The sequence below is a fragment of the Leptosomus discolor genome, chromosome 13 (assembly GCF_034619465.1).
Source record: "Leptosomus discolor isolate bLepDis1 chromosome 13, bLepDis1.hap2, whole genome shotgun sequence".
NCBI lineage: Eukaryota > Metazoa > Chordata > Aves > Leptosomiformes > Leptosomidae > Leptosomus > Leptosomus discolor.
In genome coordinates this window covers 6,634,724-6,778,902 of record NC_141403.1, presented here as the reverse complement: position 1 = coordinate 6,778,902, position 144,179 = coordinate 6,634,724, and the positions used below count along the sequence as shown (strand labels likewise).

General features: G+C 39.4%; 1 protein-coding gene across 2 annotated transcripts; it reads left to right on the top strand.

Annotated features, from left to right (window-relative positions):
* Positions 1–27,678: 27,678 nt before the first annotated feature.
* RB1CC1 (RB1 inducible coiled-coil 1) lies at positions 27,679–101,537 on the top strand. Of its 2 annotated transcripts, XM_086472489.1 has the most exons (23): positions 27,679–27,697; positions 42,197–42,324; positions 44,158–44,284; positions 44,549–44,719; positions 55,730–55,932; positions 57,018–57,453; positions 61,242–61,412; positions 66,451–66,635; positions 68,276–68,462; positions 68,543–68,624; positions 69,483–69,544; positions 70,570–70,673; positions 73,193–73,319; positions 79,467–81,382; positions 85,729–85,888; positions 88,100–88,208; positions 88,329–88,569; positions 91,226–91,277; positions 91,901–91,948; positions 95,169–95,227; positions 97,051–97,187; positions 100,140–100,210; positions 100,569–101,537. In XM_086472489.1, the coding sequence occupies exons 2-23, from the start codon at positions 42,254–42,256 to the stop codon at positions 100,644–100,646; spliced, it is 4,797 nt and encodes a 1,598-aa protein (XP_086328615.1). In that variant the 5' UTR covers positions 27,679–27,697; positions 42,197–42,253; the 3' UTR covers positions 100,647–101,537. The 2 variants fall into 2 exon arrangements, with proteins under 2 accessions (XP_086328615.1, XP_086328614.1); XM_086472488.1 differs by lacking the exon at positions 27,679–27,697 and having other exon boundaries at positions 42,233–42,324; positions 97,051–97,178.
* Positions 101,538–144,179: the final 42,642 nt, after the last annotated feature.

Below are 144,179 nucleotides of genomic sequence, written 5' to 3'. Positions count from 1 at the left end.
TTGATGTTGCAAATTAATCTGAAACTAATCACTCCATCTTGAAAAAGCAGATGTGTCAGAAACAAAATTCATATAATACATTGACTGCTGACTGAATAACAGGAAGTCATGCAGACAGCCAAACACAGATGGTTGGATGAAATGTACCTATTTCCACACAACCACTATGAAAACAATTAAAGATAGGTGTGACTGATTGCTATGAAACAGAAGAAAAATTTTTGGTTCACTTTACCATTGACCCTAAAAAGTTGTTAATTTTGGTGACATGGAGGTAAATTTATGAACAAACCTGCTTATGATTTCTGATGGCCACTGATTTTTTCAATGACAAGTCCAGCATTTCACTTCTATTTATAGAGATGTGCATCACAATTTCTTAAAATTCTGTCAATTCTATCCAAATAACTTTTCACGGGTTTCTTACTAGAGAAGTTTGTTTTGGTTACAGGTATTATATGCTGTAGCTAGTAGCTATTTATGCTTGCATATATTGTGTTTGGATTGTAAACCAAATGGAGAGCTTGTTTCTGTCGTTCATTTTTAATTTCTCCTCTTTGTTCTTGGAGTAGTCTGCATGACAGAGTGTGTTCCTGTATTTGCAAGGCACATGGAAATCCAGTTTGTATGCTTTAGAAGTTCTTAAGTCATTTAGATTGAAATATTTCCAGTTTCCATTTCCCACAGCTTAGACCTTGGACCAAGTTGACAAGGGTGTTTGTTTTTTTGTTTGTTTATAAATATATTAAAGACAGATGCACTATTTTAGGATGTTTTTCAGCCTTCCTGAGTCTTCAAAGATCTCAGTGGCCATGCTTCATAAGATCTGTGGTTGGAAATTCCCATGGAAAACCTGAGTGTCTTGGGATACTGTATTTAATACAGATGCAGTTCCTCTGTCTGAAGATCTTCAATCTCTCAGCAAGCAGAAGGAGAGAATTTTGTCTCCTGTCCTTTCTTTTCCTCTTCACTACAAACTCTTATCAGACAGCCAAAGGGTAGAGGTAACTTGTTCTCTTTGGGGCAACCACTTTGTTCTGTCTACTTAAATATTCCTTGGGATTAATTAGGTTTAATTTGCTTTTTTTGCTATTTTTTTTTTTTCTCCTAACAAAGTATTGCATTTCAGAAAATTTTGATTAAACTGTAAAACACCTAGGTGCAGACTGCGGTAGCTCAGTCAGAATGGGTGGTGCCTTGTGTCATGCATTATTCAATTAGACAATGGACTGGAAATGAGGTAAGATAAAGAGCTGACTGATGTGATTTTCTTGAAATCTTGGCCCTCATGGAAGGAAATACATAAGATATTCCTCTTATCAGGTATTCCTCTTTATTCAAAGTACAAGAGTGTGTAAGTAAATTGAATATATCTTTTTTTTTTTTCCTACTTTGCCACCGTTACAGGGTGAAGAGAATGGAAATTAATGAACAGCAATCAAATAAGAAGTAGGAAAATACTTTGGTTCAGGCTGGAAAGGTTAAACAAAATTAAATGAGATGGGAAGAGGAAGGAAGGAAAAGCAAAGCACTGATTTTGGATAAATTTTATTCTACCCAAAGCACAGGTGTTTGTTTTTTTTTTTTTTTTTGGTTTAGGTATGTTTGACAGAACCTAGTCTCTTTTTAACTTGATAATTTGAAATGAAATTTTGAAAAGACTTTCCAATTTGGAAAACAATTTCAAAAAAACACTTTCAAGCAGCCTTTTCAGAGAAGCAGAACTCTGGTTTAATGAAAAATCGTGAAGTTCCAACTCTTTATTTTCTTTCACAGTTGAATTAAAATGAAATTGCATTTTCAAAATTAAAGAAAAAGCAAAAGCGAGACTAAACATTACTCAAAAATAGCAAAAAGTCTGTTATTTAGACACAGGCCTTATGTTATTCAGATCCCAAGCCTCTCTTGCTCTCAGATACTCACATTCTGAACCTGAGAAAACATGTGCTTTCACTGCTGTTACTATTTTAATGATAGACTTCCACAATAAGTCTTTTTAGAAATCTGATTTTTTTAAGTCCTCATATACCTATTTGTCAAATAAGTGCCATTATAATATAGCATATGCTTTATTTGAAATCCTAATTATGCCAGACATATATGGAAATTTCATTCTGTCTTTGATTGGGCTTTTCCTTCCACATGTGCATACCATATTTCAGAGCACAGTGGGACTACATACAATAGAAAGGCTGGGTTAATATTGAAAGCTATCATTAGTGAAAATGAAATTAATTGGATTATGCATTATGTGCTGTTGGTTCTTATGGAAATATCAGAAGAAAACAGCAGGCTTTCTTGAGAAGAGAAAAATCACATAAACAAAGCATCAAAAACCTCACCAGGAAGCATTAAACTCCTGAAAACTAGAAAGAAATTAACCCTAATTACTAGCCTACCGGGGAAATTACAACCACAGCCTCTTAAACACTGCCTGTGCTTTTGCAAGAAAACACGCTTTTTTTTCCCTACATAGGTGAGATCTACTGAATCGGCTGCCGATGCCCGTCTAACGGCAGAGAATTCCTGTAGCCAGGTATTAGACAGAGGGAGAATTTGTGGTGTTTATTCCGTTTACCTCAGTGTAAAACGGGCATGTGTCCCTGCAAAAGGCTGCTGACTCTCGCTGGGATCTTCGAGGCAGGTGGCAAGCCGCATTCCTGCGGCCGGTGGCACCACCAGAGCTGTGAGTGCTAGGCTGTCCCGCTGAGTATTCCCAGCATTTCATCCGCCCAAGCATAAAGTTGTGCCCTCAACTGTTTTCTCTAGTGCATTTAAAAGCTCCTGTAACAGCCCAGTGTAAAGCTCCTGCTTGCAATAGGACGCTGGCAACTGTGCTGACCCTGTGTTACAGCTGGGCTCTTGTAAAGATGCCTTATACTTCGCCTTCCTGGGCATAATTTTCACTATTCCTCTTTGTAATTGTCAACTTTATTTGCATTCCAGTGTTGTAAATCTGAAATTCTTGGCTATATTTCCCATGTGCTGTGTATTGGAGGGAGGGATGGGGAGTTTTGTTTTCTCACAGTTTTCACTTCAGCTCAACAAACACAGAATTTAAATTAGAAGGCCTTTCTTTCTCTTGCACTTGTTAAAATATTTTAAAATAATTCCCTTTTATAATTCACATTTATATATTTGTATTTTCCTCCTCTTCAGTCTTGTGCATGTAAGCTTCCATGGCAAAACTTTTTTCCTTTTTTAGATTTTATTCACCTTAAGTTGTTTTTATCTTTCTAAATTTAAAATTATCCATCTTCTTTACTTTTTACTGACCATATTAGAAGTGAGTTTTCAGTCTCCAGATTCAGGAGCAATATGTCAACATTTGGGCACTGGAGTAAATATTTAAACAACAGGTGGTTACTAATTTTGTCATGAATATAGCAGCAAAACGCAATATAAATCATTTGTTAGAAACACAGAATATCCTTAAGAGGGAGAAGTAAAGGTTCAACCCACCTGTCTACAAATGTTAATAAAATTGCTAGTCTGATGCTTGCTCGGAAACCAAAAACCAGAGCTGATTGTAGTCATTTTCATGCCCACAATTTTCAGTGACAGAAAAAAAATACAAGGAAGCAAAGCCTACAACAATCCAAATTTGGTTTAGTACATATAATTAAACACCTAATTGTTGAGTATACTCAATTAAACAGCGTGGTACAAGGCTTGTCTGATTTCCTCGCTCCAACACACAGACACCACCATGGAAGTTAATGGGTTTTATTTTATTTTACAGTGCTATTCCAGCTAAGCTAAATTAGCAGGACTGGTGTAATCAAAGCTTGCAGTGGACAGTCCCGTGCCAGTCGCAGGGGCATTCCAGCTCGGTGCATGCAGAGGGTGGACTTGGTTACAGACATCTGTGCACTGATACATGGTCAGCTCATCCCATGAACACTGGCTAAACTGTGCTATTCGATCATCTCTAACGAGCTGAAATTAATGTCAACATTACCTTTCTTGCCTTCGTGCAGTCTGCAGAACGCAATTACAACCTGAGTATTTGGAAAACTATGCAGATTATTGACCTTTGGAGAATTATGGAGCGAGCACAGGTAAAACAAAGCTGGAAACCATGGCAGCTTCTTGCCTCGCTGTAGTTCCTCCAGCACAGAACTGTAGTTTAGCTCTCAATGACCTGGATGACTTGCATATTATGAGACATTTGATATTTGCTTTATGGTAATGTTTAGGAATAGGTTACCTCAATACAACATCTCATTTTAATGATCACTTGTTCAGTAGGAGTGTTCTTGTGAAACCTGTTTTATCTTCCAGTATTACCTCTCATTGAAGATGAAGTACAAAAGGCATAACAGCATTTTCAACTGAAAATAAAATTGACTTAAGTGAGCCTAGGTTGAGGTCCTAAGTCATTAACCAAATAGCACTGTATATCTAACAGCACGTGGAAATGTTAGAATTACTATTTGCCATGTATTCCTAGTCTTCTTCAAAAATAGCACAGCCAATTGGAAATGTGACTGCATTAAACACATTAAATGGCTATGTTTTTACACTAACAGGACAGAAAACAGTTTTTTACTTTCATGCATAATACCTAAGATACCATATCAAGAAGGCAGAGCCAGGCTCTTCACAGTACAGCAGTAGGAGTAAAAGAGACCACGGGCACAGCTTGAAACAAGAGAGGTGCTGACTGGATACAGCGAAACCATTGTCCCCAGGATGACATTGTCAGTCACTCACGTGGATCTGGTAATGCATAGCCTGTTCAGTTCCACCATGTGGAATAAGAACCCATACTCCTGGCCTTACACATATTTATACACATAAAATCAGGGTAGATAAAAATTGCTGCAGTCCTTTGGAGAGTCTCAGATCTTCCACAAGAACTCTTTGGGAATGTTTCCTATCCACCACTTTTCTAATCAAGAGCAAGTCTGATTATTTTTTTTTTAATCTTAAAGAGTATTTGAACTATTTGTCCTTAAAAACTTTTTTTCCCCTTAAATACTATTTTCCCTGTGTTTTAAAGGAGATTTTCAGTCATTAAAACATGTAAAAATTTTTTTCAAGTAAAATGAAATCCTGTATTCTGTACTGCACACTTTCATTAAAATGAATTGTGTTACAGTTGAAAAATAATTCTCTAGATGAAAATAAAAATGCCTTCATTTCGAACTGTTGCCTGAAAATAATTAGTTCATGCTGTTGATCACATTTCATATTCACCTTCTTTGTAAGAAAGCACTTCTGTTGTGTGAGATTAGGTGCTCTGAGCAAACAGGCAGCAAAATGTATTCTGCCCAGGGATTATCTTGACCTGTCTCCTGATTTCTGCATAAACTGAAAGCATCGAGGGCCAGAAGCCATCTGTTTGTTCCTTGTGTGGGTTTGGGTGCTCAGCCCAGACTTGATGATAGAGACTACTTGTTGTTACAGGCAGCAAATAATCATTAAAATATAAAAAGAGCTGCTCTAGCAGATGGGTCTGATGCCACAGGAGCTGAAGCCTTTCCTGACCTTACAGCAGATGTGCATGCTGCAGGCAAATGCAGCTGGGACATCTGACCCCAAGTGACCAAAGGGATAGTCCAGAGCGTCTATCGTGATGCTCAGCAATAAAAAAACGGAGTAGAAGAAAACAGGAGTGGGGATTCGGGACCATTGCTCAGATGCTAGCTGGGGGAGTGACTGCCTTTGCATCACTTGGTTTTTTCTCTTTCCTTCACCTGTTAAGCTGTCTTCATCTCCACCCAGGAGTTTTCTCACTTTTTCTTTTCCTATTCTCTTCCCTGTCCTGCTGGGGGTGAGGAGGAGTGAGCAAGCAGCTGGGGGGGGGAGGTGGGGCATGGTGCTGGCTGGGGTCAACCCACAGCACTGTCTTTTTACATATTTATTTAATACTCTCAGGTGACATTGCCAGACTCCAGAACAGATATCTTAAGCAGGGTTTTAAATGAAAAACGAGTTAGTATTAAATGTTGAAGAAAATTGCTAAGACAAATTAAGGAGTTTTGAATGTATGACTTCTGACTTCTCATTAACAAACCAGACAAGAAAGCAACTATTACTAAGCATGGTAGGGTTAGAATTGGATTAATTTTTAAGAAACAGATGCTGAAAGAAAATTACTTAGAGCTAGTTACCATCACAGATCTAACCACCCACTTTCCAATGTTGAGGTGGGTTTCTTTGACCTTGCCTTCTCTAACATAACTTCTTTCTGTAATGCAAAGGAGAACAAAACTTTTTGTCCTACAAAACAAGACATCACACCTGATACACACAGTGCCTGAGGATCGGATGAGGCAATAATCAATAATTGACATACGTTAGCCACAGATTTTGAGGCGGCAATCTTAAGTACTGTGCGGTGTTCCCTGTGAGATAGACATTTTTCTCTGCCTTTGGCCTTTGGTTCTGCTACAGGACTTGCACCCTGGGGTACTGAAAACTGGATATTCTGTGGGCTAATGCATGGAGGGGAAAGTGTGAGTAATAACTTTAGTCTTTCCCTTTACGACTGTACTCTTCTGTCAGAGGAACTGAGCCTTAACTTGATGCTTACCAGAAATGTTACGAGAACTTACGCAAAACAAAATATTTAGCACGGGTGTCTGCCATATGATATCACACAGTTTCTACTAACACTGATAGCTATGAAGAAAACTAATGTATGCTGATTAATTTTTCATTTTCTAACATCGTTCTCCAAACACCAGTTTTGGCACCTCAAGCAAGCAATAGCAGCCGTTAACTGGTCTGGGAGAACATTTGGCTTTGACAGGACTGTTGCATGCCAAAGTAGAGAATATGTTTTGTCCCCAGTGATATCTGGGTCTTTGCTTTTCTCTTTGCCAGATGCTGAAAGGGAAAATGATCAAAATGTAGAATGATTTATGGATTGAATGTAACATGATGTTTCTTTCTTCCAGAATTTATAGGCAAAGTAGTTCAAAACCAAAACCACCTTAAGTGATGCTATAGATAGCTAAAGCAGATGGAAGAGACTATGTGTGAACAGTTTATTTATGTGTTTTGAAAGGCATTAAAACCCCCTAATGTATTGCCCTATACTGATCTTCTAACGAGAAGAGAGAGAATTTCATTTTTCTACTGTAAGATCTCTCCTAATTTCAATAAAAGTGATAAAGTTTCATTTGAAAAAAATTTCATGGGAAAAGAATTTCAATGGAATTTCTCTGAAGAAATGACACAAATGTTGCACTGTATTGTCTCAAAATGTGGTCTGAATTTTAGATTTTATCAATATTAATCAAAGTAGATGACCAGGAGCAGCCAGCAGTGCTTTTACTAAGGCAGCTGGCCAACCTTCTTCCCTTCCATGAGGAAGTGACTGGCTTTGTGAACAACGGGAAAACCAGTCAATTTTGTTTACCTTGACTTTAGCTGGGCTTTCAACACCATCTGCCACAGTATCCTTACAAACTGGAGGGAGAGGGTTTGGGTAGGTCTATGTTAAAGCCAGTAGAAAATTGATGGGACTTGCAGGCTCGAAGCAGAGTCCACAGTTTGCAGCCTGACCACGGCTAGTGCCAAGCACCGTTCCCAATAATCCATTCTGGGGCAGATGGTGTTTAACATCTCCATTTACGACCTGAATTACGGGATACATACAGTGCACTCTCAGCAAGCTTGCAGGTGGCACTGAATTGGAGGGAACAGTCGATACACTGGCAGAAAGGGCTGACTGGGGATCAGTCCTACAGAAAACAGTCTGGGATACGGGTAGACGAGTCAGGTAAGGTTGCAGTGTGGCCCCACACTGAAGATATGGCTGCACTAGCAAGAGTGTATGAGAAGCCCAGGGAAGTGATTATTCCTTTCTAGTCAGCATTTGTGAGGGTGAGTCTGACCTACTATGTCTTCTTTTGTGTCTGTTTCCTTCCCAGTACAAAAGTGATATTGAGAAACTTGAGTGAGTCCAGGAGAAAGGTTGTAAAATGGTTAGGGTGCTGTAGTATAACATAGGAGGACAGTCTGAAGAAGGTGGCTTATTTCAGTCTGGAGAAGACAAGACTAAAGGTAAGGGAGTGTAACTGTAGTCTTCAGCTACCTAATTGCAGGCTATAGAAGTCTCTCACTTCAGTTTCTCTGTGAAGTGTATAGGATGACAGGCAACAGCCACAAGCTGTGCCAGAGGAAATTCTAACAGGTATACAGATAAAAAAAAATCAAAATGAGAGTGGTTAAGCACTGGAACATGTTGCCCAAAGATGCTGTGAAATCTCCATCCTTGTAGATATCTAAAAGTTGACTAGACAAGGCCCAGAGCAACCTTACCTACCGCTGTACTCAGCCCTGCAAGTTAGGCTGGGGAGGTAGGAACGGGCTGGATGCCTGAAGTCCCTTCAACCTAAATTATTCTGTGATTCTAAGCTCAAGTTAAGCAGAGGGGATCTCCGTGCTTTCCTAAGAAAGTGATAAATGCCTACATTTCGTCGCTCTGATAAGGTCAGTAAAAGCAATCAATGCCTTCTTAGAACTGCTGAAAATGGATTAAACACCGCCTTCAGCTAACCCAACATTAGAGCTACCTAAGTGTGACTGCTCTTTGCCACTCACTGTCCCGTGACACATTTTGGCAGCAGTGATTTATTAGATAAATATATCAATTGCAGGGCTGAAACTTGTTCCACTTAGTGATACTGCCCTAAACATCTACATCATCTCTTCAGGCGTGCCCTATTGGCAATCCATGGACTATGCTTACCACCAGTCTGAGTTGAAGGGTTTTTTACATCTCCTACATTTTTAAAACTAGATGCAGGCACTATTGTACTGCATTATACCATCATTTAACGGATATAGGTGTTTGCAAGATGTAATCTTGACCTTATTGAAACAAGTGGTTAAACCCCGCTAATTGTTCTAAGGATTTCACCCTAGTGTTTCAAGAAGACACATCAGCTCCAAGAGCTCTACTTTGGTGACTATTCCACAGTCTGAGGACCAGGGGGCCTTCGTTGATAACAGATAAAGAACTAATCAAAACTGGGGTTGTATATTTCTCCATGTCTCATGAGCCTTCTATCTTCTGGAAGTTTTAAAAATAGTTACTGAATCAGAAAAGAGAGAAGAGCAGGAATGGTATCTCAGAACTAATCCTCAGGAAGATGTTTTACAGAGAATTTGGCAAAGCATTTTGTTCTCTTGCCAAAGAATAAGGTCTCTGTGAAACTACACAGGTTGATGCATCCAACTTGTTTTTCATTGACACTTAAAAGAACAGTTAGAGAGTCCTTGCTGGCACTGACCAGTAACAGGACGTGTGGTTATACACTGATGACATAACTGTGTTATCTGAAACATTTATTATTGCATTAGTGCATTACTAAGCATCCACAACTTTAATATAAAACCTATTTTATCAATTTACGGACGTTCAGAAAGTGAGAAACACACTATGCTTTCTTAATCCTTTATGTGCTGGAAAGGCTGCTTTAGTGTCAAGACGCTTTCAGCCTACTCATAGAACTGTTAGTAAGGCTAAGGTAATTTCCCAGTGAAAAGCAGCCAGATTCACACGTTAGAGAGCCAGTAGATGCTGCCCCTCATACCCTACTGCTAGAAATGGTCATGGATTGTGATTTCTGAGGTCATGTACAAATGGTGAACTGAAAACCGGGTTCAGGTGTTGAGCACTATTTTGTATTTTCCCTACAAGGTACAAATTGGACACTCTGATTAACTCTCAAGACATTTAGGGGGACAACATTAAATCCTAGAAACACACACCACACCAACCAGAAGCTTTCAAGCTCATTGTCAGAAATTTAACAGGAAACAGATCATAAAAGAAAATTGAATTAAGTGATTTTAAACTTTCCTACTTTTGAAAAGTATTCAGTTCAGCTGTGATGCTAATTCAGTATTCTCATACTATTGAATCCATTATTGCTTTCTTTCCACAGATATGCTAAATACATCCATTTAACTGCCATGACACCCTGTGTGGGAAAAGGGAAATACTGTGAATATTTAGGACCTCATCAATACCTTTCCTTTAACAGTCCTGAGAACTGGAACTGGTAATGGGACCTCAGATAGCTCCAGTGTGCTTATAAATGCAGAGGTCCTCTTCAGATGAAGGTAAAATCACGGGTGGAGGAATATATTGGGAAGGCCTATTCTCTATTTTGAGATCATCAGTGATCAAGGACTCTGCAAATCTGTTCTGGTTTCATCACTTTTCATCTACACACTTGTAAGGCCCAGGATACATAACCCTATGCAGTGAGCATTGGGCAAGTAGTGATGGCAGCTGGGGTCTGAAAACAAATGATTAATTCTTCAGACCACAAATAATAAATATTATCATGGTTATTAATTCACACATAGATAATAAGCATGGATCCCCTTAAGCATGCTGACTGGATGTATCTCAAGACCAAGATGTTTATTTTAGATACTTTTTGGTCATTTAATGCATTTGTTTTGACTGAATGTAATGTTAATTAGAACTAATAATTCCCTCATTGTTAACTGTGATTCATGAGAGTCTGGAGTGTTTCCAGACATTTACGGTGAGAGTTTATAACAAATGATACAATTTAAAGATGTTTCCCACCCAACACACTGTTAAAATTACTTGCAGGAATGCAGAGGAAATGGCTTCTGAAACTATCGCCGTGTTCTTCCGTAATTACAGTGAAATGTTCAGTGCTCTCTTTCCAAGGCAATATTTTCCTCTGTCAAGCTCATGTCAACCTCAGGCTGCTTCTTTCCTTCCACCGCAATCAGAATTCACTTCAACAAAACACCACCACATCCACATGCTCATAATGCAAAGTCTTCCCTCTTCCAATGCAAAATGCTAGTTTTAAGGTAAGCTTTTATTTGCTGAGGTCTACGTCAGTTCCTAGGGAAAAAAAGTCCATCTTAGTATCTTAAATGTAAATGGTGTGTATATATGTGTGTATACATATATATTTTCACGGCTTATGAAATGTACTATATTTATCTGATATCTGTTAAAATCAACAGAATCTTTTAGACCTCTGAACAACTGCTAACATTTTCTTTAGCAACTGGATCACCTTAGTAGCCAATACAGGTTATTCAGTTTAGACTGTACATTCATGTTTTAGATTATACTGATTAAATCCAACACTTTCAGCTCTATATGTTTTGTTACATCTACATTATCCCCACTATATCTTATCTAGTATAAAATAAAACATTTATTTTGAAGAATATGAGAATAGCAGGCATTTCCTGGAATATTTTATTGATCACTAGACGACATTTTCCATTAACGTGTGGTTAGGAATAACTGCTGACAAATAAATTAGACAAATAAGACTTCTGTGGGCATGCATGCAAATCTTTCACTGCTTACAAACCACCTCACAAAGCTTGTATCCAACTTCACATAACTACACCCTGTAATTTGAATTTCAAACTAAAAACTGACTCCTGCATCACAGAATTGTCAGTAGCTGCTAGTCTTGTATTTCACAACACTGTAGCACATTTAAGGAGTTTGTAGAAAGGAAAATACTACATTTCTGACCATCATGACACTAAAAATCCATGTCCATTACAGTCTTGTGCTCTCTTTATGTATGAGCAGTTCAAGCAAGTTCTTGGCACATCTGTCACCTCAAAATTGAATTCTAGCGCGGCTGGTTGAAGCTTGAAATGTATGTGAAATTCTAGTTTTGTTTCATAAGCTTGCAGCAGCACTGCTTGGTCCAGATCCTGTATTAATGCTGACATTCAAGCATATCTGCCTTTGACAGCAACAGGGGCAGAGAGTGGTCAAACAAAAGAAACGAAACAGAAAGCTGCTTCTGCTTCATCTAAATATTAACATTGCTATCACTGCTGAGTTAGCAAAGTTCGAGTTACAGGTTTTATTGTGTAAATTAGCAAGAAAACACCAACAGTTTAAGCAAATTTCTTCAAAACAGTTCTCAGTTTCAGTAGAGAATTTTGCCTCAGCTGTAACAATTGTGGCACATCATAAATGTTTAATAAAAAAATATACACAGCTAATAAAAGTAATATGAATAGACAAAACCAAGAACAAAATACTTTGACCTTGCACAAAATTTGCTTTTTTAAGATTCCATATGAGTCAGAAACTTTCAGTTCCCTTTTCACAGAAATAGTGGAGGGAGGAGAGCCTGGAGAGAAACACCCACAATGATTCCAACACCCAATATGAATGAAGAAACGATGCCTTCCCCAGCCATTTGTTCGATAGCAATGGCTGCAGCAGTTTTATAATTAGATGATGAAAATCCCTCTGAAAATGCATGTCTGAGAAGACAATGCCACTGGAGACAGTGTTACCGTATCACACATCAGAGGTCAGAAAGCTCTTGTTATTTAACCACAAAACTGTAGAAATGAAAGGACATATGTCTATGCAACAGCAAGTTTCCTGTTCTGTCACCAGGAGATTATTAATGCTTTAAAAAGCGTGGGTAAAAACCAGTTTTGTGCTTAGCATTATTTTATACATTATCTATAAAACATTTCTTGTTCTGTACCTAACTTGCCCCTACACCCACAGCAGCATGATGTCAGGAATGAATGCCTTCACGTGAATCTTTACCAAACGATGACACAAACCAACTGGACTGTATTTTCATTTCCCGAGGGAATTTTCCCTGGCCCAAGCCCAAAGCATGGCTCTGCTGAAGAGTTTTAGGTTGTCTCTTTAAGTCTGTGATATAAAACTGATGTTGATAAGCAACATTTTGAGCAAAAGGCAATTAATTCCACCAAAAGTCCCTGTCATAAATTATTTGCTATCCAGACCATGGTTGTGGCTGTATGTAGTCCTGGAACAACAGTGTTTCAGCCTCAGTTCCCCTTGTTGCCATGAGAGCTGGCTTAGATGCTTCACTGTTAGACGCACCAGTAACATACTCATTCTCCAGGCTGAGACCTTCCATCTAAAATTGAGTCCTACACTGAAAAGAGTTGTTTTCTTCTTGGGTCCTAGGAAGGCAATTGGGGAATGGGGATTGGCATCACTTCAGGATTATTGTTGTGCTACACTAGGAACAGACATGAAGAGGTCTTGACACTATCAAGACAACTCATACTGCTGTTTTGTACTCAATATACTACTCCAGTATCCTGAAACCAATTAAATCACTAGGTATGTTAAAATAAAAGGCCACGCTTTCATTCATATCTTCTTGATTTAGACTCACTGAAAAAATCTAAGGTAATTCTGCTGTTTGTCATTGGCTCTAGCCCATGTTTCATAAACCCCCAGTGTTGTTGGAGTACATCTTGGGTGTACGTCTATCACTTTTTAATAAGGCAGGAAACAGTATTTCTAGTTTCCCCTTTACAGGCGAAATCCATCACCTGCCTCTCAGAGAAAGTGTTCTGAGACGGGACCTGGAAAAGCCTTTGTGATCAAACCTCTGGAGTAGGTTCTCTTTTTCAGTGTCAACTATATGTTTGTAACACAGGTTGTTAACTAAGACTGTGCTTTCCAAAACATATTGTCTCCAGTTGCCCGAAAGCATCATGGTTTTTAAATTAAAGTTCTGGTAGGCTGTGCCATCCACCTAAAATACAGTGTCCTGGGACCCATTCCTGTAGATTTATATAATTTTTCATTTTTACTGTGAACAGCATATCCCTTTTCTGGCTGCCCTAGCACCCTTTTTGCTTTCCGTTGAAACTCAAATACATTGCCAGTTTGTTGGCTTTGCCATATTTTTAACTACTGACTCTCTTGATTTTGCTCCTCCCAGAGACGCTCATAAAAAAGCGTACTTTTGCTCATCTGTTATTACACTGGATTTGTTGTTGATAGCAGGAATAGCAATGGCTTAAGGCAAGAATAATTCAGATGAATGCTTTTTCAGACTTCAGATTTTTGCTGCATGTGAATTCATAAAGTACCTGTTTTAATCTAATTTCCAAAGTTGTTAATGATGAGACTATCAGTGATGCAGAATTTTGTTTTCTTTCCTTACACACACTGGAACATTTTTTTAGACCTGAAGATCTACAGATAAAGAATCCAAAAGCAGATCTGTTACCAGAGTGCACTTTACATTTATCCGATTCTGTTAGGTCTGACTGTGAGCTGGACGCAGGAAAAGAGAAACTGGAAACGACTGGCTTGTGCCTTACCAGCAACTGATGTAGACCTTCAACATCCAAGATTCGAGACACGGGATCATTTCACAGAGAGGGACATCTAGTTTTAAAATAACCACGAGCCAGAGCACAGGCTCACTTCACTCAGCAGCTGTGATTTTCAGAAACATCCATAAGCAAAAATCTCTGGTCTTACGAAGATATGGTAATGAGGAATAAAAATAATGTTTCTTTAATATCCTTATAGACACTTTTTTCTGTTATCAATCTCTTTGCTCAAGTCTAACATGAAATGAAAGTGGAGTATGGGTCCTGCCCTTCTAGTGCAGTGATCTTATTATCATTCTGTTGTGCAAGTTTGGCTCTTAGCTGTGTCAGAGAAGCAGAAATCCCATCAATCTTTGATTTAAACACCATCTAACTTTCTGAGAAAAGAAAGAAAATTGGGGCATTAATATTCCAAATGCTAAAACCAGAAGAAAATTAAGCCAAACTGACAAGATCAATAATACTCCCTTGTACATGCAAAATACCTAACTCCAGTAATAACATTAGTGATGTACCTGTGATCATAACATGTAACCTTAATTGAATCTGTGTTTCTAGTTACGTTCTACTTCAAAATCCCATTTGCAATTACTATCTTCCACTGTCATCTAGTGTCCAAAAAGCTTTCTGCAACTGTTTGGTGGTTACACAGAAGGATTATATATTATTTTTTTCCAACTTCATTTAAAAAATGTTAATCAGAAAGTAATTCCTAAAGTTTGGATAGTCAAGGTTTTCTTTTGCTTACATAGCTACTCACCCTTGGAAAAGTCTATGCAGCTGAACATGCATGTCCAGCAAGGGAATAGGAAATGGAGAGGAAATATAGGGCTTTGAAAAACAATACCATTACAGAAGATAGGGGAAGAAACAAGGACTGTTGGTCCCAGTTGTGTCAGGGCTTTAAGGGAACTGTGGGCTAGAAGAAAGCACAGTCAAAATATCTCAGTACAATCAAACAGAAGAAATAAGTAAACACATCTAGTGAAGAAAAACATTAGGACTTATTGCTAAAAAAAAAACCCAAACATACAAAACCGGCTAAAACTTTAAATTGTCAAAACAGGAACATGTATTCAACGTATTTCATACTTTGCCATGAATTGTCCCTCTTTCTTACACAAAGTAACAAGAAAGCAAACACGACAGGTTTGAGTCATGCTCTCTAGGGCACTTGTAAGGTGTTTCAGAGAGCACAATGTTTCAGCTTGCACAGTGAAGAAAAGAGCCATATTCATAGCTATTGTGTTTAAGCCTTACTCTTCATAAACAGTCATGTTTATAATTTTGATTAGTAATATTACACTGACAATATCTGATTCCCTTTTCAAGGAAATAATTATTAGTTTTCAAAGTGAAAGATCATATGAAACTGTTGTTTCTACTTACATGGACTTGCCACAGCCGCATGATCACATTCAGTTTCCATTTCACAACACTCAAATACTGCACAAGATATTCTGAGAAAAGTGGGAACTATGCTCACATATCCAAAAGAAAATAGGATTAAAAATCAACATCAATAACCTGAGATGTTGTTAATGTATTTCGCCCTGCTGAAATTAGCCTCAAGGAACCATGGCAACAGACTCTTAAAATGACAAACTTAACGCAGGGCATTAATATCTGTTCTTGAATGTAAGTTTGCTGCCAAACGTACATTAGCTGTTTGCTTTGTAAATGTTATTCCAAGGGTAAAAGGCAGAATAGTGAAGCTAATAACCCAAAATGACAAAAGCGCAATTTATTAACATAAAACATATCTTAAAAGGGTGATTTTTTTAAAAAAGAAGGTGTAAAAAGTTGCCTTTGCAAAAAAAGCCTAACAAAAAACAATATAGGTGAATAGGTAATTCAAACACAGAAACAACCTCAATCCCACCCTCTTATGACCTATGAAAGATATGAAGGTTTTAAAAGAAACTTTCAATCTTTACAGATCAGATTTATGCCACCTTAGACCACAAAAAAAAAAAAAAAAAAGACCATAATACTACAATTATTCTTTGAATTATAATAATTAAAGAACAGGTAAATGTTGCACTGATTTAAAGGTTTAAAAAGAGCAGATCCATATTCATCTGCTCATTCTTGCAACACGGCAGCAATATTCTTACAAGTTCAGCTGAAGGAGTCTTGGTGTCCACACAATTTAAGAGTAAAAAAATAATAAACCCCTCACAAGAACCTAATTTAAAAATATTTATTTGGAAGCTAGTGCAAGCGTAAACTGAACTTGCTATTCTTGAAGTAGACACTGAACTTAAGTGGGTAAGGGGAATAAAGTTTTCAAGCTGTTTAACAGGACTTTTCTTAATTTTTAAGTTTTCTTTGTGTTTACTACGAATATGAATAACCAACCACATTTACTAGTTTTAGTGAGCAAAAGAAAGAGCACACTGTCATTCCCTTCCAGTTGGTGGATTACAGTAATGAATGGTGATGTCTTGATTACAGAACTCTAGTTAGTGTCACAATAAGGTGAATAGAAGTAGATTTTTAAGTCCTAGTATGTCCTCAAGAGGTCCATATGGCAAATGCAGACATTTGGAACCCAACAAAACACATGCATTGCGTTATTTATGATCCTGTCTATTGTCTCACCTAGTAACTTAACGATATTTCAGTAGCTCAGGGTTCCAAAAGTATTTTAACTTATATTCTGTAAAGAATACAATTTATTCTGTAAATTTGAACTATAACTTCCTTGCATTGAAGTGAGCAGAAAGAAAATCTAATAGTAACTTTAGAACACAGTAGCAAATACCATACTAGAGATGACTGCCCCACCTAAAATGTTTTAAGAAAACAAAAATTTTGTTCAAAAATATTTCTTTTGTTATGGCTATCTTTCATTTTTTAATACAGTAATTTTCAACTAGAACATAACTTTGGAACCAATTAACCAGTGCCAACAATATCAATCCTTTGCAAAACGAAGTATATGTATCTAGTAAAATATCTAAGTATTAGTACTTAAACATTTGATGTCATGCTACATCGGACCTCTAAATTTCTACTCGCTCCTTATTAGAGAATTAGAAATATTCAAGGATATGCCTTTTTGCATACAGCAAAAGACTTTCAGACAACTTTGCAATCATTGGCTTGTAAAAGAAACAAAGAAAAAGTTTCTTTCTGAAAACCCTCCACCAAAGATTTTACATACTAAATTCTGCATCAGAATTCAGTAGAAATTCCTAATATTGTCCTTTAATGAAAGATATCAAAAGGCAAATTCATCCTTGCTGAATGAGAGAATGGGAAAATAATCAAGAACCGATTAGAGAGTAAGAAATAAATCACATAGGATTGACATGCAGGTTGCTAGACCATTGTATTGTTTCTAACGCAATGGCTGCCCTGGGATTGTTGTCCTAGTCCTAAAAAATTTCCTTAAAAAATGAATAATTAAAAATAAAATTTAAAAAAATTCCTAAAAAAAAAAACAAAACAAAACAAAATTACATGTGAAAACTTATGAAATCATAGATCAAGAGCGGATTTGGACCCCAGACACAACGATTAAATAAGAAAAAACCCAGTAATTCTTATCATTAAACTCTGAGAGCGCCAACCCTTGCGTTCAGACAGACCAGAAATGCAAAGACCAGCAATGACCTCTAGTGCTGCGGTTTCAGTACTGCAAGGTGGTGCTGCCAGCACTGCCCACCGCACCCAAGACCACCCAGGGAACTAGACTGTACTACTCAGCTAGGCAGTGTCACGCAGAAGAGGGTCTTTTAGAGCAGAAAAAAGGCTTTGTCTACTAACCAACGCTAACAGCAGCAGAAATACTTCACCATTTTCCTTAAAAGCTAGTAAAAACTAGTGGAATGTTTGGATTGACAGCTCCTTTTTCTGATGATACTGAGGAGGGGGGGATTTTCCGTACTCTTCTTGGCAGCTGGTTCAAGAACAAGGATTAGGTATCAGATGAAAGGCCACTCTAGCTGGCTCATACGCCCAGGGCAGGTAGGACACGGGGAGCAGGAGAAAGTGAATTAAATCCCCACAAGAAGAGCAAATGAGAGGCCGTTATATTTCCCACTACTGCTGGGTATGCAACCTTCGGACCATTTGTGGAGAAAGGGCACAGCAGTGCTGCTTTCTAAGATGGTCTTCATGCGAGGATAAGGCTATCACTGTCCCCTACACAAGCAAATATCCCTGCTGCATATTGGCTTTATCAGCCACGAGTGTGGACAGAACAAGCCTAGATGCACAGATGTAGTTTAAAAAAGACAGTACCAGGGCCCAAATCAATGGCCTGTTTAGGCTTAAGAGGAAACACAATGCTTCTCTTTGGTAACACCACAGAATTCTCGGCCTAACTCTTACAGCTCAGACCTTGCTTTTAGATTTCCTGTGACATTATTTAAGAAGTGGGATCAATTTGTTTCTACTAAATACTGAAAAAAAAAAGCCTACAGCTTCAGTGAAATATGAAAATTTGTCTGTACAGACGAATCAGCACAGCAGGATGGCTAAAAAAATCATAAGAAATCTGACATGAAACCCTTGTGGCTTACCTGAGGATACAGGCGTACTTCACAAACTTAGCTGACTGAAATCACAAAGTGATCTTCCTGGGTTTTTCCAGGGCTTGCTCTGGTCACCAAGCACTGAAGACAGTAACATTTCCGTGCCTAATTCCACTTTTGGATCTGCCTTGCTCTCACTTGCTCCTCACTTTTTGTCTTCTTAACATTGCTTTCTGTTTTTCTTCCTAACAACAACGTTAAGCACCCTGCTGAGCTATTCCTTACACCTGTAAGAGTTTTCATGTGCTATTTAGCTCTTTGATTTTCTTTGAATGCCTCCACCTTACTGCTACTTCCTGTATCAATGTGGACATGGGTTTTTAGAGTACGCTTGTGCAATACTCTAGCCAATCTTTGTCTGTATTTGAGATGATTTTTATTGCAGGCTTTCAGAAATGTAACCCTGTAGTTACAGAGAAAGTCACTATAAAAACCTCTCCTCAAAGGTTTGAATCTGCTAGCCCTGAACTGGTTTCAGCACGACTGGTGCCACGGCTGCAGCCACCCCGAGCTCAGGCTGGCTTAGCTGGTGGCGAATGTCCCCTCCGCTGGTTTTGCAGCCGTGGCTGAGCCATACGACGTTTCAGCTGTGCTGTCACTGACCAAAGAGATAGTTGCGTGAAGCGAGTTCCACTCTGCTTCTACGGTCTGAAATCCTGTCCAGAGCATTAGCACTGTGTTGATTCTAAGATTAGCTGTCCGCAGTAAAATCACAAAATGCCCTGATTCAGGCTAGAACGTACCTCACAAAACATTACAATGATCTTAGCGGTGTGCAGAAAACAAAGGCTTTCTGAGATGGTCGTCTGGAGTATTTCTGAATTAAAGATAATTGGAGGAAATGCTTGAATTTCTGTATGGCTCGGGAGGGCATAATGCAAACCCAAGCTCAAGCAGGCTCAGGTTTTAAGAAGCATTTGGGACAGACCAGGCGTTTCTCTTCTTCTGCGCCCTAAGCAAACTCCAAAGTTGAGTTAGTGCTTAGAGAAATATCAAACAAAATTCTTTATGACAGTTTCTCCAGCTCAGTCTTTCAACAATAACCTCTTACAGCTAAGCTAGGATTTGTGGCTGTTTAGTGACCACCTTTTGTCTCACATTCAGAACATTTTGTTCAGATTAGGGGACATATGCAAACTCGGCAATTCCTTTTGCCTAATTTTCCAGAGATAAAGGTAATGAGCAACACTGATCTGAAAAGACACATACAAAGGAAAATGTGGACAAAAATTGAGTATTCTTTCAAAGGATTTAATAAGCTGACAAAAAGCCCCAACTCCGCAATCTAGAGAGAGCTACTGCCACGAGCCTATCCAGATTCACCAGTTACATAAAAGACATAGTTTGAAATTAAACAGCAGCAGCAGCACCACAACTAATCAGTATTACCTAACACACCAGAGGACAAGAGAAATGGATAGGAGCAACGTGAACTGGGAGCTAGGAAACATGAAACACTGAAAAGCTGAACTCCATAGGCAGTCAAGGCAGGGGTCAGCCGGTCTTTTGTTCCCAAAGTCCTAGAACTAAACACTGAGCCTGTAGCAAGGTGCTGCAAATGTTAATGACATGAAAATTGTCTACTGCTAATTAAGAAAGTTACTAGACACTCACAGAATTTAAATAAGTCCAGGTAACTTGGGGTTGTACACTGCGCTCCACTGAAGTTAATATTAATATAGATGTGAAAATCAGGGAACCTTCAGGAGACTGAAAGAGTACTCACAGTAGGGCAACGTTCAAAAACAGCAAACAGATAAAACTGCTTAATCTATAGTTTGAGGTGACGTCTATATCGCACTTTTTCTTTATGATGCAAACAGTTTAACTCAGTTAATACAGCTAAAAAGATTAAGAACACAGTTCATGCTGCTTGGAAAGGTTCTGTGAAAACGGACCCAAACCAGTAAATTTTAATTGACTGGGATTACGTATTTGAGGAAACACCATACACGCTGCTTACTGAAGTTAATTTCTTCATTCTTAAATCAGGAACAACGCAAAACTTCATGCACAATCTGATATTGTATGTACAGTGTGAAAAATAAAGAAAAGCTAAATGCAAAACCAACTTTCAAGGAAAGAAACATCTTCCCAGTTGTTGTTGTTGGTGAATTACAGTTTTGGCATATTTCTCTTTCTTTCCTGTGGCCAAATAAGTATGCAGGTATTGATCTCTATTATCTCTAACTTGCTTATTTCAGTAGAAGAGAGTAATTTGCAATTAGTAGAGATTTTTATGTGTTAGTTTCCATTTCGGTATCCTTCATACATTGGAATATAAATATACTAAATGCAAAATCATTTTAGAAATGCATCTTAGAAAGATACTCATCTAAGAGCTTTGGATATTCTTAACTTCAAAATAGCCTACCACAGTCTCCAGCTCTCTCAACAATTCCTGTCTACACTGATTTGAACAACCTATACATGCTTTTAAAATGCACAGGGAACATAACCGGTGCCATCAAACCAGCAGTCATCTGAGTTGGAACGCTCAAGTGCAGAGCAAATTCCAAAGCTGCAAAGCCCTGAAAGAGGATTCTACCAGCACCCACGCCTGATCTCATCAATGAATACAAAAAAGCTCCTAAGAATGAGTAATGAATGCAAGTGCACTCAGAATAGTCAGATTTTTTTTTTTTTTTTTTTTTTTTAATGATTTAAAACCCCGTTTAAATTAGCCTACTCCTACAGCATCGTTTGAAATAATGCAACTAGGTACTTAGGAATGTTTGATAGGTATAGTCTCTTCTGGAGATGCAAAGAATCATCATTTCAGTTTACTTTGTTCATCATTTCAGTTTATTCCATTAATTGAGGTCAATGACTAACTCTTTGAATTGAGACTCTGGGAGCTGGAAAAGACTGATGGTTTCATTTCTGTTCCATTCAGGAATAAAAATGATACAGAAAGGGCTGAATGCTGTAAGTCACCAAAACAAAAGACAAAAGTTAATTCAATACGTTAATAGACGGTATTTTCATTTAACCATTCATCTTCATGTAAGCACAAAGTGGGTTTTATGTATTTGGTTTAAGGCTCTTAACAGTTTATTTAAACACAATTAAAATATATTAAATGAAGAGCTTCTGCATCTTGAATTTCCAGTTTGTGTTGACAGAAAGCTTGGGGAGGAGAGGGGGATTGATGTGCTTATTTAAAAAGGCAGGAAGCCCCTATGAACAAAATATAAACCACCTCAAATATCTAAATTAGCAACCTAGATTAAATATAATCACACTTTTTTAGCCTTTAAAAAAGTAAAGTGCACTCTAAAATCTAAATACTGAAAGAGCGGACATGGTCCCGAAGCGCCCCAGCCCGCCTCGCTGGAGTGCCAGAGGAGGAACACGTCCAGGCCGGCCGCTGCAATGGTGGCTGGTGGCTGGTGGCTGGGGCTCCAGCTGGAGCTGTCCCCGTCCCTGCTCCTGGAAGAACACTGCCAGGCGCCCCGGGCTGCCCGGACTGCTCCAGGGGCTGCCGCGCGGGGCAGAGCTCCCCGCGGGGCTGAGGGAGGAGCGGACGCCCCACAGGTACGCCTGCCCCCCTGGTTCATAAATTCTGTCCTGACCGTTACTCAGCCAGGAGAGCGATTGAAGAAAATTGCGAAAGGATCAGAGCCCGTCATCTGTGAACAGAAAGACTGGTAGATATTTAGAACGTTATTTTGCACATGGGGACAGTATATCCTGTGCCACAACTGTAAAAAGAAAAATAAATTTGGTTTCTAGCAATGCAGGCCGAATTAATTCCTGGTATAATGTCTTCAACTGAAATATCTGTTTATGTAATTAATTTTACTGTTAGCAGGAATTAGTCTTAACATTTAAAACTATGAATGTACATATGAACATGACTTAAGTGCTTTAATACAAAACCCGAAAGCTGCTACACAGTAAAAAATGGGAACTCTACGCTCGGCAACATTAAATTTTCAGCAACGCTAATATAGCAATACCTTTCTATAAATGTCATGTTCCTGTTGTTCCATGTAGTCTTCAGTGTATTACTTGTTTGGCCTTGTTGCCTTCACTATAGTCTGTTTTGTGGAGAGGTGGTGGTGTGGGAAGGTCCAGCTGCTACATTACACAAATGGAGTCTCTCAAATCAAAATGCGCAGCAGGGGATTTTTACAGGATTATTCAGGTGTCTGTTTTCCCTTGAGAGCTTCTGTCCTTAACCACTTCTGAGGGTGTGTCCCTTCTGACTATTTTATCTGAGGTTTAAATATCCTTTGCACATTTCTGCCCAGGACCAAGACCTGATCTCATGACCTAGACGTTAAATTGAAGTTAACTATCCCCTTCCTGCAAGAAGCTCTGGCAATAAACAAGAAAAATCACTTACGAATTCAAAACCTGTGTAGTCAGAATTACTGAAACCTATTGGGAAGCCACACAATGTTAAATCACTAGTTAGGAATGATCCATAAAGGGGCCAGAGGGAGTGGCGTGCTTTCAAAAGCGTCATCACCTGCTCCTGAGTCACTGGCCATTCAAAAACACATCACTGAGAGCTTACAGACTAGCCAGCGCTCTGGGAAAGAAGCAAGAGATGAGACAGTACTTGATGTTTGCTACGGGCTGCCAGGCTACATCAAAGAATAGTTGAAGTTCTTGAAGTATCTCTCCCTAACATGGAGGAGAACTTGTGGCATTTACTTTGGATATTCCAGTTCAGAACGGTAATACCTTCCTCGTGCTTTAAAAAAATTACTACTTTTTAAAGTGATTAAATTGTTCAGTGGTAGGAAAACTTAAACAGAAAATGAATACTTGTTCCAGATTACTTTACAGGACGCCACAAAGTCTCAATGGAGAAAGAATGAACGTGGGTTCAAAACATCAGCCCGCCTTAGCAGGGAAGTGAAAGCAGCTCTTTCCAATATTTAAAAAAACCCAAACAAACCCAACACAAAGAAAACAAATAAACAAAAAAGACAAGACAAAAATGAAGGGAAGTTGATGAAGAGAGCAACTGTAAGGGAAGCAGAAGTACATAGGCAGAATTTATGGCGAGTAGAGCTACAGAAATTGGGAAGAGGTGGTTTTTCAAGTCATTTGGAACTAAATTAATAGTGACAGAATCGGTCCATTACTGGCATGGCAGACTACAATCATACAGAAAGATTGATATGCTACTTCTCTGTTTAATACTGAAATAATTTTTCTGACGTGGTGTTACCAGTTTAAGAGGGGTGCCTGATGCATTTTAGATGAATTACAGAGTATTACAGATGAACTACAGGAATAAACTCCAAAGAGCAGAACTCAAGAGGCTTCATTTATTTGGTTCCACAGAGAAAACTAAGAAGTGTTAAGGAACTACAGGCAAACAGACATCTCCAGAGAGAAAGAGGTAACAAATTAAATGGCTGACAGTGAAACTGCCCAGTTGAGGGAATAGTATGATGCTAATCAGCCACTGTAATCCTTGAAAGTAGAGATTCACACTCGATATTTTTCCTAAAATACATTGCAAATCAAACAGGAGCTTTCATAGTGTTGTCCCATTTGTTTTTGGAAGAAAGTGGAGTGCTCAGGCTATCTCCCATCTCCTACTTTTCTTCTGGAATTGAATGAACTCAATAATTCATTTTGTTTTGTTGCTCTAAATCATTACTTCCCAAAAAGCATTCTTGACTTCAAGAAATCCACACCCCCCCCCCATAATTTGTAGTGGCTAATCAATGATGCTTCCATTTTTTTTATATGTGTAATTTTGTTTTACAATTGGAATTTTTAATTATAAATTACATTTACAGTACCCAGTTTAACATACAAAAATCTATTGAGAAGTGTATATTTAAAGTGAAAAAAGCAGAGTCATTGCATGAGCTAAAAGGGGTCACAAACGCAACAGCTAAGGCAGAACGGATGGCCACATTCAGGTCTTAGGTTGGCTATGATTTGGCAATAATTGGGGGAATGAATACCCAGAGAAATTAATTTTGAGACTGACTATAAGAAGGAGACGGTAATTCGTAACAGAAATAGGTTTACCCGTTTATTTCATGCTGGGTTCTGTGTGGGGACTGCTCCCCCTTGCTCAGGAGCTGCATTCAAGCTTCAGCCCTTGGCCTTGGCCCTTTCTTGAGCTGGGCTGCAGCTGTCGCCCCACTGATCCTGCCACACTGTGCTGGCTCTACTCCAGACCTGCCTTCTCACCACCGTCTCGTCCACCAGTCCCTGAACCGGTGGGTGAACTGGACAGCAGACCTCATTGTGGTCCTGTGGGGCTGTGTCCCTCGTCCATGACAGCGCCCCTGCCTGCCTTGCTGCCAGCCTTGGCTCCCAGCTTGCCTTCTCTTGCAGAGCAGCCTGTGCTTTTTGCTCCCTGACTATGGCTGCATAAACATGTAGTTTAAAAGAGCCACATTCTTTGGTATACCAAATTAAGCACCCAAAATTAAAAGCACACAGTGAAAAACTCCTTCAACCTTCTTGTCTATTTTAGAGAATGTGAAAAAAAATACACAGGTGAAATCTAAATGGTATGTTGAAAGAATAATAACCCACATTCGGTACAGCGCTTTGAAAATGTGAAGAATGATCAGCAACCCTAATTTAATGCTTTATTTCCATATATCTTGGAGCAAAAAAATCTTCATAAAATTTTTTTTTCAGGATAGAAGTGCTAGATATAATGTTAATTTTTTGGTTTTGTTCACACAGGCTTATGAAAAAACCCTGTAATTAGTTGCTCGGCATGAAGTGTCTCTAGATCACTTTGAGAGGAAGCAACATAATGAAACGTTACAAGAACAAGCCAGACCAACCTGCTCTGCTAGCAGTGCTTCGCTCACTCCCCAGTCCCTTCTTCAGTCCTGCCTGAGCCGCCTCTCAAACCAACAGCTGTCCCCCACGTGCTGTAAAAAACTGAACAGTGCTTATGTGCCTCATTTTATGCTGAGAGCTTGAGCGGCGGAGGTGCTTTGCCAGAAAACCATAAACCTTGTCAGCGCTGCAGCTTCACCCTTTGAATAGTTGCTGCTGCTTCTCCTGCTGATCTCTCAGCTCCTCAAACTGCAAGAGGTCACTCAGTAGTATCTCCTCAAAACAGGTTTAATCAGGTTCACCAGTGCTTTGGGCTTCCTAAACCTGTTATTTTTTACCTCTGGCTCACCTCCCTGTTTATAGCAGGTTTTGTGAAGTTGCAGCTGGATATCATTCCCTCCACACTAAAGATTAGTCCTTCATCACATTCAAAGAATTGATGAAGGAGAAGCATTTTAGGAGATGCAAAAAGCAGAAGTTGACATCTGCAGAACTAAAACAACACATTGACATCATCAGTATTATATTACACAGAGCTGCCTTGAATTTGTTAGAGACTTGTATTATATTTCCCATTATTATTGTGCCTGTGCACCCGAGCACCGATGTCTTCTCAGCTCCATTCGCTGTTGTAGCCCGAAGTGCCAAAGATGTCTTTCAGGTTGTGGGTAATGAGGACGTATATCCCAACAAGCTGCAAGACCGGAGACAGTGTATTTATCAGGTGCCACAAGGTGGCAATTGGGGGTAGTGAAGCAGTGTTTACTTTCAAAGGCCCACAGCAGTGGCATTTTCCAAGAACAAACACCTGACTGGACCGACTGTGACCATTTAACACTGTCTTTACCATGACAGACAGGTGGGAAGCTCTTCAGCATGGCAGAAGTAGCTACTAAGAGCTTACTGTGAAAGCCATAAGCCAGGTCCAGCTTGTGAGAAGCGGCAGACTTACAAGTTGATGAACTAGAAGCAAAAAATAAAACTAGGTGACGAGCTGTCCATGCAGGGCTTAAACAGGCCTAAGAGGAAACTTTAGGTGAGGGCAAGAACAGTGCTTTATGTAATGAACCCAGCTATTTTACTGAACGCATCTGTCCTGCAGGCTGAAAGCGAGATGCTCTCGCTCTCTTTAGCATTCCTCTTTTGATGTGCTTGCTTCGCATTCCGGCTGCAATACTGTGCTCTGAATTTCTTCTATTCCATAACCTGCTGCCTGTGGTGTACGTTACAGGAAAAGGAGAGGTCACGGTGTGGCAGCACAGAAGGAATGACCCAGCTGGACGCTGTGCTCAAGGGATCTTTGCTGGAGGATGTCTGTAACCCCAGCGTCGCGACCCCCATCTGCAGCTCCAGAAGCCGCTTCCTCGCACCTCTCTCCAATCTGCTCTTCTCTACGTGGCTAAGTCCTCATCTCAAACAAAACTTCGGTGGGTTAAGCCTCTAAGGAAACCTGTAATAAAAGACAAACCCGAAAGCGATGTGTGCGAGGTTCACTTTCGTTTTCTCAGGGCAGGAACCAGAGGCCGGTTCCTACCCGCCGTGGGCATCAAAAGCTCGGTGAGCCCCCGCAGGGCCCAATCCTTCCCCGCAGCGAGAGGAGCCCGGCCTGGGCGGTGGGTACTCCCGAAGCCGCCCTCTCCCGCCGGGGCAGGGGCGAACGCCATTCTCGTTAGACGCGGAGGGGGGGGCTGCTGCCCGCCTCAGCGCCCGCGGTGGGGTGAGGCCTAGGCGGCCCGCGGCCTCCAGCCGGGGAGGCCTCGGTGCGGGCACCCCCACGGGCCCGTTACGGGCCGCCGGTAACGCTCGCGCCGCCGCCGCGCTTCGACGGTCTCCGGGGTCTCCCGGGGTGAGCGCGAGGGCGCAACTTCCGCCTCCCCCGGCCCCGCCGCCGCTTCCGCCCCGCGGTTCCTCCTCCGGGCCGCCCTCTCCCGGCATGCACCCGCGCCGGAAGCGGCTGACGACAATAACAAACAGCGGCGGCCGCGCCAGGACTCCCCGGCCCCGCGCTCTCCCCGGCCCGGCCCGGCCCGCCCCGCCGCTCCGCCTTCCACCACCCCCCCCCGCCCCCCACCGCCAGCCCGCCGCCGCCGCCGCCTCTCCCCCACCGTGACCGCTGAGGCGGTGCGTGTCCCCGCGAAGCCGCCGGGCCCGGCCGCGCGGGGAGGGGTTTGGGGGGGGACAACGGGGGGGGACGCGCCGCCGCCGCCACCGCCACCACCGCCGGATGCGCGGCACTGCCGCGGGATCCTCGGGTGAGTGCTGCCGGGTGAGGCGTGGGCTCCCCCTGCTCCTCGTCTCGGCCCCTCCTAACCGTAGGGGAGGGCGGGGACCCCGTTACCGGGAGGGAGGCCTTGTCAAGGGGCGGCGGTCCCGGCTCTAGACGCAGGGCTGCACCCGTGGGGCGGGCGATAAAGAGGAGGGGGGGGGTGCGGGGAGGACCGGGATCTCGCCGCTGGCTGCGGCCCCGGGGTGGCGGGGTGACCCCCGCGCAGCTGGGGGTGGGGGAGGCGGCGGTGCGGGGCAGCACCGGGCGGGCCGGGGTTGTCCTTCCCGGCCCAGGGCTCCGCTGCCGGGGCGAGGGGTTGGCGGTGAAGTTACTCCAAGGAATGACTCAGCCCGGCTGCGCCTCCGTGCTCGCCGCCGGCAGCGGTGGGGCGAGCGCCGGGCAGAAGCGTCGTGTTTACAAACGTGGTTGTGCCGTTCCCGCGGTTGTTTACTTGTTTCTGCTCCCGAGGAGGCCTGTGTCGTGGGCTGGCTTTTCCCGTCGGTTTCTCGTTGTTGCTTTCCAGCAGGCTTTCGGGTTGTTTTGTGGAACCGTGCTGGCGTTTCTTTCTCAGTGCCCCCCAGAGTTCCAGCTGACAGTGATCCAAAGGTAGAAATGCTAACACGAATGCTGGGGAAATTAAATAAACTGATCTTTGTAACGCTCTTGTGTCTTACTTTACCTCACCTAGAGATAAGAGAAAATAGAAATAAAGTCTGGACCTGAGATAATCGTAACCAGAGTGTTAGTTTAGTCCTTTTACAACCGTAGCTTTTTTCATTGTGTCATTTGTTTTTTGTCTGAAGTAATTCAGTGGTATGTTCTGTCCATGAGCCGTTCCCTGTGCTTTGTATTTGGAGCTTTCACCTTTATTTCGATATTTATTTATAGGAGAGAATGAGGAGGTTCAGGGTTGATTTTTTTTCTGCCACTCGTATAGATGTGCCTTAGAAGTAGTTCACACCATTTGCTTTATGGAAGAACTTGCATTTCTGAAGGTGTTTGGTTGACTGCGGGGTAAAAGATAACTCGACAGTGCTGGAAAAACGATGAGGATGGAAAAACATGCTGCTTCCAGTTGGTGCTCACGCAGCTGGGAAGTACTGTGAGGAATACTAGATATTATAAATACTTAATAAAGAAAACTTGCACTATTGTGGTGTATTTAAGTTGTGAATGTTAAGAATGTTTAGTGTCTAGTACCTTGGGAAGCTTTTGGAAGTTTTTTTTGGAAGATGAAGCCCATGAAGAAAGGACTTTGCTGTTATCTAGTGTTCTAACACAAACTTTAGTGCCAGGAAGCAAACAGAAGAAATTAGATGTTTAAACATCATTAGGTTTAGTTTAAATGAAAATGTGCAGAGGATGTATTTGTACTTGCTCTAAATGCTGCCTGGAACTCAGAATGGTTTTATTTTATTATGTCAGGAGTAGTAAAGAAAACAACCGACTGAAGAACATGAGGTAATGGACGTCAGCTGTGCCAGTTATAGAGCTGGAAATACAAACAGGATCTTTTGGGATAACGGATTGGTGTAAGGTAGACCTGATTGCACTTTGGAAGTTTATTACTGTACGCTTTGTACAAGTAGCTGCATGTTTTGTAGATTAAAAAAAAAAAAAGGCAAACATATCTTATGCTGTATTGTGTAGATGTAGCCGTGTGCTCAGCATAGATTTGGGTTAGTAGTCTCAGATCATATTCAAGGGGCTGTCTGTCTCTCTGTCATGTTGCCGTGTTTATAATTAGAAGCATACGCAGCAGACTTGCCCTCCGATGGGAGAAGAGGGCAGGGGTTATTTTGAGGTCTTCTGTGGCGTCTGTTTAAAACATTGTTTGTCCCTGTGTGTTGTCTGAACACAGCTAAGGTTGTGTAGTCTTGCAGAAATGAAGGTGAAAGCCATGATTTCTGAATGGTATTAGTACATTTCATAGAATTGCAGTTATTCTGGTTACGTAGAGGGTGAGTGCATGTGGGGGAGGGTAGGGGTAGCGCGTGTTGATTTGTTCCTTTTGATAAGAGGGTGGCAGTTACAGTGGGATCGTTTGAAAGACTTTTTCTGTAAGTCATCCTGTAGGGTAGGTTGTTATCAGTGTGTTCTTAAGTCTTTATTTGATTTTAAGCTGGCAGTTAGTTTCCGTGGCAGACTGGCTCAGAGTGAGGTGAGGGTCTTGAGACTCCTCTTGCGCAGGCTGGGTGTGTTTGCATATTGGGGTGAAGGGAATCAAAATGTAAAGAAACTGTAGTGCACGTACCCGGCCGTCACACGAGCTACCTCAGAGTCATTTGGATGGTGTCCACGTGGTCATGTGTCTCCTTCTGCCTACGCATATTGCTCAAGAAAGTTGTGCTCCTGATTTTGGTCTGCAGCTCAATGACGTTATACAAGCAGTTTCTGAAGAGGAAAAAAACCCATGTAATTTTTATTATCTTACTACTTTCAAGGACTTGACTAATAGCGTTCTGATGATCAGTATTATCGAGGAGCAAACACTTGATTACAAGATGCCAGCTTACATAATAATATTGTGTTATACTGCAGGACCTGAGTGAATGCACTGGTAGCAAGCAGGCAAAAAAGGTATCTCTAATATGTAAATTACCAACCTAATTGCTGGAATTAATTACAAGGTGTCTATTTTGTAGCTGATCTGTCAGAGTAGTGATTTCAGTGTACAAGTGGAAAGAAAGATCCTTACATGAATTCTTGGTTATAAAAGCCTACAACACGATTAATGGTGATGAAGAAATTGCTAACAATGTTTTTTTGTGAGCTGCTTAGCATTCTGTGGTTATTGTGAAAGTCACTTGTCTATTTATGAGTTAATTCATATTGCAGATCCACTTTTAACTTAGAGTTCACTTGAAAGAGAGGTTGGAAGACATCATAACCATGTATCAGCTCTTTCTATCCCCATTTGTAAGCAGGGTTGGAAGTAGATATGCTTTGATGTGTTCTCTAGTGGGATTTGAGCATAACTAGATTGTTAATAATACATAAAGAATATGTAAATCTCAATTGTTGGCATTTGTCGATAGAAATATCAAAACAAGTGTATTGATACAGAATTTTTATTCAGAGTTTCAGATGGGGCTGGCTCCTCTTGGCTGGTCAGGAGAACTACCTGGGATGTCAGGGCAATTCTTGCTTGTCTTCTGTCTGTCTCCGGGTGTGTATTCTCATTTTCTTGTTCGGGTTTGCAGTCCACAGTTCCAGGAGGGTTCTGCGCTCAAACAACAGCTCAACGTAGCTTTTTCCCTGCATCCAAGGTGTTGACAGTTTCTTTTGGGAGCAGATTTTGCAGCTGGGCCTGCTGCCTTTATCACATCAAGGTGAAATGATTACAGCGTGCTGTGGATAAACCTGTAGTAGTTTGTGCATCTAGAAAATCAGCTGTTGTGGAGTGTGGTAGGCTGCTTTCTATTAGAAAGGACTTGTTTAAGGGTAATATGAATTTCTCTCTGACCTGTATTGGTTACCTGTTGATTGAAAGTAAAATGTAAAACTGCTTTGTTGACTGGTTGGGTTCCAAACGTCCTGCATCTGTCTTGCTGTGTGATGCCATAGGTCCAGTGAGAAGAATGACGTGCAAGTATTTGAGAGCAGCTCTGCTTCAGGAATGTTCTAATGGGTCTCTGACTTCAGCACATGCTTTTGTTTTTTGTTTTGAAATAGCTCATGTTTTCTTAACTCCTAAGAATTATTTTTGAAACTGTATTTTTGTTTTTTCAGGAGAGTAGGAAAGTTGTGGTAGTGGTGAAATGGTGTATTCAGTATTTCAGTCGCCACCTCTTTTTATTTGGAGGGATTAGGTGAAACTAGTGTCTGTACGATAGAAACATGTCAATCTTCATTATTATTCTTGAAGATCTGCTTGAAAGGCCAGTATGCTATTTTCAGTTTGAACAGATTGAAAACAATGTGTATTTTGGAGGTAGAAGGCAGCATGGAAGAACTAAAGGGAAAGTTTTACTTCTGTCATGGGTTCAAAAAGCAGACTAATCTTAGCAAATAAAAAAATGTAAATTCTTAAGAATGATGCTTTGCTGAGATCCAATTTCTGAGTGTTTGAGGTAGCTGCTTCTACATTCCCCAATTTTTTATTTTGATTTAGTGTTCAGGTTCTCTTTTGTAACTGACTTGCCTGCCACTTTTTTCTGTGATTCAATATGTTCATGCCACATTCTGTAGAATATACTCTTTTGTGTATTGTGTATATTGTAGATGTGGCTGCAGCAATTTTTGCTCATTATTATTTGAATGGTGGTGTCTTCCTGATATTGCAGGGACTCTAAATGTCAGTGGTTTATCTCCATTTTTGTTTTGGGTTTGTTGATGCCAGGTAGCTGTGCTGGTATGTCAGAACTGTGGCTATTTGACCCTTATTTGGTGTAGCTTTGCCTAGGTTAGACAGTTCGTACTGGCACAATGGTGCTTTTATTTATACAGTTTTCCTTCCATCCTCCAGAGTGTGTATTTTTATTAAATGCAGATGAAGTGGAGATTCTTATATAAGAATGTATTGTGTAACTAGACTAGCAGCTCTCTCCTAATATATTTATACTATATTGCAAGTATTCTGCTAGTAAACTCAAGATGACTTATTTGCCTATTGTAATTAAAAATATTCTTTACAAATACTTGTGTTGTCTACTGATTGAAAGAGACTTGATTCAAACCCAGTGAATGGTTCTTTAGACAAAAAAATGAAAATCTGACTCAAAATCTTCAGTTCTGTCTGAAAGAAAAGAGTGGGTGTAACGTGTAACTTTCCTTTACTTACGTTATGTGAAAGACTCTGAGATAAAATACCTATAAACTTCAAAAAGCAAACGTAATATAACAGCAATTTCATATGCACGTTGTGGCTGCAAACAGCACAAACAGGGTTCAGTAAGGTAGGAGTACAGTTGTATCTCAGCAGTTGTGGGTCGTGTTTTTTGGTGGGGTTTTTTGGTGAGGTTGTGTAGTTCTTAAGTTGGTAATATTCCATAAAGGGATTCATTAGTGTACGTTGTTAGCTGTCTTAAGCTACCAAAGATTTATCCCGGAAAGGTAAAGAAGGGCTGTTGAAAATTACTAAACACCTTCTTGAGATAAGATAAAATGTAATATTCTTCAAACCCATTCTGCAGCTTTTCTGCCTTCTCAGTTGCTGTTACCTTCTTTCAGATTGATGCTGGTAGAGAACTGAAGGTAAATTGTAACTATGTAGCATGCAAATAGAGTAGTTAGCTGATTTGGCAAAAATCTACACATGATTTTTGAATGTGTATTCACAGGGAGGGGTTGGGGGTTATGTTGACTGTGTGTCACTGATCATCTTTTACTTGTCTGTTTTGGATGCTGCTGAAAAAAACCTACACCATAGTGATAAATAAGGGGAGGGCCATAGGTGACATGTGAATTATAGGGAACTTAAATATGACAAATTAGAGAAATTCTGTCTTTAGACCATGGAGGTTCAAATGCTGACTATATAAACATCTATATGAATAGGAAAAATTTGAAACGGGTTTGGATGTTGCTCATAATTTGAACAGTTTACAAAGGTGGTGGATTTCCTTATTGCAGGAAGACTTCAATGCTATTTTAAAATGTAATTGCTTGTGAATAGAAATCAGTTAAGGAAGAACATGGGACTTCTATGTAGGCAGTCGGACTAAATCACAGGGATCTTGATTTGTTTTAGATTTCGTTATTGTCAGTCTTTTACTTTCGTTTCTACCTGTAGCGTTTTCATTTCTGTGAAACAAATGCCATCTAATCAGTCTTACTTTCCGTGCTTTCATCTTTTAAAGTAGGTCTGACCGAGTTACCTTGTACTATCCACATAAAAGAGAAAAAACACTTGTAGCATTATGATGATGTATCTGGAGAGGGGAGGAGAGGAGAAGTGGCCTCATAGTCTGTATTTTGAGAAACTGTCCTCAACTGCATCTAGTAATTGCCCATTTTTGGGTTATCTTAGCCTGCCGTTTAAGAGGATATTGGCTTTTTTTTTTTTAATAGGTTACCATTTAGAAGAAGTTATCTGTCAATAACTGGTGATGGCATGGGCGGTTAGGAATGTGAATGATGCCTTCTGGAAATTCTCACTTGTCGTCTTGGATGGTGGTGCTGATGTTCAGTACTCCCTGTGCTCATCAGCCTCTTTCTAGCCTTAGTTGTAGTGGAACTGTTTGTGGAGCTGTGTAGTGATCTGGATCATGGACTGATTCGAGCAAGTGGTAACCTGGGGCAGTGTGTTGTTTCTGACTTGTTTCAGCAAAGTGATCCAGTTTGCTCCATAGAAGCGTGGGAAGTTGCACTACTGAAAGTTGGTGCAGGGAGAGGAGTAGAAGAACTGGCTGAGGAAAGGGATTTGTAGTCTGGTGCTCTTACTGTAACTGGTGTTTATGTGATTGTGGTCTTGGTTAACCAGAGAGAGAGTGTTAGTGAAAGAAGCATTGGTGCCGACTTGTCTGAGTTTGATGTAAGAAACAAAGGAATTTTGGTTGGCTGTTTCTTGCAGTATTGTTTGCAAACACTGTAAGATTTTACATGCTAATTATTTTTAAAGAGTATGTGTCTACAGGGAGAACCTTCCCACCAGTATGGAGTCAGTCAGTAACTTGAATAAAACCACCTGAAGCTCCACATACCCAAGAGCACCATTCTTTGCAAAGTGAATGTGTTAATCTCTGTAATTGAGGGCAGACTTGTAGTCTACAAAGGCTTTTGAAACGGCAAAATTATACATTAGAAAAAAAAATAAAAGAACCTGACAAAACCTTCAGTTAACTTTGTCAAAAACCAAGTGGCAGACAGCTGTGGAAAGACTGTTTCCATCATTTAAAAATGAAAAAAGAATGAAGAACTGTACTTCTACAGGCTGTGGGCTGTTTCCTAGCAATAAGAATGTCAGAAATGCTTGGTGTGTTTTCTGACTTATGCCTGTTAACTGAGGCACAGAAGTTTCACTTTCTGTCAGGTGAGAGATGCGGGGTTTTGAAAAATACGATAAAGTGTTTTGTTTTTTTTTTTCCACTGGTGGAGGAGAGAAACTTTTGTCTGTTGCATTATATGGACTGTGTTTTGGCAGCTCCTCAAATCAGTGAGAACAGCAGTGTAAATAGATGCTAACTCTCAGATCTGAAGTTTTATAATTATGTGCATATGGAATCATGACACAATGCCTAATAATGTGCTTGTTGCCTCATAAACATGTTTGAAACTATTGCTTTCCTAGAATTCACAGTTTAAATTGTGTCTAAACTTGTAAGAAGCTGTGTTGTTTTGGGCCATACCAATTTCAAAGCTACTGTTTAATGCACATTGTTTTCTTACCTGCCCAGATGCAGTTGCCTTTGATCTCCTGCTGTTCCACTGTTGATGTTGTTGAGGGTCTATGAAGGTGTTGCTGTATCTACTTTGCTGAATGAGGAGCTTCTGTGTAGTCCAGAGTTGCAGGTGGTCATGTAACTTTTTAAGTATTAAGTTGGTATTGTGTGAAATGATTCATCTTGAAGGGGGGGAAGCCTCTTATACTATGATTGACTGTATACTGAATCACTGAGTTTTGAAATTCCTCTTTAGTGAATTGGGAAGTAGGGGCTTGGGCATGTTTCCTAGCTGCTCTGCAGAATTGCAGCTTGGTTCTTGAGTGGAAAAGACTTGCCTCGCTGACCAGCAGCGAGTTTGAGAGCTGTTAACAACACAGTGACTGTTGGAGATGCTGTAATTAAGTAACCGCCTCTGTGCCTGATGCACATTTCAACACAGTATAAATAGAGCTCCAGATGGCACCTTACAGATGTCAGGGATTGACAGCCTTTCTTTGAGACTACAGTGTGGCTTGAGCATGAGGCTTACAGGCTTTGATACAAAGTGGTAATGGGCCATACATGTTACTCCAGGTGGAGTTCCTATCTCAGCGATTAGATGTGGTCTTCTTGTGAAATTTGTTTTGGGAGAGCGGGGGATGAAGTTATTCCCTGCAACTGGGTCAGGAGGAGCCCTACTATTTATTCATCATGTAGCTGAGGATTCTTTTTAAAGTTTTACATTTAGGTGCTTTTTAAAGCATGTTTCCTTTCAACACTTGGTTGTCCAGATGGAGGTGTGCGTTTGCATTGTGTTTTAGAAACGAAGCCGTTTCTGTTGCTAAAAGCTCTGGTAAAGAATGTGTGCCCTTGTAATGAGGTCATTTGTTTGGTCTTCTGGTGGTGGTAGTAGTCTTCTGCAAAATTAAGGTATTTCTGGTTAGATGCATTGGTTGCAGTGTTGAAGAAAGCTTCTTGAAGTCTGATTTTAGAGATGATCTTACAGCTAACATGAAGGAAGTTGTTTCCTTAAATTTGGCTTCAGCCTCTATGTTCGTTTTCCTTTGATCATAGGATTTATGTGCTGTAAAATTCTTTGGTTATAAGATGAGGTGTGGAAGTTGGAGCAAGAGAGTATTTTTTTGAGGAGGGCACCTAAAAAACCCAAAGGAAATAGAGGTAGAAGGCAGGTTTGTAGAAGAGGACATTAATGGATTGGAAGGAACATTCTGTGCTAGTCTTGTACCTTTGTCTATTATAGAGTTGCCTAAGTCCAAGTGAATCAGGAAATCCTGCTCTAAAAGGAGCGGGGAGAAAGGTGAAATCACAGGAATTGCAGCGTCTCAAAGGCAAACCTTAAGATCTGCTGTATGGAAATGAAGCAAATCTTATTAAGGTGTTAATGCGCCTCATGGTTGGCTCACTCTCTCCAGAGGTAATAAAGGTATTTTTCTCCTTGAGGGGAGATGCTCTCCAGGCGAGATACTCGGTGAATGAGGAATAGCACATGAGTCTTTTAAGCATGCCGCAGACTTGTCAGCCTTTCCCTGATACAAATTGCTGTTTTGACAGGCAGGAGTTCTGCAGTGATGTCCTGCGAGATGCCTGACCCTTGTAATCAGGGATAACGTGTATGACTCCTGTTGGAATCACTGTTACCTGCAGTGTGGCCTCAGCTGGTCTGCAGCAAGAGAAGCTTCCTTTGCTAGCGGCATACAGGTGGTGTTCACACAGAGCTATGTCAGTGTCTAATCATTAGCAATGTGGAATTGCAGGCTTTTGAGTGAAAAGTGAGAGTCTTGCCTTGCTTCAGTAGTTAAGCTAGTTCTGTCTGTCTGCTTTCAGAGGTGAGCCCCTTCCAACCTGGAGGTGTACAGGGCGGGGAGAGGGCTTGGGCTCCTTGGTCCTCTCTGACCTGGGAGATGAAGCGTTGATATGTCTGGTGCTTACTGGGCAGATGTGAAGCAGTACTTCCCCAAGCACAAAAAGCAAGGTACCTTGTGCTGCTGGTGTGTTGCTGTGGTAGAAGATGGAATTTTAAACCATTGGGTGTAAAGGAAAGCCATGGCTTTGGCATAGTTGAGTTTAAATTCTAGGTTGTTAAACAAAAAATGTATTAGTATCTTTGTTTGCTTAAGTTTAATTTATAAAGCAGGCATGGGAAATGACATATCAAAAACATGTGTGTGACCTTAAATATTGGGATATTGTAGAGGAGACTTAATGACTTTAAATTGAGGTTGATAATGCCCCTTTAAAGCCAAACAGTATAAATGTTGATTTCTGTCTTTGTCCTACCCTGAATGCCATATTTCAGTGTGTGAGTTTGCGAAGGTGGAAAGAATTGTACCATGCAACAATGGAACAGTCAGGATTGGATAATGGAGCGGGGATTCTGCACTTAGTGGCAGAAATGGATGGTTGATGTAGCCATAGGATTATTTGTGGAGTGCTGTGGAACCCATGACGCCTGTACTGTAATTACAAAAAGGAAAGGTCTGTAAAGAGACATTCATTTCCTTTTACAGATGTAACAATGAGCATGTTCTGAACTAAGTAAGTTGTATTTCAAAACTTCTAAACAACATGCATTGAAAGTATTGATCAACACAGACTTTAAAAGACCTTGGCTGTTGGAAGAGTTTCTATTGGATAGGAAAAGCTTGCAATACTTCCATGAAGTGAAGCAGACGTAGTAATTGCGTTGCAATGTAAACACAATGTAGAGCAGTGGAATAAACGTTATACCCAGCGTAACGTATTCATGGCTGGTTTTGGTGTTCTGTTAGCTAATGTAACAAAATGTACATCTTCTGAATTAATTCTGGAGGCTTTTTTTACTTTGCGCTATTTATAGTTTCATTTTTGTCATCTCGTTCTTTTCCTTACATTCATGGCTACCATATTCTGTCTGGTCTGGCGGCTGCTACAGAAATTTCCATTTCAACATTTCATCTTTTTTTTTTTTTTAATAGTTCTTACAGAACTATACAGAACATGTTACTTACAGTTCATGACTGTTGATCGTACGAGCTTCCATCCCATAATTTGAAGTATCTAGTTTATATGATAGCATGGATCTAGTGCTGCAGGTCACACAGTTCAAACAAATAATCAGAGTGGATTAGCCATTTTGTTCTGGTTTGATTACATAGTTAGCAGCCCTGTCTTCAGTAGTTGTCAAATATTGTAGTTGTTCAACCTCTATCAAAATGAATTAAAGTAATTTCAGCAATGCAACGCTGAAAAGCTTGAAACTCATCACACTGTTACAATGCGATGCTAAAAAAGCCTGAAATTCTCTTAATGGCCTGTTGAGGTAATAGAAACAGAAGAATGAAATGTATGTGTTTATGGATATATTCTGTTGAAGCTTGGTGTGGTGCCTGACTTCAGGCTTATGTTAAAAACTTGTGTTACTGCTGAATCATATTATTCTTGAATATTGGGAACAAACATAAAGGCTAATTTGTGATAGGTAGCTGACCTTGCTTGTAATAGTCTGCTGTAACCTGACCTTTGAAAGAAAAGAGACTTGGGCAACTGTGACCGGTTTTCATGCATCTCCCCCTTTAACTAATCTTGGACTTTGGTGGCCAGACTCAGCAAGGTGTTGTCTGAAGGTGCAAGACACCAAGAACTTCCCCAGAAGTGTTTCAGTAGTTTGTTATTCATGTTAATGTGCATTACCTTGATCTAAAGCAAGTATTCATAAATTTATTTTGCTCAAGTACGACTGCTGATTGCTAAATTGGAAGAGGATGCTTAAGTTACTGGTTTTCTAATGGTGGTACTTAAATACGTTGATTTTTTTTTTTTTCCTTTTATTGCACCTTTGCTTCTAACAAGGTGGCATGTGTGCGTTTTGCGTAGGAGTAAAGAGGCAGTGGGCAGGAGGGAGGAAGACAATAGCTAAATAACAGCCTAACAAAGTGCTGTCTGTTCCGTGCACATAAAATACATGTAATAGTTGTGTAATTTTTTCATTTATCATAAGGTTTTCAAATTTGGGATGAAGTGTTTTTGATTTACCATTAATAGCATGAGTTGTATAAAATGATTTACACGTTGTAATGGTTTTCAGGCTTCAGCAAACCTATTTTTAGTACTGGATTATCACCCTTTATAGTGCCCGATCATCTTCTCGGAAAGCTTGCTAGGGCATTAACATGATAGAAATAATGTTTGTTTGCAGTTCAGAGTTTGGTTGTGCTCTTGCTTGACTGCCCTGAGCCCGACGGCTCATCACCACCTTCCTTGCCAAGGGCTCCTTCTCCTTTGGCACGGCTGCTTAACTGACAGCAGCTAACATGAACTAGAGTAGCCTAAAAAGACCCCCTTTGCTGACCTGGCTCACTTTGATGGTTGTAGTTTCCCTTGTAGTTTAAACCGCAGTTCTGCTTAAACAGGAGGAAGCCCCTGGCAAGGATGACAGTGACAAGCAGCTGGGAATGGTGACGTCGTCAGTTTATTTAAAAAAATAAAAATCTAACATGTTTTGAAAGTAGGTGAGTGGTTTAAACAAGGTTACTTGTTTCAGGGAAGGAAGGTGATGCTGATTCCTGAAGGAATCTGTTGGATACAGCTGCAGGGTAAGACTGTTCATTCAACAGCAGTAGCACATGTGTCTTTTTACACTGGGTTTTCTTAGATTAATTGCATTTTGTTGCGTCTTTCTCTGTTGCTCTTAGTGTCATCATGTTGGCATTCTGCACCAGTTCTGAAAAATCTTTCAGTTAATGGAAGTATAAGCAGTTCTTTTTTTTAGTGAACTAAATTTGCCTCCTTGTAAATATCGAACAATATCACTAACAGTATTTTAAACCAAACTTACAGGCAAAACCACACAGGTATGTAGCAGTTTTGAGCAGACTTGTATCTGGATAGCATTGTTAAATTTTTTAAAAAAAAAACCAAACTACCACATAATTACTCTTTCTGGCATTGACACATACCGATTTCTGGGTTAGATGCAATGATGACCTTGAAATCCTGACATTTGAATAATACCTGTAGTTGCATTCTGTATCTTTTCTTTGCAGATCTTCTCTGGCTTTGAACAGCCATGCTACCCCGTTGCCAAAAAGCAAGTAAAGCGAATGTGCACATTTATTCTCCCCTTGAAGTTGAAGAAGGTGGTAGCTTTGTATAGTGCCTGAAGGTAATTCTTTCTTTGCTTGGAGTTAAAAAGTTTGAGACTGCTGATGCATGCATGGCAGATGCTGTCATAAATACCTCTGATCTTGATAATGTTTTTTCTTTCTATGTTTTAAATAGTCAGCTTTAGTGTTAAGGTGTGGAGGGGTAAATGTTTGATTAAAATTTCCTTTATGTGCATGAAGTTTCTGGACAGATTCTCTCCTAAATATCACTTCGGCTTGGAAAGTAATGTTTGTATGAAAAGTAGATACTATACAAGCCTTTTACTGCTTAGGTGGAAGACAGCTTTTTTTTTTTGTGGGTGCTCCATGGTGCTTACTTCAAGCATTGTATTATTAAACATTTGTTTCTAATTCTGCCTGGGCCAGAGTCACAAATATACCCCTTGTGAAAAGAAGTGTCTCTCTACACATGGGACTGATTTATTCTGAAGCCTAGGCCAAAGAACTTAGTAATAAATTACTGCTGACTTGTTCTTGGTGTTCAGCCATCTTTGTCTACCTAATAACTTTGTTTATCGAGTATATTCTTCTTTTTCCAATATAAATTGGAACTGGTGCCACTGTGTATGGTAGAGTTCAAGTGTAAGGAAAAAAACCTCAGTTTGGATCAAATTATTTGACTGGGGCTCTTTCATTTGATACAGTTCTGTTTCTGCAGCCTTGTTGTGAAAGGGCGTGTTTTGACTAGTTTATGTACTATAATGCTTGAAAAGTGTGTGGAAAGCCACTCTCTTGAAAGAAAGCTCTCTTTAACTTTCTGCAGTTACTATTCTGGTAAAACCTCTCCTCCTTCCCCATTTTAATGGTGTTTTTGCTATTTTTCTCTATGGTTTGTCCATTTTTCTCTGTGTAGGCAGAGATAAATTCAAATTCAGACCCATTTTAGAGTGATACGATAAGCTGTGTAGACCGTGTGTGTGTGTCCTGTTTGTATTTCGGGGAAAGAGGCATTTCTTCTATTTCCTATGAAGTAATTTATTTCAAAGAAACTTTTTTATAATGATGTAAGAATACTGCTTAGTGGCTAAAACTTTCACAGCTTAACTTTTCGTAACTCCTTCCACATCAAAAAAATGTGAGGTCATTAGTGACTGCGGTGCTAGTTGTACTGCTGCAGCAGCTTTGTCAGTGTGGAGGAAATTACTCATAAACTGTCGAGCTCCCATGCAGGAGAAGAAGAAAGGCTCACAAGTACAGAGTATTTCAGTGAGAAAATGTCAGATTGAATCCGTGTTTTACAAAGCGGTTCAATGTTTTTCATCTGTTATGTGCACTGGAAAAACAGGCGCTTCTACTCACTCATCCAGGTGTTTGTAGGGCCCAGGACTGAAAATGTCCCACACATTGGACTGCACTTTCTTTCTTGCTTACTCCGTGTTTGCTTCTAGTGATGAAGAAAGTAGCTACAGATTTAGCTAGTGCTGAAAACAGAGGAAAATACTTTTTATGGCTATTACTTAATTATAGAGAGATACAAAAATAAAATCTATGCAGTCTTAGTTTTTTATTTTTTGCTAATGTCCGAGTGAAATTTCTGCATTTCCATATGACTGAGTGAAAAAGCTATGGATGGGGATAGTAGTAGGCAGATAGACTTTGTAGCTATAAGTTGAGGAATGAATGCTTACAGCATAGTTCATCCTGCTGTTTAAAATTTAGGAAAGATGTCTGGAAATAACTGTATCTGGGGCTTTAAAAATGCATTTCATAACTGAGAAAAGCCAGGTAATGATCTGAGATGGTGGCCTCTGCAATTGGAAGTTGTCTTCTCTTTCCCTCCCAGTTCTCGTCAGTGTATGTTTTCTTGTGTTCTCCTAACCATCTGCATATGTGGAGGCTTACCTTGCCCATGTTTCTGGTCAGAGGAGCATCTGTATGTTCAGTAATGGATGAAGAGCTGCGGAATGCGAGAGCTCATGTGTTCACTCACTAGATGTCCAAAAGTATCTTTTCAAAACCACGTACCTGTCTTTTCTGTAACTCATATGTGAAATTAACATGATTTTTTTTTTTTTTCAGTTTCTAAATGATTTTAGCAGTGGAAGTTACAAACTTCAGAGACCTAAAGAAATCATCATGAAGCTATATGTATTTCTGGTCAACACTGGAACTACCCTTACCTTTGATACGGAACTTGCTGTACAGAAGTAAGGCAGTAAATTAATTATGTATTACTTGGGTTTTTTTTAAATTAAAAAAAAGAAGTGTATATGCTTTTTGTATACTGAGTTCTAGAGGGATATTTTTTAGTATGTCCATGTAGTTATCTTCTAGGTTTTCATGTACTTGAGTGAATTTTGGGTTGTGGTTTTTTTTTTTTTTTGGGGATGAGCGTTTTCAGTATCTTGCAGGTGACTGTGTGTGTTTGAGGTCTCATGAAAGAGTGGAGAGGTAATGTATTTTCTGGGGCAGTGACAGAGGATGACCTGTTCTTAGTTGAGTGATTCTGAGTCTGTAGTTATGTTTGGTGCTTTTTGGAAAAACTGTCAGAATGACTTCTGATCTTCTGTGTCCTTTTATTGGATGTCGTTTTTATTTAGGATTCCTCTGTAAAAGGTTTATTTTTTTTACTGACTGGCATCATATCAGAAGTTCTGCAAATTGCTTTTTCTCCTGTCAGTATATACTCGTGCTGAAGAAAATGTGTGCTCCGCAGTACTTTTAGATTGCATGTTAAAGAACTGGCATATAGGTTTTTATCTCATGCTCAGCATGGGCAAAAGTTGGTTCTGTCCTATGTTGCAAGGCTCAAAAATGTTTTACAGCATTTTATGTGTAAAACATGGACTTGTGAATGCCCAACTCTCAGAAATATCACCGTTAAGTTACAACAACTTTGCTATTTGTGTTTTTTTTTTTCACTGCACATTAAAAGCATCTTGCAAATATAAAGATGCTTTTAGAGACGTCTAGATATACTGGGTGTGTTGTATTGTTTTCTCTTGTTCCCCTGTGGGACTCTGATTTAATAAATAAATCATACAATGGCATGATAGCCTGTACACCTTGGAGCTAGCCAGAGCCAAGCTTACCTTCTGTCTTCATATTCTGCCAGTGATGAATGAGTTGCAGGTAGTTGTGCTTGAAAGACTTCTACCATGGCTTTTGTGGTGAAATCCATTGTTTCCTTTCTGCTGAATTCCTGTTTGTAGTTTTTATGACTCAACAAGTGAGTTTGGATTTTGAAACTTGTTTGGGGTGGAAGGGACTTTTGCTCTTCTGCAAAGCCAGCTGACGCTCAGGGTATTATTGGACATGAAGTAGCATTTCATCTCAGCCATTCCAGATCTGCTGGGTCATTTGCAGATGTGTCAGCACCCCTGTGTGCTGTCTAGTACGTTGAGATGTTCTGTTCCTAAATCATGGTGGGTGAGGTACAGCATCTGAACTGCCACACCAGGCACCCAGTAATCTGGGATGGGTTGACTCTTTGCTCGGTGGGAGAGTTCTTTGAGGAAGCAGCTTTCTGATGGCTGAACCACACAAAATCCAAGACTCTTCAGTTGAACAGTTCATCTTCTTATTCCATGCATCTGTATAAACAGACAGACTTGCTCTTTCTAGCAAGACAAACTTCCTTGGGTTCTTTGCCTATCTCCTCGTACACGGACAGGCCATGCTATCTTCCTAAAGACCGTGGAGATGATAGGCGAATGCTTACTGCAGTGCAGCTGTCAAGTACATGCTTGTGCTCGTGAGGTGCTTGGAGTGAATTCATGATGTCATATTGAATCATGGTTATTTTAGATAACTGACCTTTCTTTTGCAAGTACCATATAGCCAGTAACACTGTTATGCTTCCTGCCAGTTATATCAAAACTGCTGATGCTTATATTGATTCTTCACTTGATAGTCTGAAGCTTTTTAATACCGTTGCACAGGTACTACCCCAGTGTGATACAGTTTGGGTCAGTTACTGTATACAAACAGTTACACACAAATATGTTAATAGTGTTGTCTTCTCTTTTTTTTTTTTGCAGTGTGGCTGATCTGAAACATGCAATTCAAACAAAGTATAAGATTGCCATTCAGCACCAAGTGCTGGTTGTTAATGGAGGAGAGTGTATGGCACCAGACAGAAGAGTGTGTAGTTACAGTGCTGGAACAGTAAGTGCATACTGCGTTTTTCATCTAAACTGTCATTTATAGGGGAGGAAAAAGATCTTTTACAACGGGATTTTAAAGTATTTTTCTCTAGTGTACTGTTTTCTGGATTTCTTTGCTTTGAGAAAGTTATTTATGTATTCAGCTTATGCACGTAGTTTTTGGCATGTTCTTAAGACACACTACCCACATGATGAAATAATTGGTGCTTGAACAGTATGTTGCCTTTATACTCAGTGTTCGGTTTCATTTTCTTTTTGAGTGTAGGATACCAACCCAATTTTTTTATTCAACAAAGAAATGATCTTGTGTGAACGTCCACCAGCTATCCCCAAAACCACGTTTTCGGCAGAGAATGAGATGGAATTGAAAGTAGAAGAATCCCTCATGATGCCTGCAGTGTTTCATACAGTAGCATCACGGACACAACTTGCTGTGGTAAGTAAATTCTTACACCAAAGGAAAATAACCTTTTCGTATGTCAGAGGGGAAGCTTGATATAAATTATGAAATAGTTTGTTCAAAAGACAGTAAGAATGGCACATTAGTGATGATGTGTTCTTCAGGGCCTTTGTCTCAAAGTTTCAAGGTAGGTATTGAAATGTGCTTCCTTCTTCAGCATGTTCAAAGCTTCTTTCAAAATCATATTGTAATACAGCTTTATGGATGCGTGGTTTACAACATTTGCAAAATAAAAGCAATCTGATTGCTTTGGACCCATGACTTAATGCTCTGCCTTATTTTCGCTGTCTCCAGTCTGCCTCAACCTGAAAACAGGACGGTTGCTTTGGAAACCTTTTTAACCCAAGTAGGAAATTAGCCGTGTAATTTTTAAAAGTGCCACACCAAGCTTCTGTTTCATCTTACATGTCTAAACAACTGGTGAGGATAAATGATAAAACTAAGCCTCCTTTTCCTAAAATTCAGGTCTTTTATTATTGGGTACTGGCTTTTACTTGCATAGAGAGCAAACGTGTCAGAATTCTGATTTGATTACTTCTGTGTTAATTTGATAGGGGGAACTAGTTCCCTGCAACATGGTTGGTAAAGTATCAAGTGTGCATGCGGTAGGAGCAGCTGTGTGTTCAAGAGTGACACAATGCCTTCAGTAGCTGGACCAATTGCTTTTCTTCTTAGGAAATACTGCCCTCGTTTTCCTTTTCAAATTTTACATTTAAATGCATTAAGTATTTTTCATGTCTCAAGATTATTTGAACTTCCAGTGTCTGAGAGTGGGGGGGAATGGTTATGTGTACTTAGCACAGAATGAATAGTAAGACATGTTCTTAGCACGTTGTCTTGATAATAGAGTTTCTTGGTTTCAGTGACAACTTTAATGCAGTCCAAAAGAATATTTATCTTTTGAAGTAGCTGGTTTTTAATACTGTACAGCTGAATTCAAAGAAAAGTGCTAACCCGTGGGCGTAGTACAGGGCTTTTTTGTTATCCCTCTTGGCCTCATGACCTGTCAGGAGGGGGAAAGTTACCCTGAATAATCTGACCTTGACATACTGCCTGAACTAAGGAAGGATTGAGTCCAGTAGACTCTTCCTCTCTACCACCTGTTGACAGTTACTGCTGACTTAGTAATAGGACCTTGAGTTATTAGGGATCTGTAAATCATATGACTGTCACACAGAGAGTGGATATGGATGTGAATTCAGCTGGGAGTGGGAGGTTTTCACTTGTGCTCCTTGAAGAGTGTGAGGATTCTGGTTTTAGCAGCTGAAACTGAAGGTGCTTTAAAACCATTTTTCGTGAGATGTCGAGAGGATGTTATAAAAGTCAGCAAGACTGATACCTGTTAAATGCTTAATGCTGATGTGATACAAAAGGAGGGCTGTAGTAATTATTATGGTCTTCATGTTTGTGCTTTACTTCTGGTAATGGAAGTGAAAGGTGATGGTACCCAGTCTCACATTTCTCATTGTTGGTATTTTGTCATCTTTCTTCATCCCATCCCTGATTTTGCAGTCTTGAAGATTCTTGATTTTGGTTTTGGTCTGGTGAAGTTAGTATACACTGATAGAACAGATTTAATTCCTCTGGAGTAAGCTTTTTATCTGTTGTGGTTTAGGCTCAGATGGCAACTGAGCACCGTGCGGCTGTTCCCTCACTGTTACCCATCGGTGGGATGGGGAGGAGAATCAGAAGAAAGTAGTAAAACCTCATGGGGTGGGATAAGGACAGTTTAATAGGACAACACAAGGAGAGAAGAAGTAATAATGACAGTAATACTAATAAAACAATGTATAGAGTGCGCGCTGCACAATGCAATTGCTCACCACCCAGAACCCAATGCTCAGCCTGTTCCAGCGGTCCCTCCTCCCTCCAGCCAGCTCCCCCAGTTACATATTGAGCATGATGTCATATGGTGTTGAAGATCCCCTTGGTTAGTTCCAGTCAGCTTCTTGTGAAAACTAACTCTATCCCAGCCAAACCCAGGACAATATTCTGTGAGTTTTATAAAAAATACTCCTATGTAGACTTGAAAAGAATCGTTAGTGCTACCTTCTCTTTCCCCCTTGATTCTGAAGGATGCATTAATATGCAGAGCAAGCAAGTTTATTGCAGTGTTTCTGCTTTTAAATTAATTATTTAGATCTTTACTGGCCCATTCTGGTGGCGAGTCTTCTGTAAGGGAAGCCCACAGTTCAGAAATACTCACATGGAGTACAGCTTTTAGAGGCCAGCTGGTCCTATAATATTTAGCCAGCTACTGAAAAGTTTATCTACAAAGAGTTATCCTGAGCTGTTTTGCAAGAAGAAAATAAATCTTTCCATACTTGATGGCACCTATTAATATTATTATGGGTGATCTTCTTAAATCTGATACACGTTTATACCCACAGTTAATTTTATCCAGCATTTTAAATCTTCCAAAACCATAGGCTCTGTGTTAGGCTGTGAAAATGCGTTGGGTACTTCTCTGGGAGGTCAGGGGCATGGCAAAACCATCGTGTATGGTGGAAGGTTAGTAAATAGGCTATCATGACTTTAGGTGTACCAAGGTGTGAAGACTGTGTAGAGTATTGCAGTATTGTACTAAAGCAGTTTTTCATGATGCCTGTTTGAAGCATATCGAGCAGTAATTCAGAAGGAACTGAGGGAGGACTGGGAATGTGGTTAGAACATTAATCTTCTTCAAGGTTCACTGTAAGCCTCTTGGCTGGGAGGAAGAAGGAACATGGGATATTAATCCTTCTCAAAATTGATTAAGATCTGGGGAAAGGCTCTGAACCTCTGTGCTTGTGAGATTGATTGCGTCCAAAGCCACACTGAGAGACTTCCTGCAAAATGGGCATGAAAAATGCCTTGTACTGATCCAAGCTTTGTCTTTTTATTAATTTGAGAGAGGCAGTAACCTGCTTTACCAGAAAAACAGAGTGGCAGTACCTGATGGGGACTTTTTGCCTGTTGTAATTATTTAGGGTAATGTAATTAATTAAATTTAAATAATAATTACTACTATACATGATAAAAATGTTTTGTATCGGGAAGATAAGAGTTGCAACCTAAATCTTTGTTCGTGGTAGAAAGTCTTACCTGTTCTTGTCAACGATAAGAAACAGCGATCTATAACTATGTAAAAGTAGGGGAAAATACTTGATAGCTACCAGTTTCTATTTAATTTGGTATCTATTCTGCCCAGAGGATATACAGTATGATTTTAAAAGCAGACTTGGTATGAAATTGTAAACAGCGTATGAAATAGTAAAAATAGCTCAGAAGATGGCTGCTAACTTACTGTGCAAGAGCTCTTAGTTATGTCTTGTATCGTATGCCCTGTGTCTACTTTACTAATAGGCAAACTCGTTGTGTGAAAGATTATGAATAGTTCAGAGTGTGAAGACTTATTTCTGTCTTGTTTCTCCCTCATTATAAGCCTGCCTGAAAACTGTTGAATTTAATCAAGTATTTTGGCATCTGTGACTTGGAACTGTACACTACTTGGCAGCTATGCTGTAAAACTGTATGAAAGGTGGGGTTTTTACCTTTACCTGTATTTGTACTGTGCAAAAAGGTGGACAGGTATTTCTGAATCACTTTTTTGATTCATACTTTGTATACACTGGTATATGGCCTCTAAGTTTGGGTTGGTTTTTTTTTTCACAATGAGTAGTTGTAGTTTCTCCTTTAACAATAGATTTTATTAATCCATGCCTTTATTTCCTCTCCATCTTATTTCGCCTGTCTAAAACTGACCAATATGGATTTAAATTCTGCTTTTGCTTTCTGCATTTTTTCCCCATGCTATTTCAGATGTCCATAGTTACTATTTAGGTATAAAGGAAAGTTGTCTTTTGTGGAGGCCCTGGCATTCTTACAGCCTTTTGTTCATATATGTACAGGGTGTAGTTATATGTAAAAGCAGCCTTTATTTTATTTTTTTTCCATTTCAAACTAATTTCATTAACTTTTATGTAGTCTTAGATTTTAATAACTCTACCCACAAATCATTCCTGTGGGAAACTTAATACATTCTGTTTGTTTTTTTGCAGTATTGTGATTATTGTATCAAGATACCTCAGTTTTTCCTTTCTTCTTGCTTTCATGATTTTAACATCTGTACAGATTTTCTTAAGTTCCTGTTGATTACCCAAGATCTCATTATGTAGAATCCTCAGTATAAAGATTAGGTAGCTTTAAAGAAGCTGTGTCTGTTCCCTTAATTCGTTCCTTTACCAGTTGAACTGAACTGAATTTGTTCCTTTACCAATTGAACTGAAATTCTTGCCATAGGTTTTGTCATATGTGGTGCAATGGCTTTATTTTATAAATTTCTTTTATCAGATCCTTTTTGGTCAGTGTTTCTTGCATCTACTGTCTGGCTTCTAAATCTCAGTTTAAACAACTTTCTAAGCCTATTTTCATTTTATGTCTCGGTATCCTCATTTCCCTTTGACTAAAAGCTTACCTTTGAGATGTCTGTGCCTAAAGGGTTACAGCTTGCCTTTTTCCAGCTAGCCTGGTTTCCCACCTCTCTTCCAGTTCAGCAATTTTGGGCTTGAGTCGCAGTGTGTGGACGATGAGGTGTACAGTGTGTTTGCAAAAAGTTACATACACACCAGCTTAGGAGAAGACAAGCTGTTCTCTGCACAGCACGTTGTGCAATAAACTACGGTGTGAGAATCTCATCTGATCTTGTGGTCTTTTAACACTAAGTGCTTAAAATAATTTCTGGTAGCATAGCCTTTAGGAAAGAATTATTTATTTTTTTTTTTTTTTTAGTGATCTAACTAACTGAAGTTCCCATGTTATTTGTCCCAGTAGAAGCATATTGGGAACTTGAACATTTTGTTAGTGGGTATGTTTCACATTTCATGTGATGTTGTTGCTGTCATCATCAAACTGTCAATTCCGGCAGTTTTTCTTTGAGAAATGGGAATGAGGATGAGAAACTGTGTGGTCATTTCATTTGGTTGCCTAAAACTGTGGCTGTAGTCAGAGGACCTAGATTCATTCTTGGTTTGGTTCCAAGCACTTCATAATACTTAAGCCAAGAAGCATAGTCATGCTTCCTGAAAGCTGCATATCTACTATTTAGAGAAATACTTTCACTTCTACTAGAAAGCTCTTTTGAGACCCTCTGGGAAAGATCTACTTTAAAATTTTAATGTTCTCCAAGATGTTGTAACATTTGTAATGATTGTGTAGCTAAATTAATGCTGGTCATTCTTTTTTGCTAAATTACTATTCTGATATCCAGGCTCACTTCTAGCTCCTCCACAGAAGTCCAGACTTCTTTGTAACTCAGATTAGTGATCAGTCTAATAATCTTTTAAAGTCCTTGAGCTGGCTAGGGTTAAAATGGAGTAGGTTTTAGTTTACTAAAAGATACCGAAAGATCTACCCTAAAGTATACCAAAAGGTACAGCATTTGGTTTGGTTGGCCTTTAACCAGAACTGTTAAATCAAGCTTTAGAAAATTCACCAGGAGAAGAAGGCTTGGGTGGCTTTGAATCAAGCTAGGAGAAGTTATCACTTACCTTGTATCATGGGTTGAATCCTTGGCTGTCGTGGCTTATGTCAGCTTCTCGGTATTTTTTTCGGCAGTAAATTCTGTCACTTCTCCAATCTGCTTTTAATGTCACAGTGAAAAGCTGGTGAAAACGATATGGAAGAAAAAGTCATTAAGCTGTGACTTGCAGAATAAGTTATTCTATATTATGCTGATGAAATAAATACTTTCTGAGTATGTAATGTCATGAACTGTGTGGAAAAATGTCCAAAGGACACAGCCACCAAAAATGACCAATATTAAAGGAGGGTGGAATAATCAGCTGTCTAATGAAAGGAGAAAAATTGCCATGAAATATCAGTCTGCCTCACAGTGAAGTTAACTGTGCCAGTTACAGGTTTTAAAAGCTGAAATCTTGGAAGTGGTTAATCTAGTAGCTCTACTGAAGTTTTAGTTGGAGGTGTATGAATTGACATAATGGTCTTGGTTTGGTCTTGGTTACTAATTTTGGTAAGCAAGATAACAGTTACCTTTTGTGGAAACATTTATCTGCTGTTATAGTGTATGGACATGTGTAATTTCACTTTCAAGGATCCCTTTTGTTGGCCTGAGGTTGATTTTTTTAGGGTGACTGAAACCTATAAGGAGTCCTTTTTACAGGATTTCGGACACATGGCAATAGAGGACTTTGATGACTTGTTTCCTTTTACCACAGGGTTGTAGAGAATGGAAAGAACCCTGCATTTCCTGAGAACTTTTGTTATTTAGAGGTAAGTCCAAAGACCACTTAAGAGAAACAGACCTTCCCTGGATTTTTTTCATTTGGATGAGCAGAACTACAACAGTAGGATGCAGAGACTTGAAGTTGATGGGAAGCACTTCACCAGTTCATTCTTGTTTTATCTAAAACATACTTTGTTGCTTCTACTGATTTTGGTTGAAAAATACTGAACAGAAGTAATTATAATCGGAAGAGTCACCTAAGTTTAAGTTACGATGATTGAAGGAAATGATTCAAGTAAAAATTCTGGTAAAGCACCCAGCCAAAGATAAAAATCCTTCTGGTGGGCTTATGAATTTCTTGACAAATTAGGAAGTGGAGATGCCTTTATTTGCTCTTCAACATATCAGCAAGTTGAGATTAGCCTGGGTTTATCTAGTCTTGTACTGGTAGTGGTGCTTCTTGAGGTCCACATTCCAGCGGTACGGTGAAGCTGTCGGTGTTCTTGGTCTGCTGGTATAGCTGAGTAAGATGGACGTAGCTGCACAAGGCAACTGGAGTTAATTTTTATGCTCTGTGAACCATTGGGTGCCTGTCAATTACCCTTGAGTGGATCTGTGAAAAATCCGTGACAAAAGCAAGCCTGTTGTTAGGCAGGCTTCATTTTCTGTGCTGGAGCTGGCGACTTTACTGAGAAGTGTTAAAACATATGTTGGGTTGCAGGCCTTTATTTATATGCCTGACATAGTTCAGTTTCTGCTAAATGAATAAAGTCTAAAGAGCTGTTCAATGCTTTTCTGCATACAGACATACCGGTTATGTGAAATAGATCTGTCTTGATCCTTCTAAAGTAGCCTGAGGGAGGTCTCCTGAGAAACATTGGCTATGCAATGGTAGGAAGAACGAGCCAAATCACTTGAAGATGTATTTCAGTAGTGATGGGATGATAAAAGAGAATTATCTGTGTAGTCTTTAATTTCTTAACTACTTTTAAGCTACGCAGATACTCCAAAGGAAGCAAAAAGCTTCACCACTTCATTTTGTTGCTGCACACCCTCACATTTTGAAAGCAGGGTGGTAGGACTGGCGGAAATAGTGTTTTGTTCATGACCCCTCCATGCAGCATTAAAAATAAGATAATGGTTTAACATAGTGTTCTTGTTCCCTGCACTGATATCTGCTTAGTTATAGTCTGAGACTGAAACACTTCTGATAGGTGGGCAGATAGTTACTTCATCTGGTTTGAACTTTGTTGGAACCATCTACTTAGAGTCTCTGAATTCAGAGTAATATTCTTTACTATTTGAATGTAATGAACTCGTTTTGTTATATTGCTTAAGGAACCAGCATCAAAAGCGGTGCTGGGTTCCTGTGGACTCTGATTGCATTCTGGTTCATCCACACAGACAGAATTCTACTGCTTGCCCTCCACAACCCTGAAAGAATTTCTTTGGCACTTGGGATATGCATGTAAAAATAACTTTGCAGGGGTGATAATAGGGAATGTTGTTGTAACGTCTTACACACGTGCCCTGAAACGGTCACGTCTCTGTTTAATTGTACAATTTGACTTGCAGCTTACAGGTAGCTTTGAAAACACGTTATCTGAAAGAAACTTAGCTATGTTTCCAGGCTAATGAATTTTGAGCACAATTTTAGTTCAGTTTGAGCTCTAAATAGTTCAGAAGAAATCTTCTGTCTCTTAAGATCGTATTTATGATTGCTTTTATAAGGGGATTTTTTGTTTTAATGTCCACGTCTCCTGTGTATACAAGAAGGAGCTGCAGCTCGTCTGATAATACCTGGTTGAATACTTAGATGGCATTGGGGTGTTATTATTTTTATATAATAATTTCTTTGAGCATGTCTCATGTGACCGATCCTGACATGTATTAGAATGCCCTTCTGTTACATTGTTTCTAAAAAAATAAATAAATACTAATTTGCTGCTCTGGGAAATACTGTTGTTTATTCTCCCTTTTCTAGGGGTCAGACTGCTGAGATGCAAGATTTTGGTTTGGTTCAATTTGGGTAAATTGCCACAGGTTAGATTCCAAGATACAGAGTGTCAGTGCTGGTTATCAATAGTGTAACAAGTGGTCTCAGTTGTAATGATTCTTTTTTTTTTTTTTTTCCTACTAAAATTTGGTAACTTGTGACTTCTGTTTTGTGTTTGAAAGTGTTTTGGTGAGGAAACAACCTTATTAAAAGTAAAATCTTAAATTGACAACACTAGGTTCTCAAGGGAACATCAAGAATGACGTATAATAAAGCTTCATAGGGCAACACTAACTTGTAACTTTTGACTTACGCTGCGAACATAATAAATAGATCTAGCTGAAAAAGTAAACATTGGCCTCCAGTTAAGAGTATGTCTCAGGGTGTAAAGTCTGGTCGTATCAAGCCTAGTGTATGCATTTCCTTGTTACATGTTTGAGCTGTGCCATGCTAGGTGAGTTTGTCCAAAGGAAAATAGAACTAATGAGTGCCTCTATACCCATTAAAAAAAACATTTTAAAGAAACATTTTTGTTTGAAGGTGGGAGAAGCCCAGTCTTTACTTTCCCTGGTAAACTGTGATACTCACTTGAGGAACTGCCTAAAAAGACTTTATGATCAGTTTTGGTTTTGTAGATGGCTTACAATGGCTTCAGACTGATGCGATTCTGCAGAGACTCTCACTTCTGTAATTATTGCCAGTAGTTTGGGGGAAGGTTGGTTTTGGGAAAAGAATAGTGTTTGTGAGCTGGAAGTAAAATGCTTGTGTGCATTCCCAGGACATACATCAAAACACAGTGGGGACATTGTTACCTTTTCAGGTTCATATTTTTGGTGTATTTTTTAGTATACCTTAGGGCAAACCAGCCTCTTCTTTTCGTTCGTAATATGATAACTGAGGAAGCAGTAATTCTGGGGGTTTTTTATGTCATGGAATTTGCCTTTGAGTAACTTGTGTGCTAAGTGAATTTAAGAAAATAATAAGAAGTTGTTCAAGTTGTCAGTATCGCATTAGTCAGCTTGTGTGAATTTAAATTGTATAGATGAACTGGAGATAGTCTGAAGAAAATGACTTGCAGATTTCGGCACTATCTGGATGCCATCCCAGTTGTGTTACCCGTTGATTTTAACTTAGGAAGTAAGAGCTCATACAGCAAATAAAATAACCGTTCGTTTCAAACTAGAAATCCTTATTCTCATGTGTGCAGAAAGTGACCAAAGTTTGGAAAACAATAAGGCAAATACAATCTTTACTACAAAGTGATAAAAGTTTGTAATAGCTTGATTTCCTTGGAGTTGCATGTTTAAGTATGTTTGTATAGTCATTGTTCATCTGATAGCTTAGATACCAGTGATTTGAAGGACAGTGGAATTTCGTCATGCTGCTTGAGACAAGGCTTGGACTTTTTTTAAAAAAATGAAGGGTGTTCAAAACCTTCAGGTTTTGTCAATATTAATCCTGAAATGTTTGGATAAAATGCTCTGCAGTTTTGCGATTTATTTCAGGAAGATGAGTGTTGTTTGGCTCTAAATTTTTGTGTGTGTGCATATGTGCTGCTAACCATGTGTTCAGCAGCAAATGCGTTCTGAGGTATACTGATGTGTCGGGTTTTTAACGCTGCTTTCTCACTGTATTTGTGTAACTTGTTTCTCCACTCAGGGTTTTCTCACAAGTACTGTAGCAGAGGAAAGTTACGTGTTCACTCCTAGTTTAACAGTATGCTCAACCTGCAGAAAGTAGTAAGAGTTTTCTTTGGTGGAGGGCAGGTAGATATTAAAACCCAACATGCAAGTATGCTCAGGAGAATATTTTCTGTGAAGTATGCTATTGATAAAGTATTGAGCTGAAGGATTTATTGTATGACTTCTGTTTTACTTTCTCATTTTGGTGTTTGAGTAGTAAGCCCTTTGAGGGGGGCAGCCTGTTTTCTGAAATTGGTAAACTTAAAATAGTTACTCTTCCTACTGGTTAAAACTGAATTGAATATAATAGGCATTGCTGTTAGTGCACTTTGAGTAAGATTATGGTACTTGCCATATGTAGGTCTATGTTTTAACTCTGCCAAGTTGGGTCGTAATTAAATTCTCACCTTCTTATGTCAGTAAAATGCCTCTGTCACCCGGTTCTTCAGTGGAAAAGCTTCCACATTCGTTTGCAAATACCAAGTTTCAGAGTCTGTTTTTGTGGACACTGCACTGCTGCTCATCGTGATGCGTCTGGTTTATTTATCAGTGGAAGACCTTGATTAATTTTCTGCCCTGCTGTTTTTCTCATGCATCTTTTCTTGCATGTGATGCACCTGAGTTTCTGCTGGCTGATCCTGCAGTTGTCTTGTTCTGAGCTTCTGCTTGGCTCATCAATAGTTTTCTCCTTAATGGACCTTGTTTGCCAGCTCTCCTATCAGATTAGTACAAGCATTACTATTCATGTATGTGTGCACTGAATATTTTATATTAGCAGCATTTATTTAATTTTAGAAGGCTTTTTTGGAACTGCAACTTTCACCTACCTGTTTTGAAGATATTTCTCAGTAAATTTGCTGTATAGTTTTGTCACGTAATTAATTTTTTAATTTAAGAATAAAGGAAGCTTCATTATTTTTTATGTAGTTTTAAGGTGTACAACTTTTTAGCCATCTAAATTTAACATTTTATGTTAATGTTTTCTAAAAGCTTCACTTCAATGTTTCAAATAGTTAAGACAGTAATAACCTGAAGTGATTTGCATTTTGTTTGAATTGTTTTTTTTTTTTTTTTTATTATTGCAGGAAATGTATGAGGTTGCCAAGAAACTTTGCTCCTTTTGTGAAGGTCTTGTACATGATGAACATCTTCAGCATCAAGGCTGGGCTGCCATAATGGCCAACTTGGAAGATTGTACATACTCTTACCAAAAGCTACTTTTCAAGTTTGAAAACGTGTATTCAAGCTATTTGCAGTCCATAGATGATATCAAGTTGAAACTTACACAGTAGGTTTGCCATTAAATTCAGCTTCCTTCTCCAAAGTTACTGTATTTTAAACTTACTTTTTGAGTGTCGTTTGTCTGGTCCTAGTTCTAATTAACCAGGCATGTATTTGTTCATTTGAATATGAGAACATTCTTTCTGTTCTACACTGGTCATTTTTTTAACTGGCGTTTTTTCCTTGTATTCATCAGCACCCAGAATCCTGTACTGAATTAGTGGAAGATATGCTCCTTAACGAACTGCTGCTTAAGAGCTGGAGTCCTTCCAAACATGCACTACAAAGCTAGATAATAAATTTAGACATTAATCAACATTTTTAAATATATATTTGCACTTTTGAATTAATTACTTTTTAATACACTTGAGCAACTACTAAGAATGATGATCTGTCGTTAAAGTATGATGTTGTAACACAAACTTTGGGTGCATATGTATACCTTGGCAGGGGGGTGTCTGTGTCTGTGTACTTATGTCCTGCAAACTCTGGATATTACTTCAAGGAAAATCTTTGACATCTTTCTGGGCAGTGTAGTATTATGGTATTTCTGAGTGCTTTGCTTAGTAGAACGTAAGTGGATGTTGGACACTTAAAGAAATAAAGCATAAATCTGGTTTACCTTTACAAAAAGTTGAACTTCACAGCTTTTACCAAATATATAGAAACTATTCAGAAGTAGTCAGACAGAGGACACTCAGTTTTTGTTAATAAGCATTGGTATTCAATGCAGATTGGAAACACGAAAGTTCCAGTTGTCTGTTTTAAAAAAAAAAAAAAAAGGGGGGGGACATGTCTCAGTTTATCAAACTGTCCTTTTTTTCATTGCGTTATAAACATAAGCTTACTTGGAAGTTTAGAAACGTTCAGATTCAGTAGTGGAAGACTGCAAAAATTGTAACAACTTTGGCTGTCCTATCATAATGTTGATGCTGGTCACAGTATTTTGAAAGGGTAGTTACCAAATTAATTTTGAAATCTGCTTTGATTCTAAAATGTGCTTTATATTACAGGTGGTTTGTGTCTAAGTCTTTATTTCACATTGGCTTCTAGATACTGATGTTGTTTTCTTTTCCCCCCTTTTTAAAAAAGCTTGGGTTCTGCTGTTTCTATCATGGCCAAGATACCACTGCTGGAGTGCCTAACGAGACATAGTTACAGAGAGTGTCTAGGAAGGCTGGATTCTTCAGCTGAGCGTGGAGGGGCAGAAAGCGAAGAAACTGAGGATGGGAAATCTGCTGAATTGGTGCTTTCTTCCGATATATCTAAAGTGAACAATAAATCAATGTTAGCCTCATTTTGCAAGTCAGTTGAACATTCAGCTTTGGAAGGCACAGATCATGAAAATGTAAAAGGTGATAAGGAATCTGGTCAAAATGTTACTGTCCAGGACAATGAAACATCAGTAGAACTGAAAGATGATGATCAGCCTTCCTTCAATGTGTCTTTGTTGGACTGGATAAATGTTCAAGATAGACCTAATGATGTTGAATCGCTGGTCAGAAAATGTTTTGATTCTATGAGCAGGGTAAGTGAACAATTTTTTAAAAATTGAATTAGATTGCATTGACTCTTGCTGCTTATTTTCCGCATGCTGGTGCGTTTGAAGTGACTCAACTTCTTGTAAGTTGTTGTTTCTCAGATAACTTTCTGAATGGAAACCAAAGCAGAGACTGGAGGGCTGGGGGTTGGGAAGCATTTTTTAAGAGTTCTTGAGTGTTAAGAATTTGATCTTTAGGAAAACTTCACAATGAGTGCTTGTTTCTCCAACAGCCATTCCCGTTGGAAAGCCGATAGCTTCTTGAGGTGTATAAGCAAAGTGACTTGACTTCTCTCTTTGCCTTTTTCATAGACATTATGCTTATAATGAAAGTAAAGATTTTCCTGGACCAAAGTTAATGTTCTTTGTGTTAAAAATACTGTAGCCTTTATTAAAATACAGGGCAAATTCATATGGTTAATTGTGAGAAATTTACATTATTTATATATATATATATGCATTCTTTATTAGATCATACAGATGCTCTCAGAAGAGCCTGATGTGTCAGTTTGTGTTTCTGCTGCTGATAGAATAAACATTGCTCACTTTTTTTACTTTCTAGGTGATTGTTTTAACTGGTGAGCATTACAACCTTTTAAAAATCCCTTTGCCTAGAGGTTTCCTTCTTTCTTTGCTTTCACTGTAGCTTACACGTCTTACATTGTCTAGCCTTGTTTGCAAATGTATAATTTTATGCTATTGCAACTCAATATACCTTGAACAAAGAAAACAATTTCTGCTATCTTTGACACTTTATTTCCCCTGTAAGGTAGGGCTGGAAGACTCAGTTATGTCTAAGCCCCATCTGTTGTAGGGAGAATTATGATCTGGTCAGTTCTGTACATTGTTTTTTTCAATTCTGTCTTAAAAGTGGTTGGAGGTTTGGGCTTAGTATTAAGGGCTGCTTAAAATTCTGAGCTTTCTAAATTTTAGTAGTACAGAAAAGGCTAAGAAAACGATTGGACTTTACAGATGTTTTTCTTTAGTAAAAACAGTATTCAATTTTTTGTGTGAAAGTCTTCCTAATTTCTGAAGTCCGAGACAATCCTCTGTCCTGTTTGTTCAGTAATGCTACAAGGTGCTTCCTAGTAGTTTAAAACAAGAGTAACAAAACCCAATAGTTTGGTTGTGAGATAATAAATTCACTGTCTACATAATATTAACAGGGAACAAATGTAATGTCTCTTAAAAATCAGTATTTTAAGAGACAGATATTAAAGAGTTGCTTCTAAATAAATTACAGTGATACTAAACACACAAAACAGCAAAAATAACCACTTTAGTTCAGTACTTTACGTTTTTTGATCAGTTTGTAGACATCATGTTTTAGAGGGACTGTCTTGTAGTTGTGTGATTTCCTGTCCTTGCCTTACCTAAGACTAGTCAGAAATCTTTTATTTCAACTACTGTAATTGTTTTGTAACTTAAGCTGATTTTTGTATGGGAAAAAAAAAGTGATCGCTCCTGCAAAAATGAAGTTTCTTTTTGTTTTCTAGGCATAAGCAGAATTGGCAGGTACAGAAAATACCTTAGAGTATTCTGGCCATGACCAGAACAATTCTGATTGAGCCATCTCAATCTATTTTGGTTCACAAAAAACCTAAAGCTTTGAAGTAATTTGATGGTTCCTGGTTTTATTTAGGAAAACAGTAATTTACTCTTATTTCAGTAGCAGCACAGACAGAGGATTGAATCTTTGCCTACCATTGATTTAGAATTAGTTTGAAAACAGATTTGACCTGTAGCTGGAAAGGAAAAGAAAACACTAAATATGTATCTTGCAACACAATTGTTCTTTTAATATTTACTTGAGATGACACTTTAACATAGCAAGCTACAGTAAAATGGCATTAATTTTTTTAATTGTTTCCTACGTTCTCCCCATACCCTTTCCTTCTTGGAAATACTAACCATACAAATGGTTTGTGATCGCAATTCTGATTTGAAACTCTGAATTCAGGTAAGACTTTCATGAAAGCGTAAAGCATTAGAGTATGAGCTTTATACTTTTGATGCTGGTAGTCTTGGCAGAACTGTTGCACAGAGTGCTGCTAGGTGTCTGGTTCTCCTAGCCTCTAGGTGTTTCTGCAAAACGACACCTCTAATTGCGGAAACCTGGGCTGCAGAAAAAGCAGTGGGTAAGTAGGAGCAAAGCAGGTGTTTCTGTTAAGTGCTGTCACAGCCACTTAAAGGGCTAGAAAAGGAGGAGACTTTTAAAGATGAGGAGAGCAATATTATCTACTGGTGAAAGTAGAGCTGAGTGCTACAGATGCAATTAGGTCAAAGCTGGGATAAAAAGAGTGGATGGAGGAAATAAATTAGAGTGGAATGGGAGGAATAGGCTTTCTTTGTAAGAAGAGATAAAACACAATTAATTTATGAAGGTAAAAAGAAAGAAACACCCACTGTATTGTTCTTCAGTATTGTCTGTTAAGGAACTGTTCTGGATGCTGCAGTGGAGTAACTCAGGATGCTGCACAAAATGATAATGAAGGTGATCCTGTAATAAGTCTGGTTTAATCCCAGAGACTACTTTTATTACTGGTTCTTGGAGATACCTTGTCACTTGAGAGAGACCAAGATTCGTAAGACCATTCATAATGTACCAAAAATTAGCCTTTACTCTTTTCAGAGGACTTTGATGTATTTTGTCACATTAATAATAACATTAAATACTTATTCTGGAAAGTTCTAACTACCAGATTTTGGTACTTCTCCTTGACCTCTTTTTCTTTATGGTTTGTTTTTGGGTTTGTTTTTGTTTGAAGAGAACGAAAGACCTGTTCTTTGTAGCTGCTCCTTAATTTGTAATGTTCTTCCTCTTCAGATTCCTCTCTCTATGCCTCGAAGGGGTGTTTCCAGAATGAAAAATTGCTGTGTGTGAAAGCTTTTCTATGGTTAAATAATAGATTGAGGGGAAAATAGTACTTTTATTTATGTTACTATTGAGTCATATAAATGCTGCCTTTTTTGAGGTTAATTTGAGTGCTCTGTAAGTGGCATAAACCCTACATGTTGACAAAAGAAGCCACTGCTGTGACAGCTAGTGACTTCACAGGGTAGTGTCCTTTTCACTAGATTCTCATATAATAGATGGCATACCATACCGATTTTGGATAAATTTGGGCAAGTTTGTTCATATTCTGCTAACACTTAATGGCTCTGACTGTGTTCCTAACTCATATATCCCAGGTTTAGACTTAATTCTGTCCTACATAAGCTGTTGCAATTACCTATGTTGTTTTTAGACCTAAGGAAATAAATACTGTAATTTATTTCACTACTCTTATAGTGAAACTTGACAAGCTGCCCATAATATCTGTCCACATTGGTAACCTCTGAAAGATTCATGCTTTTTTTTTGTGGAGAATGTCCTGTGAAGGAATATGATGAAATAATTTTTAAATGTGTTTTTATTAGGAAAAATATTAGCAAAAAGTATTACAAATGTATGGTTTTTCCATAGCTTGTTTTCCAGTTGCTTAGAACTGATCTGCTTGTCTAAGGAATCAATTAAAACATTCATTTAGTGTGGGAAAAGGCTAATGGGTCTTGCAGCTCCTTCTCATCACCCTCCTTACTGCATTTTCCCCTGAGTCATGTTCATGCCTTATTTTGACTGTAGGTGTGTGGACTCTGTTCCAGGATAATCTGTGTCCACTAGCTTTAAACTGCCTCTTCCCCCCACGAAGGTTATAAAAACTCATTTAGCTAGCTCGCGTCACCTTCAGTCTGTCAACCACTAATAAACGTTTTTTTATTTCCTTACTTTTTAGCTTGATCCAAGGATCATCCAACCCTTTCTGGCAGAGTGTCGCCAAACTATCGCCAAACTAGATAATCAGAACATGAAGGCTATTAAAGGCCTTGAGGATAGGCTCTATGCATTGGACCAGATGATAGCAAGCTGCAGCAGACTGGTGAATGAACAGAAAGAACTTGCTCAGGTAATACACCTTTGTGTGTGCAACATTGGGAGATGGTATGTTTTTGGTATGTGTATGTTGTTAAAGATTACAATTAAACAATTGCGTGTCTTAATGCAAGAGAGTTTTCAACATATCACACTGGAGATGCTCAAAAAGGTACTATATTCATAATAATTTGACATTTAAATATTAGTAGTTTTTACGTCTCGTGGTCGTGCTTTTAGCTCCTTATTCCAACTGCTACTTTAAATACTGATTTTTAAAACGCCAGACTACTTGAAAATGCAACGGTGAGTGGTGGACAACACCAGAACTTAAATATAAGGCTCATGTTTATGTCACTTCATCTATATTGGAGGAAAAGTCACTCTACAAAATAAAAATGTCTTAAAACATCCTAAACTTAATGCACTAGGAGTATGCGGAGCTGTAGTTCACTGCAACTTTGTCAACTGCATATTGAGCTGTATATTTTCATAGCGAAAGTATTTCTGTCATCGTTCCCTTTGTTATAATTTGGAAAAATGTATTTAATTATATTTCAGCCAATCAGCATCCTCATAAAAGCACCAGTGTAAATTGCTGGCTTCTGAGATACGTCAGTATATGGTATTGTTTCTGGAGTACAATACGTTTAGTTTTTCTTTTTAGAAGTCAGATTTCTTCTGGATGAGTAAGAACCACTTAGAACATGGTAAAATTTAAAAACTTTGAAAATAACTCTTAAGGTGTTTCTTGTTGTGTCAAGGTGTCTCTTGTTAAATCTAATGAATGGTTTACAAAGAGGTTGTGCGTATTAGTGTAATATTTTGCACGTTCATGTAGAAAGCCGCTCATAAAAATAAGACCTAATGAAGATATCTAACAGCTGTAAACTTCGTAGATATTTATTTTAAGGCTTATTTGAAAATTATGTTTTTAATGATAAAAGGGAAAGAAACTTAGACTATTTTAAATGTAAAATATATAGTTCCTATTTTTTAAAAACAGCATTGCAGTGCCATATTAGAGCTTCTTTATTACATACAGTTTCTGTGAAGAGCTTCAGTTAACTTCATACCTAGGATTGTCCTTTAATGCCTTGTTTGTAACTGAAAGTGTATTAAAATCTGTATGTGGTCGTTATCTGATGTTGAGATTTTCACCATTACATCAGAGCTGGGACTGTGGAGAAGGGCATGAGTTTCTTATTTCTGCTTGCACGTTGGTATATTATTAGCAGGAGTAAGAGAACAATGTTACCTCCTTACCTTGGGGTAGCTAGAGCCCCCTTCCGAGGAGGAGAGAACTGGGCTGACAGTCGTGTAGGACCCAAGCTTCTTAGTGCACCTTCTGGCTGGTTGGTAAAGGTGGGTGCTACCAGTACTTCTGGCAGCATTGTTTAAAAGTGGAGCCTGTCTTCAGATAATGTCAGTGAGTAAGTTTAGAAGTAAGCTTGTGCTAAATCTCAGTCTTGCAGTGTTTATATTGTAGGACAGTGCTAAATCCAAGGGAGTTGAGTGTGATGCAAAAGCTACTCTTCTGTTCCTGTACTTGGTTGCCCAATGCTGTGAGGGGTGGTTTTAGCTGTTTTCCCTCTTCACTTTGGATGAAGAACCTGCTTCAAGTTTACCAATCCTACTTTTGAGTGAGATACTTAAAAGTCAGTAGGAAAGATACTTTGTCACCTTGTTTAAATGCTACTGTAAATTTAGAATTTGTACCTTTTGAAGACTTGTCAGAGACTTTAACTTTCAAATCCCCATCTTTGCCTTTTCTTTTTATAAATTGTCTATTCTTATGAGGTAGGGGTTTTTGGGAACAGAGAGAATGTGATGGTGTCTTTGGGTGTTTTGTTGGGTTTTTTTTGAATTCAATTAATTAAATGTTTGTGGTTAAACAAGTGGTTAAATTACTACCAGATGCTTTTACTTCTTGACTTTATGTTTGAGCCTTAGGAAGTATTTTCATACCAGTTTTAGCAGTTGTTTGGATACCGTTTGGAAAGAAAAGATTTTAAGATAGAAGAGTTGGTATCATGTTACTCATTCAAATGGTAGTCTGCGTAGAAATCTAAGAAGAATGATGAAGTGCAAGGGTTTGTATTTAAAAATACGGATGAGGACTTGTGTATTTTTAAAGGCAGTGCTCACAGTTTGTGTGATAACTGTTAATATTTGGTGTTACCTGAAAAAAACTCATACAATTTTCCTTTACATCACACCTTCCAGTAGTGAACTGTTTCTATTCATGAAGTGGAGGTGCTTTATAGAACAAGGATAAGGAACATCGCAGTAGTTATCCCATGGGCAGATTTATATTGGAAGCTGTAGGCCTATTTTCCCCAGGCCAGAAAAAAAGCTGATATTCTGTTCAGAATATGAGCTTACTTTGTATTCCAACCTCAACTTCATTATTAAAATTCAAATCAAACTTATCTCATGGAACAAAGTCACCTGCTGCTAGAAGGCCTCATTGCTTATTACTTTGCTTGTTCCTGCACCTTCCCTAAGAGTTCTTTTGCTTCCAGTCAGCCTTTTCAATTAACTGACCATTAAACAGCCTTTTATATGAAAAATTACTTGCTGAGTTATGTAGTTGAATAGTGATCACCAGCCCCTAACATTTAATATGGATGGCTGCTTTGGTAAATTAAAAAACCTGTTTTTTCTCTGTGGAAGCTGGAATTTGTATCATAAGCATGTAGAATTGCGGTCAGTAGGTGGCATTATGTAATAAGAGTATGCTCGAGAAAATTTGGAGCCTCTCCAGTCTTTCAATATGATTCTGCTCAATAGCTTATCCTTTCCAACATTTTCTTGTGTTTGATTTGATTTTATTTTAAATTTCCCTATTAGTAGTGTAGCTTTCCAAAACATCTTGTTACATGCAGATGTGTTTCCATCAGTTAGGTTCACGGAAGTGTTACTCTTCTACTAGCTTTGCTAAACATAGTAAAAAAACCCAAAAAGCCCAACCAACCAACCAACCAAACCTGCATGGCAAATAGCCTTAATTCTGGGTTTGTTCTTTCACCCAAAGTCGTGGGGAAAAGGACATACCACTTTTTTAGGACCACTCTTAGTTTGACTATGATGCTGATGTCATGAATCCTATCATCTGATCAGGGCTAGAAAGGCAAGAACTTGTGAGGACAACTGATTATTTGGATCTTGGATTTCTTCACAGTTTATTGGGGTTCTGCCCCCTTTTTTTTCCTGTTTACTGCAGTTTTTCTTGACTGGCCTCTTTCTAATAGGCTGAGATTTTTCTTTCTGATTTGTATACTAGGGTAATTTTAGTTTAAATTTTATTTTAAGTACAGGTTCAGAAATGGCAGAAGATACTTGGATTTATGAATAGCCTGTTGGAACTGAAACTAAAGCTGGAAGGGATTTTCTAGCTCACTGCATCCGGTTTTGTGTAACTTCAGGCTCCATGCCATGTGACTCGTTTAAAAAGCTTACTGATCTGCTATTTAAAAGCAATTATTTGCTTAACTTCTCTACTCCTGTTGCAAAGCTGTAGAGAATCTGATTGTCCTAATGTTGGTAAACATCCATTATTCTTGGATCTGAAACGGTTCTTGTCTGGTTCAAATCTATGTGCTGTCATGCCTGTACTGCCTTTCATTTTGGTGCTTAGCAATTCCATAACGATTATTACAGTATGTTTCTTCAACGTCTTTGTCTTCCTTGACAAAACAACCCAGGTTCTTCTAATGGGGCTGTCTTCCTCTTTCATCTCAAAACAGTTCTTCCCACCTTTCTCTGGTTTCTGTTCACTTGGCTTGGGTGATAGATACAGTTAAAATGTTTGCAACCTGCTTTTGTTTCCCAGAGGGTCCTCACTCACCTGGTACATAAGTTGCTCAGAGTTCACTAAATGGTTCACTCTTCAATATTCTCTTCCATCTTCTGCATGCATCTTCTTCCTTTTTATTACACTTAATATACTGGTTGGATACTTACTTGGATTTCTGTGCTGTTCTCACTGGGATAAATTTATTTCAGGCTTTGCAAATCGGTTTTATAGCATCTTATGACAAGATTGCTTTACATTCAGTATCAAACCGGTAACGACAGTGGTTTCGTTTTCCAGTGGTTTTGTGTAACTCTCTATGGTTTACTGTTCTCATCAGCTTCGGAAAGAGGCACTTAAAACTATTGTCTGGTTTTTGAATTTTTATTAAGAAATGAGTAATAAACAAGATTGTGGATCTGGGAACTTAGTGACCACTGTGATGTTCAAGTGACATGTTGGAGATGTGGCATGAATGTGGACAAAATCAAAACTGTGGTGTTTTGTGGTGGTATTTTCTTGCCTAAAGAAAGACACTGTTTCCAGCGGTGTTTTATCTCACCTCTTGAACATGATGGAGGCGGCAATGGCCTGGCACAGCAGTTGTCACTCCAGCAGCCCCCTGTCTTCCCTGTCTCTTCTGTGTTACCTCCTGTAGTCAGCCATGTTTTATCGAAGGCAGTTCATCTTCCCTGTTTTGCCCCTCACCCTTTTAGGGGGTGCCTTTTACCATCCACAACAGGTAATTCTTTGCCATGCCCAACTGCTACATGCAAATAAGATGTCTAGCTGCAGTGTTGTCTCTCAAGAAGAATTAGTTTCATGTATGAATTTCTTTATGCAAAAAAAATTAATTTCTTTAGCCCACAGTAGTACTGAATGTACTCTAAGTTAATGTTAAGTCTTGTGGATGCCAGAAGTTAATAAGGGGGTTGTTTGCAGAAATTAGAACGATGGTTGATCCCACTGTCCTAGTAGCTACTTTTCTGCTGCATTAACTTTTGTGGTCTTTCACTGATGTTGGTTAGTTGTGTAGAATTCTCATATGGTTGTGGTGGTAACTGTGTGGGAGGGAAGTATCAGGTAAGATTTATTTGGACTGGATTATAGAATGAAAAGAAAGCAACTTTGGCACTTGATGACACACTCTTATACTCTTCAATGGTTACAGTAAGTTTATTAAAATGCTTGCATTCCTGCAGAGAAGATGGATCACTTCCATGCTTTCTCATTGTCACAAAGCTTGTGTAACAAACGTGTCTCTTTTTTCCTCTAGGGATTTTTGGCTAATCAGAAGAGAGCTGAGAACTTGAAAGATCCTTCTGTGCTGCCTGATTTGTGTTTGAGTCATGCAAATCAGCTGATGATTATGTTAACTAATCACAGAAAACTGTTAGATATTAAACAGAAATGTACCACTGCCAAACAGGAGCTTGCAAATAATCTACAAGTCAGACTGAAGTAAGTTACAACCCTTCAACTTTATGTTGCTTCCACTTGCATCAAGACTGTTTAAAGAATGTGTGTCTTAAGAAACTTTTTGGCAGTGCACAGAGTTTTTCTTAATGGGAGAGAAAATAAAAGTTGGATCACTTCAGTTTGTATATGGTTATTTCTAAGTGTGAAACAAAATGCTATTTTAAGAGAAACTTTTAGAGTTTAAATGGTCTTCGTATCAATAAAACAATATCCAAGAACCTACAATCCCCTCTGATCTCCTTAACCTCAGATGCTGTTAGTGTCTTACTTAAACTTTGACTGGCAATTATACTGATGTTTTCAAAGGATTATAATAAGCATAAGTGAAACGCTCTTTGGTACCTTGTGATCACATAAAGCAGAAAAAAACCATGCCAGTAGTTTGATTTACTTGTAGTTCATGAAAAATTATTATATCGAGTCACAGTCAGTAAAAATGGCAATTTTTCATGTAGGCGTCATTACATCATTGCCGTATAACTTGGAAGGCAGTAAGTGGTCTATATTGCTCAATGGGAAATAGTTTTTTCACAGCGCTACACTTAATTATTAAGTTTTAGATAGTTTGTCGTGTTAGATACATAGGAAAAGTGTAATTAATAATTTTTGGAAGAAAAAGCTTTAGTTATGCTAGCAGCTAATAATTAAGCAATGTTATGACCCTGTTAGACTTGCGCGCTGGATATCCATTAAGTAGTTTTTTTAATTGGGGTTTTTTTGAATCTTGAAAAGAGATTGCAGTTTGTGTGGATGAGGCAGGCGCAAGGTGCGGGGAGAAGTAAAGCAGAATCAGCAGTGCACTAGCAACAAAGATCCTGTTTGTGTGTTTGGAAAGTCAGTCACTGCTAGGTAAATCGAAATGGGAATTTGTCTGTCTTTATTGCCTATGCATCTGCTTTTAGCCCAATGAAAAGATCAACTTTTTTCCACCATTTTTCACCTTGTGCCTTCTCTGGTGGCAAAGTTCTGTAATGTGTCCCCTCAGGCACACCAGTTGATCAGCTTTTCAGTAGTTGTCCTGTGCCTTAGTTATGTTTGTGGCTGTACTTGAAGTTAATGTATTGATTGTATCAATAAGTGATAGAGGATGTGGTTACAAGGTGTGAGCGGTACGTTACAGGGGCTGCTGTTTGTAGTGTGTGAGTAAATGGTGTGAACTTCCCCATGTTTTGATCTTATTTGTTTGACAGTATTTTTACCCTTAATATTTCTTGCTAATGCTTTTCAAGAAGTATTTTTAAGATTTATAAACAAAAAATAGTCTCCTCTTTGCTCTGGATATACCAGGTTTTTTAAATTCTTCTGGAGAAGGTTACGTTATCATTCCTCCTAAGGTTACATATGCTAAGAGTGTTACTTGTCAAAACCAATACCTTAACTGAAATGATGGTAGGCGCTCATTTTTTGAGCACTGATGTGGATATTGGACTGTGAGAAGTTAACAGGGAACTGCAAGGCAGCTACTGAATTCTGAATTGCTTGGTACTTCCAGATAGCCTATTGTTGTCCCCTCTAAAATGTCGAGTGTCGTTGTTCAGTGTATCCAGGCTTGTTGCTAATCCCTGTGAAATTTTAAATGCAGAGTAAGTTGTTATCTTCTAAAGTGTAACCTACTTTTGTAGGTGGTGTTGTTTTGTAATGCTTCATGCTGACCAGGATGGAGAGAAACTACAAGCGCTGCTTCGTCTTGTAACAGAGCTCCTGGAAAGGGTCAAGGTTGTAGAGGCGCTCAGTACTGTTCCTCAAATGTACTGTCTGGCTGTTGTTGAGGTCGTGAGGAGAAAAATGTTCATAAAACACTACAGGGAGGTAAGTAAGTAAAACTTTGAGACCAAACCTTTGTGTCAACGTGTAAATTAACAACTGACTAGGTATTTTCCCTTCCACAGTGGGCAGGTGCTTTAATAAAGGATGGGAAACACCTATATGAAGCTGAAAAGGCAAAAAGGGAATCTTTTGGTAAACTGTTCAGTAAGTACTTTCTCTTCTGTGCAATCAGAATTGTGGTTAAGTATGGCTTTTGATGTGTAGTTAAAATACTTCCATTACATTGTAGTTTAAATACTTATATATATATTTTTTTTTTACTTAAGTAGCAAGTGCATGCAGTTTGCTGGATGATCCTGTTATGGACAAAATATTTTTCTATTAATTTTTATGTTAAATTAATGAACGGTTTCATATAGATTATACAAAATAGTGTGAAAGTTCTAATTAATTTAATGCTTGTAAAAGATAAGATTTCTGATTACTACACTTGAATGCAGTTTCTGTTTGAACGTGCTCTGCGAGCTTTACTGTTCTTGTAAATAAGGCTCTTAAAACCGTTAGTGAGTGTTTGGGTATTGCTACAACTTCCTCTGTACTACTTCAGAAAAAAAACAAGAACGAAGATCCATGTCTAAAGACCTTGACCAGAAGTTAAAAAATAAAGTTGCGGGTAAAAGAAATACAGTTATTTTTTCTTTTTTTCTGCAAAGTCTGCAACTTATATTCTGAATGAACTGCTAAAATAAGAAAATTGAGCAAAAGGTTATCAAAATTTTGGAAAGGAGATTAGCAAGGCTGCAATGAAAACGTGAAAAAGGAGTTGAGGTTTTTGCAGGGGTGAACGTTAAGCAAAAGGAGGCTTCAGTGAAATGAGATGTTCTACTTGGGGGGGGTTGAGTGAATTTGTGGTCACTTGCAACTTTTATGTTGTCAAGAAATGGCATAGTAATGCTTCAAATTCCGTTCAGCTGTTAAACTGTGGTAGCTTAACTGTTTTCTGTTTAGGCATTGTTTGTATATTGCATTTCTTTGTCTTAACCATTTTTTCTCTTTGCCCAGGGAAGTCTTTTCTAAGGAATCGTTTGTTTAGAGGACTGGACTCCTGGCCTCCATCCTTTTGTGTACGTACTCAATATATTTTTGGGTTTTATTTCACTTTTATAAACAGTACTTTCATAAATTAAAAACCTAAGCTTAATTCATCCAAGCTATGTGCCTATCACATTGCCCTGACACAGGTGAAAAAGCTGGGAGCTAGTGTTCTTTGCTGTTTGAAGTGACCTACATTAACACTGGTTCATCACTTGTAGTGTGGTGGCAGAGGAAATGTCAGCTGGGTGCTCCTTTTTAACAAGGAGTCTGTGGCATTGAACGAAATATTGCTATTGATCAGAAAAAGAAGCCAGAGGAATAACTTGATCATCTAATCCTCCATTCTGAATAAAAGAGCCATAAAATTAATCGGATGGTAAAAGCAAGTGAAAGGTTTTCATGTTTTTCTATAATCCCTGGATGAGTGGAAAAAGGGTTTTGTCTCTTTATTGGCTGATAATGTGAAGGGCTGGAGAAAGTATAGCTGTAATCGAGCATTGCCTGTTAACTTTGATTTCATACAGCTTGGTTAATTCAAGTAAGATGACTCTCCCTGATTCTAATGTTGCCATCTCACTTTGCCTCGTTTAACTTTTTCAGGTTCTCCTTTGTAGCTTTTTTTTTTAAAGGATACTTGAGAAATAAGAATGGTACTCATTTCAATGTTTTGAATACTGAATGAGTTAATACTTGACTCTCTGTTTAGCAGCACAATAAATGAAGCTTCAGTGCCATCTCTTATCCCTTAAATTTATAAATACATCTTTAATGAAGCTTGATTAATAGAGCGGAAATTGGACTAGATGATCATTGTAGGTCCTTCCAACTGAAATTCTCTATTCCATTGCTACTCGAGGCACTATGGGTGGAGTTAGTAACTATAAATGTAAATTATTTTTTAGAAGGTGGGGCTTTAAAATAAAATGTGAGATCTTTTGATAGGTCAGTTTAACACCAACTTTTCTGTGTTGTTATCCCAAGCTCTTTTTAATCCTTCCTTAGTTGTCTTGATGCTATTTACCTTAACATGTAAAGTAATTTCTTCTTAATACAGACCCGAAAACCTCGCAGATTTGACAGTGAGCTTCCAGATATCTCGCTAAGTGACTTGCAGTTTTTGCAGTCTTTTTGTCCTTCGGAAGTACAGCCGTTACTCAGGTAAAGCACCTTTTTAAACTTCGTATGTTATGGAAATAGCTTCCCCTGGTCCCACCCCCTTCAGCCCCCCCCCCCCCTCCGAGTTCATTTTTTATAAGGGACAGACAGAGATGTTTTTTGAACCGATACCACCCTTAAGCAATTGTCTTCACTGACTTAGTGCAGATACATACTACCTGTATGCTTCAGGTACTCAAGCTCGGATGATTTGAACACATGTATTCTGTGCTGAGATGTAAAGGACGTTGAATGTTTCTCTGAGCTGCCTCATAGCTGACAACCAAAAAAAGCTTCTTGTCAGTTTTAAACTGAAATAAACTCATGATTTTTTGTATATTTTGTCAGATTAGAATTCGATTGATTTTTTTTTTCTTTTTTTTATTTGCTCTTCGTGAAGTGGTATTCTGGAGGAAATAAAATAATTGTCTTTAGCCGAGCATGAGATCATAGAGATCTCCTGTGTTCAGTTATTGCTTTTTCTCTAATGATTTTACGAGAAAGTGTATTCTCTAAATGCCTGTGCTGTCTATGGAAATCTGTGATTTTGGGCAGAAGCTCTATTTCCATGTTCCTTACCTCTCAACAATGAGGCAGTCATACAAATGTTGACAGAAAAGCTACTGTTTAGTCTCACAGACAACTTGACAGTATTAGTTTCTTATCTAGAACTTGGAGATGTCCTTCTGGGACAGCTATTAGAGTGAGCTTTCAAACTCGTATGTCTTAAACCTGTAGCAATCAGATAGAGAAATGTCAACAAGATAATGGGCAAGAAACAGACAGTAGCAAGTTCTATGTAAGGTTCTGTCTAGGAGGAGATCTCTCTATTAGTATGGCCACAATCAGATGCTGCATGTATCCATCATCCTTCTCCTAGAAGAGATCTGCAGTTAGAGATTTGCTGAGATTCCTTTTTTTTTTTTTTAAGTCCCAAGGCTACAATCCCACAAAGGATGATAAGCTAAATCCAAAAGGAGGATACTCTGCAGTCATCCATCATGTTCACCAACAGTATCAGCCCAGTACCTGTTATTGGTGCATAGAGTAGGAGTTGGATTCACTCCATTTTTCACCTGTATTTTGTACTGGCATTCTTTTTGATTCAGAATTCCTGGCCATCCTTATGGAATTGCTGCTGGAATTAAGAAAGTGAGCTTGGTCTGTTTGGCAGTGGCTTTGCCCTAGATCGTGAGACAACTGATGTAACCTTTTAATTTCTTTTGTTATGCTCCTAGGCTTGCTCCTCAGTGATTCTGCAGGAAAAAAGCACAAACTATAGCATCATATTGCTGATGTGTGCCTGATTTTTGGGTTTGTGAGAATTTTGCAGCCTTCCTGGGAAGTTTGGGCTGAGTTCAGGAAGAGTTTTGCCTTGCTATTGTCAGAAAACCAATCACTAACCAAACTTGTTTTAGTTGGTCTGAGTTGTAGTGACATATCTTTCCACTTGATGGCAATAGAGGTGGGATTATGTCATGTTCCTCCTGGTTTTGGGGCTCAGGATTGCATTTGATGGCAATATTGGTGATAATGGTGGTTTTGCAACTGAAGCGAGCAAAGCAAACCTTGGTAGGCACTGAGCTTCAGAAGAAACTTTAGAGCAGTACTTTCTTTGGTATTTTTGTTTAACATTTAAAGAGCAAGCAATAGGCAAGCTGAAACCCAGCACAAAGTCCTTTTCTATCAGCACTGAACCCCTGAGCTCAAAATTAATATCATACTTCTATTTACTTACAGTGCTTCAGTCTTCTGAAAACACATGTTTGAGCAGTTGTTGAAATCTTAATTCTACAAAAATACACTGGATACCACTTTCCCTGTATACTGAATAGAGAATGCAAAATACATTGAAGTGTAATCTGCTTTCATGATGTTGTTAATGTGAATGAACTCCTACTTCATGATTTCAGTGGAGCTATTCCTGAACAAATTAAAAATTCTGGACATACGGACTCTCAAGAAGAATTGTTACTTTTCCAGAGCTTTAGTAAACTTGCAATTGAAAGCTTATCTTGCAACACTTGCAATGTGATCACAACACATTAATCAGCCTTTTAATTTAGGTTACCTGTCATTAAAATAAAATAGTAGAGAATTAATAGCTACTTCGAAGGAAGAGCTGGATTGGAGAGAATCCAACTAGAGAGAAGAATAGAGTCATTTGCAAACATAAGTGCTTCTATTACAGATCTAATCACTATCAGTTCTTTTCTGTTACTGTTATTGTAGCTCTAGGTACTACTGGTAAATGTCTTCCTCAGAAGGAATGACTGCTATATTACTTCCCCATCGTTGTGTTTACCATTATGTACTCCTTAAAAGCTCTCCATTTCTTAATTTAAAACACAAATACCAGGTGGTCTTCGGGGGTTTTCCATGTAAAATAGATGACGTGAAGAAAGTACGAGCCTTATACAGAGGGAAGCTTGGTCTTGTTGGAATATACACATAATAATGTAATATATTTGAATGTTACATTAACAATGCTGAAAAAAAATTAATGCAATACTGTTTTTAAGGGTTCCCATACTTTGTGACTTTGAACCTCTTCACCAGCATGTACGTGCTCTACATAACCTGGTAAAGGCAGCACAGAGTTTGGATGAAATGTCACAAACCATTACAGACCTGCTGAATGAACAAAAGGTATTTTTGATTTTCTTTACCGAGAAAAGAGAATATTCTATTCAAGAGAATGGAATATTTTCAAATATTGTTTTATCAACCACTTCAGAAACTGTTTTTCTAGATGTAAAGACTAATTGGTCTTGTAACTGCCTGATAATAGTTTCCTTTTTAATGACATACTAGTAAATACTCCCCATTGGCCTGAATATTGATGTATCACCTACTCCTCTGTTGCAGTCTTGCTTTTTGGGGAAGGGGAGAAATACATGCTGTCTTTTTCTTTGAGTATATAAGGAACAGATGGTGAAAAGATCTCTTCCTAGTTTCACTCTGCCTGTCAAGCAGATTCTTTCCCCTAGATACTCTGTTTCTGCCAGTGACTTGTGATTGCTTCTATGCGTTCAGGCACTAACTGTCATAATACACCAAACTGTGTCCTTTTAGCTTCTAACTGTAGCCTGTCCCAGTGAAACTCTGAGTGAATTTAGCAATGCTTAAGATTTTATGTGAAGTTGACTGCTTCAAATTGTGTTTCTTTAGCAATTTTCCTGTAGGAAAAAAAGTGTCTTTTTTTTGTTTTTCTGTGGGACTACATGTTGTCAACTACGGTGTTAAGTGTTTTTGTGCACTCTGACTAGAAGCATCTTCTATAACTGCCAAGGTTATGGGCATGTTCAATTTTGAATTAGCAAATTCCTGCTCAAACCAGGTGACATGAAGTCCTCTATCTTCTTGTTCCTATTAGACTGAAGTGAAAGATTTCCAGTAAATCTCTTGTTTATGTAAAATATGAGATCTGGGCTGCTGTTTGCTGTATAATATAGAAAAGGTGTGTCATTTATGTAATTTCTTAGCTCTTCTCTCTCTTTACAAAGATTGGTTTTTATATGAACAGCCATTAAGAACAAGAGTGTTAGGGCCTGACCGTTCTATTAGCCAATGGAATGGGTAGGAGTGGTGTAAATTTTTTGAAATCTCTGAGTATTCTGAACATGCTCTTCCAACAGACCATGCTCTGAAATACGGAAGTCCACCCCCAACTTGGAGCATCCTGAAACTTATAAGAAACTAGGGATAGTGATAGGTATTCTAATGAATTAATTTTCCAGTAAGGCTTGCAATGTCAGAAGAGTGTGAAATAAATCAAAAGAGTAAGCTTTAATTCAAAATATACATAATAATAGAAAAATAAACAAGATGCCTTACTTGTTCCGATCTTGGTGGTTTGCCCTTTTTGGTTCAGACTTGCTTATCTGAGAAATTTTTATCAGTATCTGGCTGCACAGAAGAGATGTTTGCCAAATCAGGAGAATCTGTTCTTCCTACTCTTCTCTTTTGCTGTGCTTTGACCAGTTTGGATTCTTGGCTGACTCAGAAATGTCAAGTGCTTAGACAGATTTGGATAATTGTCTCTTTCCTTAGATAAATTGCATTGCACAGTCAGAGCTAGGCCATTCATGATGTCATCTTGAAAATGCCCATCTCTCTGTGTAATTTCAATGATTCACTTGAACTCTTTTTTGGAATTGAAGGAAATTGATCTTTCAGAGAGATTTTTTCCTTCTCAATGACAGTGCTCTTGTTGTTATTTGATGCAAGATACTAGGTCTTTCTCTGTGTTGCTTTGTTCCACAGATAATCTAGAAGTGTTTTTTAAATCATACTACTTTCGCTCCTGTTCTTTTTTTTGCATAGAATTACTGAAATACTTCGAAATATTCTTTTCTTATCCTTAGTATTGCTGAGAATTTATGGTATATAATTAGAAGGATGAATAAACATTTAATGATGGTCCTGAAGGTGCCTACAGCTTCATGCACCTACACATTGTTGTAGGTGAACTGTGAGATACCGTCCCAGCTTGGTGCAGAGTTGACAGTGGCTGTGCAGGCGTTGTGTTGTACATGTAGCAGAATGTTGCTCTTCTACTCTCCCAAGGAGACATATTTGACCCCAACCTCCCTTTCCATATGAGTGGCAGCAGAAGCCTGGTTCGTTAAGTTGGACTGGGATAGCTTCCCTGGCTTGTTGGTAGTGCAGCAGTTTAGCTCTAGGTTTAGGTCAGGTTCATCCTACTGCATCAGCTACAGCAGCTGGTCTTTTGGTAGTTGCCTTAGGCAGGAGAGAAAAGCTGTGACTGCAGACAAGTGAGCAAAAAGCAGGTCAGAGAGGAGATCCAGTACCTTACTGGGGATATTAGTAGCGTTTCTTTTTCAATGTCCCCATAACTCTTATTATTTCAGTTTAAAGCTCATAGAACATGAATGATGATATGCTTCTCTATCTGATAGCCCCTTTGGCTTTTTTGGTATTACACTAGAGTAGTTAAAGAACATTGCGGATTTTTGTTTAACTTGTTACTACTTTGAAATCTGTTTTCTTTTTTAAAGCTTTTTGCTTGTTCTTTGTAATTTAATGGTCTCCCGCCAAAGATATTGCTGTGCCCTCACATTTCCGTAATACAAAGTTTAGGCACATCAGTGATTGGGTTAAAGATGTCCAGGAGAAAGTTAAGGTCCCCATAGGAGTCAGGTAAGATGGTCTTCTCTGCAGTTAGTAGATGGTTAACATATGCAATCCAAAATAAGTTTCTCTTGTAAGAGAAGCTGTCTTTTCAAATGGATTATAAATCTACAATTTGTTCTAGTTTGAAATTCAAACTGTGTTTGAAATCCTTCCAAGAATTGCCCCATTCCCTGATTGTTTATCATAGTAACATGACTAGAACAAGGCATGTAATCCTGCAACACCTGAGAACTTGAAAATAAACTCTGCTTCTCTCCCTGCTTTCTTTTTTTTCCTCCTTGTATGCTCTTGACTCCTTTTCCTTTGTCATGACAGGAATTACAGTGTATGACACATGCATACAGTGCTGCCTGTAAGTTGTAAATAGACTAGATGGCAGGCACCAGCTTCTCAGGGAAATGGGTGACAGTAAACAAAGTCTTCCATGTAGTTTCAGCTACTCAAAATGTGAGGTTTAACTCTTTGCTAGGCAGTAATCTGGTACTTAACTAGAGACCCACTCACAGCAGCCGCTGCAAAGGCATGGAATTTGTTCCAGCTCCAGGTCATGAGAAAACCAAGTTCAGTAGAGTGTTGCTCCACACAGTGACAATTACTTTAGTTTTCTTCTTCATGCTGTATCCTTGCTCTTTACCTTCTAGGATGATTCTGCAGGGGGGCCAAGAGTAGATACCATCTTGCCTTTGCATGTGGCTTTCTGTAGGGCCTTCTAATATTCAGAGTCTTTGAAGTGCTTCTTTAATACGTGCTTGCTGACATCTGTGGTGCTACTGCTGTATCCGTGCTAAATGTTTGTCACTTAAAGCACATGCTTTGAATCCAGGCGTGTATCGGCATATACGGTATCCTTCAACATACCTTTTTCTAAGTTTTCTTAGGTAAGCAGCAAGCTGAAATTAAACCCAAAGGAAATGTTAAACCTGGACTAAGAGTAGTTTTAACAAAAGGAGCATTTCCCTTTAATTTTTTGTCTTGTGTCCTGTGTTCATTTTTGATAAATAAAGTATTTCGTATGTAATGAACACACATTTTTTTTGTAGTAGGTTTTCATCATTGGATTTCAAAGTCACTGTATGATTTACTTTCATACAGGTGCAGAGGCTAATGGAGGTGAGGTGTAAAGGCAGCTCTGCTAAATAGATGAGTGTCAGAGCTAGAAAAAGATTCTTCCTCAGTCTCAGTTCAGAATTCAGTTAGTCACACGACATCTCTGTTAAGAGAATATTTACATGGTGCAGAGAAGAATAGGGTCCCTTTTTGGGTAGCAGCCATTTGTAAAAGATTGAGAAAACACCAGTCAGCTATTTATACATCAGCAGTCCGGTATCTGTTGCTTCTGTCTGGTTTTTTTTGGGAGTTCTGGCGTGGACCATTTATTGCCCAGCTCCGCTAGCTGTTGCCAATCAAGTAGCAGAGTTCAATAGATAGCAAAAGCTTCTTCAATAAAAACTAACGTACTAAAGAACACCAGACACGCGATTTAAATGCCTGCAGACATGTGGATGGTTTGGAAAAGAGGCATGAGCAGTCTCATCAGGATTATGAGCTGGAGGCAGTGTTGGCTTTTTGGAGAAGAGCACCATTCTGAAAGTTCTCCAGCACTTTGTGATTCCCATCTTATGGGAATCTTCTACTGCAAATATTCCTCTGAGTCTTTAGGAACAGTTTCTTTTCAAGATGGTCACATTCCTCAGATGGATGAGATCAAACATGTCCTTCAAGGATGAAGAATGGAAAAGCAAGGTAATGGTTGAGCTATGGTGTTGGACATCTGAGATCTTTCAGAACACTGATCCATTCAAAAAACTCAACATCTCTTCCAGCTTGTGATCCTGATGATCCTGCTCCTACCTTTTCATCCTGTGTGTCACGGATACTCTCCTTTATGTATTTAACTGTGCGTATTTCACTGTAATTTTCTTAGGAAAAAGTGCTTTGCTATCCATCCTATTACAGACTTGTTCAGGAATGCAGCCTTGGGGGATACTGACGCTATATGTTGCTTTTTTGTCTTCCGCTGCCGAATGTGTTCTGCGCTTGCTGAATCTCAAGGTTTATATTTTTGTTCTAAGAATCTGCAAACGATGTTATTGTTAGCATTAGGGCTTCTACATTCCCTGTTGTATTTAATAGTATAAGGTACTACAGTTTGACCATTTGTTTGTAGTTCTGGTAGATGTGAAGATAGTAAAGGAAGTGAACGTTGCACACTTATTCTGTCAAACAAAGCTTGCAAGCAGTAAATTTGTTATGTAAAATCTATTAAATGAATAGCAACGATAACATGATCTATAACTGAAGGATAATCTTTTAGAGACATCATACTGTAAGTTAAACTGAGTTTGTCGCATACAAAAAGCTTGAAAATCGGAGAACACAGGCTGTTTGCACAGTCTGTAAGGCCTTGCTGAGGTGTGTGTTGGTTGGGTTTTTTTAAAGCATTTCAAAATGGTACTTTACTGAATTTCAGGTGCATTGAAATAAGTGCATGTAATTTGACCTGCAGTTACAACTGTTATAGCTGTGATAAACTTCAGCTGAATTCACGTGAAGTATGTATTCCGTGGCAGCACAGAAAAGTATGATGTCTTTGAAATAGCAAAGATTGGTTTTCAAACACTGTGCATGAATTTACACTTCACGGCAGAATATGCACTGAGATCTTGCTTTATATTTCATATAGCAATGAACAAGAACTGATGGTAATGAGACTTAAACATGTTACCAGAATTAGTTGGAAAATTGATTTGAAAGTAAGTTTTTAGCCTTTTAAGAATCAAAAGCACTGGAATTGATTAGAATTACTTGGGAACTGTTTCATGAAGGTGGAGAAGCTTTACTTAATCTTTGTATTGGCTTACAAGCTGCTCTTACTTATGGATGATTATGAGTGGTTATTCTAACAGTGAGCTTTTCAGCTGAATGTTGAAGGATCTGGTGCTACAGAATCAGGCTTGGCAGTATCCAAGATGTAGAGGCAAAATGACAAAAATTGGGAGTGATGGAAGCAGCATGAAGGAGGAAAAAAAAAATCCACTCGTGTTGTCATGTCTTGCATTCTGAAAAGCCAGAATGTTGCTTTTAGTTAGAATATACCTTTCATTATACTGTGCTACTTCTACACACTCACAAGCAGAACAGTTCTCATGCACATTTTTGATACGTTAGTAGACAACTGTTTTGTTGTGGTAAAGCTTTTTGTAACCTTAGTTTAGTATATCGGTAGTGACTGGGTTATACTGATTGGTAATAGCAGTATTAGCAACAATAAAATAAAAATATTTTAGTAACAAAATTATTAGGAAAACTGAAATCAATAGGCTGTTAGAAGACAAAGCCTGTTTCTGACTGGTTAATTCAAACTTACATTTCAGCTCTTTCAAATAAATTATATGTGGTCTATGAAGGACTTTTGGATAGATGAACACTTAATATTTATGTATTTACAAATGGTGCTTTTTTGAAACTACTTACTGGAAAATATCTTAATTTCTGCAGTTTTTGCTTAAATTTGTTGTACATATTTGGACTGACTTTTAAAGTTCTTGCTTTGCCTAGTAATTTTTAATCAATTTCCGATATTGACACTTTTGACTATCATTCTGTAACAGTGTTTGTTTCATATTTTGTAACTTGTAGGCCTCCAACAGTCAAGCATCGCCACAATCTGCTACCACACCAAGGATGGAAAGTACAACAGGAACCGCACTTGCTACCTCTTCAAGAACTCCTCCGTCACTCAGTCTTCAGGGTCCCCTGTGTCCTCCTGTGTGTCCCCCAGCTCCGTTAGAAGAGTTGTCTCCAGACAGCATTGATGCTCATACATTTGATTTTGAAACTATTGCCCATCCAAACTTGGAGCAAGCTCTTAAGCAAGGATCATTAGACTTGGATTCGTTAGCAGAAAGTCCAGAATCTGACTTTATGTCAGCAGTAAATGAATTTGTAATAGAAGAAAATCCAGTATCTCCTAACGTAATAAGTGATCCACAAAGTCCAGAAATGATGGTGGAATCTCTTTATTCTTCAGTTATCAATGCAATAGACAGTAGACGTATGCAAGATACAAATTCTTGTGTAAAGGACGTTTCGGTAGAAAATGCATCTCTTGGTGTTTGCATGGAGAAGTGTCGGGTTATTGCCCAAGACTCAAAGCTACATTTAAGAGGCATAAAGGAAGATCTTTGCCACTTTAGAACACTTGTACAAAGAGAACAGTGTGACTTTTCTAATTCTTTAAAATGCACTTCATTAGAAATAGTAAATACTATTGAGAAGGTAAAACTTTCGCTTGAAAAAACACTAAAAGATAAACATCAACAAGAATTACAGTCTTTGAAAAGTGAATATGAAACTAAAATTAATGAATTAATGGAGGATGGTGAAGAAAATAAAAAGAAGATTACAAAGCTAAAAGGTGATTTATTAGGCCTTGAGGAAGTTCTTCAGAACAAGAATGATGAATTTGCAATGGTGAAAAATGAGAAAGAAGCTGTAGTTTGCCTTCAGAATGAGAAAGACCAGAAATTACTTGAATTGGAATGCCAGATGGAGACACAAAATTGTGAAATTAAGGAACTGAGACAGTCGCGTGAGGTAGTACTTGAAGACTTGAAAAAACTTCATGTTGAAAACAATGAAAAACTACAACTCCTGAGGGCAGAACTTGAGAGTTTAGAGCAAAGCCATTTGAAAGAACTGGAAAACAAACTACAAGCCAGGCATTTACAGGAATTTGAGAAGGTGCTAGCTGAGCACAAGGACTGTTTAGATAAATTAAAAAAAGAGAATCAGCATAGACTTGAGCAAATGCAGGAATCCCATGCAGTAGTTGTGAAAGAGAAACAACAGCAAGTAGAAGAGTTACAACTTAAGGTTTCAGACCTGTCTGACTTGAGGTGCAAATTAGAAGTTGAACTTGCCCTGAAAGAGGCAGAAACTGATGAAATGAAGCTTCTTTTGGAAGAAAGCAGAAACCAGCAACAAGAGACCTTAAAATCTCAGATTGATAAGGAAACGGAAAGCTTAAAAAAGGAGATAGATAAATTAAACAATAAAATACAAATTAACAGTGATGAATATCAAGTGGGCTTATCGGAACTAAGGACTCTGATGACAATTGAGAAAGATCAGTGCATTTCTGAGCTAGTAGACAGATATGAAGAAGAATCAAATTTGCTTAGAACTGAACTAAATAAAGTAACACTTCTTCATCAAAAAACTTCTGAGGCAGAAAAAAGACTTTCAGAGCAAATAACGGAACTACAAAGTAAGTTAGAGTTGGAAGCGAATGCCCTAGAAAAGGAAAAAACAGAAAAAATTTCTCTCTGTGAGCAGCAGGAAAAATATGAAGCTATTATCCATAAGCTTAAGGAGGAGAAAGAACTGTTAGTGTCTAACCAAGAACAAGACAGGCAGTTGCTCATTCAGAAGCTCAATTCTGAAAAAGAGGATGCAGTACAAACTGCTTGTAAAGAGTTTGAATTGCAGAGGGAAGCTGCTGAAAAAGGGCTTTTGGAAAAAATACAACAACTTGAGATGCAAGTAAATCAGAGGTACTGTAAGAATTAAGTTACTGTGTTTTCCTAGTGTTTTAATGTGATTAATATGGTATATTCATGATGCACTATGCAGTAAGTAACATTTCTGTGTGTTCGTAGTAGTGTTTATCTGGATTGGTTTCTATATTCCAGTTACTTCCATCCTATAGGTAGTGGTGTCTGTAGTGAATCTCAAAGGTGGTGAAGTATCTTGTACAATATTATTTCCAGACAGCAATGAAGGTTTTGTTTCAGTCCTGTCGCGTTACGCTGAAGGAGTGTTTCCACAATAGCATGTTGTGGGAAATTCCAGGTTTGGTCTTGGCCGCTCTCTCCTTTCCCATCCTTTCCTCTGGTGTCAGCACTGTGTGAGCATGCAGTGGCCAGCTTTTAGGCTGATCACTTTCTTTGCTTGGCTAGCTGTACACTCTTGTTGATGCTAATGGTGGCATGAAAAGGTGTGTGGGAGTATACATGACTGAGAACTGTCCCGTGGCCACCTGGACTTCCTTCGACTTTAGCTGCCATGGTTGTGTGTTTCAGGGTCTTCAGGTTGAGCTTTGTATGGAACACAAGCAACGTAATTTTAAAGAACATCCTAACGTCGTTGGTTTTCATCATTAATTTCTGCAGTGTTTTTCCATTTTAAAAAGAGAAATGTATTTCCCTTTAACATAAATGCCTAGAATTACTCTTTCTGACTTATCTTAGCTACTTACTCGTTGATAGTGCCTGTCAGCAGAGTAGATTATGGTGTTACAGAATGAAAACAGTAGAATTTTTGTTATGTGACTACTGCTTAAAACTATTCTATTTTGAAGTGCTAGTATTTGTCATTTAAAGTTAAAGGAATGCAGCAGATAGATCTTGTTTGTATAATACTTAAATAGAGCGTTTTTTTTCTAGGTATTGTCATATACCAAGAATGTGAAATGAGAAAAGACCAATAAAATAGACAGAATGGGCATAAAAGCCAAAAGAGCGCTGCAGAACATGAGTAGAGGCTTGTGTTAGCATTTAGCTTCTGAGTATCAATGTACTGGTTAAAAAAAAAAAGGGTGGGAGAGGTGAGGTTATACGGAGAGTCCAACACGTGCACACAGTTCATTTACAGCGTGCAAGGGAAATCGGAATATCTGCTTCAGTTGTCCGCTTCAGTCCCGTTACCTTTTGATATGCAAACATATTCATCGTTAAATGGTGGCGTATCAGTGTCTGTTTTGTATGTCAGCGTACGAAAAAATACATCAAGATAACGTTGAGATTTTTGAATTAAGATTGAGGTATAATGAAATTAAGAACTGCCCTTCCTAATTGAACAAACTCGTCTCTTAATAAAATATGGGGAAGTGAGGAGAAAAAAGAACTTTATAAAAAAGGAAAGAACATAAAGGTTTTAAAAACTTGACTCAACAGGAAAAAGATGTGGCTGTGTCATCAGGCTTTTTAAAAATCCACCATCTTTGCTTAAATTTGAACAACTTCTGAGCACAGCTGTGTATTCTTACATGAACGGAATAAAACACACAGTAATGCATTTGAAAGAAACATTATCTCTTTAGTCTAAAGAACTGTTAGTAGTTTGTTACGAGTTCTGTCAAGTAATTTAATTCTCAGTGTGACGTTAAAATACGTATTGCCTCCTAAGGCTCCTCTTTATACCTTTAATCTGCTGTTAGTTTTTTTCTCTAGGAATAAAGACGTGCTGTGTTTTATCTCCAGAGGGCATATACGTTAGGTGAATCTGTCATAATATTTCAGAATCCCTGCCTAGCTGTTTGGGTTCTGAGTTGCCTAAAATCCCAAGCGATGTCAGTAATTTGAGTTGACTTGTTATCCTCACTCAGTTGTTGTTTCACAATTAACGTGTAATGGTAAAAACCAGCTTGTACTTGGTGTGTGTCTCTATGCTTGTCGGATAAATGTCCTTTTCTACAAAAGCTGTGTTACAGTAGCCGTCCGGAAGGCACGGCCAGGGAGATGACTTGTTTAATTTGACCCGAGTGTTGCACTGGTATCGGGAATTTAGTTTTTGAACTGATATGAAAATTAACAAAAATATTTAGATGTGACAAAGGAATGTTTATGACCCTTGCATTATCAACATATGGAAGTTAATGTGTTTTGGTTATAATGTGCCTGAAATTCAAGTCAGCATGATTAGGGAAGATAATAAAACTGGGAGGCATGTGTAACTCTCCTACTTAATCTTTCTGCTGTGTGTGCTATGTACTAGTCAAGGTTAACTGAAAACCACAATTTCTGTCATGGCTTTCATTGTTAAGCAGTTTGCTGCTTTGTTAAAAGACTTATAGCATTGTAAAGAGTGTTAAAAATAGAATAGGAATCCTGACTGCTTAGAGACTGCATTACAGCTTTGGTGTCTTCCAGCCTTGGTATTGTCCAGCCACTTCTCTCAGACTGCTGTCAGTAGTGAAGCTTCTCTGCAGAGCACGTGCTCTCTCTCACAGCTGGGCTTAAATTAGAAATAAATTGAAATTTCATCCGTCACAAAAATGCTTTCTCAGTGGCATGAAAAAGATTTGCCTGAGTGTCTCATTATTTGCTTTGTTCTGTGCTTATTTTACTTCTGATTTCTGGAATGTCAAAGGTTGTTTTGTCACTCTGAGAACTTTGGTTTTCAGAGTTCTTTTATTTACAACTTCTTATGGAGTTTTTGAGCGCTTAGTCACCGCATAATAGTTTCTGTCTTCAGTCTGTGCCCATGTGGTAGAGCAATGGTAGGGCATTCTCTGCCACCTTAGGGTGGTATGGTGTTTTCAATTGCAGAGGAACCCCAATCTCTGAGAAAGTGTGCTGGTATCTTGACAACACTAAAAAAAGGTAGGCATTGTTGCTGTTGTCATAGTTTTGAGACCTTTGCCAATCAATTGTGTAAACCCAATGCCTGATACAGTGATGAGATTTAAAACCTGGCGATGTGCCAGCATCCTTTGCAGAATAACAATAGCTTTTACTTGGTTGTCGTTTGCAAACAGTTGGTAGTCGGGGCAGCCTGTCTGAGATGCAGATGATACCTGCTTTAGGTTTAGGCTGGTGTATTAACTTGGTATTTAGATAACCTGGAATAAAATGAATGAATTCTTGTTGCTTGTCAGGTAAGGTGCAGGAATACCTCTTCTTTACACTTCTGAGACAAACTTATGCTGTGCTTTCTTAACTCGATAGGGAGAGTTGATGGCAGAAACGGAGGTAGGTGAGTACGTGCTGTGTAGTATGGTAAAGCAAAGACTGTAGAAGTGGCTGGAACTGCTCACTTCGTGGATGCCTGGACTCCCATCCAGCGTGCAGCAATCAGAATTTTAGGTTCCATCCTCTGCAATTTGCTTTTCTTTCATATTCTATGTGCTGAAACTTTCTGGTGTCTCTGTGGTTCTGTAGCCCTTAGTCTTAACAGAGAAGCTTTGCGTTACGAAGCAAGAAGAATTCCTGGAACATGTTTGGCATTCGTTGTGCGCGGTAGTGTATTAGCACATGATGTTTTGCTTTCAGCGCAGCCTATGTAATATCAGGAGACCATACCTCCAGGCTGCTTTGACTAGAGAAAACCATTGACACGTGTGTAGATGGAGAGTTTGGTTTGGGGGATTTTCTTTACAGTAAACGTGATTCTGGTGTAGAAAAATAATAGAAATTTTAAAATACAGTTTTTCACCTATGATGCCCAACAAAGGGGTTTCTCTATCCCAGTGTTCATCAGTGGTGGTTCTTGATAACTTAAGCTAAATCATGGAAGAGCATAGTTGGTGCTTTTGGTTCAGTGATGGGAAATACTTGGCCTGTGTAACTTTGCCTGTTTCAAGACCCATTTAAGGTCGTTGTCCTTCCTGCCTCCATGACTGCTGATGCTTTCCTGTCTTTATGATCATTACTCCTGCTTCTCCAGATTCCACAACCCAGAGTTTTGAGTTTCAGGTCTGGATTCCTTAGCATCACATTTATTGCTTAGTTGATTTAATTATGTTGTGGAGGCTTTGCATTTTGATGTACTAAGACTCTTCAGGGAGTTGATTGTCGTTGTTCCTCTCTTCACCACTTTCCACACCTTCTGTTAGGTTAGGAAAGTGAAAACAAAAACCTCCCACCTCGAACAAAGCTTCAAAATTAGAGCCAGTGCAGTACACTAAAAACCAGAGTGCCCAAGAGTAAGAATTTGGTGAGATGCTCATAATTAAAAAGTAGAATTGAAGATTAGCAATGACTTAATTAGAATACAGTATGTATTAAATATTTCAGGAAAAATGTCCCAAAAAGAACTTCTGACTTTTTGTGTTTTTGCTTATTTCATGTATTCTGGGACTATATGCTGCAAATTTAAAGCCTAAACATTTTCTTTTAAGTCCTCCCACTGAATCATCTGCTGAATCAAACTTGGTGGCTGAACTTCAAGAGAAGCTTCAGGAAGAAAAAATGAAGTTCTTGGAGCAACTTGAAGAACAAGAGAAAAGAAAGAATGAAGAAATGCAGAACATCAGAACATCGCTCACTGCAGAACAGCAGGTAAAGCTGATTCTTTTTTTAGGGCTCTTGCTCGCATGACAACTACATGTTCTTTTGATGTTTTGAAGTTCCGGAGCTGTGGGGTTCGATTTTGGGTTGGGGGGCGCGTTGCTGGTTTTTGATTTTTTTTTTTTTTTTTTTTTTCTTGCTAAGTAACACTTATACATTCTAAACTTCTGCTATTATCTGGAGCCAGGATATGATGTGCTGATGGAATTGAACACTTAAGCATTTAAAAAACCAAAACAACAAAAAAAAACCAAATCCCACAACACAAACACAAAAAACCCCGCCTTAAATACCTGTGAACTGGGCAATCCAGATTCAATTGGAGTTATTTTGTGACTTATGTTTCTTCAGTTGTTAAGTTAGTGCTGTAAATTTCTGTCCATTAATCTCTTGAACTCCAGAAAGATAACTGGTTAAGTATAGTTTAAGTTAGCAACATGAAATTTGTGGGCAACACAAAATTGTTTGAAATACTAATTGATTTGGAATGCTACTTAATGGCTTTTAAACTTTATTGGCCTGGGTGGGTGGCATTTGATGTTCAAAGCAAATGTTATGTTTTATTTACTAAATTTAGAAACGCTGTGTACTCCACACCTTGATACAAAATGCAGAGGATTAATGATTACGTCTGTATCCACGCATTTTTTTCCTTTCAAAACGTCGTGAATCTCTCAGATTCTGTAGATGAGTCTTCAGTTCTTAAATCTCTGTTAGTGACAGCTATTATCTACAGCTTTGCATTTAAACACTAAGAAAGGATTTTCTGTTTTAAGCACCTCTGCTTTAGCTATGGTAGGATCAAATGAGGACAAAGAGACAGTGTAGTGATCAGCCAGCTTGGTGAATGAACACTATGAATCACTTGGTGCAGAGAGCAGAAAATTGCAGACCGTTACAAAGAAAGGGATATTTTTGAAATTTTTGGACTGCAAACATAAATACTGCAGCGAGCCTAACATAGTAAATCTAATGGGAATATTTCGTGTGTTACATTGGTAATCATAAGATTTCATTTTCCATCAGAATATGCCTTAATATGCCGTTTCCCTTGTGATTTAAAAGTATTCTTCATTTGTGCAGCAGAGTGGGAAGGAAGGTTCTGAGACATTAACAGCAACTCCCAGGAAAAGAGGGAACCTTTTCTTAAAAACAAAACAAAACAACAAAAAAAGACGTATCAGTCAGTGCTGAAAGCTTACTGGACTGGCTGTGCTGATCTCTGAATATTCTGGGTATTTAACCTCACCGTTGAAGTCGTCTTTTTCTCAGTAAAGTTATTTTAGAGGCGTTACTTGTGCTTGTGGTGCGTGACAGTTTTTCCATGCATATGCAGACATGTACCAAAGGCTGCTGTGCACTGTGTAGGGTGTGTAGGCTGCCCCATAGCTTGCATTTTAAGACTGAGAGTTGATAGGCATAGGTCAAGACAATCTTAAAATCCACCAAAAAAATAGAGTTGTGATTTAAAATACCCTTTTAATAGACGGTAGTTGGTAGTTTTTGGCTGTCCGTTCAGCACAACGTTAGGAGTGGAAGGGGTGAAGGCATACTGGTTAGGAGAAAGATTGAAGAGGTGGAACGATTTGTCAGACTGATACCGAAGGATATGCTAGCCTCTTTCATGTTGTTATTCAAGCTATTAGCCAGGATTCCTGTATGACTTCTGCATTAATTAATTGTTCACTGAGGAATTAATGCATTACTTGAAATGTATTTTTAATTCAGATTCGAGAGTATTATTCTAGTTTATTAATAATGTTTTTTATTACATGTGACATATCTTGATGCTGTGCAGCTTTGTCTTAATAACCATTTTAAAGTAATTGGTTTTTAATATAAAACGTGCAATTGTCTTACGTTAACTGGAATATAAAGCATTCTGTTTAAAAAACCCAACAGCTTACAAATTACTGATTTTTTTAATGGTGATTTCTTTATAGTTATACTACACGTGTATATTGGCCTTGGGGGAACCAGAGGGATTAAAAAAAAAATTGTTACAGAGAAACCTCAAAACAAAACGTACAGTCATGTTGTCTCTTCACCAAAGTAACATGTAAACAAGTTTAATTCCTTGTTTAACTGTAATTTAGGAAACGAATGCACGTGAGATCTTTTGTACTTGTTTTGTTCTAGCAATGTGTGTTGCATTACATTTATACAGCCCGTTTCAGTAATACTTCAATCTTCAATTTTCAGACCAACTTTAACACTGTTCTGGCAAGAGAGAAAATGAAAAAAGAAAACATAATCAATGATCTTAGTGACAAATTAAAAATGCTTACACAACAGCAAGAAAAAGATAAGGGTAAGCAAAGTTCTGGAGAAGTATTCATCTTTTCTAATAGGACAGTTTCGTTCACTACAGATTGGGTTTGATCCTTCGTGCTGCTGCTGTTAAAAGAATTTTTATTTACGTGTGTCATAGATTTGATCGAAACACTTTCTGAAGATCGAGCTCGCTTACTTGAAGAGAAGAAAAAGCTTGAAGAAGAAGTTGTTAAACTGAGAAATACTCATTTTTCTCCATCAACCTACTCAGCAGCAGCTTCAGAAGTTTGTGGAGCCTGCGCGGCCGATATTCCCAGTGACACAGACAGACTGGTTTCTGACATTGCAGCTGAAGGGAGAATGGACTCCACGATGGAAACCAGTATGATGGCTGTGCAGTAAGTGTGGGGCATTGTAGTGGAAATACACAAATGCTCTCATTCTTTAAACGTGTTCTGTTGGGTGTTGTGAAGTGCGAATGAGCTTGTTTAACGCTCCTTCTGCCTTTGGTGTTCTTGCTAAAAATAGTTTTAAATGTACACATACAATTGCAGTGTCACAGTCATCAGAAACATGTGGGTTTGCCTTAGAAGTACGCAACTTAAAGGTGAAATTTGGCCTCACAATTACGAGCTGAAAAAATAGACCTAAGTGTATGAAATGTGAGTCAAACAGGAGAACAGTTGTCATAGTGAATGAGCTGGGTGGCTGCGTGCTATGGGCATCTCTTTTGAACTGGCTCTCAGTAAAAAACCAACCAACCTGTGATTGTTCGGGTGCATGTCCGCTGTAAGCAGCGTAATCACATTCCTTGATGAAGGGGAAGGGGTGGTAGATATGCTTGGTAGAAATTAGGCTGACTCCTTAGCGTTCTGAACAAGTCATGGGACTCCTGGGGCTGGTTAAGTGGCCTTGAAGGATTGATGTTTTGCGTTATTGGAGAGGAGGACAGGTATTCAGCATCTCTTTGTTTGTGTAACCTCTGAATCATCGGTGCCGTCAGCTGTGATGTACTGCTGACTTACTAGAAGGCAGTGATGGGGCAGGGAAAGACCTGTGCAATGATTTAAACCCTTGCTTGAGGAAAACAAGCTAGGGCAAGCAACTTGCGTGCTTCAAACTAAACTTTTCATTTGAGTGGTTTGTTTGTGTTTGGATCTGGTTGATAATCTGGATTTATAACAGATTCAACTGACTTGTTGATACTGCACATGTTTAACCATTGATCACCCTTTTTGTATGGAGGTTTAGTTAAGCAGGGGATAGTTTGCACCTAGATGTTTGAAGCTGTGCTTGAAATAGTGAGGTGATTATAGAGAGCACTGTGGGAACTTAGAGGTTTGTTTGCAGTCATCGACTTCACTATGGTCTCTATTTTGGGCAGTTCCCTACAATGCAACAGCAGTGCCCTTCCTTACTGGCATATAACACCTTGCCTAGTAGGTTACGAGTCTATGTGTAGAGGTAGTAGTAGTACACAACTGTGAAGTCTTCTGAACTTAAATAATTCTGGCTGGTACGAAGTTGTCCTGTTGGTTGTTGTCAGGAGTCCAGCCTACTGCAAATGTATCGTCTCTCTTTTCAATACTGACTGCCGTGAAAATGTACGTCAAGTTCAGAGCCTTGATTCTTACTTTAAATGTACCTAAAGTAATTTTCTAAAGCTTTCTGAATAGTAAAGACTGTCTAATGCTCTAAGAGAAGGGGTTATGATGATGCATGCAAAAATCCTGATTTTTTTTTTCAATTTTCTTAGCAATTTTCATAAATTTCTCTTAACAAATGTAGGATGTTAGGCTTAAAAATTCTCTACTAAAACGAGCACATGCTATTACGTGTACTTTCTGACTAGAGTAAGACAAAATGAATAGCACATGATGTGTGTGCATTAAAATAGGACTCATTACTAGAAAATACTCAGCTATTTTCGCGCTTAGTGCAGTATGAGAATCTGTTCGGAATAGATTACTGGGAGAGAATTTGGGAAAAAAGGGTGAAGAAGTTTTGTCCAGGGCATTCCTATTGTTTTTTTAACTCCATGTAGGAACTGGGGAAAACTAGGAAGAATTTAAAAATCTGCAGTGTGAGTCTGTTTCTGTTATAGTAACCTAAGAAAACGGAAACATTTAGTATTTTTCACTAATTAACGAGAACTGTTCTTCATGCTAACGCTTTCTACCTCCTTGTGGTGGAGGATTGCATCTCTTCTAGTAGGAATAGTCATTTTAAGATCCTTTCATACCATGTCTAAGGAAATTTGGATTTGAACTGGAAGGAACTTGTAAATATTAGCAGTGTCATGGAATGTTTTCTTTTATGCTTTTACACCTGCAGTAGGTTTTTTTTTTAATAGATTTATAATAAATCAGTTATGACTGTGTTGTCAGATTTCCTCTCTTCTCCCAATCCTCCCATAGACTTTCTCCTTTGAGAAGCTGATAAATATCACGGGCTGTGTTATGTTACCCTGAATAAACAGCAGGCCTGCTTTGTTCTAGTTACCTCAGTGCGGTGAGGTGTTTTGGGAAGATGGATCTTGTCGCCTTATCTAAAGTTTCTTGTTAAGACCTTGGCATTATCTTACCATGCCCCAGTGCTCCGTTTATCTCAGAGACACTTAGCAAGTTCACATTGGTGTGTCTCTACCAGAGTCACAGGGCACAGAGATGAGGAAAATATGACATTGTAGATTGAACCGCTGTATTGAGGGTTAACTGCCAGAGCATTTGAAGCTATAGCTTTCATCCTGATGTTTTGAAAATAATGCAAAATATGCAGAAATGGCCGTATGTAAACTTTATAAAGTAATCAATGACTGAAAACTCACTGGCTTGTTGCAACAAAGAAGCTCCTTGCGTTTAAGGAGAGAGGGGGGAAAAAAAAGTCCCCCCCAAACCTGCCAGAAATGTCAATGCTGATTCTTCAGGTACCTTTCTGTGCTGTTCATTCTGTGCTAGCAAATACATGGCACTGAAGATGGGGAGGTGGGAAGTTTTTGGTCATGAAAATAAAAATTTCATTTTTAACCTATCCGTTTTCTTCTTTCTCTTTTAGTGAAAATGTCCATATGTCTGAAGAAAAACAGAGGATAATGTTGTTAGAAAGAGTGAGTAGATTGTTTGTGAGGTTAAGCATTACAGCTGAGTACTTAAATATGTATGTGGGAAGTTGTGCTGTGGTTAGTGAAGTATTCTGATGCAATATAGTATCTGCAAGGCCTGTAAATACCATTCCAGGGACTGGTTTTTCATTGTACTCATTTCAGCTCAGTATAATTCGTTAACGTAATTCAAAAGAAGTATTGATATCTTATACTTGGTCTAGCTTAAAGTTCATTTATTTATCTTGGCTTCAGTATGAATGAGTCAGGTGTAATATTTTTTCTTAGGAGCGACAGGTCATTGATCTAGGGAATTTCTGTAGGAAAAAAAAAAAAAAGGTTTGGTCGCTTTTTCAATTAAGGCGTCCAAAGCAGCTGGGCAGGAATTAAGATTGATTTGCCCGTTTTTCTTGGAAGTGTGTAGTTTCTCCTAGTGGTAATTGCTAGACTTCAAATTATTTTATGTCTCTGCTTAAAAGATGTTTTGATGCTGTTTTAAAACTGAAAGCTGTAGTAAATACATGTATTGTATAAGTATTCTGGCTCTGGTCACGTGCAAAATTTTTTTTTAAATGTTCATACTGTATAAGGTGTATTAATTAGTTAATCAGATGAGATTTTTCTTTCAGACTTTGCAGTTGAAAGAAGAGGAAAATAAGAGATTAAATCAAAGATTGGTAAGTATTTGTGCAACACACGTTTTAAGTCTCATGAAAAATTAAGAGCCGCTTACAAATGCTAAGTTTTTAAAATGCAAAAATGTGGTTTTATTCACTTCAAAAGTGTTGTAAGCGTTAAGGGAAGTGACCAATAGGTAACCTGGTAACCTTTCAGTGGGACCTCAGCTTACCTGGAAGAGTCACAGGACTGAAGAGAAAGAGACTTCTTCCCAAAGAGCACAGCCCACCCGGGCTGGGGGTGGAGAGGCTTTTGTTTCAGTGGAGCCATGGCTCAGTTAGTCAGTGACAGTAGGGTGAAGGCCGGTTTACAGGAGTGTGAATGTGCCTGCACATCAGGCATAATTGAGAGTGTTAGCAGTAACCTAGAGATCCTTGCTGGAGAACTGTGCCTGTTGTTTTTGTAAGGAGTGAAACTTCAGTTCTCTGTAGTGACTGGAACCACCCACAGCCATGGTCTTAAACACTCTAATAATAGTCGATGCCTGTGGAAGGAAAAGCAATGTAGTGACAGAGCTCGTTGGATTCCTGTGCTATGAACCCTTCTCCTTTGAGACCTCTTTGCTGGCAGGTCTCAAACTTAAGTCTTAAAAAAAAAATACCGTGTGTGTGGGAAAACACACGTGTCCTGTGGTAGTTCATTGGTTGGACTGGCCATGGAGGTCTCCTGTCTTTAAGTGACAGGAGATACCAGTTCCTCCCAAACTCCTAGATGTCTGTGTAGTCACAAGTTACATTTCACAGCAAAAGTGTTTGGTAAGTGTCTCCAGCAGGAGCTGCCAGTCTTCTGTCTGGGGTAGGATTGAAATATACTGTATAATTTGTTCCTGCTACGTAGTCAGGTATGAAATTGCAGGTTTTTTCAAAAACTCTCCATTCCACATGAAAACTTGTACATAATAACCCTGCTAATACAAGGTCTAAGAACGGATTGCAGACATCTAAAGGCATATTTTATAAAAGGATGTCTTTATTCAGGATGTCAGTGAAGTGCACAAATGGTATTTCCGTGTGGTTTTTACAACAAAACACACTGGACAGTCTTCTAAATCTCTCTGTAGGTCTCCTGAATTAAACTCTTGATCTCAGAGTAAAATGAAATTGAAGAAAACATGTTGTTGTAAAAGACAAATACAAAATTCTTTTTCTGTTACGATTAATAGCAAGGCACGTAGGAGAAATTGGTATCTCGTTGGTGTCTAAAGCAATTCAAAATTGGTTTCTAAATGGGCTTAGGAATGTAGTATCTTTTCAATTCCTTACTTATTGGTTATTTCATAGATAAATTATTTTGCTCTTGTCTCTTCATCCTTCTTTCTTCCTCACAGTACATTTCTAAAACTGAAATACACATCAGTGCTTAAATATCAATATTTATTTCTATTGGGATACTTCAGATAAGGAACCCAGGAGGGGTTCTGCACAATAAAAAAAAAATAAAATCTTTTCAGGTCACTGGCTTTTGCAGCAGAACTTGTAGGTTATGTCTGCAAGCAACAAAAAATAAAAAGGAGCTCCTTTTAATACCAGGAGTGTTATTACAGGTTTTTTGTTATCTTGTATGAATTATTGAGAGAGCGAACCTTTTTTCTGTGTGAAGACTGTTAGAACACTACTCATAAAACATTCTTTACTGAGTTTTAATGGAAATATTTTTAACATTCTAATTTGTTCTGCTTTTCTTAAAGTTAGAAATTAATGAAAAATACAGAAATCAAGCTAGTTTGCATTTTAATTTAACACTTACTCGAGTTTTAAAAAACAGAAAATCTTTGGTCTTAATATCCAAAGGGAACTCTCAAATACTTTGTGAACAATCTAAGCAAATTATACACGTTTGCCAACTTTCACGTTTGCTGCCTCTCTTTCAAGAGAGGAGACTACAGTGTTCAAGGAATGTAGTCTCTAACAACGGCAAAATAAATTGATCTGAAGTTGGACCCCCGTAAAGAAAACTGCTGAAAGTGTCTTCAGAAGTTGAGAGCTTTTTGTGTTGTGCTGTATTCATTTTGGACTCTTTGTTTGGTGAAAAGAAGAAAACGAGCTGTGAAAGGGCTTCCGGGGCGTATTGAGACAGGCTGATACTGTTTCCAGGGAAGGGGGGGGGGAACGCTGACAATAGGAAATATGCTGTAGGTAACAATATCTGAAAAATCATGTGCTAAACTTCAAGTATGAGTAACGTAGATTTTGGTAGCATGTATAAATGGTCCAGGAAGTAGGAACCTATGGAAAAACGGCAAGATCTCTAGTCAAGAGTTTCTACAGAGCCATTATGAATTGTCTTCTGTAAGGAAGTTAACAAAGGGTAATGAAATGGATAGATTTACATCAGAACAGCTTCTCTATCTGCTTGCCTGTATGTGGGCTGTGGATCCCTTTGTACGTGTGGAGTAGCATTATCAGTTTTAATTCCTTATTATCGTGGTTATTATAGAAACTGTATGGACAGTTATATTCATTTTTAGATCTAGTTTATCCTATTGAAGTTGGTTCATGTGCCAGTATTAATTAATTTAAACGAAGGCAAATATCGTGCATATAGGAGGTAAGAATTATGTCCAAAACCTTACATAACTGAGCCTTCGTTTGGTCTTAGCAAATCTGACTCCAGCTCTGTTCCAAGGAGTGCTGCTCTGTCTATTACAGTAAACTTTAGATCATGTGACAGTCCTTGGTAAAACTGAGAGACCATATGGAGTTCAACATCCAGAGTTTAATTGCAGTAAACACCTTTAACCTCCAATGTTTTACCATCAGCCTTTTTTAGGATGCCTCTGTGCACAGCTGTATCATAGGTCTTGTGTATGCTCAGAACAAATCTTCACTGATCTGGAAAGCACTTCCTAGTTTTAAATAATGAGGGAGAAGTCAGTTGGGTAAGAAATTTCAATCCAAGGTGGCTACTTAAAAAAAAAAAAAAGGGGGGGGGGGGAACGAGGGACCAAATAAAAGAGAAAAATCCAACACAAAACTGAACAAAACACCAAAAAAAAACAAACAACCAAACCCATAAACAAACAATAACCAACTGCACATGCTACAGAATGACAGAAAGGTATGCTGTTTCCTTGAGTGAATGTAAGATCTGCAAGAATAGACACTCCTCGAAAGCAATAATAATAGATTTTTTTTTTTTTTTGGTTAACGTTATTGTTACCTGCAATGTACATTTCATCATAGGTTGCCAATACCTTATAGCTTTTCTCTTTTCTTATAGATGTCCCAGAGCATGTCGTCAGTATCCTCAAGACATTCTGAAAAAATAGCAATTAGAGAGTAAGTACACGTTCATTTTCATATAAACGGATGGGTGTGCCTTCAATAAGCATGTAGTTAAAGCATGTCACAATTCTTCTGTTCTTGCTCTGTGGTGAGAAGATACATAGGCCATCTCTATAGGTTACCCATCAGTTACTGAACCATCCCAGCTGGGCATAAATCAAACTTTATAAACCCTTTTTGTAAACAAAAAAAAAAGACCTTTCTGAATTCTCTGTGTTGGTGGCTTTCTGGAATTCTGTGCCTTTCTTTACACGGTTCATAAGAATAATAGCTCGTGGGATTTCTAGAATCCTCCCAGAGTTTTCTTTTAGATTACTTTCTGTTTATCTGTAACCCTCTCGAAATCATGCTAAGAAAAAGTAGAAGAAATCCTGTTCACTGTGAATATGCGTATGCTCCTTTATATTTCAAGAAAAGTTTTACTTTCTTGAAGTCTTCACGATTTTTGGCTTGCCTTGACCAAATTAAATTAAATAGATATTATCAATCTGTTATTGTTTTATGCAATGTGTGTAGCACATAGAATTGTTGCTAGGGAAAAATTATTAATTCTTGCAAAATATAAAAGCTACAGACAGCTGTAGTGAAGTAATCACTACAGTCTGGTATCAGTCTGATACTGAGTAATATAAAAAAACCTTTTTGGAAAGAAAACCAACACAGATTATTCCTTTGTTTTCTGAATTACACCAAATTGTGTTTTTATTGTAACAAGGTCAGTATGTGCAGAATCAGCTTTTCCTGTGAGCATCTGAATATTCTGGCAGCTCTCTTGGGAGTCTTGGAGGAAACTGTTGTGAAAGAAGAATTCATCTGTCCAGTAGAGATGTCTTTAAGTCAGTATAGTCTGTCAGCATAGTAAGTCCAGGCAGAAAAAACTTGGAGTGTTGTTTATTTAATCTGAAAGTGAACCTTAAAGAAGATGAGCTAAATTTCTCTCTAGATTTACCTATTTATCTTTGTCTGTCTGCAGCCTCTTTATATGGAGGAGGGTTTTCCCCTTTCTTTGTCACTTCCTCCCCCATCCCCAGAGTAGCAGTAATATTTATTCTTAGAGCCCTCTCATGGCCTAATGCTTAATTTGTAGCTGTTTTCAACTTCATTAATGGGTAAATAATTTAATTCCAACACACTTGCACTGTGAAACAAAGTTGGAGACAGAAAAGGTTCTCTGAATTCTGTTACCGAAACTTGGCCTGAGAACTTGGTGGCTTCTTGTTTTATCCTGGTGTCAGGAAGAAACAGATTTTTGAAACTTTCTGTGAAGTCATCACAGTATTTTTTTTTTTTGCCTTTAACCTTCTGATCAAAGATGAACACTTCATCCCTTCTTTGTCCTGCGTGCTTAAAATTTGAAGATTGAATAGCTACATAAATGTTTTGCTGTATTTTTCTGTGTTCAAATTTACTTCAGTTTAAAACATCAAAAGAGTGTTTGTAAACACTGGTACAGTGATCGTTACCATCAGTATTAGTGAATAAAAATAACATAAAATTGAAACATTAGTATTTTGTTGGGTACTTCTGTTTATATTTTAAAACCAAACGGGCAGTTCTTTTGAAAAAATAACTTCAGCTGATGGATATAGAAGATCTTTTCAAGAATACTTTTTAAAAGGTGGAGTGTTCTGTTGACTTCAGAAAATATAAAATCTGTGTGAGTTGGTGTAACAAGTAGAAGCATCTGTGCTGCTGTTCAACTGAGTCTCAGGCTGTGCAATACTTGGGGAAAAAATTGTCGTGTAATTAATGTAGGTTTAAGCTTCGATGCTTTTTTTTTTTTAGTTCCTTGATTATTTTTTTTTTTCTCCCCCCAGTTTTCAGGTTGGCGATTTGGTTCTCATTATCTTGGACGAAAGGCATGACAACTATGTATTGTTTACTGTTAGTCCAACCTTGTATTTCCTGCACTCAGAATCTCTTGCTGCACTGGATCTCAAACCAGGTGAGTGTGGTAAGTGTCAGATTACTTCCAATTATTATCTATTCCTACAAGTAACACTCTTAACTTTCTAACACTTAGAAAGTGGTTTTATAAATATATATGTGATAAATGAGAAGCATGTAATGTGGATAGCTGTCAGCTGTCTTTTGGAGCTTTTGCTGTTTGTTTTGATGCTAAACGTTTTTCAAGGCAGGACACTTCAAAAATTTATATAGATGTTAATAGCTAGGAAAAATATCTGCATCTTCAAAGTAAGCTCTAAACAGAAAAGAGAGAGAAAATGCCGGTTTTGTACACACAGAGTATGTTAACATGTCTGTGTGGAAACTTTCCTATCAGGCTGCTTAGCTGTTCAGTTGCATGAATAATACTGTGTACTTGTGTAGGTCTCAGGCCTGTTTTATGTGGATTTATGTTTTCAATGTCTCTTTCGAGGAGGGAAGTAAATACAAAAGTCAAGGTAACATTTCTGTCAAAACTGCATGCTCTGTCCTTATTTTTAATACCTGATTTTATGATGCTCTTTGAAGACTGTCTTCGGATAAAATTTGTTCTCTCTGTAGCTCATCTTCTGCAAAGTGACTGGAATTTATGAACCCAAATACACATCTGAAATAACAAATGTAGACCACAGTACATGGAGATTTGCAAGCAATGTTTTTGCTACCAAAGTTTTTCCACCCAAATTAAATGGTGTTTAGCAGGGCTCGTAAGTTTTCAGAAAACAGTTTGTGTGCTTTGCTTTTGTTCAGGTTGATGGCACGTTTGCTTTTTCCCTTCCTCAGTCTTCAGGTTTTTTGTGGCCTGGTTTTGGCAGCTATATAAACTTAGTTAAATGGATTTAACTTAGTTTAAACCTTTTAAATGAGGAAAAATAACAATACTTTGCACTGCACTATGTGCTATGTGAAGTAGCACAATTAAATATCTTTAAACCATCACATGTAGTATTTTTTGCAAGCCAACCCATGCTTCCAACTTTGCAGAAATGTTTAAGAATGTGCATCAGAAGGAAATATATTAATTTTAATTTATCAGTAAAAGTTTCTATATGTTATTGCACGTCAGAAGCTGTCAACTTATTTTCGGTGAGCAGACTCGTAGATTTTTGGTTATGGTGAAGGATGGTAGCTCTTAAATAATTGTGTAGTCTCCAGAAGACCACAGAGCTTGAACTGAAGTCTGAGACTGCTGAAGGATCTGTGCCATGTGTGTTCTGTGAACCGTACAGGGTGAACTCCCGTCTTACTCACAGATGCAATACATTCTGAACTGTGGCATTAGTGGTGTGTACATAACTCAGTGAAATATGATTGATTTTCTTACTGTTGGTTTACATATAAAAGGTAAAAGCCACGTTACTTTGTCTGTTTACTCGTGAGTACACAATTCACTGACCTGTCTGTTTTCAATGGACTTGGCTTTCTCCATTCTTCACCACTTGCTAACTAGAGTTAGTCCCAAACTTGAGAAAACGGCATATAAAACGAACAAGACTTACCATTTGCTTTAGGGACACATTTGTCCCTAGCTCGGTACTTCAGGAAATCGTGTCTTGATTCTGTTTCTGCATCAGGACAGTGGGGAAAATGAAAGCCAGAGCAGTAGTGTTATTTGTGACAGATTAAAATTGGTGTGAATGTAGGTGCTGCAAATTATTGTTTTAAGGGCTGCCAAAATGTTGCACCTAAGTCTGACCTTTTGTACGTATCAGGTTAATAATTCTGTATAGATCCACCTGCAGTATTAAGTGTATTAAGTATTAAGCTATCCTAGGTTGTCTCTGCCTACATTAAGAGCACGTAGAATGCTCTGACAGCACTGAAATAGGTTGGGAACTGCATGGTTTCTGTGTGTCCCTTGTCTTCAGGATATGGAATTTTTAATCTGCAAAAGTAAGAGGAAAAAAACCACAAACCCTCCATCTTTCTCACGGTCTTTGTTAGATCAATGAAGGCTGTTAGCCAAGGAAATTCAAAACACTTAATATTTTTTCATAATTTAAGTATTAGTCGTAGAGAATTCAGGCCTGACATGAATACTTGCACTGATTTGTAGGAGTGCGGAGCAGCACGGAATCTGCTCCGTTGTCAATAGCCAGATTAATCTTGAAGGGTAAGGGTAAAATTTCGAGCTGGTTCTTGAGTGACTCATGTTCTAGTCACCAGATACAGGATCTCATAAATAGTCGTGCTTAGAAAAGCATTGATTTTAGTATTGTGCAGAGCATATGCGAGTTGTTCCTTCCGTCCGGTTTGACGTTTTCTTCATGCCGTGATTAGGGATACTTAGAAAAGAGCAAAGCAAGTAAAATGGATGCAATTCCTTGGAATACAAGACAAATATGCATTTCCTTACTGTTACAGAAATGGATACAAGCTGGGAGAGTTTTTTTCTGCCTGCTGTTGCTCTTTTGACCCATCAGTTTATTACTGAGGTTTTTCGCTTTTCTCCTTTCTGAACAGTGCCTGGTGCTCTCAGAAGACTGCAACCAAAACTAGCACACTTGTAGGGTGTTAAAATTATTATTTGAGTAACTATTTTCCATCACTAATACAGAAAAATAATCACGTTTCAGTAAGGGCAATAATAATAGCTGAGGACAAAAGACCCTCTATCCTTCGAAATACTCCCAAGAAATTCCCACCTTAAATCAGACCAAAAGGTCAAGCTTGGTTGAGAATAATTTTGAAACATTAAATGAATTTCAGTTTTGATTTGTTTTTGTCTCTTCCAATGTTAACTTTTAAAACAGAATTTAAACTGAAAAATCAATTTTTTTTTTGTTTGAAAACAGTGACCTGTCTTGACATCTGAACTTACTTAATTTTTGTTAATTTATTGAAAAAGGAGTTTTTCTTAAGAATATCTGCTTTCAATCAAGTACTTTTACCATATTGACTGTAATATCCCGTTACCTGTAGCTGATTGTCTAAAGTAATAAATATATTGTTTCTTTAGCTTCAGGTGCATCTAGGAGACCTTGGGTGCTAGGAAAAGTGATGGAAAAGGAATATTGCCAGGCAAAAAAGGTAAGGAAATGATAATGGAAACTCATCTGATAGAATCAATAGAGAAGAAAATCAGATGTAACGTTTGTAACAATTGTGGAAAGTCCTGACTGCATAGAAAGTGGGATGAAACTCGTCCGAGGTTCTGCCATTCCTGCTCTGGTTTTCAGTCAGTGACTAGCGAGACGGGGGGAACTGGAAAATAGAGTAAGTGAGCACTGACCTCTGGGTAGTTCTGTCCATCCTGCCCAGAGCCTTGCCGGACACCAAAGGGTCTTGTAAATGCTCGGGGGTGGCAGTCAGTTTCTGCTTAAAAATAGAAAAATCAGAGGAATATTCCCATATTTCTAATGTAATTTGATATTTATTTTTTTTGCAGGCACAAAACAGATTTAAAGTTCCTTTGGGTACAAAATTCTACAGGGTGAAAGCAGTACCGTGGAACAAGAAAGTATAACACCGCAACGTTTTAGTTCGTTCTGTCTCCATTCTTTTTTGACTTGTCCTTCAGTGCTCGTTCATCGCTCCAAATACCAGGCCATCTTTTTATACTGAGGTCATGTGACAAGCTACGTCATTGATGTACTGCTTTTACTTTTTAACAGGTCACATTTTAGAAATGATTTCATCAAAAACTCTGGCCCTAACTGTTCCAATTTTTTTACCCAGTGTGGACCAAACGAGTTCATTTTCTCAAAGGGCAACCACATGAGGCATGGCTTGTGAGCCATGTTAATTGCCTGTTAAATATACATTAGCTTGTATCTAGATGTTCAATGTTAGTTGCCATTATTACCAGCATACGTCCTTTTGTGAAATCATTATCAAAGTACTTGCACTCTTTAACAGATTCTTTATATGTGTAAAATTCATCAGCTATTTAAAGAGGAGTGTTCATTGCATGCAGATAATCATATAATTTTTCTTCAACATGAGTTTGCCTCAGTAGATGAATAAAAATAACGACTGCAACTTGTTTCATTACATGAAAATGCTCTTTAATGTTTAAAAAAAAGAGAAACCCTTGTAATTTGATAGACTGATTTTGAGAATCAGTCACAGTTAGATCTGCAATCTTCAAAAGCACTTTCGATGGATTGATCACACAGATTCTGAAGGGAAGAGGCCTGTGCTGGATGTTCAGAGTGAAGCACTTGTTCTTCCCAACAAAGCAGAAATCTTGTATTAATCTATTTAGAAAAATCATATTGATGAAATTGTATTTCATGGTTGAGTTTCAGGAAAAAACCTCATTGTACATTAACCATGCAAGAGTCATTTAAGTAACAAATTATTGTAATTGTAAAAGACATGTAGAATTTTAAAACAATAAAGATTTGAAACTGTATGTGTTTGAAGTATTTGTGTGCCTTTTCAATACTATCTGTAATATGTATTTCATGTTAATCTGTTGCAGCTTCTCTCTGATTCCTCCAGCAGTTTCATTACATAGGAGTACCTAAATTTTCTACAAAAGGCATTAATATTCAACAACATTCAGGAATTACAAGAATTACCTTGTAATGATAAAAAAGAATTTAAGTAGACAGAAATAAATTTTGTCAGCACATTAAATGGAAAAATGACATTTTTCAAGATAGTTGTACTGGCTACATTTTAAAAATGTAGTCTAATTTATTTTATTTTTTTAATAACAACAAAAAAAGATGTACTGTAAATGTGTAGCCAATGGAAAGTGAAATTCTGGATTCAATTATGAGCTTATGTCTAAGACTTAATCCATAGAGTTATTCAACTGTGATTTATCTTCAGAAGGTGTGGAGTGGAGGAGGAAAAGAGATAAAGAAATGATCACATGGAAATGTCAATGCTTCTGCCCGTATGTTGCAAATAATATTCCTCCAGACTAACCAGTCCACTTGAATACCCAGAAACTTCTGTATATGCTTTATTTAAAATTTTGTTCCATGACAGTTTTAAGTTCAAGATTTCTATGACGTGCATGGGCTTGTAATTGTATCACACCTTTGATGAAATAAATCTAAGACAGTTGATCTCTGGAAAACAGAATGTCATTTCGTCAAGTTGCGTTCTTTACCCGATTGTTAAATTTCCTAGTTGATGTACTGACTTTTTAAAGTTACTTATAAAAAATGTGCCTTCAAAACCGGTACTACCACAGTGAGTACTGCCCGATGTCAAATATGGAAATAACATACATCTATAGAGCAAGCTGAAAACAAACAAACAAAAAAATCATGATACAGTATTTTTTATTGCTGATTTTTTTTTTCGACCTTCAGCTAGATGGGAATTTGATTCTGTCTGCAATTTGGTGCTGTCTTGTACCTTCACTCAGCTGAGTCACCAGTGGTTTAAGAAGGTGCACCCATAGCACGATTCATTCTGAGTGTTTAGAAGCCTTGATATCTCTTACCCCACTGACAAAACCTTCCCAGCCTCAGCTAGTCTCCCCACTGCTGCGAATATTATTTGTCCTTCAGTGATTAATTAGCTCCCGGGCTTAGCTAAGTGGGAGTCCTTCCATTTCGGGGAGGACAGTTCAGTTACTCCTTGAGTAGCAGCAACGGATCTATGTAGCGACGTGCAATCCAGCACTGCACCGCAAGACCCCCCCTCTTCTGTTACTGAATCGTCTCCTCCAGAGATAAGCAGAAGCTCCCCCAGAACTCCCTCCACGGAGGGAAGGAGGTGTTTGTTGGGCTCTGCCAAGCTGGATCAGACTGCCGAGCTGGTGGTGGCCCTGCAGGGCTGTGCACCTCCAGCACCGCTCCGCTGGGGGCAGACGGAAGGGAAGGGGGCTTTCCATGGAGCTCCTTGCAGGCTCTGGGCGGGGGGCCCGAGGGCAGGAGTGAGGTGAGTACAGAATGCTGTGCTGAGAATTAAAACCAAAAAAAGACTGATTTTTATCTTTGTCTGTAAAAAAAAAAAAAAAAAAAAGAAAAAAAAAAATCTGAGTTTTCTAGTCTCAGTTTATTGTTGCTCAGATTGAAAAATACATATATTTAAGCTTATACATGGACAGTAGCTGGTGATTTATGGCGCTATGGAAGTTGGCTTGACTTCTAGCTTAAGATAGATGAGGCCACGACTGATGTTTATATAACAGGGAAACACATGAGCAGTATATGAAAGTGAACTTGTGAAGCACCTAAATAAATTGATTAAAATAAAGTACTGTAACGCAAACTGAGGGGAGAAAAAGACCTTCCCTGCTGATATCTGCCACTTAAAAGAGTACCAGGATGTATCTATTACTGTTATGTGACATCGTGTTTTTAAGACATAAATAACCAGCAATGGCTTTGGTTCTTAGGAATAGTTGTCATGTGTTTCGTTTTATAATCTTTATGTATATTCAAAATGGAAGTTCTGTCAAACAAACTCCTAACATACTCGGTAATGATTCTGAACAGTCATTGAAAAAAAATGTAGTTTACATATTTTTTGTATGTCACAGCCTTACTAGTTCTTGGGACTATGCTTGTTATGCACCACCTATGTGTTTCATCTCTCTCCGTAATAGAACATGGTATATAGCTATATAATTTGGTGAGGAGCATAGTCAGAGGGGTTGGGGGGAAGTTAAAGGATAAATTTGATCATCTGATATTTCTCTTAATTCTTTTGTGCAGCTGCATGTTGGAAACACTGATCACTGGAAAAGCCTCTTGTGCTACTGCTAATATCTGTTTATTCTGTAAGTCAGGCTTTAAACAAAGGCAACTGTATCTTTGAAGTGCAAAAATGGAACCTGAATGGAAGAGAAAGTTGATTGAAAGCAAATGCTGTCCTGCAGACTTGACACAAAAAGGATGTGATCATTTAAGAAGGATTTTTGCACCGCTCTGCATTAGGTCTCGAGCCAGGAGCTTGTGCTAAACTGTTCAGAATTCAGCTGTGGTTCATCCGAGTCTTAAGATAGTGAATGAGTAGGACCAGTTTACATGTAAATATATGCTTTTCCCTAAATACAGTTGTCGTTGCATAGCAGTGCTGGATAGTCTGCCGTCTGCTCTGCAAAATGACTCTGTGTCATTAATCAATTGTAATGCACGGAATTATTTTAGTGCCAGGTTGTTAATTCTAGAAACGGAGCTGTCGCTGTTCAAGAACTCTGTTGCCTTTTCAAGCTACGTTTACCTGTTAACCTTCAGTGAGCTCTCCCAGGGCTGCATTTTAAGGTCACCGATGTCTTTAGATCCCTTTACAAGCCATTCTGCAGCCCTAAAGCGGTGACGATAAATGATAAGGGATGAGCAGTTTCTTCTTTCAATGGAACTTTGAACAGTGTCAGACTCACAGGTTGAGGTTGGAAGGGACCTCCCAAGGTTGTCTTGTCCAACCCCCTGCTCGGCCTGAATTGCTACGACTTTTTCACAAAAGGGCTTGGGTTTAGAACTAATTTGGCAAACGTTCAATTTAGTCCTTTGTTTTAAAGCCTGGGTTGTAACTGATGCCATAATTTGAGTCATTTTAAGATTTTCCTCTCAAAAAATTCGTTATCTTAGGTAAATGCTAGCTTTTAACATGCTTTCCCTATAAAATGTTTTTTGAATTTTAAATGCAAGAAATGTGACGGCTGCCAGACCATTATTTTTATGGCTACTCCCAGCAAACACATCGAATTTTTGTTCTATATATTAATTCCATTTCATAGTTAACAGACTATTTCATGTACCATGAGTTTATGGTCCATCATTGTGCTGCTGAGTAGTTGCTCCATATTTTTGCCTCAGTTCTTCGGAATTGATTGTGGGTGGCAGCCTTGCTTTTGTTTCCCTAACTTTTGCTTGATGGGCTTAAATTTGCCTTTTGCTTATTTGTCTCATGACTTTCTTAACAGGTGGTTTTCACCGTCTATTTTACTTTTTAGGCAAAATTACTGACTAAAGAGCAGACTTTTCCACGGTGGGAGGAGCATTGCTAGTCTCTTCGCTCCTAACCAAGAGTTTGTACTGCTCACCAAAGGGGGTTAATGGGGAGCCTTTGTCGTCACACTCGCATAGATTTAATAAATCCTGTTTCTGCCCCAGATCTCGAGATCTTCCTGATGTAGACACATGGGTGCACGCTTGTTACACAGCTTTAGCAAATGCTGATACTTGCAGCCAAAGCTGCTCTGTTTTGGTCCCATTTACCTGTGCTGGGAGTATTAGAGGTCCAGGAAAATTCAGAAAGTAATCCTCAGATTTATTATTATTATTTTTTGTGTATGTGTGTGAATATTAGCTACAGGACTAGTATCTGAGTGTTTGTATAACCAAAGCATTTCTGTTTTGTTAGAGTTTAACATTTACAAACTTACCTGTTCTATAGTCATTGCAGGAAAAATATCAAGAAAGAACAAATAAAATAGCCGAAAGATCTTGGATATATAAGTAAACTTTGGTAAGCACGAACAATTTCCCAGAGATACAGTTCATGTGGTTAAATGTGCTTCTGTTGACCTTCTAACAGGACGCTGTAGAGTTTGCAAAGAATTTCCAAATTAACAGTAAAGTGTAAATATGTATGCAGTGCTGTGCTTGAGTCATGGCTAGTCCGGAATACCAGATCTTTTCAACCTATGTATATGGTAGGACAAGGAGTAATGGTTTTGAACTAAAAGAGGGCAGATTTAAACTAGATAATGAGGAAGAAATGTTTTATGATGAGGGTGGTGAAACACCGGCACAGGCTGCCCAAAGAGGTGGTAGAAGCCCCATCCCTGGAAACATTCAAGGTCAGGCTGGACGGGGCTCTGAGCAACCTGATCCAGCTAAAGATGTCCCTGCTCCCTGCAGGGGGGTTGGACTCGATGGCCTTGAAAGGTCCCTTCCAACCCAAACTATTCCGTGATTCTATGTATGAGATTGCATTGTGTGTATATATTATGGTGGTATATGCTTCAATTTTTGCAATGATTAAGTTTTTAAACACTGAAAAACTAGGAGATGTCAACTTATGACTGCTTGCCAGACTTTGCTTTCATATTCATGAGGATGCACTTTTTAATTAGCTAATTAGGTGCTGTTTTCCTGCTTTTGTTTCTCTCTCCTACATCTATTCTCGCCGTTGTACATTAAAACCTCGCCTTGAACATACGATTGCGTTCTTGTCCTTTTTATGATGACAGTTTCCAAGCCAGATGCTTGTTATGTGCCTCTTAAGTAAGACATGAAAGTCTCCAGATTATCTGCTTATTTTTGGTGCCTGAAAACCGGGGTGACTAATTTGACATACTTGGACGGCTGGTCCAGAGCGTAGCAGTTTATATCTCCAAGTATTGCGCCCTCACGATTTCTGCTCTCTGCATCGTGCAAGAAACTGCTATTACAGAGTAAAACAGGGCGTGCGAAGGCACGCGGCGCCAGGAGCAAAAGTTCCAGCCTTGCCTTTGTGCCCTGTTTGACACCTTTTTCCTCTTCTCGGGTCCCTCTGGACACTGTGTGTTGGCAGCCTGCGTGGGTCAGTTCTTCCTCCTTACGCCAGCTTTCTGTATTGACCCAAGGCATGCAGCTGTCCTGAGCTGTGCATCAAGCCACATACCCTTTTTAGAGTTTATCTTTGAGTAAGACCTCATACTCTTCACCAGCTCTTCCCGTTTTCAGTTGCTCTGTATTTGTTATATTTAATTATTTCCCTGCATTGGTGGGATTTTTTTTCCATGGAGGATTTCTGCGGAAGCTGAATCCCTTTGCTGCAGGCTGGGTGCTATTTTCCTTCATGCCCATACCTTCTTGTCTTCAGTAAATACGGCGTCAGCCTCCCTGCACGCACTGTTTATACTTGTGATCCTCTGGCTGGATTTACGGGTGGGAAGTTAATGGCAGCACTGCTTTGCTGTAGACCAAGCACGTTGGCTTCAGGCTGGGTCGTAATGGAAAGCCCAGCGTAACGGTGTCGGCTCTCCGGCTGCTCCACGCTGGTTTTATAGTGTTTGAGCTTTCTTCGTCAGCGGCACCTCGTGCACATTCCAGGGGAGCGACGCACCCGCCGTTTATGGCCGGTCCTGCTGCCCGGTTGACTTGTTTGATGTTTTTTCACCGCAGGTTGTTAGCTGGATGTGGAGGGTGCCCGCTTTGTACCGTAACTGTTATCACTTGCATTAGCATTGTGGTGAATTAGATCCTCGTTTCTGAGAAAATTCTCTTTCCCATACGATGCTTTAGCACTCCGACCTGCTTGCGAAATCCTACTTTGTGGGTTCTGGAGTTGGTTTGTTCCCATTTGACAAGCTCTATGCCTGTTGCTGTAAACTCCCAGTGAAGGCGATGGAGGCAGTTTAAAGGAGGGAGCGGGGGCTCGACTGTGTGCTGAGGAACAGTCGAGCACACCGGGACTCTGCCCTTGGCCTGTGACGGTGACGCAGGACCAACAGGCAGGTCCTTCAGGATGTTGGTTTGCCTCGTGCCTTTCCTCGCGCTGAGCCAGGCTGCTGCGGCTGCGTTGACCTCTGGTTGTAGGTGTGAGGAAGAGGAGGACTGGGGGTTGAAGAAGCCCTGCCAGAACCTTCCTGTGATTCCTTTTAATGTAAATCCCAGGAATCAGCACCTAGATGGTCCATAATGTTCTAGCAGAGGTTTTAGCTCCTTGGCCAGCAGAGCAAAAAGTAATTTCTGAAGCTGTTCTTGAAGTTTAACCCTTCAGCTGAGCGCTAAGGGCGTCTCTGCAGGGTCAGTGGGGAAGCAGTTCTGCACATGGTGTTCTCCAAGAAACTAAACCCAGGACACTGTTTGAAGTTTACTTGCTTTTCTACGAAGTGTCATGCTGCAGGAGGTAGATTCATGAGCCCCCTCAAAAATTCAGTCTATTGCTCTGCCAGCTCTGGCTTTTCCCAATCACAAATATTCAGAGTTCCAAACACTTGCGGTTGTGGCATTTATGTATCTGTGATACACCTCCAGAAAGTACAATCTCTGCGTTTTTATCTTCTTAAAATAGACAAATATTTTCTACAGGGCAATGTCTGTCACTGTTGCATAACGTTCTTTGGGTTCTTTCCGAGAGAATATTTTTTAAGTCTATGAACACAGTTATTAGGTAAATGACAGAGCAATAGTAGCACTTCCATTTCTGCGTGCTTAGTTATTCCTTTTGAAGCAAGCATGTGATTACAACCTGAAAGTTGAAGTAGTTGACTTAGTAGTTATTTTCCACTTAAAATCCATTCTAGATGTGGAAAAAAAAAAAAAAAAAAGTCATGGAATTCCAAAGCAGGGGAGATCTATTATTAAATTTTTGAAGGCATAAGATGGATCTTGGTAAGTTACTATTTCAAGTGTGTCCCAGGAATCCAGGAGTCTTTTTATAACACAAAATCCGTGGGTTACTTCGACGGAAAGGAAAAGAGCAAACTATTATTCTCATTTTTTCGACACAAGTAATGTTTAAATCTATTTTTAAAGATACAGAATTAGGTGCTTTCTTATTTTAAACCCAGAGTTAAAAAATCAAGGTTCTCTTTTATTGAACTCCATCCAATTACGTATGCAGGGTAGTTAAACAGTTATTTTGTGGTATTGAGACATTTTTCCTTCGTATTTATTTGATGAATTTGATGAACTTTGATGAATTAATTTCTTCCTTCTGTGTTTCATCCTTTAGAAAATGATTGTGACTAAGGCAGTATGCCCAAGCTGCTAGTGCTCTGCCTCTAACATATGTTTATGTGTAGGTTATGCAGCACGAACACAGCAAGACAGTGTCGCTGTGCGGATAGCTGTAGGACTTGAGGTTTTGAATGTGCTTAATGTAAAGCTGGTAATTCCTGTTGCCTGTTTCTGTCTGACTTGAGATTAGTCTTTTCATTAGAGCGACTTCCTCTAGGCCTGCTTTTAAAAGTTGCATGTGTGGAAGACAGACATGAAAAAGAGTAATTTCCTGCAAGGCATTAGTTTAAGTAGCCTGTGTTTCCTCTCCTTTCACTGTTCTAACTTTGATTTGTGAGTGAACGTATCTTCTGTTTAAAAAACAAAAAAAATTCTAAGGGAAGCTTGGGGCTATACAGGCTACACTTCTGCTTTGGAAGAAACAAAACACAAATTTTTGAGAAATAACAGTTTCAGAACAATCATGAAGGGAGAACCACAGCTAATGGATAAAGCAACTCGCTGGCTATTGGACTAGAGGGTACTTTCTTTAGGATAAGTAAAATACTTTGCTGTGCTGTAGTTCCGCTTATTCTTAGTAACAGCTGTTACTCACTTCTCTGTAGATGGAAGTAAGGGTCTCGGTTGAGTTGCTTCTCCGGGTCCATGTTTCACATAGACTAAGCCCGACCAACTGCAGCTGCTCTGCTGCTTTTTCCTTTTCTCCCACTTGTGATGTTTTTCCGCTTTCTACACTGTATGTTTATCCTCTGTTCTTTTCCTTGTCTCCTGAGTTCTCGTCTCTGTTATTCGATACTGTGGGAGAATATAGAGGGGTTTTTTTGCCTTGAGGACTTTGCATCAGTTGCTACCCCAACACCCTGAACTGTGAAGGAAGGAGCGGTGCTGTGCCAGGCAGCTAAAGCTTATCTGCTGATAGTTTGCCTCTGACACCCAAGACTTCACACTTTGAGTGCCTCTTTGACAATTTTAAGGAGGAAATGGCTACTTCCATTTCAGGAAGATATTAAAAATGCGAAGGTGCAAGAAAAAAACTTGCTTTTCACTTAAAAGTGAAAATTAATTATTTGTGGTATTAGTTGCTTGAAAAAGCTTCAGTGCTTGTAAGAAATATCAGAGTGGAAATTAGCAATGTGACGCAGAGTGGAAATTTGAGGTGGAAATTAGCAATGTGGTGCAGTTTCTAGAATAATCCCCAAAATTTGCAGATTAGATATTCTCACGACAGCAATAGCTGTTGAAGGCGGGAGGGAATTTTGATTTCCTTTGCCACAGCCAAAAGGATGATCGGAGGAAGACGGCTGGGTGCCATCGGTGAGGCCAGCAGTGACCGCGACCCTGAGGAAAGCCCACGGGGCTCCGGGGCCCCGGTGATGTCGGCAGAGCGGTGTCTGCTGGTGTGCGTTTCCACAGCGGTGCAAGGATTACGTGCTGGTAGTACCAGCCACGTACGCAACCGTAGGGTGGCTCAGTGTGAGCTGTGCTGCTTTTGTGGTTGTGCTGAAGATTATGGATGTTTTCTGAAGGCTCCCATGTGCTTCACCAAATATCCCGATGGAGCCTGGTTTTCCCAGTATCACTGGTTTTCTAGCAGGGAAAAAGGTTCCTGTAATCCTCGCTGTTCATAAGATGCAAATATACGACTAAAGACACCTGATCCTGCATGGGACTGTGTTTCCAGAGCAGAATGATGATCCCTCATGTGTTACATTAAGATATATTAAAAGAATATATGAAAGTGTCTGACCAGTTCAGGGATTTGAGAAGGCCTTTGCATAGTGCTTTGACAGCGATACTGAAGAATTGCTCAGGGCCCTACTGTACATGCTAAAAATAAAGGCCAAGACAAGCAAGAGAGCCCAAGCCGGTGGCTTAGGGAAGATCAAAGTTATCCTGATTGGTTTGTGTTACATGGGGGGAAAAATAGACACTTGTCTTAGGCTTTGACCTTGGTTTCTTGTCCCACTATCCCTGTTTAGGCTTCGCTGTAATGTTACCTAGTACAGACACCTACAGGGAAACATCTTGGAGGCTTCATTTGAAGGATATCTGACAGTCTCGTGCTTGTAAAGAGCCTCAGTTTGAGCATGAAATGCAGGGCTTTGGAGAGAAGTTCAGGCTTAGGTACATGGTTCCAGGACCTTGTTTTCCTCATCCCAAAGCACTGGGGGAAGATGATGTCCAAAGCTGTCAAAGATCTAGGATCTGAACTCTCAAGTTGTTTTGCCATTTCATGAGCTGTTTAACAGAAACCCCAGAATAACTATGTGAGTTATTCTATGTTAATAGCTATGTTAGAAACCTACCTGCCTGCTGTTCCTCTAGCACTGTAGTGTCAAAACAGGCAATGGTTAAAAAATAACAACAAAAAAATAAAAATCTGTGGTTATTTAGGATGCCAGCAGCTTACGCTGTGGCAGTAGCATGATGTGTGCAGGAAGAAAGGTGGTGCTTTCTGATAACAGTGTTTGCGAATAAGATAATCTCATAAGAAAATGAAGGTATCTTCAGAGATGGGCAAATAGAGGATTAAGTGACTTCAAGGCACATGAGAAAGTGATTTAAAAATGCCGGATCTTCCATCCTGCTGGAGGAAAACATCTCTCTTGCTCTGGGGCCCAGTGCTGCCGAATGGAATGAGCGTAATGCCTCCTGATGGCAGAGCAGTGCTGTTTAAAGGAAGACCCACAAATCCAGGCAGCTGCTAAACAGCACCTATAAACTGAATTTAATGGATGGTTCTAACCAGTCAGAGGTTGGAGGGTAGATTTATCTCCTTTTTTTTTTTCTTTTTGCATGTAGTAAGAATTTGTAACCTTACACAACTCTTTTGACTGGCAGGAGGAAGGGGTAGAGATTTTTCTGCTAGGGAAAGCAGTGGCAAGTGGAGGGGTATCCATGAGGCAAGCAGATTTTTTTTGTTACTTTAAATCTCTGAGTATCACAGCCACAATAGTGGGAAATTCCCATGAAGTTATGAAACTAATAAAAAACCTGCTGTTGCTTTGAAATATTATTTTTTTTTTCCAAATTAGGAAAAAGTCATCTGTGACAGGAAATACGAGCCGAAAGACAACTGATGGAATTGCCTTTGATTTTTTTTCATTATTCATGAGAAGCCTTATCTTTAGTAAAAACGGTTTCTATTAGTGTCTTGCTGAGATGAACCTTTGACTCCTCCAGCATCTGCAAGGCCACGGACAAGGTAGTCTATTAACTGATACGGAGTGTTCTGCAAGAGTTCAAGCAGTCCTAGATATTAAACACACCACAGGAGATGTTGCAGGATCATACAGTGGACAGCTTGTTCAGAAAAATGTTGTTGGAGCATTTCTCCAACATCTTTAAAATAATAAAAGGAATGAACAACCATCTACAAAGATATACACATGCCAAAATAAAAATACACTTCATGAGAAAGGGTGCCTTCTGGGATTTTATTAAAGGTGTATCAGTTCAAAGTTTTTTCTTTTAATCATGTATAAGCTAAAGCTCTCAATATCTGTTCTATATAATTTAATGTTTGGTTTTTTCAACAATTAAAAAAAAATCAAATCTCACTTGAAATACTTTTTCACAGGTTTATGCCAAACGTGTCCTTAAAAACCATTCTGCACGTATGATACCTAAGGAAATTACAGGTATTGAAAAGAGGAATTAAAAAAAGGGGGGGGGGGGGGATATAAAAAAGCTGGAGCTAATTTATTTTGGGAAAACAGTCATGTTAAAAATCTCTTGGCATTGTACTGTGAGGCTAAGCAAATATATAGTCGTTATAATGAGCTTAAACATCCAGGTAACTGTTTTGGGAGTTGGCCCTTTAGAGAAGACTTCCACTACAAGCTAATTGGATGAAGTGCCTTAAAAACCAAAAACATCCACCGAGCTGTGAACTTCAGCTAGCAAGTATGTTCTTAGAGTAATTTTCATGGTGAGAAAGTGTCTCGACTATGGATAAATATGAATTTCTTTTAAGTAATTCAATAATTCAATTAACTTTTAAGTAATTCAATAGAGGTCCTTATGTTAAAAAGAAAATAGTTAGTTTTTAGGTGTTTAATTAGTTAATTAGTTTTTCTTTAGACTGATCTATTTCTATGGTGCTGAGGAAAGGCTTTAGAATACCTGCATATTCAGGCAGCATGAGCAATGCTTCTGTCTGCCAGAAAAACTGGGGATGACTTCTCTTGCTGCTGTTCTACTGAGGGTTTTCCTTTTTTTGTTTTGGTTTGGGTTTTTTGTGGTTTTGTTTGTGGGATTTTTTTTGTAATTTTATGGTGTTTAAGTCAGAAAGCTAATTAATACAGCCTTAGTCTGGCATGCTATAGGCCATTATATTTTTCTCTGTTAGGACAAAGTCGAAGAAAACCTGCCTAAATAAAAATAACTTCAAACATGAGCCTGTCTTCCACAAGGACACTTGGTGTCAAGACTCCCACTAATTCCTAGCTATTTGTTACAATCATTAATCTTTCTAAAAATAGGAAGAAAAAAAGTGGACCTGACTTCTAAATCTAATGCATGTGGCTTGGTTTCCAGCCCGTGTTCTTGTTTTGCTGCTCTCTGGCCCGGGGCACGTTAGACAGGGCCCGGAGGGTGCGCTGCACCAAAAATGCTTGAGTGCCCCTGTGTCTGCTGGGCTATGGGAAGAAGGAAAGCATCTTCCCCTCCTGAAGATACTCATGTCTTATTGTTCCGTGGATTTATTTTATCTTATGCCTATGTTGCTGGCTGTCCTTAGCCTTATTTAGGTTGCCAGGTGCTTAGCTTGCCACAGTCATTTTGAGAACCTAAGTCCTACTGACAAACCTTGCTTCTACATCCCGTGGAGGCGTCCATGAGTACGTCCCTGTTAATGGGCTGCTACTGTCTAAAAGCTGCAGAGATGGAAGGTCAGGCTGGGTTTTGGAGAACTAGACTCTGGGTGCCTCAGAAGAGAGAACAACATGCTGCTTAAAATCTGATGAAAAGCAATTCATGCAGCCTCTGAAGAGTTTAGCAAGGGGCAAAACGCAAGAGGAGCCAAAGCAGTCAAGGCAGGAACAGCTACCGATACGTATCACTACTTTAACATCTACTTTCAGCGTCATGTAGACATGATGGTTTTAATACATCTTCAAAGGCATTTCTTGCTGTTGGCTCAGTAAACCAAAAATTGATTTGTTTTCTGCTTTTCAGACCCCTTCAAAACAATACTTAACACTCTCTTCAGGCTGGCTTTCTTGAAATGTGATGGGCCTGATATGTTTGGTTTGTTGAGGGGTTGGACTAGATGATCTTTCGAGGTCCCTTCCAACCCCTAACACTCTGTGATGCTGTGTTGTGTGGTTTTTGGGTTGGTTGTGTGTGTGTGTGTCCCCAATTTGGTTTGAAGCCACTTTTAGCTTTTTGATCTCTCTCTGATCTGCTTTAGTTCAATACGACGATTACCTAAGCATTCCGATGGTATAGGTAATATCAGGATTCATTCAAACACCGATGATGTCCCTCTGGCAGCTGGTGCTGCAGGCAGAGGCCCCTCGATAGCCGATGAATGGCAAGGCTTCCCACACCTTGCCATTTGTGCCTAAGCAGGACACGACGCCAATGCTGGGAACGAGCAGTTGAGCAGGAGGTACCGTGCTCTTTCTCTGTGAGCATCCCCCCAGCTGCTGCAGCTGCCAGGTGTGGACAGATCTGCAGGCAGGTTGTGTCTCCCCTGACACTCACACTGTGGGAGGTGGAAAACATCCAGCACAGACTGAAGAGTTCCCAGGAGTCATGAGAGATAATAAACATGCTTTAAAAAAGAAAAAAAAAGGCCTTTCAGATATTAATCCAGCTAGAGAATTTGTCACTGGGGTAGCAACAGCCCTATTTAGCAAGGTATAAACTTCCCTTTTTCCTAAACATCCCAGGCGTTATGGAATTTGCAGCTTAAACAGCTGAGAGGAGCATAGCTGAAGTATTTGAGGAACTGCATTGCATAGACAAGTAGGGTCATAACTTATTAAAACATTTGCAAAACACATTCCAGCGAGACAAAGTTAAACAGCTAGAGCATCTTCCCATGTAAGAAAGGCATCGGGGAGCAAAATAGGTAATCACGGAAACCGGCTGCCGAGGCATGTTCCTCGGATGGCTGAACGCGCTTTTGATACACCTGAACTCCCTATCAGTGGCTTGTCGGGCAAATTCAAGGGGTATTACAGGGTCAGTGATGCTGGAGCTTGTGTAAGAATTTTTTCCTTCCCACGTCCCACTGTGTTTCTGAGCCGTACGTGATCGTAGGCTGCCTTGCGAGCGTACGTTTGGGGCAGAAATACTGACCCAACACGATTTCCTGAAAATCTGGCATATAAATAGTACTGGTGGGAAAGATGAACTCGGTTGTTCTCCAGTTCAATGGCAGTTTGAAATCTGGTCTGGCTGTCCTAGTGGAATGATGTCACATTGGCAACGGTAAGCAGGAGCAGAGCCAGGGATTTCAAGTCCATGCACAGAGCTCCCAGGGTGCTTCCCTGTGCCCCATCCGACATGCAGTTAGTGCAGCTGCATGGCCATCGCTCTTTCCCCTCCCATCCGTGTTAGCTGTTGTGTTTTGAGGGGCCAGAGCGCTGGGTGATATATTCTCTGAAGAAGAGGCAGAGCAGGTGGGAAGCTTCCCCTCCATCGCTTCCTAGGAAAGCTGCAGCTACACGCAGTGAAGGTGCTTGCGCTGCACCTTTATCAGCAAATGTACTGTTACGAGTGATGCAGTGATGAGTCCTGTGGATGAAGATGAAAATGAGAAGTTCTCCCTGCAATGTATAAAAGGCAAAACACATACGAAAGTCTCTCAGAGGTCTTTGGTGAGCTGGAACCACAAATCCCCTTAGAAAGCTGCAGGCACTGTTCTGAAGGCAATAAGCATTTTGGAGAAGTTTTATTTGTCTTGTGTCACAAAGTTGTTCTGAATATTAAACAGTAATCACAGTCATACACAGGATCTGTCTGTACTCCATACTCTCCACTGTTAACTATTGAATGATGTACAGAAAACCAGCTGACATGCTAACTGGAGGATTCAAGTGCACCATCGCTTGAAAGCCTCTTTGAATAATGCTTGCACTCAATAACGAGTAAAATTTGCAGGTAAATTGATGAATACTGTAACTGAAAGCGAACAATAAAGTGGAGAACCCGGTGGTCATTGGCCAGCTCCTTAATAAGGCGTGCAGATTTAGGAATTGTTATTTTTAAATCAGCGTCCACTTCTGCCAGGCTGTGCTGACAAACGTCACATGCTGTTGTATTAAGCATTAAAAAAATGATTGTTTTTCTGTCTCTAAAGCTAAATGCTATTAGCCCAAATGAGCTATCAAGGTGATATGATAAAGGCCCTGTTAAATATTTATACAGAATTAAATTAAATATGCATGTGCTACTTGCTCTACAAAGAACATAAGGGAAAATATGACTAATACATAAGAGCAAAGATTAGTTTACTTGTCAGTTCATGATCATGATATAGATGGAATTTCCTCCCATAAAAACAGCATGACAAAGAGTTCATGAATATTTTCACCAGTAGCTAATGTTTCCATTCCCAGAGGAGAGCTCTAAGCCCACAAACAAGAAAGGCTGCCACGTCTAAGATTCAAGGGAACGTCATCACAAAGTGTAAACTGTCTGCAAGAAACTTTCAGCTTTGATAGTTTTGCCGCATCAGAGACAAGTGCATCACAGCTGTGAAGCGCATCATAGCCCAGATGTGACCCATATTTACGAAAATCTTTGACTAATATCACATTTTGGTAGATTAGAAATCTATGGTGTAACAGGGCAGGTCTGGGCTCGGCCGAGAGCAGTGTGAGTTTGCAGGGGGAGGGCAGTACTGTGTTTCCACTTTATCGTTTTCAGGTGAAGGCTGCAGCTTTTACCCTGCTACAAGTGTGAGGACCTAATTTCAGAGGATGGCATAGTGAATTTGTACGCATTCACTCTATGACATTTAAATTGGTTGGTAAATATGATAGATTAAATTATAGATTAGTAAGCAACAGGTAGACGCAGCATATATACATTTTGAGTGTGGCTATGTCACAGAAATTATTGGCCTTACTTAATAGCTTAAAAACAATTCTCTCCTAAGTCCTCATAAGTGAATATGAATTGGTTAAATACAACATAACTTTGGGGCCTTGTGCAGTTTATGCACCAAGATGATTTAAAACAGCAACACCGAGTACCTGGAGCTACGTTACCTTCTGCCAAAAAGAAACCTGTGCATCGTTTTGGTCATTCTTGTGCACCTGTCTCAGCCTTCTATCCCTTCTGCTGGAAACTGGGAAAGAAAGACAAATGAAATTGGAAGGAATATTACCAAAATGCGGGTGATAAAAAAAGCAGTGCTGCAGCAGATCTGCAGAAAGTAACACGCAGGAGAAAGCAGCCCTAATAGTGAATGAAGGAGAATGGTGAGGCTAAAGCTGGAACAATATTCTTAAAAGGGGATGCTTAGCAGAGTGAGTTAGAGATGTCACGGGTTTTCCGAAACATATTGTGGGAAAAGGCTTGCAGCTTTCCAAATGAAATCATTAGAAAATCAGCAAGTTTCTATGAAGGTAGAAAATCCACAACCATCTAGAAATATTTTTATTTTTAGCTGAGTGCTGTGACACCTTTTCCACAGAAGGAGCACAGAAATTCAGGAAGCTCTTATTATAGCTGTTGAACAAACCCAAATGGGTAAACACTTAGTTTTTTCCAAGTGCCTGCAAGTTCTAACGGCAAAGAGCAAAGTACTAAGAAAATGAGATAATTAAGTTACAGGATCACAGACATTTACTTCTAAGGAAGTCTTAAAGAGCATGGTACTACATTTCTATTGTTTATATTATTTTAACGTCTACTGAAGAGACAGCTGGTCTATGTCTGTAGACAGTGTAATAAAATCTTTGGTTTAACATGCAGTGTGGTCCAAGAAGCAGCCAGGACATATCTGGAGTGGGATAATGAGTGATGTCTTTCAGTGCCTGAAAGCATGCTGGGGAAAGCGTGGGGGCTCTGGGCTCCCTGCCTTCCTGATGCTCTGGGCTTCGCGTACATGCGGGAGCAGACGCTGCGCTGCATGACAGAGTGAATCCATGGTACCAGGTACGTGCGTGCTGCGTGGTGGGCTGTTGCATGGCCAGTCATGCCCCTGGTCCACAGCGGCTCCACATTGTGGCCAGACATCCAGTGTCCTATGCTACTGGGTACCAAGAAATGCCAGCTGGTGGTCGCTACAAGAAATACCTTATTTCACCAAGTAATAAATGCCTCAGTATTTTGTCCTCAATAACTGTTATATAAAGTACCAGTGAGGGAATATTGGGTGGTGAGGCCCTGGCACAAGCTGCCCAGAGCAGCTGTGGCTGCCCCCTCCCTGGCAGTGCTCAAGGCCAGGCTGGATGGGGCTGGGAGCAACCTGGTCTGGTGGGAGGTGTCCCTGCCTGTGGCAGGGGGTTGGACCGGGTGAGCTTTAATGTTCCTTCCAACCCAAACCGTCCTGTGACTCTGTGATTAAGAGCGGTTTATTTTACTTTTCTGCAGAACTTGAGCGCAGTTCCATGTAATATTGTGAAAACAGTCAAGGCTACAGCAAGAAAAAAGGGCTCCATTTTGGATGTGTGTGTGTGTGTGTGTGTGTGTAAACAAGAAGGAAGTGGGAAAGAGTGAGGGGATGTTTGTTGTAGAAGGAAGATATGTAAAAGGGAAGATACATGCATAAAGCAGCAAATGGAGTGGAATTGTACACTAGGAACTTCTCTGTCAACCCCGGGAATTTAATGTTATGGAAAGAAACCACAAAGGGGTCAATCTGTCTGTCCTTCCAATATGCCTTATAAAAGAGCAAACTTTGGCTTGTTTATGAGATAGCCAGGCAAAAAATCTCCCGAGAAGATGCCATGGTGCCCAGGAAAGCAGTTGATTTTCAAAGTAAATGCCCTGAGAGCTCAGGAGTAAATCACCCCGTTTTACAGGAAGACAGGTAATGCTGGCAAAAGGCCTGCTTGGCCAAGCAGGGAGCTTTTGGATGAACTAAAATGTAAAAGGGAAGCACGTAAAAAGGGGAAATGATGACAGGCTGCAGAGATGTGGTATAAAAGCATTGCTTGGACATTCAGATATGAAATTGGGAAGGCTGAAGCCCAGCTGGAGCTAAGGGTAGTAAGGGACATAAAGGCAGCATTTTGCAGGTTTTCTCACAGAGAAGCTCAGAGAAAACGTGGGCTTTGGGTGAATAGCGGGAGACAACAGAGGGAGGGATGACACACAGAAGGCTGATGTACTCAACGCTCCTTTTCTGTTTTTTTTCCTCTTTTTTTTTTTTTTTTTTCCCTTCCCCACCAACCTCCTCTCTCACTTAATCTTCACAGGAAAATCAAACCCATCATGGTCAGGGGAGAAAAGGGGGAGCCATCACTGAGAGCAACAGGTGACGGACTGTGGAAGGTGGATGGGAAAGGTAAATGAAGCATCAGGGGAGCTTTAGGCTGCCTCATCCCTGTTCCTAGGAACATCGCGGACCATGTGGCTCACATGATGAAGCAGAGCATGCTCTCAGCAGAGTGGTGGATGGCACTGAATTAGGATGGACCTTGAGACAACAGAGACTTGGGCTAAAAAACCTCTCGTTTCAGCAGGGAGGATGAGCAAAGCTCTGCTCCCCCAGAGGTATAACTCCATGCATCAGCACAGTCTGCGGCCTGACCACCTGAATAGCAGCTCTGATCAAAAATGAGCAGGTGCTACATCAGAAATTGGGCTGAATATGAGTCAAGAGTGGTCTCTCATCGCTAGTAAGGCAAAATCCATGCTGGGCTACCTTGGAAGCAGCATGGCCAGCGGGAAGGTTTTATTCTGTCTGCTTGGCACTGCTGAGGCTGTTGAAGTGTGTCCTCTTCTGGATCCCCTGGTTTGAGAAGGATGCTGGACTGCAAGAAGGTCCAGCAGAGAGCTACCAAGACAGTCAGAGGTACCTGACTTGCAGGGAGGGGTTAAGAGTGCTGAGGGACTATGGCAGGGAGGGGTTGTTAGTGACACCGTACTGGAGAGCAGGCTAAGGGGGGACTCAGTGGCAGCCTCAGGTTACCTGAAGGGGAGTTACAGGCACAAAAAAGCCAGGCTTTTTTGGGTAGTGAAAGACGGTAAAGCATGGGACAGATCACAGCTTGGGAAGTTCGGAGTGGCCTTTCTTGGCTAGGAGGGTGGTGCAGCACTGGCGTAGGTTGCCAAAAAGAGCTGGGATGGGCAGTCTTGGAGGCTTTTGGGACTCTGCTGGACAAAGCCATGGCTGACCTGCTCTCGTGCTGGAGGTGGGCCTCCCATTCAGTCAGGGAGCTGGGCTGGATGACCTCCAGAGGCAGCTTCCAACCAGCACTTCTATGATCCTGTGAGTCTGATGGGGGTTTATATGTTTAGTACATATGGCTATACAGGAGCTGTAGTTTTCACAGTTAAAACTACAGGGAAAACACCCAAACCAAAACAAAAGAAGACTATAATCCCCCTGATCCAGAACACATCAGCCATCAGTAACGGACAAGTTAGCAGATTCTTACGGGATTAGAGATGCATTTGCTTCCTCAGACGTGTTACGTATCAGATGCACATTTTTAAATGTGGGAGGGAAACTCTGGCCCTCACAGACCTCTGCCCTGCTGACTGAGTAGCAGTGCCTGTGTCAGCTTCTAGCGTGGTCGCGTCCCTTTAGCACAACTTCTTCTACGAAGCCACGTAACTTGCAAGCCGTACTGCAAGTGCACATAGGACAAACCTGTGGTTTCATTAAAGACATGGATTCAGTTACAATGGTATTAAAATCTCAGGAAATTAATACATGAAAATACCTTATCAGTCGTTAAGGGAAATAACAATTATGAGCAGAATGATGATCTCTGAGTGCTTCTGGCTGGATTGCTAGACGTCAGTTGAAATCTATTTTCTCCGTCTCAGTTTGGAGGTATTTTGTGGCTAAACGGTGCAGTATGTTAATGAGCAGCGAGGTCCGAAACCAGCGCACTAAAGAATAGAGCAGAATTGCATTAATACATCATATATTAATATCTTGTTCAAAATCAAATAATTGTAGTGGATTTAATTGCATACAATTAATGCTGACTTGAGGGCTAAAGCCTTAATTTTTTTTATGTTATGAGCAAGATGCTGCCTTTTGCCAGCTTGAGCAGCAAGAATGATCTAGGTCCACTGCAGTTTGGGCTGCTTTGTAAACCCTTTGTAAACATGTACTGGAAATACACTTTATTTACAGAATCTATATTGTTGGAGCATCTACTGAGAAAAAGCAGAAACTGGCTCTAAATGCTTTTCCTGCACTTCCTAGCCTAAACATACAGATTGTTTTCTTCGTTGAGCAACAACAGCTGTTACTCTGGAAACACAGATGTGTGAAGGTTTCTAGCAGTCGGGAAATATCAAAAAGGTGAAGATGAATCTTCAGCAGCTCGAGAGGCAGCAAGGGAATTGGAAGAGAAGACAGATGCAATATGTGCTTGCAAACAATGTGTGCGAAAGCAGAAAAAAGATATCATGGGAATTGTTTAATTTGGAAGGATAAAGAAAAGCTCCAGGAAGAAAAGTGCAATATTGTGAGGGCCTGCTTATGCTTTTGTTTTCTTTAATCACATTCCTTATTTATAACAGAGTTGATGACTTAGGGGTTTCCCAGGAATCCTTTCATAGTTCTGGATGCTGATTTATACTGAATCTCATGGGTTTGCTATCAAGGGGATGCTGGATTTGTTGAACAATAGCTGGGTATAATTCTTGGCCGTGTTATAACAATTCATGAGATGAAAGTCTGGCTCCAGGAGATCAAATAGGAGTTTTTTATTATATCAGGACTTTGCCCTGTTTTTTCATTTTTTTCACAGCTTGATCAGAGCAGAGGAAAAAAGAAAAAAGTGCTGGCATGCTGGCTGTTTTGTAGTGGCATTAGAACTGAGAACTCCCAGCCCCTGTGATCTTGTGATTACTTTTTTTAAAGCCTTGAACCATGGAATTTAATGCTTTATATGTATGTGTAAACTTGGAGAAATAGCTTGACTAAGTGTTCTAGTTTCAGAAGATAAATAGATTCAAAGTTAATTATTTTTTAAGAATTCATATGTTTTTAAGGCTATGAGGTGATGCTTTGGGATCTGACAGGTAGTACTGGAATGCTTGGAACAGGCAGCCCTAGGTCTCCCCAGGTTTCTCAAATCCTGGTATGTTTCCATACAACCTTCTTGACTCTGCAAAAGTTGGCTGGAGGTCTTTGCCCTTCCCATCCAAGTCCAGCATGAAAAAGGCAGAGTTGAGAGACAACGATTAAATAGAAAAGCGTAGTTCAGATGGCACATCCGAACTTCTAAAGAGTTTTGCTCTGTTCCGTGTTTCCCCTGAACATTTTCTTCTTCCTTTGCAGTGTTCAAAATTATGGAAATTGGGAGATAGTTTGACAGTGTTTTCCCTTGGGGAGAAAGATTCGTTTCCTGACCCTTACATATTGCACCGTGTCTTTGGGGGTCTTTGAGAGCATTATAGTCTCAAGGTTGCAAGTTAAGACAAATGCAGGCAACAGTTGTTTTTCTTCTGGGCACCTTGAAGGGGGTTAGCAGAAAAGCTAAAAGTAGAACTGAGCAGGCACATAGGAAATACTATCCTGGATTAGGTCCAAAACCCACCTAATCCCATACCATGTCTCCAGCAATGATTAGTGTCATACACTTCAGACGAAAATGGGATTATGTGGCCTTTGCTCCTCCACAGACATTTGAAGGCTTGTTCTGAGTTGTAATCATTTGAAATTGGCTTAAATCCTGAAGGCTGTGGTTTAACATCTCTTGCACTGAATCAGTTGTAATGAATTATGATACTGTGGATGTCCCTGTCATCCACAGAAATGGCCACTCTCTCCTCAAACTTTCCAGATTTCTTGACATTCACAGCTTTTCGTGGCAGTACGTTAACCACACTTTCGTTGCACTTGGGGTGAAAACAACTTTGGAAGTCTACTTTGTTCCTGTGTTAGCAGGGAATGAGCACAGAAATTTCTTGTCTACATTCTCTGGAGCACCGGTTATCTCTACAATAGTTATTTTGTATGCTGTTACCACAGCACCAAATTTTGATCATTTCAGGCTACTTTTTTGCAACTTTGTTTCATATGATTGAGAGTTTTTTTAATGTTTGAAGATTCTCAGGGCGGCTGTTAGACTTCCTGTGTTTGTCCATGTCTCTGACACCGACCTTCAAGACTGACTATGGCAGGAGGAACGTGTTAAGTGAGAAACACTGCAGATAGCAAATTTGGAGAAACTTCCAAGGCAGAGTAAGGGCTTTTTCGCTAGTTTGGGGTAAAAAGCAGCAAAGAAAGTCTCAAAGAGAGAGAGATGGGAGAGTGTGAGGCAATTTCACCATTAACAAAAGAAGTGAGAAGTGCTCAGAGAAAGCATGTCTCATGCTGGGAGGGTCAGAGCAAGCAGGGAAGTCTGCAGCTCCCCCCATCTGGGATTTCTATTTCCAACCATAGTTAATCCTGTACTGCTTACTTTTGCCTAATAGTTGCAGCTAAAGGGCCAGTTATATGGCTGGCAGTGCCTCCCCCTCTTTCAAAGGATCACACGTGGGCACCTGGGATATCTGAAACTGGTTTTTAGAACGTCAGGTTGTTTTAATTTTTTTTTTACTCTTTCACAGTAGGAGAAAGCTATTCTCAGCCATCCATTTGCTGTGTTTGAAACACTAGCCATGCCTGTCAAACAAGGGTAACTGCTTTGCCACACTGATTGCTTTGGAAACCCTTGTTACCAGCCAGGCGGGTGACTCCTGAGTGCCCAGTTCCGTGATGCTGTGAAGTGCCTGTGGGTGGGAGCAGCCTGTCTCAAAGGATGATTATTCCCTGTTTTTCTTGATATGAGATGTGGGGCAACCAAGTGGAATTACTAGGCAGCAAGTGTAAAGCAAAAGACAGTATGTCTCTTTACCCAAAGCAGAATAAAATCGTGTTTCTTACTGCAGTAAGTTAGATCTTACGTGAGGGTTCCAATGTAACCGCTGGCTCAGGAAGCGCTTGGGGTTCTGGAAACTGAGCACAGACGCTGTTTGCACTTAATCTCCTTCCCTTTGCTTCTGTTACTGGCCATCACAAGAACTAGTCAGGGCAAAGCACCTGAGCTAAGGACTTTTGGCCGGACCGTGTGCCCATTCCCACTTTCTTAGCTTGAGGAGGTGGAGGTTTGCAGAAGTTTAATTATTTGGCACACAACAGTTCAAGAGTGATTGTTGGTTACTTCGATTTTTCACAAGTGTTCCACCAGCTAAGTGCCTGTGGTCCTGTATAAAATTAAAACAAGCCAACCAAACCCCTACACCCGCACCAAAACAGACCTCCAAACCTGCGGTTGCAACAGCGCATTAAATATCTTCTCTCTTGTGTGGCAGTGACGCTGTGGGCACAAAAGCAACTGCTCCTCTGACAGTACCGGATCCAAGAGTTTTTTCAACATGTGGAAGCATCTGTGAATAATAGAGGTGAAAACTGGGTACCTAGAATATGGTGGTTTTTTCTCAGGTACCCAATCAGGTGCCACATTTTGTCTGGAAAAAAATCAGTACCAAGCATTTTAAAAAAGGAAACTTTTTCTCACTTTAGTATGCCTTTAAAAAAAAAAAAGGAGGGAAAAAAAAAAAAAAGAAAATGGCTTAAACAGTAAGTTAAAATAAAGCATTTTTTTTTTCTTTGATCTATTGCTTTTACGGCATTTTTCAGTTGACTCTCAGTGTCAAAATTACTGCATCCATATGCTCATCAAATGTCTTGCTTTTACTTTAAAATCAATCCTGGGGCAGCTAGAGCAACAGCACATCAGTAGTGTATTCAGAACTTTCAGACAAATGCGGGTTTGATTCTGTAAGGCTCCAGGCAGCAATGAGATGGGCTGACTTTATGTCTATCCAGTGAAACCAGTGTAAGCCACAGATTCTCAGATATCAGCTGAGGAAGCCTTGAAGTTCCCATTGCTCATGACCATTTCCCCTAAATCTTCAAAGAACAAGAATAGGTCTTGACTTCTAGGCTTTTAAAGAAAAAAAAAAAAAAAGCCCAAAGGCTTTTGGGCTCACATTAGAGAAGGTTAATATTATATTGAAAGAATGAACGTATATTAAGCAGAGTTTTTTTCCTGAGGTAGGACTTTGAGTTACAGAAAAATTTTGTGATCTTTCTGGTTCATCTCAGTCATACTCTTTCTTCAGCACATGGAGATGACTTCTGAGCTATGGTAAACTGAATGATAAAATCGTTGCATGGTAAGTGCTGGTATACCAATATACCAGTTCACCAATTAGGAGTGCTGGAATTCTTCTTCACACATAAAACACATAAGAAAGCCCTTTATTCTTCATTTGTGATTTTTTTTTTATAAAATAACTTTTATTCTGCTGTCCGTGAATATTTTTGTCTGCGTGTTAGATCATTTGGGCAGCTGCAGACTCTTACCCCAGGGAGGGCTTCCCAGCGTAGAAGGAACTGCGGGGTGTGAGCTCAGACGGAGGTTGCAGCATGAAGGCATGACCATCAACTCCACTTGCCTTTACTCCTGCAAACAGTGGTAGCATCTTACTGCCCCAAAAGCGGTTACGATTCAGCTGTGTTGAGAGTAATAGGGTTTGATTTCCATCTACTTATCTCAGGAGTGCAAAGAGAGCCAAGACCCAACGTGACAAAAGGCTGAAGCACGTGCCAGGGGCCAAAGCAGCCTGAGGTGGTCCTACCGATCGCAGGGGTGAAACCAGGGAGGGCTCGTTCAGCTGAGGACCAGTCTTCAAGCTGCCTCTGGACCACGTGCGCTGTTTTTCCCTGCTCGATAGCAAACGCAGCAGCCGTTTGCTCTCCTGGCCCATTACTAGGAGAGGTGATGGACTCCCTTGTACAGTCCTGCTAGGAACTGCGCTGCACAACGCCTGCCTCGGTGCACAAAAAAAGAGAGAAAACCCGGTGTTCAGAAGGGCCAGAGGCAAGACAGGGAGCACTGGTTGGTTTTGCTCTGGGGAAGGCCAGCAGCTGCCCAGTGAATCCAGACTCTTTGCTGGAAGCAGTGGGATGGGGAGCCCTGCAAAGACTGCGACCAAGCAAAGGCTCATACCCAGCAGCCCAGCATGAACTCGAAGCTCAGGCTGACACAATGGTGGGAGTCAAATTGGGAATGAGCTCTGGATGAGGACTAGGGGGTAACTTCTGAATTAACCTTAACTACAGGTGAAGATAACTGAGCTGGATGGGGAGCTTCAGTCCTCACAGCAAAGTGTATTCAGGAGAGTTTCTTGCAGAGAAACACCAAGACAAATCCCAAGAAGTTTTAGGCGTGATTTTCCCCGTTCCTGCAAGCTTACCTCCGGGATGGGTATACTCTGACCACTGGTGCTTGCAAACGGGACCTGCTACTAATACAGGACTCAGACCCCAGCGAAATGTCTTTTGACATTTGCCTGTGACACGTCTTACTTCAGTTAGTGTGATAAATTTGTTGCATTTGAGTGGAATTTGTCTTTGCCTTGATTAAAATCTGCATGGCTTGTTTTTCAGTTGGACCTGCACAGGACAGCAAACAGAGTGGAACACGGAGGAGGAAACTGGTCTGTAACTACTCTGGAGAGGGGTCCCTGGGTCATACCACCAATATTGATTTTTAAGATGTTGCTACTCTCTTTAAATAGCTGTGTAAGATTGTATTTTTGCACAGTCAAGTGTTCTTTTGTCTTAGTTATTTAAACTACAAGGTATAACCTGTGGCTTCTAACATTTGCACAAGCAACTACTGAAACATCGGCAACCCTGTTAAGATGTGGGTCTGTGTCAGTGACCTTCTGGTTTCTCTGCAGATTCTGCTAAAATTACTTTTGGACCGCAAGAGGCTCGTGAGGGAAAGGCATTTGAAATCGGCTTTTCTATTTTTTTCTCTGTGGGTATTGTATTTCTATCTAGACTGTGGACCAGTTTATGCAAACAAAATCAGCCGAGGAAACAATATGAGCCAGAGACTACTAAAATCTACAGGTCTTTGCGATATCTGCAAGAACGCTCAAATTTTTACACTGTGTTCCCAGTATTATAAACCTAAACTGTATGCTAACTCACAGAAATACAAGCTCAGAATGGTTCTGTCTTTTAAGTTGCCTCTACGCTTTAACAGAGAGCAAACCATTCCCTCTGAGTGAGCCCGATGTTTCAGAAATACCCGCAAAAATGAAAGTAACTCTGTAATGCTTTGAGATCTGAAATACAGCCTATACTGCTGTTTGATTAAGTGTTTAATATCCTTCCTTAGCCAGTTGCCTGTTTACTTGCTGTTATACAGCATTTTCTGAGGACTGTTCAAGCTCTTCCATAAATGCAGTGCAGATACAAACCTTATGATTTACGAACGGACTGGCGAAACAGCAAGCAGGCAACCTCTAATTGTTACCCTCTGGGCACTGCAGATGGTGTTTCAGAAGCTTATGGGTTTTTTTTGCTCGCCTTTAAATAGTGATTTAAGACTTATATTTATACAAAGGCTAGAATTAAACCCCTGTGAGTTCTGATTGAAATGTTTTTCAGCTGTGATAGTAGCAGACAGATCAGGTTAAAATTCAGCTACATATTCTTAATGGAATAAAAACCACTTTTCAGGTTTCATTGGGGTTGTTGTTGTGGAAGACATCCCCCTCCCAACAATCTCAAACTATTCCTTTAGAGGAATTAAAGTATTTATTGCCACGAGGAACCTGAACTGTTACAATTAAAAGGGGTGGGGGGAGGGTTCTTCAGAAATTTTGGCTGGTTTCATGTACAAGTGAAAAAAAAAAGTCAAACAGGAACTCAAGATTTACAAAAAAAAAAATAGAAAATTGTGAATGCTTAAAGGAAGTTTAGTAGGAGTGATTCCAGCTGAGCTCTGTGTCCTTGCACTTGCTCAAAAAGACATGCTTTCCCAGGCAATCCTTCAGTATTTAAATTCTTTTATCTGCCTTATAAATCATAATAAACTGGGTAATTTCCTGTTATAGTCTTGGTTGGTATAAGCTGCTGAGTTATCTGACTGTTAACTGATGCAATTACACACTTTAGATAATGACTGAACTGACTAAATTGACATGTAAAAAATAAGTGTTTCTTTTCATATGGGAGACACTCAATTATTTATCATATAGGTGTTCTTAAAGTTCCGTTTCTTTGAAGACCTTCTTTATCCTAATTGTTAGAATAAATAAAGTAGTAAGATAACAGAAATATACAAAACCTGGCAGTTTTTGAGATACAAAAAAATGTCCCTTTCCACACATTAAAAATGGACAGAAAACAGAGAGGGCTTTCATTGCTGTCCATGATGTTATTTGGCTTGGTGTTGCAGAAATCTATTTACTGTATGTAAGTGGACTCTTGTTTTAAAACTGCTATTCAAAACATTCTTTGACAAGCAAAGAATTTGTGGTGAAACTTCTCTTTTGGCCTCTTTATCAGGAAATTACGTTTTATTCACACCATTTTTAATTTAACTTTTTGTCAGCTCTTTAAAGGGTATGTTGGATCATGAGGTCAGTTTGGAACTGAAAGACTGCAAAATTTCCCAGCTGGGGTATGTAATACATAGATCAGAGATATTCGGAGGCTACATTCTGCCTTCGTTTCCAAAATGGTCATTACTACCTGACCTGACTGCTGTAAGATCCACAAGAAATTGTTTAAAGGCTGATGACCATTTTTGAGCTATTGTAGTTAAGTCAGGGTGTAGCCAAATGTTTGAACTTCTCCAGTACTTGCAAGTAGCGGTAAAGCAAAAGCCGCACACACCAGCACAGCAGAACAAGGAATTCATTCCCCACCTCCCATGGGCAGGCAGGAGTTCAGCCATCTCCAGGAGAGCAGGGCTCCATCACACGTGATGGTGACTTGGGAAGACCAACAACATCACTCCCAACGTCCCCCCTTCCTCCTCCTTCCCCCCGCTGAGCATGACGTCACACGGTCTGGGACCCCCCTTTGGTCGGTTGGGGTCAGCTGTCCCGGCTGTGTCCCCTCCCAGCTCCTCGTGCCCCCCCAGCCCCCTCACTGGTGGGGTGGGGTGAGGAGCAGAAGCGCCCTTGGCTCTGGGTCAGCCCTGCCCAGCAGTAACTAACAACATCAGTGTGTTTACACTAACTAGCCCATTTTTTCAAAGCTGAGCTTAACTGAGACTTTGGGTACTGAAAATCTAAAAGAGGACTGGTCTATGGCTCGGTTGAGGGCATTTTGTCCACACTTCTTGTTTGCTGCTGAGCTAAACGATTCCTGGCTTTAATTTGGTTCCTGATTTTGTTTCTAAGTTTTTAGGTTATTGGTAGTTATGGTTGAACCTACGTGCAGATACTCAAGTTGCCTGGTACCCTGCATGAGATTTAGGCAATACTTCTCCATGTCTTAGGCATGGAAATCATCTCTCCTCTGGCACTGCCTTTACTGGCGACCTCTGTGAGCTCCAGTGACCCGGGGAACGAGGCTGGCGTCCTCCTGCCCAGCCACTCAGCAACCCACAGAATGCTGGGACGTGACTGAAATATCTCCCGTCTTAGCAGTCCCCAGCTCCAGCAGGAAGTGGTGGTACAGACTGGTTTGGGGCCTTACTGACCCCTTAGGGAAGCTGGGTGCTGCAGACTCGGGCCGTCCAAGAAAAACGGGTGTGTGTCTGGCAGCTTCCATGGAGAGCCTGCAGAAGGTGGTTTCTTCTTCCACTCTGCCCCGTCATCCCTCTCCCGAAGGAAGAGGGCAATTAGTGTATTCAGTTGAGTGAAAGTGTACTAGCACGAACACATCAGCTGTGACAAATGCTTTGAAATTACGTGCTGAGAGTCACAGTAGCTAAACAGCGGTGGCCTAGACCTTTCAGAGCTTTGCCTTCATCAATCAAGGCCAACAGAAACGCAAGAGCGTAGTCTGCGAAACACCATTCAACACGTGAAGTGCCACTTTCTTCTGGGAGGAGTGCCACAAGCAAATTAGGGGTATTGTAAACAAAACTGGGTTTATGTGTTTGACATCAATGTTAATACTCTGAAAAAAAAAAAAAAAAAAAGGTTTTATTTAATTTTAGCTGCTTATGTTATTTGATTCTCTCTGGAGTGTTTAGCTGATATCTGTATGTTGCTGACAAAACAAACTGAATTTATGTTGCTAGAGTCATCACAATGAGTCATTAAAATAATTAAAATGAGTCAATGAAATGAGTCATCAAATGAGAGAGAGTTACACCTGCACCAGCTCCTGTCCCTGTGTTATGCAACTGAATTTTTGATGTTGGGCTTAAAACTTCTGGCTGTCACGTTGAAGTGTTTCTTAACACCTCATACTGCAATCTGAGTTGTAATATTTAGTACTGCTGAATGAGTCTTTGTAATTCAATTAACTTGTTAGTCACAGAAAATAGAATTTGCCACACAGAAAGGGAACATTGTTGCTTGAAAAGAAGTGTTCTTTTGAAAAAGTTTTCACAAGCATATCCTTGAGCAGAGATTATAGTGATATCATTCAAAATGAGTATATATTATGCAGATATAGCCTGCTTGCCATATCTGAGTTTATTTACACCTTTGTTCTTGCACTGGTAAATTTTTCATTTATGTGAATTAAAATGGTTTGATTTTTTGGGGGAAGGAAATTATATTTGATAATTATATACATATATATATATTTATATTGTATAAATAAAGCACTCGAGCTTTTTAAGGAGGGGGGATTACACATTATATGTATCCATGTAACGCCTGCCATACTGTTTCTCCCTGTTATAGTTGGTACCTTTATGATTTAAAGAAAAAATACCAGTAGTATTCTTGAAATACTGAAGATCAGAATATGTTTCAGAACTTCTAGTGACTGAAGATATTGCACTGATTTTGAGGAGAAATTTGGTGAGTGTATTACTGTTTTTTTTTTTCCTGACTGTAAGATGAAATAGTTAAAGCCTAAAATGTGCAAAATTTGGTACTTAAATACTGACTTCAATTCTTTCTTTCCTTCCAAATTTGCTGAACATTTTGCTCGATTTCAGGTACCTAAACATAACTTTTGTTGTCTACTTTTACAAAACTATTCATGAAAACTTTGGCCCTAGGTATTGGTATCAGGTTATTGACAGGTTACGGTAGAAGAGAATTTGGCTTGGTTTGACCGCTCTTTTTTATGATTCTAGTAGTTTCTTTCCAACTTTTCCCAGTTAGTACTCTGTGATATAAGCAGGCTTGCAAGAAAACACATTTCCAGTTCTTAGTTGATTAAGAAGAGGTTCAGAATGTTATTCAGAAAGTACCAATAATAACAGTTCCATAATTCAATAGCAGATGAATAATTCAACATAAATCCACTGAGGCAGAATATTTCAAAAGAAACTTATTAATCTCATTAAAAATATCATAGTGTCGTTGGCATATTATCACTCTTTATTCAATTTTTTAAATCATATACGTTTTTCCCCTTTCATTTCTGAACTAATGTTTCAGGCTGACAGAGCAAACAAGCAACATGCTGAAGACAAATCACAGAAGGGTTTGGGTTGGAAGGGACCTTAAAGCTCACCCAGTGCCACCCCCCTGCCATGGGCAGGGACACCTTCCACCAGACCAGGTTGCTCCCAGCCCCATCCAGCCTGGCCTTGAGCACTGCCAGGGAGGGGGCAGCCACAGCTGCTCTGGGCAGCCTGTGCCAGCGCCTCACCGCCCTCACTGAAGATGCCAGTGGTAACAGGTACCCCGACAGACAGTATCCAAGGGCCAGGGGACGTCAGTGGCTTGGCTGCTTACAGCGTGGGTGCTGTGACACACACGGGTTTTGCACACTCGGCCCAGGACTGGGCTGAGTGCTCAGCTGCAGGCGGGAGATGTGGGTCTTAGGGGACCCCTGCAGAAACGACTCCTGCACGCGCTTCCCAGGCGCGCACACTAACTGCAAGGCAACACGTGGGAAACAATCAGATGCTTTGGAAGGAAAAGAGGTTACAAACTGCCTTTTGAAAGACATAAAACCATGGTGGCGTGTGCTGAGCACTCTGCTATGCTGCTGTTTTGCAGCTGCTGAAGCCCAAGCTGTGCAGGAGCTAGGTTCTGCTTCCCAGCAGGGCTGGGGAAGGTGGTGGCACCCAGTTATTTCAGCCCTTCGTCTCAGGAAAGGGAAGAAGCAGCCTGGTGGATCGATATGTTCTTTTTAAAGAGTTTGTGCTGTTTCATAAGCAGTGGAGGAGGAAAGTCACACCTCTCTCCTGCCTGCTCAGTGCTTTTTCTTGAGTAGGCTTAAGAAGTACACTGAGGAATTAGGGGGTTTAGCCTTTCTTACAGGTTATCCAGTAGAAATTTATGTCATGCAACAAAATACCTTTTCTAGACAGATTTCACAAATTTGTTTCATGAGTCTGTTTCATAATCTGTCAGCTCACAGAGAGGTACCAGTGGGAACTGCCTTTTCTTCTGTGATAAGCTTCTATTTTAAAAATGATTTACAGTTCCCAGACAGAAAATCAGAGTGAAAGAGCTGTAGAATTTATTATTGTGATCATATCACCTTTTCTTTGTGGACTTCTGAGTATTTAATAAGCAAAAGAGACAAAAATCCATCTTCTCTCTGTTGTACATCATCTACACAGTGATGGCAATCCTTCATTTCACTCTGGCTTGCATGAACAGGGAGACACCCCTTCTACGGGCAAACCTTAGTTCCTTTCCTCTTACAGTGACAGAGATCTCATTTGGAGATTTCTAGAGAGAAGATGGTACTTTTAGTCTTTGGGTTTTTTTCAGCATACAGCACAATGGGGGTTGGTCACTAAGTAATGACTCTATTTCTTTATATCTGTTTGCTACCCAAGTGTATTGTTTGTAGATGGACACGTAGTGAAAAAGTCATCCTTGGGATTAACATCTAATACAGTTTGGACAGAAAAGAAAAAGAGAAGAAAGGGGGTTTTGAGACATATAGTTTTCAGATGAACCCCTTCAGTATGCCTCTTCATGAAACTAGAGTCAGATTTGCTCAACTAGGACAAAGCAACATGAAGAAGAGCACTAGACCTGTGAAAATGCTCTTAACTTTTACAGCAAAATTCCCTTTTTTTCTAGTTGCTGGTGTCAGAATGTTTCAAGTAAATACATCCTCAAAAAAATAATGCCTCCAGCTGAATTCTCTGCCTTGCTTTATCTTTGCTTTCAAGTTAAATAACAAGATGAAAATCAAGAGTAGTTTTCTTTCTGTTCCTTTCTCAATCTGACTGTTTCAAAAGTCTTAAGGGAAATTCTCCAGGGACTCTAATAGGCAATTTCAGTAATGCAGCAATGTTATAGATTCTTAGCTTTTCTGTAAGGTGGGCTATGATTTAAGAGACAGATCTTTTTTTATTGGCCTTAGTCTTCTATTAAGGAGTTTCTGCCTTCCTGGAAAAATGCTTATTTTCATCATTGATTGATGTCTTCAGTGAATCACAGTTTAAAACCTGGTTCAAGGCTTAGGTAATTCTTAGTGATATGATTTAATATTTCCAGATAATAACTTTTGCCTTTGAAATCTAAAATAATGATATATTTCAGGAGACGATGCAGGCTTTGTTGTTGGACCAGCCATAACCAGACCCAAGCCTATGGACAATCCTCTTGCAGTGAAAAAACCCAACAAAATGGCAGAAAGCTTTTCCTACGCTCCTGCTATGCCACTGGCGCTCAGAAAACAACCAACCAGCACAGTTGCTAGTCTTTCCCAAAGGTGGATGTTACTTAAGGGAAGTGAAGGTTTGAGCAAAATCAGACAAGTCTTCAATCCTGTCAAAGGTAGACATGGCAGGATAAGCACACTCACTCTGTTTTAAGTGGGACTAGGAAAAACGGGTTTATGTTATAACAAGTGACAATAAATAATACGGGAAGAAAACTTTCTTATAGCATTGAAGTAGTTTGCTTATAGAGATGGGAGAGTGTCCTGTCACTGTAGACTCTTCAGAACAGACTGGAGAAGCGTCTGTCAGAAATGCCAGCGGTGTGCTTTGCGGAAGGGTGAGAGACCAGATGTTATGTGATAGTTGCTTCCAGCTCTACTTTCCTACAAGAACAGAAAGCTCGAGAACCGCGAGTAGAAAGAGTAATGCTGATCTCCTCTAAGCCCAGGCAGTGGAGATTATGCTTCCCATGGTGCCCACGCTGGACCATCAACCCGTGTATAAGGCAAGGCAGAAGCGATAAGACCTGTGAGGGAAGGATGATGGGGAAGGCTGTGCTATTTCTCTGCTGTACCTGCAAGGCAAAACTCGCTCCGCTTTCATCTTTGCTAATGGATGAGGAAGCATTTACTAGCTGCAGGCTACCTCCAGAGGAGACGCTGACACAATTCCCTCGCACTCAGTGTGATTCCTGCAGGCACGAGGCTCTGAAAGCTCAGCTCCTGCTTTGGGCTTTCAGTAGTTACTGCTTAGCCTGAGTGTACAAGGACTAACTCATATAAAGTCTCTCGGCTGAGGGTCTCAGGGTGCTACTCAGGCAATTACACCCCATTTTCAGACGAAGAAAATGGGTCACAGCATGGTAGTTCAAGAGCACACAAAAGCAGCCAGGTACTCAGAGCTCCCTGTCAACCTTGGGTAAAACACAGGAGTTTGCTCAGTAGTTCTTAGCTGAACGAAACGTGCTGTCATCCCTACTGCCGAATGGACAGGCACGATACTCCCAGGAGACCCTCAAAGAAAATGTTGGAGGCTTCTCCAACTTTAAGCATTCCTCAGCCTTGACAAACTCAGAAGAGTAAAAAGAGCTCTAGTACCCTTCCAGAAAGGGAAGCTCTATCTATGCTAGAGCATATGGCTAAAGCAGCTTGCATTTGCTATCTTCTTTTTTACCTTTAAACTAACAAAGTCAGCACAACTCCAGTGATACCTAGATTCTACCGACCAAAACCCACTGGCCTGACCTCCTTATTCCATGTTCTGCATCTCAGTCTTGTGGCTGACCAGCCAGAATAACACCAAAGGAAAATGGAAACATTGGAAAGAAACACTTCAGTTGAAGCATGTTCAGTTTCATGTCACCACGAATAAGTCTGGGGAACTGCAAATCATTCACAACCACTTCAGCAGGGAAGAATATGACAACAGTCAATGGCAGAGTAGTCATCCCAGGGTGTAGCAGCTAACAGAAACAGTGACCATTTCCAAGCCTTGTAACAAAAAATCATCAAATCATCTGCAAGTGAAAGAAAGTCTAATTACAACTACATAGCTAGTATTCCAAGCTTGTATGGCAAGGCTTCTCTAAATCGTATAAATATCCTTAAAAAGAATTTTATTTGTCTTGAGAATGTATTTACTCTATGAGGATCTGCAGTATCAGAGGGTATAGCCTTAGGGTAAGAATGTAATAAAGTATATTCTGTTGGTAGAAACACAACAGAAAAGTTTTTATATGGTAATTACTTTTCATCATAAAATAGATGCTGCTTCGCTTATTCACATATCTGTGAGATATTAGAGTGGTGGCCTATTTCATTAGTGATGGAGCTAAAGTAGCTAAGTGGAACTTTCTTTACACATTCTTTAAAGGATAATTATAGCAGTAACTATTTTTCTGGTTGTAATACCAGGCTAATAGTAAATCAGCACTTTGTGAAACTGCATTCAGTCACAGTGGGTGGAAAGTGCCTATTGAGTTATGAGACTGAATTTTTTTTTTTCTTTATTTCTTGTTATCTGTCTTACACAACATCTGTGGATACTTTCGAATCCCTCTGACTGACAGATGATGCCTTTCTACTCCTTCTCAGTAAGTATGAGGGTTTTTTTAATCTGCTTGGTTTTGTTCATCGCTGGTGTTTTTTTTCAACACACAAGTTGTGCTTCTCATCTCTGGCCAAGGTGACGCTGGCCTAGAAAAGGAGGATGAAGGCAAGTAGTAATAATTGTGTTTATATATATGTGAGTTTTATGCCTAGTGAGGGATCGACAACTTAACAAATTAAATTATTAACTTTATGGGTCTGAGTTCAGCAATGGTACAAACTAATTAAACCCAGTGGAGTTATACAGATTTAGTGCAAAGAAGAATTTAGTTCATTCACACTATTGGGTTTTCATGATAGCAGGTGGGGAATTTTCCATGAGTTCTGTTCTGATTTTGACTCCATTAATGGCATCATAAGAGTGAAACCAAACGAATGCCCATATTCGTTTCAAACACAAGTTGAAGTTTTGCCTCCTGAGACAAACAGATTAAAGAAGAATTCTGAAGACTCCATAGCTGTTTGAATAACTTCCATCTCCTTTTTCTTGGGTGGGCATCTTTGTTGCCACTTCAATTACCGGATCACTGCAAGCCCATTTTCCAACCCCATGGAAATGTGTTCACCCGTTATGTCATGTCAAGGATCCTCTTGGCTGAAATGTTATAGGAATTAATCTAGACAATGCTCTGTCCAAACTTAACCACAGTACTAAACAAAATGCTGATGTAACAGGATTCTTTCAAGACATGTTTAAACCAGCAATGGAACCACAATAAAATCAGAGAAAAAGGGCAATTTAATTTTAATAAGTACTGAGTACAATGGAGTGATGTTGCTGTAATTTTAAGATATTAAGTTTGTGCAAAAATTTTTCACCACCAGACTTTTCCCCTTGTGTAATCCATTGATCCCTCACTGCCTTCTTCCGTATTCACTTGAGTAATTTTCATTAACTGTGGTGGACTTCATCCAGTAAAACGTGTGTACATTAGGATTAATAACATCTTTAAGGTAGAGCTTATGACGAAATTGAAAACTAAGAGATTTACAGAAAAGTTCTCTCTGTGAATCCATCCTGAACTGAAAGTTTCAGCTGGCACAAATCCCCTTTTTACCTTGGGCATTACTGCATATCCCTTCCTTTACGAGGTGAATTGAACGTTTGTGTCATTAGGCACCATCTACTTGTGCTGTCTCTGTGCCTCACAGTCAGGGCAACAGGCAGTTAAATGGGTGTAAAGCCCTTCCTGCTCTTGCATTTTACATGTCTCTTACCGACTACGATGGATTAACTGCAGAGAGCTGCCACAGGTCCCTTTAGAAAGAAGAGCGGCAAGAGAAGTGAGTCAGAACGGGACGGCTGTGAAGCTTATTTTCCCAGCATCTGCTTCCTGAAACGAAGATCACCTGACTTGATCATCCTCTTGATCGGACCGAGACAGAGTTCAAAAGGAAGTGGATCAGGGATGTTTTGCCTCAAAGGGAATACACATATTGCCTACTAGGGAACTACTTTTTCACCCAACGTCCTATTTAGGGCATTTGGCTTCCCAAGTGAAGGTTGGTATGTGAGCCATGTAAACCATTTTCTTTTGCCATCCAGTTGTATATCTCTGTCGTCTGTGTCTGTAGCATTACTGTTTTGACCACCTTTTATCTCTTTGCAGTGGCTCATACTCTTAATAACTTGGTTAACTCTAGGTATAGTAATTTCAAAATTTAGTTAGAGCTGGTGATGAATTATTTTTCTCAGCTGACAATCTTGCCTTGGTACTTCGCACTTTATTACATTTACCCTTTCTGCACTTGGTAGGTTAGAGCAGTGAACAGTGTTTTAATAGAAAGTACTTTGAGTTTGTAGCATCTATTTATACGCCCGAGAACGTTTATTCTTTTAAGATTTAATTCCTGTTTACTGAGAGATTGTGCTGTGTTTTAATACGTACGTGTTATTATGAAATGTTTGGACTTTACAAATGAATTTTTTCTAATTAGCACCATAGCAAGTTAGCCAAAAAACAGGAGAGAAAGGTATTATGTATCGTGATTCAACAAATCTTTATCACTAAGATAACTATTCCAGAATAGAGCCTATACAGCAGTTGCAAATTATAGATGAAATATTAAAATTAATTCCTTGCTTTATGGCATGTTGACGGATTTTTTACTACACCATAGCCTTGCCTTTGAAATGCATAGACTTAAATCTGGCACCAAGCCTTCTGTAAACTTTGTTTTAGTTATGTCAGTGAGTGGGACACACCAGAGAGAAGGGCTCTTAATAAACCTACCAAAGGAACTAAGCCACCTACAATGACCAGGGTCAGCATCCACTGCAGCTTCTCTGTGTGACCTGGAAATGATCCTGACGGGTGACTGGCCAAGTGGTGATAGCACCAGCCTCAGTTTGTGTCACCTTGCCCTCCCTTCCTTCCCCGTGCATTTGGTAACAGACTGTAACTCTCATATATTAACTCAACTAATGCTTAAATTAAGCAATTTACCAACTCAATCTCTGTTATAAGACAGAGAGGAAAAACAATGGGCAGAGGAGCTCTGATCTTTGAAAGCCACAGAATGGTTTGCTTTTCTAAAGCGAGATACCAACCAAGTACTGAAATACAGTTCTGACAGTGACTAACTACTCGGGGTTGATTTTCTCTTTTAAAGGTCTGCATGTTATGCACAGGGCCTCACTAATTAGGAGACTGTTCCTAATCCAAACAGAGGTTATATAATGACTGAACTGCTGTTGTGTTGTTTTTGTTGATCTCTCACTGAATCAAGAAAGATATGGTTAGAGGAACAGACTGTTTGACACCTCCTCTCCACAAAAGATCTTGGTTTACTATTCTTTACTATGAATGGATTGATTATAATATATTAAGTGCATTATGAAATGTGCTTGTAATAGTTCTCAGTATGGAATTAAGTATCAAATAATGTTTACTTGCTTTTGCAAGAATTCAAAATGAAAAAGTGTATTTTCAGCCTCTTAATGATTTCTACTCCTTTCAGACTTACGTTTGAGGACAGCAATGAATCTGACACAGTAACCTAGAAGTCAATACAACCACAAAATTCTTCTGAAGCCAAGTAGATGAAAAGCTTAAACATTTTGCAGCTATTGTAACAGATGGGAGAAAGAGGTAAATTCTCACGTTTCTGAAATGAAAAACTCATGCAGGTTTAAGGTAAGCAGTAATGACTCTGAATTTATTCCTTTCCTACTAACTCCTAAAAAGTGGTTTGGGTGTTCTTTGACTGCTTCTGTGCTCTGAACCGCAGTTTCACAAATGTATTATTCTCAGCCTCAACATCTTACTCCTGAGCACTGACTGTCAACTCAGAGTTAATTTTATAAGTTAGAATTATTTTTCCCTATGTGAGTCATTATCCATTTATCTACTTTGAACTGCTTCTGCCATTTTGTCATCCAGTCATGTAGCCCCTCTGCAGTTCCTCACAGTTAGCCCTCATCTTTGCCATCTTAGATGAATTGGTATCAATTCACCCAGATTTCCAGTGCACTTATAACAGGAATAATAACGTTGGTTTTCTTCCCAAGAAGAAATGCGAATGTGATGATAACGGGAGCAGAAACAACGTTAAAATTTCCTATACAGCACATGTGCCAGTTGACCAACACTAGCTCTGTTCTACGTGTTCACAGCAGCTGCCATCTGCAGGCTGCCTGGGGCTCTGACCTCATTTGGAAATATTTCACTGTAAGTAGGCATCTCCTGTGGTGTCGTATTCACAGTGCAAGAGGAATTATCTTGTCTTTAAGGTGGTGACGTGGGGCTTCAAAGACCTTGGGTCAGTTTCTGTTACTCCTGTGGGCATAAGTAAACAAGCCATTTCACCTTTTTGTATCTTGGTGCTTCATCTGTAAAACAGAGGTAGCAACAGTTCCAGCTTTCTTGTCTGTCTTGTCTATTTATATAGAGAATCCCTTTGGGCAAGATCTTGTTACCTATGAAAGTGTCTAGTACACAGAGCTCCTGCATGACATTGGGGAGTTCTTAATGCTGCTTGGACGGTGAGGAATTCGTTCATCCTTACTGTGATCTGTCTTAAAATCCCAAGATGTTTCCATTCCAAGATACTGTAACCAAAATTAGTAAAGAATAGTTGTCCTCACATATTCACTACTCCATGTTTTTAGAGTACTGCAGCTGCGACTTGGAGAACCTAGTCCTTTAAGCAGAGGAGACTTTTGTGTCCAGGGAAGATGTTCTGGATACAAATTCAGTCAGTTGTACTAGAAATGAACTGGAAATTCAGTTGGTACTTGCAGTACTATAGAGAGAAATCCCTTTTGTCTTCCTGTAAGGCTCTGACATGGATCTGCAGCTGTCACTAGTTCCTCTAGGACGTTAGGAGCTTAGCTGGAGGCTGGAAGGAGAATATTTCTTTCTTATGGTGTTCATATCCATGACACTTACCCTGTTGTTCGGAAAATTTTAATGCAATCCAAATAGTGGGGGAAAATAAAGGTGAGAAATCAAAGGAGAAAATGACTTAATGGCTTGGGAAGTTTTTAGGGAAGGGGAGGAGTGGACTCAGCCTCTGTTCCTGTGAGTTTTCACCTATACAGATTGGAGCAGCTGGAAAACTTCAAAACTTCTTATAGCCTAGAGTTAGGGCATTTTCTTCAGAGCTGTGGTCTGAACGACTCTCGGGTAGAAAAGGGAATTAGCCTCGATTTCGTCCATTCCAGGTAAATCTGTAACCACTGTGCTAAAGAGTAAAAACGTGCTGCCACTGTTGTTTCTCCTTTGGTGTGTGTGTAAATATTGTTCTGAGAGTTGCCTCAGCAAGGGGAGCCTTCATCTGTTAATCTTGTGGGAGCTTTGGTACAGTAGTGACGCCTGGCTGATCATCAAATACTTAGAAGGCTCTATGGAAACAGAAGTGCCTTCAGACTACAGATGGAACCATGATTAGGTGACAGATAAGTGTGGTATTTTGAGCATCTACAGTTTGGACTTAGGTATTTAAAGCAGGAGTTAGATATCTAAGTCCTTTAATGGATCTATGGTGATTAGTCAATTCCAAGACTCCTGAAGACTTGAGAAATAGATGGGAAGGGTCCATTTTCCTTTAAGACAGTGAAACGTAAATGACCGAGAGTGGCCTTTACCAAAGTTATGAGGTGGTTTGATATCGACTGAAATATGTTGGGAAGGCACAGCTGTCAAAGGTAAGATTTGAGCTGAAATCACCTACTGTCTCGGCAAGCTGTGCAAGCGCTGGAAGAGAAAATGTTGAATGTGTTGCATATTTCTCCACATCCTTCAAGGAATTGGCTGACCTTTGTGAGGAGTGAAAATGAATGTTTGCATGTTCTGAGTCATGCCAGAAAATAGATCCACACTGCTGAGATCTACGGAGGGGTCAAGGCCAGTAAGTAGCACCTGGATCAGAAACAGACAAACATTGACTGGGTGAAGATTTGCTTTTCTCTGCTGTTGCTCTCATACTGATGGCACAACAGTCCTAGGTGATTTCTGTTTTGCTCACAGCATGTGAAAGGAGAAATTCTGAATCTATCTCATACACCAGCTGAAGGGTTTCTTTACATCACCAGTGTCACAAAACTGGTGTCAGACAATTTGCCATTCTCATCCCCTGAAGCTTATTGTCCATAAACTCTGCTTTTGAGTATACCTTTCAAAGCGAGTGGTGAATGGCTGCTGAGTCACTCTTGGTAGCTGCCCCATTAAGTGTGAAGGACATGTTGGAAAGCAGAAAGGGAAGCTTGCGGAGAAGAGATGCCTACAAACCATGTCCTATATGGTAGCAAAGGAAGCACACCTGTCCGCTTGCTGCCCGAGAAGGGGTGAACAGCTCGCTGGGAAGGCTTCAGTCCAGTATGCTGACACCAAGATGTGGAATTGGCTTCACAGTAGGTATCAAAGGAGGCTTCCTTAATCCAAGGACTACCTGACACCAGAACATATGAAAGTACGGTAATGTTCTGGTTAAAAGCGCAATAATAATAACAATAACGCCAGGATTTACAGAAGGATCTGCCTGAATGCCTACCCGTCTCCTGACACCTGACTTTTGTTCCACGGTCTTTACTCCTGCAGGAAACTGAGTGATCACTGCCATCTATTGGTAACAGATAAGCTAACATTGCTGTCCCACTAAAGTAATGCACTAGAAATTACATAATTTACCTGAAAATGAACATGCTACACTGTTAAGGACAACGATATATCTTATCAGCCTACTAAGTCCCATGATGACTCTTTTTAAATGAGAGTATTACACCACATGAAATGTGCACCCTTTAAGCTAGCTTTTCTTTGTATTACTTAATTTTTGTCTGCTACAACATAGTTTTCCATTTATATGATTCATATGAGACTGCACTCATGTTTTCAACAGAAAACACCTGGCTGGAAGAGCTCCAGAGGATTAAAAAATTGGAATTCTCAAGTCTGAGGTATCTTGGCTGCTTGAGGCAGAAATTCCTTGCTCATGGCACAAATCTTGTGAAAACTACTGTGAGATTTTCTCAATGAAAGGCACTGATTGACACATTTTTTTGTTTATCCTTATTACATCAGCTTTGATTGACCGAAAAACCCAGGGAAACACTTGCTGCATAAGAGTTCTACCCATTTCAATCCATAAAGGACAATTGTCCTTACCAGCACCTACAAAATTAATTGAAGGCAAAGCAAAATAAGAGACTAACCTCTTATTAATATCTAAATTATTCCTCTCCAGTGTTTGATTAGCCTTTAACGAGGGTACTAAGTATACACAACTAACAAATGTAATAATGAACTGAGTCGTTTTCTTCAACGTCTTTGATTGTTCAGCATTCAGAAGACCTGCATACCTACAAATAAATAATTCAAACCTGATTTTAAGCACACTTTCAATGGCTCAATGTCACTAACTTTTTATTAGAAGTTGTAGCTATTTATGCTAGAAAGATGATGGCATAAAAGTAACATGAGTGATGTCGTAATTGCAGCTGCATCATAACTAACAAAAATAAAGGATTTTGCTGTGTGCAGCTTTATACTTTGATTACTTTATTTGGACTCTAGGGAATTAGGCATAACAAATTTGGAAGGAAGAACTCATTTTTATTTCATTTTTAGTAAACATCTTATAGACCTTCCTGAGCACGTTGAGAGAAGTTGGGCCCTCTTACAAATTAACTGATGTGTTTTTTCAGCAGTCTCAAATTGCATTCATGATATTTGTGTTGCCAACTATAGGCTGGGATTTGAATTACTTCTACTGACATCTTTTTTCTATAAATAATCACTGCAAAATCCAGATTCACCAAGTAAGACGAAAACTGATACTCTACATAAGAGCAGAATATTGATTAAGATAGTCTAAAATTTATTTTGTCATGCATTAAAAAGAATGTTTCCCAGCTCCTTGGAGCCGCAAAAAAAACTTTAGAAACTTGAACCCTTCCCCCAAGAAAGAAGTTAAGACCAATCGTGAGAAAGAAAATGGGCTGGTTTACAGTTCAAAAAACTAAATGGATGAAAAAAATTGTTTCTGGCAGTATTAAACAGCTGTATGTCACAGGAACATATAGAAAATTATTAGGGAGTATTTATTTTATTCTTTTTTATATAGGCAATTGTCTTCCAAAAAAACCTAATAGGCTACTTCCATGTATTTGGGGCAAGTTTGACTCTGTTTTTTGTCCAGGTAGAAGCATGCTAAGCTCCTACCCTGACCCTGGGAGCAGTGGCCAGCCCGGGGATGGGACGGGGGCCGCTTGTTAGAGCTATGGGCTGAGCAGGGCTTGCACATCCACTGTGGGAACAGAGCGCAGGCGGTGATGTCATGCCTGCAGTTTAGCAGAGCAAGAGATTTTGGCACCCTCACACAACCAGCCTCAACTGTCCCCAGGAGCTGCTACTTCCCTGGTGTCAGGAAACTGCTCGGCACAGACCGAGGACTTCAGAGTCGTGCGCCGTGGAAGTACCAGGCAAGCAAAGCTGCCTGACAGGCTTTATGACTGTTTGTTTGAATTTTGTAAGAGAATATTTTCATAAAGTTGTAATCCTTTTATCTCAAAAGGATTGCTGCTTAAATTACTTGCTGACAAAATCAAGAGTGGGAGGCAACAGAGGTCTGCCAGTATTAAGAAGATCAAAGCATGCTGGCATCGATAGCTGTATTTATGTTGCAGATTTACTGTATTATGTATTTGTGTTGCAGGTTTACTGTATTAAATTATTTAGGTACATTCCTCTATCAATACAAGAAATACTATATTCATAACTTTAGTTCAAACTTTTTTTTTTTTAGAAGAGTACCTTTAATTTGCCATTATCTAACAAATAAGATTAAAAAAACTGTTTCTTTAAAAGAAAACAAAATGTTACATTTTCCTGTACTCTTTTAAGGCTTAGGGGAAGGAGTGGTTTCCACATCCAAGACAACCAAATCTTGAAATGAGGAGGCTTCCTGCTTCTTTTATACTTTACTTCTTGCTATAATTTCCCCTTGTTATACACACAGGGGGAGGAAACCAGTTTTTACAAAGCGTTAACTGTGACTTTGTATTGTTTGTCCTTCTGGTCAGACACCTGTGCCTTCACACAAGCATCTGTGTGTCTCTGCCTCAGACTACCCTCTCTCCCCTGCTCCA

What these genes read in the sequence shown, in the direction of transcription:
- RB1CC1 (XM_086472489.1), top strand. Translation starts at nt 42,254, where the DNA reads ATGAAGCTATATGTATTTCTGGTCAACACTGGAACTACCCTTACCTTT. An exon ending in ATCAAGTTGAAACTTACACA is followed by an intron (nt 55,933 to 57,017) that starts GTAGGTTTGCCA and finishes TTTTTAAAAAAG; the next exon opens with CTTGGGTTCTGCTGTTTCTA. An exon ending in AATCTACAAGTCAGACTGAA is followed by an intron (nt 66,636 to 68,275) that starts GTAAGTTACAAC and finishes CTACTTTTGTAG; the next exon opens with GTGGTGTTGTTTTGTAATGC.